General features: G+C 38.7%; 1 protein-coding gene across 1 annotated transcript; it reads right to left on the bottom strand.

The window, feature by feature from the left end:
* Positions 1-4,592: 4,592 nt before the first annotated feature.
* Positions 4,593-92,377, bottom strand: SLC7A11 (solute carrier family 7 member 11). The gene is made up of 12 exons (XM_079920342.1): positions 91,152-92,377; positions 87,409-87,535; positions 83,049-83,164; positions 75,969-76,094; positions 71,158-71,257; positions 64,274-64,318; positions 23,211-23,334; positions 21,222-21,325; positions 20,364-20,460; positions 18,645-18,794; positions 17,226-17,403; positions 4,593-5,217 (listed from the first exon to the last, which is right to left on the bottom strand). Exons 1-12 carry the CDS (start codon positions 91,426-91,428, stop codon positions 5,150-5,152), a joined length of 1,512 nt encoding a protein of 503 aa, XP_079776468.1. The 5' UTR covers positions 91,429-92,377; the 3' UTR covers positions 4,593-5,149.
* Between the last annotated feature and the right edge of the window lie 29,519 nt (positions 92,378-121,896).

The following is a 121,896-nucleotide window of genomic DNA, read 5'->3' as shown; positions in this document are numbered from 1 at the left end:
TTCCACAAGAGGTAATAAGGATTCGGGAGGCAAGTCTTCTAACCAAGAAATTAATTCATTTGAAAGTCATACTTTTAAAAATAAAATCAGTAGTGTACATGTTGAGGGAAAAAAGTATGCTCACTTTCAAAACAGTGCGTCCATCTGTACGGCTGCTAGACACCTAAATGCTCCACAGTTTCTTGAGAGATTATCTATAAAACTGTTAAGGCACTTATTGATACTATAAAGGTACCCTTGATCCAAGTAGCCAAAATGCACACGAGTAACAGATAACTGTCTGGAGACTGTAACCATCTTCCACTGACATTTTAAAGCCAACGGTAACAGAGAGAAGGGGGCAGGGACACACACAAGGGCATAACCGGAGTGGTAGTTTCAGGCTAAGAATATCAAGTAATTGTATAAAATGAAGACTCACTCCTACCTTGAAAAATATCATGTCAAAAAAATAAAACATACAGGGAACCATGTGATTAACTCGAAGGAAACAGAGAACCGGTTCAGAAAGATCAAGTTATTATCCTGACGAGATTGTAGGGACGGGCAATTATCTCACAACATATGGAAAACTGGTGAACTTTCTGTGAGACCATGATGTATGCCTCTGTGAATTTGTTATCAGACCTAAAAATAGACCAAGCATTTATTTTTAGACTCCAACTGATTTGAAAAATGCGACAAAAAGAAGGATTAACTCCCAAAACTGGCTATTAAAATATCTTTTTAAGTACAGTACTAATAATACCTAGAGGTTACACTTTTAGGTATTATATATATTGAGATAAATTAAAAATACTGTTTATGGGAAAATTAACCTAAAATACATTTATAGGTAATAATTCTTTTACCTATATATATAAATAATGTAAACAGAAGCTGCTAAGATGACTCTATCTACTCTAATTTATATCCACCATGAGCTTCTTGTCAGTCACACAACGCCATGCTTTAATTCCTGACTTCGAATGGTTACGGAAAATGTAGCTCTGTAAACATTATCAGCACCAACATACAGCATATCACGTAGGGTGAAATGAAACAAGGTTTTATTTAACTAAAATCAAATTTCTTGACTCCTCTGCATTCAAATTTCAAATCTCTCTCTATTTCTTTCCAAACTAAGAAAAAGAGATACAATTAAAATCCCATTCATTGTTCTTCTATCATTCAGAATTGACACATAAAATATGTCCAAAGTGAAACTCTCTCCTTATACACCACATATAATATGTACTATGAGAAAGCCACTTAGTTATATAGAGATATTTCAATTAACTCACAACTTTACTACTTAAAAATATATCCTACAAATACCCCATGCTTATTTCTAATAGATAAAGTAATGGGAGTACTTTGACCTTTCTCACAGGGACAGATGCAGATTTTTTTAGGGCCAGAAGTATATATAATTTTGCTAACGTTCAAGAAACGTAATACAAAATTCCTAATGAAAAATTAGGTACAGGACCTAGGAAAGGGCATGTCTAAGTAAGGGGCACTGAAGCTTACATTTCATTAGCTTTCAGGGGATTCACAAGGGCATAATCAAAGTCCCTGTGTACAGCAGACAGTTAATTTTTAATATTTCTCTGATTATATTGCATAATAAGTTAGATCAAAATATCGTTCCCTCCAATCACATACTACCGTTCATTTCCTGCTACTCTGACCTTTAGTTTTCCATCTTTTCATAACCCACTCCTCAATTATAAGAAATCAGCTATAGGTCAAAGATGCTCCCTTTCTCAGTTAGCATTACATTCATCTCAAATAGAGATAATAAGTTTCCTGAAGACTGATTCAGTTCAACATAGAATTCTATTGAGTTATGTAATTATACTCATGTTAACCATCTGATGATATATCAAATAGCAACTGGGGAAACAACTGTACCAGACACATAAAACAATGTAGAAACTTGTTTCAACTTGGATATCTTAGTGTTAGAGAAACTGCCGTGAATTGGAAATGTAATTTAATAATCTGTCCTATTTTTGTGCCAGCAGAGGCAGGGGAGATACGGTATAAGCACGTATGCAAATGTGTGCATACACACATCTAACGTTTATGTTTGGCGCTGGAGTCAGCCATCTTTTCTAGGGCAAATCTTTAATCTCCTAAAGAAAGATAAGAAGAGGGTCTACTCCTAGCTGACCAAGACACCAGTTATAATGGTCAGTTTTCTTCATTCAATCTTAGAAAAATCTCAGAAAACTAGTCTAATATTTTTTAAAAGGGGTCAAAAACGTTTACTGAAATATTCATAATTATTAAGGAGAATCACTCCATTTCTCCTAGCAAATTGTTTTAGCTTTGGAGGTCTTTACTAGATCTACTAAATTCATATTTAAATACTTGAGAATCTATGCACCAAAAGAGCGGAACATTTGAAAATAGTGTATTAGCCGTCGTAAACTATATTGGCTACTTTTACTTTTTTGTGTTACAATAAACTGATAAAATGTATTTAAACATTTGAATATGCACACTGGTACAAATGTATCACATCTAACAGTTCGATATATGAGAAAAATATATATAAGAAAAAATTTTCCTAAATATATGAGAAAAAATTACTTAGCATAAAAAAATATATACATATAAAAGTGTGTAAGAGAGTTTTCAAACTAGAATCTGCTTGACATAATACCATTCCAAATAAATGTTACGACTATTGAATGATTACAGAAGCCCTGTATCTTGTCATGATGTATCCTAAGGATAAGTAGAAATACAACTTAATCCTCATCGCTTTAAAAAAAAATTACTGGGCTTCCCTGGTGGCGCAGTGGTTGAGAGTCCGCCTGCCGGCGCAGGGGACGTGGGTTCGCGCCCCGGTCCGGGAAGATCCCACATGCCGTGGAGCGGCTGGGCCCGTGAGCCATGGCCGCTGAGCCTGCGCGTCCGGAGCCTGTGCTCCACAACGGGAGAGGCCGCAACAGTGAGAGGCCCACGTACCGCAAAAAAAAAAAAAAATTACTGACTGACTTTCCATCTGGTTCAAATGGTACTACAATGGCATTAGAAATTTAACAATGCAAAAATCATTTTTTAAAATGATGAAAATAATAATGAATATGTAATCTAGTTAGCTTGTATAATGACATAAAGAGAAATTAGAACTAAAACTAAAATAACTAAAATCAGGAGACCTATCTCCCACATTAACCTCAGGAATTAATCAGTAACTATACAAACTTCTCCATGAGACTTTACCATTTTTTTTTTCATTAGGGGAAAAAAACAATTCCAGGAGAGTTTGCTGGTTTAGATTACATGGGCCTAGACTGTAAACAAGAATATAAAGCAAATCTGTTTTCACCGATAGCAACAATTTAGTGGGGACAGATGTAGACAAATGGATATAAGCTGTACAGACTACAGATCAAATTCTGAAAATCCATGGTAAGAGAAAAAGGAAGGAATTTTTATAAATTCACTTAAAGACCCAAACACTACGTTTGGCTGACAAAATTTCAATCTCAGATAGATATTAAATTGAAATTTAATTGAATGAAATTTAATTAACTGAATTAAATTTTGAAATTGAAATTAACGAATTGAAAATTAATTAATTGAAATTGCCTCAAATTATCATCATTTCTACTTTGATCAACTGTCTATGAACTCTATATATCTGCTCTTAATGATTTGAATCAGTGGAATTCTTCCAAAAATTCTTCTTTTCAAATGGACAAAAATTACAGAATGAAAAAATTCTGGCCATGACTATTTACTCTGAGACTTAAGTAAATAATGGTTAACAAATTTCATCATTATATTATTCTTATTTGAAAATTCCACAGTATTTTCTAAACCCAGCATAGTAAATACCTGTCTGAATATATACATTTCATGTACAGTTTCTTTCAGTGAATTTATCAGTTATCTCTTTTACTTTGTCAGGAAATTAAAGCCTAGAGAGAGAAATGGAAACATTCTTAGAAACATCAGTTGTAAATCTTATTTAGCAGTGACATTTCTTCCTTAATTTTTATGTAAATATAAGTCTTTTCCTAATTGATCTGGACAGTTTTGTCCAAAGAGATATTTTAACAATATAAAATGTACAAAGAAAACGTAAAACTGTCAAAATTCATCACCAAATTCATCAATTTTCATTGATGAAAATTCATCAATTTTCACCAATTCATCAAAATTCATTACATCAATTCATGTAAAAACAGCTATGAGATTTTTAAAAAATGTTCAGAAACACTAACAATGTATGTAGAACTATAGAGTTGGGCATAGTATTTTGGGCATTTTCTTTCTTGGTGATTTCTGTCTCCTGTTGATACTATAACTTGAAGATTTAAAAATGCACATATTTAGATGTATTTATCAAAGAGTAAATTATTAGTGAAACACATGATCATGCTTAAGAGGATTTAATACCAAACTGACTTTTGTTTTGCTCTAGGACAGGTGTTACATCCTTTCCTGATCAATTAGGCTGCCATGAAAACAAATGGCACGTAACTACGGAGCTTCCTGATAATGAGTGAAAAAAATCCTAACATAATAAATTCTCAAGCATTTTTTTTACTTAAACATAATTCCTGGATTTGCCTCATAAACAATAGCCCCTAGAAACTCTTCTTTAATGTATTCATCACAATTAGGCATACCCCTAAGCTTTTTTTCTTTTTCAAAATGCTCTGGGTATAATCCATTAAAACATGTATGATATCTAAGTTGATATCTGTGGGAAGCAATGCAATGCCAATGTAAAATAAATTTCTTTCTTTCCTCTGTCCATAATGATGACATACACTTTTTTGTTTTCCCCAGAAGAGTAGAAAACAATTTTCACAGTACAGTTATCTATAGTATATAAAAATTGTTTTTACAAAACCCATATTAAAGAAAACATCTCAGTTTTCAGTCTGAAGGTTCTTAGCCATAAGATATGTTATAGAGAAAGACCACTAAAGTAATTTCCATTCTGTAGTCATTTTTCCTAACCTCAACAGGTAGGTATCAGGGACTCAATGATCATGTGAACTTATGGTATAATTGCGTATCAGCGTTCTATAACCACATGGAGTAATAACTAAATTTCTTAGAAGATCCATTTTTTGTTTCAGCCCTTTGGGCAGAAACAAAGCCAAGGATGAATTGCCAAGACTTCAAATGCATTAATTTATAATTTATGACAATCTTCTTCTGGTACGACTTCCAGTATTATTTGTAATGTTCTGGTTGTAATGTCTACAAAGAAATAAAGAAGAGAAATTTAAAATGCACAGAAATCAGAAATGCATAAAAACAGCAAAATGCAAATTATTGGGGATTGAATATTGAAAACTCACAACCGCCTATCTCTTTCAAGAATTACTTATTTCATTAGAATCCTATCATGCTCAATTAATTTATTAGTCACCTCTGTAACTTCCCATGATGGCTTCTCAGCAAGAATACATTAATACCGGGGCTTCCCTGGTGGTGCAGTGGTTAAGAATCCGCCTGCCAATGCAGGGGACACGCGTTCGAGCCCTGGTCCGAGAAGATCCCACATGCTGCGAAGCAACTAAGCCTGTGCGCCACAACTACTGAGCCTGCCCTCTAGAGCCCATGAGCCACAGCTACTGAGCCCACGTACTGCAACTACTAAAGCCTGCGTGCCTAGAGCCCGCGCTCTGCAACAAGAGAAGCCACAGCAATGAGAAGCCCGTGCACCGCAACGAAGAGCAGCCCCCGCTCGCCACAACTAGAGAAAGCCTGCATGCAACAACGAAGACTCAATGCAGCCGAAAATAAAAATAAAAAAATAAAATGTATTAAAAAAAAATACATTAGTATTTTGTGTTCAGATAAGGACTTTTATTCCCGAACCAGGAGGCTGAAAATATTTTGAGACAATAGGACCAAGATATAAATAAATGTTCAAAAATATACTTCATATTGAGTCTAAATTGGTTTGTTGTTTTTGCACCTATGAGAGTACATCCAACTCCTCAGCAAAATCAGAAGAATCAGAATATAATTTCCAGTCTCAAACTTGTAGTGTATTATTGAGCAAAACATTTTATCTCCTAGGGCCTCATTTGCCTCCTCTATAGAATGGGGGGGACTTGGGAGTGATGTCAGCAAGACGGAGGGCCGGGAGGTCCCCCACCCCCCAAAACAAGCAAACAGAAAAGAAAACCAAGAACAATAAACAGTTACAGATGGAAGAAAACAGCTCAGGGAAAGCTCTAGACAACAAAGAAGCAGCAGCAAAAAACCTGGCAGAGCTCAAAAATCAAGGATGGCCACGGACAAAAGCAAAGGAAGCATTTTGTCCCCATCACCCCATCCCCCAGTCGGGAGCTGCTGGGCACCAGGAGGAATCCTCTCAGGAAGGTCACCACATGGGGAGAAGGGGAGCAGAAGGACCACAGCAAGCCTCGCCACTGTGGATGTCTGCAGCTTTGGGTACAAGAGTCTCTCAGTCTTCAGTGACGCTGACCCTAGCTGGTGGAGCAGCCTGTAGTACGCCCCTCTTCTGGATCTGCTCCCAGAGGCTGGAGGTGTTGCTGAGGTGAGACCTGCCCTCAGGGGTCCCAGTTGTTGCTCTGCCCGCCTCTCACACATTGGGTACCACAGCACATCTCCACAGAGGACACCAGAGCTGCCATGGCTCTTTGCCCACCCCAGCCCCAGGTTGGGGCCTTGCTCCACCATTACCGAGGCAATCTCCCTGACCTGAGCCGTGCCTCCTGGGTCCCAAGTCGTGCTTTGGCTGCCCGAATTGGCTGTTGCCCTGTGCCTCACCCCCCCGCCCCATCCCAGGTCAAGACTTTGAAGTGTCATTGCTGAGATGAGTTCTTACTGCCTCCCAGGTCCCAGGTCCTGGCTCTGACTCATCATTGCTAAGGGCAAAGCCACTATCCTGAGTCCCACCCCCATGGCAGGTCTGGTCAAGGCTGAGACCCTCCATTGCTGGGACTGGGCTGCCTCTACCCTGAGCTCCGCCTCCATCCCAGATCGAGGCTCTTGAGCCATCTTTGCCAGCGGTGCCACCGCTGCCCTGAGCCCCGCCCCTCAGATTCCAGGTCAGGACTCTGACCCACGGAGGCTGGGACCAGGCTACCACCGCCCTGAACTTCACCCCCCATCCCAGGTGGCGGCTCTGAACTGTCATTGCCAAGGGCTTGCTGCCACTACCCTGTGCCCAGTTCCCTGAGTCCCAACACACGGCTTTAACAACTACCGGAGTCGTACTATTGCTATCCTGTGAGCGCTCCCAGCGGGCGGTGGGAGGGGTGGGGGCAGAGGTCAGACTTTGACCTACCATTCCCAGGCTGGGCTACCACTGCACTCTTGGGCCTTTTCTGCCCAAGCCACCACCGCACCTTGTCATCCCCGGGCCCCCGTCACTGCCATATTCCCTTTCACCAGCACAAGTCACAGTAGTGAGCCCTTGAGACCCCAGTACCAGTTCCATAGGATATCTGCACATGTCCATGCCCTAGACACAGTGTGGCTGTGCTCCAGGACCCTGGCACTGTGGTAGTTCCACGAGTGCCTGATCCCCGGACCTCAGTTCCAATGCTGCTCTGAGAACTCTGGGTGTCAGCACATCAGACCAGGCACCAGGAGGGGTGTCCTCAGAGGCTCCTTCCAAGAGCAAAAAAGTAGAGGAGCGCGGGAAGATGTCAGCAGCCTTAGCCTCTGAAGATACCAATAGCCCTACCTGCCACCTATGGGTCCTCTGCAGCCTTAGCCATATAAGAACCCCACAGTCTGGCCAATTTCAGCCTCAACCAGTGGAGTGGCACAGAGACTACATCGCTGTGCCTTCTCGGGAACCAAAGACACTGCATCCCAGTCAGCAGGTGCTCTAACAGCCACCTCCAGGTGAAAGTCTTTCCCTACTGAAGCCAGTCTGAAAAGACTGGAAGAGGTGACATCATTCTCAAATGCACAGATATCAACACAAACCCATCAGAAACATGAAAAAGCAAGGAAACATGACATCACCAAAGGAATGCAATACCACTCCACTAACTGCCCCTAAGGAAATAAAGATCTGTGACTAATCTGAGAAAGAATTCAAAATAATGATTTGAAGGAAGCTGAGTGATATGTGAGAGAACACAGACAGATCAATGAACTCTGGAATAGTATATGAACAAAATGAGAAATTCAACAAAGAAATAGGACCCGTTAAAAAAAAAAATCAGAAAATTTGGAGAAGAATACAATGAATGAAATGAAAAATGTAATAGCTTTGACGCGTAGCCTCAATCAGGCACAAGAAAGAATCCTGGAGCTTCAAGACAGACCTCTTGATATTTTCCACTCAGAGGAGAATAAAGAAATTAGAATAAAAAAGAAGAAAGCCTGCATGAACTGTGGAACATGATCAAAAGAAAAATTATCCATATTATGGGAGTCCCAGAAGGAGAAGAGAAGGAGAAAGAAACATAAAACTTATTTAAACATATAATGGCCGAAAATTTTCAAATCTGGGGAGAGATACAGCCATCAAGGTACAAGAAGCTCAAAGATCTCCAAACCGATTCAACCCAAAGAGGTCTTCACTGAGACATTCACTTCACTGAGACATTATAGTCAAGCTCTCAAAAATCAAAGACAAAAAGGGAATCTTGAAAGCAGCAAGACATAAAAGAATCATCACATATGAGGGAATCTTGATAAGCCTATCGGCAAACGTCTCAGCAGAAATCTTACAGACCAGGAGAGAATGGGATGATATATTCAAAACGCTCAGAGGAAAAAAAACTACCACCAAGAATACTTCACCCAGAAAAGCTGTCCTATAGAAAGGAAGGAGAGAGAAAGACTTTCCCAGGTCGACAACAGCTAAAGGAATTTGTAGTCATTAGACCTGCCCTGCAAGAAACGCTAAAAGGAGTTCTTTAAGCTGAAACCAAAATATGCTAATCAGTAGCATGAAAAGATATGAAAGTATGAAGAAGAGGGAACACTTCCAAACTCATTTTATGAGGCCAGCATTACCCTGATACTAAGTCCAGACAAAGACACTATAAGAAAAGAATATTACTGACCAATAGCCCTGATGAATACAGATGCAAAAATTCTCAACAAAATTTTAGCCACCCAAATTCAACAACACGTTAAACGGATCACTCACCATGATCAAGTGGGTTTTATCTCTGGAACGCAAGGATGCATTCAACATAGTACTAAGCCAGAGCAATTAGGCAGAAAAATAAGTAAAATGTATCCATATCAAAAAGGAAGGGCTTCCCTGGTGGCGCAGTGGTAGAGAGTCTGCCTGCTGATGCAGGGGACACGGGTTCGCGCCCCGGTCCGGGAAGATCCCACATGCCGCGGAGCGGCTGGGCCCGTGAGCCATGGCCGCTGAGCCTGCGTGTCCGGAGCCTGTGCTCCGCAACGGGAGAGGCCACAGCAGTGAGAGGCCCGCGTACCGCAAAAAAAGAAAAAAAAAAGGAAGAAGTAAAATGATCTCTGTTCACAGATGACATGATCTTATATAGAAAATCCCAAAGACCCCTAAAAAACTGTTAGAAATAATAAAAAAAATTCAGTAAAATTGCAGGATACAAAATTGACACACAGAAATCAGTTGTATTACTATATATTAACAATGAATTATCTGAAAAAGAAATTAGAAAGCAATCTCACTGACAATAGCATCAAACAAATTAAAATACCTAGGAATAAATTTAACCAAGGAGGTGAAAGACCTATACACTAAAAGCTATAAGACTTTCAGGAAAGAAACTGAAGAAGACACAAACAAATGGAAAGATACCTCATGTTCCTAGACTGAAAGAAGTAATATTGTGAAAATGTTCATATGACCCAAAGTGATCTACAGATTCAATGCAATCCTGATCACAATTCCACTGACATTTTTCACAGAAATAGAAACAAACTATTCTAAAATTTATTTAGAGCCACAAAGTAATCCTAAGAGAGAAGGACGGAGCTGGAAGTACTGTAATACCTGATTTCAAGCTATATTATAAAGTTATAGCAATCAAAACATTATGCGGACTTCCCTGGCGGTCCAGTGGTAAAGAATCCACCTTACGATGCAGGGGACGTGGGTTCGATCTCTGGTCAGGGAACTAAGATCCCACGTGCAGTGGGGCAACTAAGCCCACACGCCCCCAACTACTGAGCTCGCGCGCCTCAAGGAGAGAGCCCGAGTGCTACAAACTACAGAGCCCATGCGCTCTGGAGTCTGCGTGCCACAACTAGAGAAGAGAAAACCTGTACGCCACAACTAGAGAGAAGCCTGTGCACAACAATGAAGAGACTGCGTGCCGCAACTAAGACCCAATGCAGCCAAAAATAAATAAATAAATCTTAAAAAAAAAACAGTATGGTATTATCATAAAAACAGGCATACAGATCAGTGGAACAGAATGGAGAGCACAGAGGTAAACTCCCACATATATGGTCAACTAATTTTTGACAAGGGTGTCGAGAACACACCATAGAGAAAGGACAGTTTCCTCCATAAATGGTATCTGGGACAACTAGATATCCATATGCAAAAGAATGAAACTGAACCCCTACCTCATGCCAATCACAAAAATTAACTTGAAACGGATCAAAGATTTAAATGCAAGATCTGAAACTATAAAACTCCTAGAAGAAAACATAGGGGAAAAGATCCTTGATATTGGTCTAGGCAATGATTTCTTGGATAAGCCACCAGAAGCACAGGCAACAGAAACTAAAATAAATAAGTGTAATTGCATTAAACTAAGGAGCTTCTGCATAGCAAAGGTAACAATCAATAAAATGAAAAGACAACCTACAGAATGGGAGAAAACATTTGCAAACTATACATCTGATAAGGGACTACTCTCCAAAATATAAAAAGAACTCACAACTCGATAGCAAAAAAGAAAATAATCCAATTTAAAAATTGGCAAAGGACCTGAATAGATATTTTTCCAAAGAAGGTATACAAATGGCCAAGAGGTATTATGCAAAGGTGTTCAACATCACTAATCATCATGGAAATGAAAATCAAAATCACAATATCACCTTCACCTTAGCAAAAGGATGGCTTTTATCAAAAAGACAAGAGATAACAAATGGTGAGGATGTAGAGGAAAAGGAACCCTTATACACTGTTAATGGGAATGTAAATCAGTATAGCCAGTGTGCAAAACAGTATGGCGGTTCCTCAAAAAATTGAAAATTGAACTATGGTAGGTATGATCCAGCAATTCCGCTCCTGGGTATGTACTCAAAGGAATTCAAATCAGTATCTCAAAGGGATGTCTGTACACCCATGTTCACTGCAGCATTATTCACAGTAGCCAAGATAAGGAAATAACTTAAGTGTCCATCAACAGATGAATGGATAAAGAAGATGTGGTATATATATCACAACTGGAATATTATTCAGCCATGAGGAAAAAGGAAATCCTGCATTTGCAACAACATGGGTGGACTTGTAAGACATATGCTAAGTGACATAAGTTAGACAGATAAAGACAATACTGTATGATGTCACTTATATGTGGAATCTTAAAAAACTGAACTTGTGAAAGCAGAGAGTGCTTACCATGGGCTGGAGGGGTGGGGAAATTAAAGAGATGTTGTTTAAGGGTACAAACGTACAACTAGTAAATATATAAGTTCTGGAGATTATAGTCAACAATACTGTATTATAAAAGTTGTCAAGAGACTATAACTTAACTGTTCTCAAGGACAACAAATGATAAAAGATGTCTACCATGATAAAGACATTGTCAAGGTGCCAGCTAACGCTACTGTGTTTTATCTAATGCAATATACAAATATATCAAAATCAACACTTCCTACACCTTAAACTTCCACGATGTTATAGGTCCGTTGTTTCTTAATTTAAAAATTAATTAATAAATAAAGAAGAATGAGGGTCTTGGACTAGATCAGTGGTTCTCAAAGTATAATCCCCAGGCCAGCAACATTAGAATCATCTGAGATATCAGAAATACAACTCTGAAGCCTCATCCTAGACCTACTGAATCAGAAACTGAAGGTAGGGCCCATAAATCTGTGATTCTGATAGACACTAAAGTGCAGGGGTCACTGGGCTAGCTGATTTCTACAGTCATTTTATCTCGACAGTCTTAGAACCCTGTGACTCCACTTTCCTGAGATATTAGCTCTTGTCCACCCCTTATCTCTGTAATTGGTCTCCACAAAACCTCTTCAAACTGTTACTGGTCCTGAAGCCCCTGGTGCCTATTGTCTTGATGGTTTTCAGAGCCACATCGTCTCTCATCCAGACAGGCCATCTTTCTCCTCTTTTATGACTTGTCACCTGTAAGAGTCCCTTCCCAGCAATATTTAATGCCACTAAAAAAGGCACGTTTTTTCATCCTTTATTTGCTAACAGTGTTCCCAAGTTGTTTTCCTCAGCACACTGATTTTTATAATATACATTCACTACAAAGGGTCCAGCGTCATTCTTGCAAATGATAAACTCTATGTAAACGTTTCTCGAATGAATTCTATTCTGTCCCAGCCCACTCTTGACATTGAGATCTACATGGAGCACAAGGGAGTGCTCAAGAGCAACTGAAGTTCATGTTTACAGAAAAGGGAAATGATAGAATTATCCTAGAAAAAGAGACTGTGGAAAAGTAGATACCAGTCGACAGTAAGGGCGATGTGGCTTTTGCGGGCAGAGATGGAGCTAGGACTAACTGATAGCTTTAAATAACAAGAATTCTGCCATGGTCAACTGCAAAGCGGTGGGGTGAAGGTGACATGCTCTGCAGCCCTTCCTCTCCGGAGAAGTCCTGCAGTCGCTACTCGAACTAGTCTCCGTAACGACGGCCGTTCTTGAGTGCGTGCGCGCGCGCACGCGTGTGTGTGACTACTTATGCAGTTGTCTACGGAGATTTTTTTTTTTTTTAATGCAGCATCTACTCCTGCATGCCCCAAATGAAAGCCTTTTCCGAAAGTGTGCCTCTGTAATTCTGCAGCCCTCAGCTTTCTTAGACGTCTTACTGACCCATGTCACAACACTGCATGGGGTCCAGACAGAGGGAGAACAACTTAAGAGATCCTGTTGCTCCGCTCGTGTGGCATTCTCCTTCCTGAAAGCTCCATTTGGATCTTCCATTCAGTAGCACTTTTGGGGCCAAAGAACCTCTCTCCTCGTTCTACACACCCAGTAATACCTCCACGCTCAGTCAGCCCTGTGGACGGTCCCTCGTGTGGCTTTCTTATGCCCTCTCTTGGGATCTCGAGATTTAAATAATTTTCAGCATGATGGAGGTTTGAGCAGAGTGACTGATTTGGGCTCTGAGTGGCTTTTGGAGTCCTACCAACTTTTCCCACCAGGTCATCTACAGCCATGGGGGTCACAGAGCGGTGCTCAGTGGACCCAGGTAAGCTTCTGAGGAAGCTTCCTGCTTGCCCCCAAAAGCTGCAGAGCATGTGGTCTCCAACTACATCCCTACCCATATAGGGCCTTTGGCTTTGGGAATAATCAGCCCCCTGACAATATTTCTTTAAATAAAGTCGAGCCATTGAGTCTGCATTTGGTGTTTTTAGTTATGTAAGCTATAAGACCAAATAGCAATGGAAATATTTTTAGCTTTGTCTTCCATGTTCAGTCATTGTTTTGGAAATCCACTGAAACAACTACTGCCCTTGCAAAATCTGATTTATCCAATCATACCTGGTACAAGCGTGGGAACTACAGCCAAAATGGAATAAGCCTATGAAACATTAGCACAAAACCAAGCTTCCCCAGAAATCATAACCACAGTGTCTACGTTTTTCTTTTTTTTTTGGAAAAGCCTTCAAAACCTTTTCACGTGCATGGCCCCATTTGACCCTTACAGTGAAGATGGTTTGGTAAGAAATTCAGGCAAGCTTAACTCTCGTAAAACATCGCACCTCAGTCTTCGTGAAGAGTCTGTCAAATGCCTGCGGCAGCTTTCAGTGGAGCATCATACACAAACTGATCACGACACACTGTATGCAGACCATGCTTTTAGAATTCTGGTTTTGCAAAATCTGTCCACGATGGACAACAGTCATTCTGTGGTGCTGCCCAGTATGATTCGTTATCACTAAAGATTTTGTTTAAATACAGCTGTCCTCCCCAACTCGCCCGGAGCCAGAGGGACCAACTTCCAGTCACCCCACGCACTCCCAGCTGTGATGGGGTTGGACGGATAAACAGAGGCGGCCGAGGAAAACGGCTGCGGGGAGCCCTGGCTGGGGTTTGCCGGCTCCAGCATCCCCATGAATTTGAGTATGTCGGTGGGGTATCTGTCCCCTCTTCCTTGGGTGAGAAGCTTGTGTTTCTATAAATAAATCGACCCAGATGAATTAAGCACTCCATCACAGATGGGGGAAAAAAGCTCTCTGCACATCCGAGTATTCCCTTAAGAGCACATTTTCTTTTCATGCCAGGAATGCTATCAAATGAAGCGTGGTTCAATGCTGGCATCCTGTGGCCAGAGAAATTCATCAAGTCTCTGAAACGCTCAGCTTCTCGGGTTCTGAACGTCCTCTGGCTATCTCAACTCAGCAGCCTGTCTCCGTTTTCTGAACGCTGTTCGGTGACCCTGTGTTTTTTTAAGGGATGCCCCCTGGTAAGATGTATTTTGATAAACTATCATTTCACAGGGAGGATCTGTTCAGGTATACTCGGGTGAAAATAAGTGATCAGACCAAGGCTAAAGAATGTTCCCCAGCAGAACAATTTGGTGTTAACTCTGCACACTGCTCCAAGCAGAGGCTCTCTGGCTCCAAGTTTACACTGAGTTTCTCCCTGACAACAAGGAGGCAATTGGGAGAAGAGGCGAGGTGATGGCTCAGGACTCTGCTGTGTTGTGTGTCCGTGTGTGAGTGTTTTGTTTTGGCCAAAGGCTAGGAAAATACTTGCTACGGCCGCGATAAATATTATGAATTTTCTTTATTTTACTTTAAGAATGCTGCCTAAGTGGAAAATCAAACAAAATTACAGAGGATTGTTTCTTTTCGCAAACTCACTCAAAAGGCAGCTATAAAGATAAAGGGTTACAATGATCGCAGTGTCCAGGCAGAATTGCCACGCTCCCTGGTAAGACTCAATGGCGTTGTTGAGAACCAAATAACCATCATGGGGCTGCGACCTGCTGCTACTTTCACGAATGGCTAACGCTACATTGAGAGTCCTTGGAGATGTGCAAAACGCCACTGGAGACAGAAAAATAACCGAAAACTTCACAACTACATGAGCATGGAAAAACATCAAAGAAGGAGCAGGCATGAAAACCAGTAGTTGATACGTACCGGCAAAGAAATGGAAGAAAATAGGCACATGTTAGCAGAAGGAAAGCATTTTTAGAGTTGGCTGACTGCAAACAGGAAGGACAAAATGCCTACTAAGTGCGCAAGAACAGGAATTTGTTCTTTCATCATGGTCTCTCACACTGTAGTCCAACTCTAGGGCTACCCACTCTTTCTTCCTAAATTCTCATGGTTTTCCATGCATTCAGGGGTTTTAATTGTCTCTAGCCAGGATCTGAGATGGACACAGACCCCCCCCCCCCACAGTGGTGAGTACTAATCTACCCTGAACATTGGCAACGAGCAATCCTAATGGTACATACTGTTTAACAAGACTTGGATTTGTTTTTCAGCAAAGGCTCTCTATGTATTGCCTACAACAGATAAAACGTAACTAAAAATACTCTACCGAAAACCAGTGTGATCTAACAAGACACAGAGATTAAATACCCTGCTAGGCAATCTGTGTGCCTGTGTAAACCTTGAAGAACCTAACTTTTATAGTAACACTTCCTCTGGGAATAATGTTGCCAGCTAGGAAACAAAATGCAGGTATAAATAATAGTATAAGGTCTAAAGATATCAAACACCAATTAAAAGCTAATAGAGTACTAGCAGAAGTCTATTTTACACTTGATCTTAGCCAAAAGGCCGAGAAGCGATGCAGATGTCTATGTTAAATGACCAGCTTCTAAATGAGTTTGTGCAGCAAACTAGAGATGCAATATGTACACAGAGTTGTTTGTTTTTTATTTTTAGTAACACTGACATTATTTATTAATAATTTGACCAGAAATTTCCCTGAACATTTTACTGGGCTTTAAAAAATTAATGATGGCAAAGTAAGTAAATTAAAATGAATGAAAAGAAAAAAAGTGGATTTTTAAACTCACCAACCTCACCAGCAAGAACCTATCTGCTCCTCTGGATAAAGTTCTCCCTCTCTCTCTTCCCACAGGTACCCAATCCAAAAAGAGCATGAATTTGAAGTCCAGCATACGTGGGTTCAAATCCCAGCTCAGTGGTTTAAAATCTATACACTTAAATTCTCCATCTCCCTGCACCCTGGTTTTCCCATCTGGGTATAGAAATCAACCAGTTCACACGTGGATCTTGGGGAGGATTGAATGAGACGATGATGTGAGGAAAACAGCGTCACTGGCAGAGCCCCTGACAGAGGGTGAGGCTTTTGACAGAGGCTGTTCCTAAGCACCCTTCCTACCTACTGCTTTTTTTTTTTTTTGTGGTACGCGGGCCTCTCACCATTGCGGCCTCTCCCGTTGTGGAGCACAGGCTCTGGACGCGCAGGCTCAGCGGCCATGGCTCACGGGCCCAGCCGCTCCATGGCATGTGGGAACCTCCCGGACCGGGGCACGAACCTGTGTCCCCTGCATCGGCAGGCGGACTCTCAACCACTGCGCCACCAGGGAAGCCCGGAACGCGGAGTCTTAACCACTGGACCACCGGGGAAGGCCCCTCATGAGCATTCTTGCTGTTCTTATGACCCTCCATGATTCACCAATAGGGTGGTGTTATAATAATGATATTTAAGCCCTTTGCAGGCTCTACGTAACCCCCCACCAAATCTCATATCACTCATTAAGTAGTATGTTATCATACAGAATCAATAAACTACGTTCAACCCAGGATAGAAACGATTAAGTTAGTAAGGGATTCGGAAGAACAATTAGGTCGTTTACAGAACTGCTGATAAAATTCTATCTAAAAATTTGTTCTCCTAAGAAGTGATTAAAGCAACTGGAACTCAATATCCTGAAAGGATTCAGCAGCTCTACCCTCAACATCCTTCCTGCCTTTTCTTCTACCCGTTCTCATTAGAATACGGTAACATAGTCAAACTAGCAATTTCCCCACTTACATTTTCACACTTTAATGCATGCATGTTATATAGGTACACATAGATGGGTTTTCTACAACACGGTCTCTCAAAAGGTCCCGAAACTGCTTAAAAGTCTTACCTGACATTCTTCTAAACCACCTGGGTTTCTCGTCCCATATAATAAAGAGATAGTAGGCAGGGACCCCGGTCAGAGTGATGATGAAGCCAATCCCTGTACTAAATGGGTCTGAATAAAGGGAAAGGGCGACCATGAAGAGACACGTGAAGGAAAACAAAGCCGGGATGAAGAGCGGCACCTGGAACACAGCACAGAAGAAAATCACTTCAAGGGTGGTTCAAGAGACAGAAGGTGGATTCAAGATGAGCACATCAGTCATGTGATCAGGTGATACACCTTGATCACGTGACCAAGCGACAGGCACCATCCTACCACACCTTCGTACCGAAATCTCTTGCATGGGGCACAGAGACTATATTAAACACACTCCTTTAAATTAAAAAAAAACACAAAAAACTTTGGGTAGAACAACATCTAAGGATAAATAAGTGTGTTTCATTAGAGATGTTCTGTTTGAACTATTTTACTAGTTAAGCACTATGTTTTACGAGTTACGTTTTTGATTGTAAAAGATTGGTTCTCTGATAATTATGATTAGAATCCACTTTCATGTAGAGCCAGGAGCACGGGCTGCTTGTTACATGTTAAAGCCTTTCAGTGCATATCGATTTTCTGTTGGAGATTCACAATAAGAACTGACAGGGATAAAACAGGCCAACTCCTATTCAACCACTAATATAGATGTTGCCGGCATTAGGCAATGAATATAATTAGAAACAAATTCTGACGACATGACGGACAACATGATCGGTGTTATTTCTTAAAAGCAAATACATAGTAAAGACAAATCAGTCCATGAACTTTCAAGGCTAGAGGCATATGCGCCAGCCCTCCCAAAAGGAAACACTTAGCTATGGTAAATGGACATTCTATTAAGTGGTATATTCGCACATCTTCACTTTCCCTATGTATTTCACATTTCTACTCCTTCTGGAGTGTACAATGCAGAAAAGGGGCAATCAAACAAGTCATAACATTTAAGAACTCTTAAAATGCCTTTTTGTAAAGCAGCATCCTTTTTAAAGTTTGAATCAGTGATGATTTCATACATATCGGCCTCACTCTGAGTATGGTTGTCCACAACTTATTCAGCATAAAAAAAAAGCAGCAGTCTATATTTTGAACATATCAGGTCATTAGACACATTCATGAAAAATCAATATAACAAACATTGTATATTAATATCCCCACTTTTCAACCATGTGACCTACAAAGTTCGGTACATCACAAACGAGCCGATGAACTATTTTTTCAAAGTAAAATAAATCCCATATGAAGGCATGACCTGCAAGGGTTAAACATTTTATTCCAGAGGATTCTGCCCCCCTGCCCAAGCTCTTCATCATCAACTTATGACAAAGGGAGGACCAGGCATTAGGAGGAAGATTTATGTAAACCCATCAAGATCGCGGAGGTTACCTTGAAAGGACGATGCATATCTGGGCGTTTGTATCGAAGATAAATCAGCCCGGCAACCGCCAGCCCAATAAAAAGCCATCTGGCAAAACTGAGGAAATTCAAAAGACTGTAGAGGTCCCCAGAGAAGAGCATTACCATCGTCAAAGGGTGCTGGGGGGGGGGGGAGGGAGAGAAAAACCACGCACAGTGAGTTAAAAGAGAACACACGTGATAACAAGCAATATCATCACTGCACGTTATTATTATCTTTTCCAAACGATTCTTTCTACTGATAAACGACCATTGCGCTTAACACCTATAGTCAACTAACCTCCTAGCTATACATCCAGCTTTTCTACTCTCTCTTTACACACACACATGGACGCATTATTTTTAGCTGTTTTTCATTTGAGTTAAGAGCACGTGCTTTCAAAGAGCAAAACACAGGACACTCGATGATTCAAAATTTAAAGACCCAGAGACTGAGATGGTCGGTAAATAACTAACGATAAAAGTCAAAAGCGCATCCAGTACACACATTTGCAGAAAGCTCTGCGAATGGTGTCTGATGAGCCCCTGGCTATGCATACACAGGAAAGACAGCCACCTCTAGAGACTGTGTCCTCTCCTGAGTGCAGAACGTTGACCTTTCCCTCCTCCACGCTTCCTCTCCCTGGGTGCTTGCCACATGTGACCCTCAAGACCGCAGAAAAGAATGGAGCGCAGAGTTCAGCATAGCAAGTCTCTACAGCTGCACAGACCAAGGACAGCATGACTGATAACGCAGGCTTACAATGAAAGCCCTCTTCACCAATAATATATTCTGTTCCCACAAAATAATACATTCTGTTCCCACAAGTGAAGTACATTTCCAGAATCCACAGAGTACCCCACCCGCCCACCGGCCTTTACAAAGAAATTTCAAGGAAACATTTTGAAACAAATGAAACCCATGGGGGGTGGAGATGGGGGCACGAAAGTGTTCAGTGCATTCTGTGGTGCGCCTGACAGCAGGAGATTGGGAACAAATGTTACCGGGAAACATTTCTGGGAAATGTTTTTGGGTTTTGGAAACGTTATTGGGAAAAAATAGTAGGTAAAAAGGAATATAACATTGCCAATGGGGATCTGAGGCCTTCTACACCTTACACAGTCTTTCATATCCCGTGTTTCACAAATACTTTTCTCTGCATAAAGAATCGTACAGCTCAAATTTAAGTTTAGGTGCTTTTATTTCTCCCATTTACGGTTGCTCTCAAAATTCTCACTTTCAAGCACAGAATCCCTGCACTGTCTAGGATTCTGTCCACTTTTTCTATAACTTTGTATGCATTTCATGATAAGGGGCCTCTGATGAGACATCTGGGCGTTTGGGAACTGTAGTTTATAGCTCCACTTTCAATAAGTAGAATTGGGACTTATTCCTCGACCTCCTTTTCTGCGAGGCTCTCTGTCGGTGACAGGAGCCCAGGCAATCATTTCCCTTTGATCTCACAGATTTCTACAAAGATGAAAAAGAAGGGACGTGTTATCGCTCCAAAGCATCAAATATGCATCAGATATACTGGATGAAGGGAAGCGATGGAAAATATTCTGCCTCTGCAAATCCACCAGGATACACATAGAGCCACTTTAGCGATGAATGAGAACAGAAAGCACGAGCTGAAGTCAAGTTTGGAATCCTCTTTGCTAAGCTGTTCTTTGAGGTTACATCTAGAGACACATGTTACTATGCATTACCAAAACAATAACAGCTGGCAGAGGAGTGTGCTTGCGGATGTGAATCATGGAGAGAATTTCCGGAAGGTGACCCTCCCGAGATGCAACATAGAATAACCTGACAGGAGAAAAATGCATAATTAATCATCTCCAAGGGAAAAAATCCAGAAATCGAAGAGAAAACTTGCATCTTCTTCATACCAAATGGTTTGACATTTCTTAGGTGATTACTTCGAATTTTATAAAATCTGCCAAAATGTTACGTTCCTTTGAGGAGAAACGGTAGCAACATCTGACTCAGCATAACTCACCCCACATATAAATAGCTGGTGGTGAATTTCGTTCTAGATTTCTAATACTGCTCGTGTGTTATCAATCCAGTGCAACTCAACACACACACACATACACACACACACACACACACACACACACACACACACACCATTCACATTTATCTGACTGGGTTTTCATCAAATTAAAACAAAAGGGACTTCTGCATCAAACAAAAGGGATACAGATGGTGGTATGGTGATGTCTGGTGTCTCTTACTTTACTTTTTTGCTTGTCACCTTTAGAGAAACAAAAGATTTTATTGCCAGAAATAAAATGTTGTTGTTAAACTCTGTAGACATAACGTTAAAACAACAACAAAAAACCCCTTCATGCCGGGCTTCAGAGTAGGCTATGAGTAGACAAACAGTGCCCTCTAATGGACAGAATAGAACACGCTGTTGATACTTGGAGAAAGATTTCAATCTTGCGTTTCCCTTTAAAAACAGCAGGTTTAGAGGCACTATTTCTTTTCTTTTTAAACTTATCCTCATCACATCCCATCTCAGACACAGCAATGCATTTCTAGAAATTCTTGAACTCACTCACCTGGAGACAGCAAACACACCACCATTCATGGAACCAAAGCAGGAGAGGGCAACAAAGATTGGAACTGCTACTGAGAAATTTCCCAGGAGCCGCTCAGAAAAAGTCTAGTGAAAAGACAGAAGGAAGCAAATTAATGCTCTGGCAGAAAGTGGAATAAAATGAAACAATTTAGGCCAAACTCGCTCTATGACTTTCTGTTTACCTGGTGATCTGTGTGTGTTTTATAATCCTTGTTTTGGGTTAGGGTCAGACTAACCTCTTAGAATAATAATCAAAGGCAGGTACCATGTCCCTGCTTGTTGCAGAATTATGGGCAATAGTCTAAACAAGCACCTTCCCTCTACTTCCAAAGAGCAATGATCCATGGATCAAATCTTTAGCAACTATGATATCTATTGTCTCTGACTCTGGTAAATAAAAAAAACTCAGTACAGAAGTTCTCCTTTTAGAGACAGAAATCCTTCTGTAGAATACCTTGTCTCTCATCTGGAAAGCCACATTTTTATAGCGAAGTACAAAGGTACACTGAGAAGTGTTGCCGATACCTGTTTCATATACCAATCCCACTGTTATGACTTAAAAGCGTGGCAAAAAATAATTGAGGACTTAATCATGTGTATTATGGATATGAACAGTTCTGAAAATCTTTTGCCCAGAATAATCACATCAGCTGAATCTCCGTTTATGAGGTCCATCCCGCCCTCTCAGTTATCTGCCAATTCCTTCTGTAGTTTCCTATTAAAAGGCTAGAACACCAACACGAGTCCAAGGAAACCAAGCTACAGAAAATATAAAAGTTAAACAAAACTTCTGACCTTTCCTTTTGTTGCATGGCATGTGCAACATTGCAAATTTTCATGAAGGATGTATTTTCCAAAAAAAAAAAAAAAATGTGGGATTCTTTACTTGTCCTTGATGCAGTCGGTGCTATGTAATTAATGGACCACATTACGCTCAAAGACTTAAGTGCTGCCCTTTGTCTAGTAAGATGAGATGACGACCTGACATCAGGAAGCTCTTGCATTTGGTTGTCTGGTAGAAGTTACCACAGTGGACAGAGTCTTTTTTAATACAGTGAACTCGTACATAGGTTCACATGAAATGAGATAATTTGTTCCCTGTGGATGTTTCTGATATGACCTAATAGTGACTATTTTAAAAGGAACTGACATCTAGTGATGGGAAGTTCTTTTTTTTTTTCACCCTTCATTGTTACAAGGTCATGAATGAGTGCCCTCTTACTAGCTAAGTTTTTATACCAAAAAGTCTGTGTCACAGAATAGCAGTCCCATAACATGACCTTTGAAAGCAAAAGATGCCCCTGAAGTCAAATAAATTTTGGAAAATGCTGTAAAATTATGAGTATCCGCATCTCAGGAAGTTAAAATGCACATTAGCTTCTCTAATATTCTGAGAAGTACTATAGCAATGACATCTGTTTAACTTTGAATAACTCAGCATTTCCTCAAATTAATAATATCCTAGAACTTGTATTCAAAATGATATATATATACTAGGAAAAAAATGTTATGTGGTCCATTTGGAAATTCTAAAGTGGTACTTTGGGAAAAAGATTTTAAGTTAGCATTTGAAAAGCGTCTAAACAGGGAGGAGTACAGAATCAATTGCCATTTGCATACCCCAAAATGCATTCATTTAAACTCAGTAACTGCCCGCCTGTCTTTAAAGACATGTTGGAAGAATAATGACTTCTATTCAACATGTATGTGTGGAAATATGTTTTCAAGCAGGCATATGTGGAAATGTTTTACATGAAATTAACAGTACAGAGAAATCATATAGGAGTGTAGCTGTATCAGTTAAATGGACTATGCTAAGGTATGTTCTAAATTTTTACAATATTCGTTATCATTCAGTTAAAAAAGAATTACTGGATTTCAAAACACTTTCTGCTGGAGGGAACTACTATAAAATTGCATCATTTCATTAACCTAAATTCAAACTGGCATTTTCCCAACTTAGACTTACCACTGCCACGGCCTCTGAAAGCAACAGCTCCTCGGCACTAATGGTCGTAAAGTAGGCCACATTTGTTAGCACGTAGCCAATGGTGACGACGGCCATGGATATACATATCGCAAGGGGGATGGTTCTGAAATGCACAAAGGAATCACTGATCAGTCATCTTTTGTTAGTCATTTCTCTGCAAGCAAAGAAGATAACAGGCTCATTCAAACAAAGAACAACATGGTATATGGCTAACTACAGGCTCTGTTGGGTATGTCTAAACATTTCATCGGGGTGAAGTACCACATATTCCTTTGTAATTTAATAAAGTCCATCAGGGGAGGTACATTTGTCTTGCCTACTGCTCTACCCCAGAACATGTGGGTCTGTCCGATCCTTGTGCTCCATAAATCCTACGGCAGGGTTTCACACACTTGAGCACGTATCACCCGGAAGGCTTGTTAAAACAGAGACTGATTGCTGAGCCCACCTCAGGAGTTTCTGATTCAGGCGGATTTGCATCTTTCGCAAGTTCCTGGGTAATTCTGATGCTGCTGGCCAGGGGACCACGCTTTGAGATCCACTGTCCTATATATATGCCTTTCAAATCCTGATTCACTTGCCTTGACACCTTTCTAATACTAGTTTCCCAAAAGATCTTTCGCATTCAGTGTCTTCCCCTTCAGTAATTCCCCTTGCCATCAAATACGTGTACACTTTTGGAAGCATGCCAGCAACATATATCTACCTTTCTAAATGACAGTAATAATAACTTTGTACATAACACAAAAAGCCCAGAAGTGTTCCCAATAACGCCTTTGCACTGCCCTGCTGTGAGTTCAAAGGGAGCTCAAGATCATGAGTATCTATTAAAGCAAGAGCACAGATAATCCCATGAAGTTAGAGGTGACATGCTGTGAAGTACATAGGACCGGACGGTGCTGACACCACGCGGCATCAGGAAGCAGCCGGTGCAAACACAACGTTATGTCTTCATTTAACGCACTGGGAAAGCCAGGAAGTTACTGACCCTCATAATTTGACTCCATGTTACCGATACACATTACTTGCTTAACATAATCACCTATTCAGACTGTTTCCAGTTCAAGCAACTTAAACCTTCGGCTCCCTGCACAAAGGCGGATGGGTTTGTGGGTTTTTTTTTTTTTTTAGCCATAGAGCTTATCAGCCTTCAGGGAGCCTTAACCCTGCTGGGTACCACTAATGAAGACCTCCCTATAATTTCTTCCAAGATGAAAATACAGGTCCGAACCAGGAACAAGAAAGGCACAGCCTGCCCCACTCCCCAAGCTGGGTGTGTTGAGCACACTAAGTCCCAGCTCATTACGCCGAATTCTCTATCCCCTGTTGAGAACAGGCAAACCCAGCCAGCCAGCAAATGCCATTCATTATGCTGCTTGGAGCTCGACACTTCCCCTGGTCCCCAAAGCCTTAAGCCTTGATGGGGAAACACACTGACCTCTAAAATCCTGGCATCCTGCTAGAAAAGGAGCAGATGTTCCCCTTCCCCAGTGTGAAGAGGGTCCCGTGGAACTTTCTGTTCATGCCGTACCACGCATTGCTGCTTGTGATTGATAAACGCTAAACGTAAGCAAAGGAGATCACTGGGCCAATTAAATACAGAGGGGTAAGTGGCATAAGGCATATTAAAGATAAAGGCAGCTTCTCAACCACTCACTGTATTATCAATATTTGAAACTCGAATCCTTCAGCTCTTGTAACACGCCAAATGGGGTTCTGAGTTCTTTCTATGGAGGAGAGAAGCAGAGAGAAAGAGAGGGAGGAAGACACTCTCTAGAGATCTCCTCCCAAGAGTAGGATTAAGAAATGCAAAGGTTCTGCTAATAAAAAGTGAGGTGATTTACTGTTCAGTGCGGTGAAGTCACCTAACCTGTCCGGGACAGGTAGTACTGTCATGTCACATGATGCTGTCACAGAGCACAGAGGAGTCACTCTGAAATTTGACTGTGGCCCTGCCGGCATAGCATCTAGCCTCCCAGCCCAGCTCTTTCAAGGCAGCCTGTGTCTCCTGCCCAGAGATTATGGTCTTTCTGAGGGAGGATTTCTAAACTGACTTTAGCAGAAGGGACCTTTAAAACATTTGAAACTTCCAGGTTAGTTCTCCTTTTGTTCTTCCTCAGCTTGTCAATAACAAAAAACAGCAGATGCTGCTACTACCCACCCTTTTATTAGCTACTTTACATATTTGCCTCATTTTGTCCTTGGAAAATCCTGTGAGTTAGGAGCACAATTACCATTTTATATACGAGGAAATGAAGTCTTAGAGAGTTTAAAGAACTGTTCAAGGACACACAGCTGGTAAGTGGAAACCCAGAATTCAGCTGCGGATCCAGCTACCCGGAAGTCAAAGCATTTAAACCACTGAAGTGTATTCTCTCTCGTGCATGCGGGTCCTCAAACTCTTAACTATTACTTTTCAGAGAAATTATAATTATTGAATATAATGTTTATTGGAAAGCTCTTATCCAGGCTGTATTCCTCATGTATTCACTGAAAATACAGTTTTGTGTAGTATGAAGGAGGGGGAAAGACTTATTCCATGATTTTCATAATTTTTCTGTGTGATACGAACTATAATGTCAAGTGAATGTTTTCAAAAGTTTCAATATTTTGGAAATACTAGTTTATTTTGAATTTAAAAAACCACAGAGGCACACTGAATAAACTTCCCTAGACAACTGTTATAGAAAAGGAGGAAAAGGAAGCATACTTATCAGACAAAATGAAACAGATCATTAACAGTTTTACTATCAGCCAAGTATAGATAGCCTATAGATATAGCCTATAGATAGCCTATAGATAGATCAGCCTAGTATATAGATACTAGAGGAAAAAAAAAATCAAAGGAGCTTAAAATATAGGGTAAAAGAGAAAAGGGGTCTAACCTTGCCGCAATTCACAGCAAACCCAGTAATTCCACCCTAGGTAAAGCTAAGCCACGGGAACTGAAGAGGATGTGGCCAGACAGCCAGTAGCTTCTGTCCTTAAGGTTCCATTTCACCTTAACAAAGGGAAGGAGAAGGGTTTGTGGCTGCCTTGGCATAAATAGCAATCATTTACACCGAGGAAATCAGTTGACTTGTTCAGAAGGGCTTGGCACTGTGTGGGTCACTCCTGGATTTCAAGCAGCAAAGCTTAAGGGCCACTGGGTGAGCTGATAAGAGCTATTAGGGCAAGCCAGAGCCATCTTTCTGGAGGCTTTAGATGCAGAGGGCAGATAAACACAGTTCGTAATCCAAGATTAAGGCAAATGGCACATGATAATAAAAGGAATCACAGGAACTGGTAGGCCACTGACATTTCAAAGCCCCTGTGTAATTGCGAGGTGTCCACCAATTCTAAGTGCAACAGAAGCATTGTCTTTAAGCTGAATAAAAATGACTCACACCTATGAGTTGTAATCTTTCTCAAATGTTGTGTATATATTTTTTTATGATTAACAAGACACGAATGTATTGGGAAAAGTTACTTAATCCTTAAGAGCTTTTTGTCATTATAGTCTTTTCAATTATGTATTCATGAGAAATAAGCACTAAGTAAGTGAGAATCTGATATTTTTATTAATTGCAAATGGTTTTCAATCAAAAGGTCTTGGACGGTCTTCTTTCCTTGCAGGTTTATTTTAAATTGGCATCTGTAACCCGTCTATGTCACACATAGATATATATTTGTTTATTGGAAATTATTAGATGGAAGTCTCTGGAACATCTGCTTAGAAGCACTCTCATTCTAAGGATAGAGCTCCCCAGGAATTTAAATGGCCCCAATAGGAACGGCAGGTAGCTTATATTTGTATAATCTACAAAGCACTGGCAAACGCATTTTATCTCCAAATATACACATTTCATTTCAAGTCCTTTGTGGAATAACATAGAATATGAACAAATGACAAAATCCACAACAACCCACTGAAATAGGAGGTAATACCACCATCTTCAAACAATGGAACCAAGGCTCAGAGAGGTTAAGTGACTGGCCAAGGTCACAAAAGTAGTAAGTGAGGAAGCTGGGTCTTGAATTCAGATCCTCCATCGCTAAGTCCCACATTCCTGAAATATCTTGTCCGTGATATCATGGCTGTTTTGTGCCTACTTTAACTCTAGGTACAAAATTCCTAGGATCCTCACATGCTGACAAACATGTCCTCTATTTTATACACATGATACAAATATCAGAAGGCTGATGGTTACAACGTGACACATTTGAAGCCAAGTACATTTTACTATGCACTTAATAGTCATCACAAATAATCTTGCAAATGATGGAGCACGGGATGCATTTTTAATATACTTTGCAACTCCATGGTAGAGCATCAGCAATGATCATTGTTTCCAGTGCTTTATGTTGGCTAAAAAGACTCCTGCCATGAAAACAGAATGAGTAGACCTAGCTTCAGAGAGTTGAGGACACATGAAGGTCGCAAGGATTTCTGAGATTCAGGCCATCCGAGTAATTCTGTAGTCACTTGTATTTAGGACATTCCTAAAATTGTTTTATAACTGGCGCAAAATCTTCTGAGGTTTATGTGAATCAAAATAAGTTTCATACATTCCCCGGTGTGGATACATCCACTGGAGACCACAGAAACCATTGATCCTGGGGCATCTAAAATTGTCTTTGAGCCGTGGGACTGGGCATGATGCCAGTTCTGCTAAAACCTTCTCTTGTGTGTTCTGGAATCTTCTAAGAGAAGTGCCTGATACTTCACATTTTCTATTTAAAAATCATTAATGTTTTAACACATGTATTTTGCATTCAGGAAAAAAGAGGGAGGGGAGAAAAGAGGAATTAAGAAGGGCAAGAAAATGACGAACTTCTTAATATGTGAGATGCAAATAAAAAAGAAAACAGGGTTTTTCAAAGAACTTTAAAATTTTTTAGTAAACTGTTTATATATAATTGAAACAAAGCCATGATTCATCTCAACATAAAGTATTTAAAATTATAAATGAGTATTTCTTGATTCTGAGTATTTATTTTAGGATCATACCTATTTCACATTGTCTCTTTGTGTGTGTGGGTGCTTTGTGACCGCCTGGAGGGGTGGGATAGGGAGGGTGGGAGGGAGGGAGACGCAAGAGGGAAGTGATATGGGAACATATGTATATGTATAACTGATTCACTTTGTTATAAAGCAGAAACTAATACACCATTGTAAAGCAATTATACCCCAATAAAGATGTTAAAGAAAAACCCAAAACATTTTCTTTATAATGACCCTGTAGAGACCTTGAAAGCTTTTCTCTAGATCTGACCCAGAAGTGACTCAAGTACCTCTTACTTCTCTCTTTTTGATCTACCAATTTATTTTTACAGGATTATTCAGTTTACTTTATTACCACTGCTGTTCATTTTACTGTACTCCTCAAACTTCAGTCATGTGTTACAATCCAAAAGATCAATACTAGTATATCTCAAAGAAAATCTATCTATATTTTTCACTCACGTGATTTTTTTCTTCCATACATTTTTACCTAATTTCCCTGATTCTTGCTCATCTCAAACTTTCCAGAGACACCCCCCTGCCCCCCCGGCAAGCATGAAACTGTACTATCTGGCTATGTGATTTCTGATATTTCTAGCAGGGACTGAATTACAAATAAGGGTCCTTGATTGTTTTCCAGACTTGAAACAATTAGATTACAGATGACTGGAACCCTATGAACTGCCTTGTATGTTATCGGTGATTCTGCCCCCTTGTCATTTAGTGCTATCACTGTATCTCTAGTTGCACATTGTGAGTGGGAACCGGACTGTGAATAACAGTGTAAGAGAAATGCACTCGAAGAGACACGGCAAGTTGGGGGGGAAGGTGTGGGTTGTCACTGAAAGAAGAAAATGTAGCAAGAGGAAGAGTACATTCCATAAACCTATTTAGAAACATTCTTAAAGGTCCATGGTTCATGTTCTAACTTAATGACAATTTCTGGGCCAAGGCTGAACACAGTGATGTGACGAGCAGATTGTCACATAAAGGTACACAGTGATCCCACTGATTTCAAGCACTAAACACCTGCCCTCGGCTTCTTATGGTACCACGGCAAGACTACAGGTGTTTTCACTGAGATGCTTTAAATTTCAATACCACTGATGTCTAATCTAAATCTCACCATTCTCCATTGTCCACAGATGAAGAACTCCATAAACAAAAAGAGAAGACAGAGGGACCTGTAGGGAGATGTAAGAAATGAACAGACACAGATTAAAAGACTGCAGCCTGAAGGAGGCTCATGGAAAAAACATACACAGATGCATGAAGGAGACAGAAAAGTGCAGCAAAACCACACAGAAAAATGAACTGAAATGGAAACTTATAATTCAGAAACATAGGGTCATAAGCAATCAGAAGCATGAGTCTAAGCGTTTTTAGCCCTAATAATACTTTATTTTTTTATCCAACTAGCAGAATAAATTCCTGCCTAAATAAAATTATTCAGCAAAATGGAGCTTGGGGGTAGATTTTCATTTGCTTGAATTTCAAACCAATAAAAAATCTGCATTGTCTGCATCTCATTTGTTCTCATTTTCTCAAGATTTAGAGTGTGTCGTCCAGATATATTACAGTTATCCGTATTTATCATGGATGAACGTAAAGAAATTAGTAGGCAAGTTTGAGTGCGCAAACATAGAAACAAAATTGGTTTTTGATAAAATGTTAGCAAGTAAATAACTAAGAAAACAAAATATTTTAATAACAATAAATTACATTTCATACTAATGTTCAGCTCGTATTTTTTTTTTTTTTTTTTTTTTTTAGTACGCAGGCCTCTCACTCTTGTGGCCTCTCCCGTTGCGGAGCACAGGCTCCAGACTTGCAGGCTCAGTGGCCATGGCTCACGGGCCTAGCCGCTCCGCGGCATGTGGGATCTTCCTGCACCGGGACACGAACCCGTGTCCCCTGCATTGGCAGGCGGACTCTGAACCACTGCGCCATCAGGGAAGACCCAGCTCTTATTTTTGTTATATTGTTTTTATAGTATACTTTTTTAAATGTTATTTCCCTCAGGATTTTGTCTAAAGTACTCTAAGGTGATGCAACAACTCAGTGAACCTTTTTTTTTTTATAACTGAGTTCCTGAGATTCAGAGATGCATGGCTGAGAGAATGAAGTACTCACCACAGTTTTGTGCTCCTCTTTCCAAAGTATCAGTCATTCCTGAGAAGAAGCTACCCAGATAGACCACATTTTCCAGACTCTCTGGTATCTAGGTGGGAGTGTGACTCATCCTTATGTGTCAACTGATGTGGCAGTCTTAGGCCAAGATGGTTAAGAAGTGGGTTGCCTTGTCTGCCCCCAACCCTTTCTCTAGTTGTATAGAGGATCTATAGAGAGGCAAAGCCACAATGTGGAAGGAATCTGGGCCACAGAATCAACATGAGGAAGAAAGTCTACCGCTCAGACAGGGACACCAACAGTGGACTGTAACATGATCTAAAAACTAAACTTTCGATTGTTTAAAGCCATTGAAAATTTGTGGTTTGCTTGTTGGAGCAGCTGGTACTACCCTAACTAATAAAAGAATGAAGGGCCTCATTATATCAAGACTTTTTGTAGATCTCAGTGAATTAGTTTTTATGAGACTAAATGGGTCCTCATTCATTTTTATCTCATATTTTTTTGTTTCGTAAGAGACCAGTATAAGATATAAAGTCTTTAAAATAATGTCCCAAAGGAGATCCAATTGAAACACTTACATTGGCTAAAGTTAGAACAGTGAAAATTCTATTATTCCAACTTCCCAGAAACAGAGCAAACATAGACCCCATTGTTCACTATTTTGAAATATAAAATCTCCTGCACATTTGACAACTGCCTCCGATCCAACAAAGATCAAAGTATAATCGCCTCTTGTTTTGGCCAAAGATACATAATAAAACAATGCAATGTTAAATAAATATACTCTTATGCTAAGTACAAGGCAAGGTAAAATAAACATACCCACTTGGGTATAATAAGTGGGAATTAGAGTCAAAATTTCCTCTGGTCATAAACACGTGTCTTAGAAGGAACTGATAACACTTCTCCTACTATAAACCCATAAATCAAATCCAGTCACATTTCTGACCAGCTGCACGATAAGAAATGGAACAGGTACATATGGAGACATTCAACCCTGACAAATGAACTACTGAAAACTGCTTTCAATATTTGTGACCAACAATGACAAGTCTAATTATTAGAAATCATTTTACTTTGACATCTGGTAGTCAAGGAGACACCAGGGTAATATGGGAATCAGAATAGAAGATGGACAATTGATAAGATTAGAGGCTAATCTGTCCTCACTCACTTCAACCAGATCAGTCCTCTCTTCCTTGTTTTATGTATTGATATACAACTGAGGGGATCCAGCGCTTTCAAACAGTTTTAACATCCCTCCACTAGATGCTACAAGTCAAATTATGTCTTTAAATACTTTTTTGGGACTCAATGCTGGCTTCCTAAACTACGGTTTTCAAACTCTATGAATTGGTTTCATAAAATGCCTACCTACGAATGATTAGAGAGGTATGTATGTATGTATATATATTTTGATCCTACAAAGTTGAAAATAATTTTTCACTGCAACAAATCCTATTTATAGGTAATTGAGGGAAACATTTATAGTAGGAAAGGTATAAGGTTGATAGGGGAGCCAACAGCTATGGCCTGGCTTTAATCAAAGTGGTAAATCTGCATGGCTGGGCCCCAGAGAACACGACACAGCAGATAATGGAGCTGCAGAGAAAGGTGAAGATGAGAAGAAATTGAATGGATGGGTTAAATACCTTTCCAGTTGAGAGAGATGATATGTCATTGTCAAGAAAGTGATGATTTTGACTCCTGCTTGGAACAGTTGACGGCTCCCTGCAAAGGTCACAGAGGCCCCCAGAACGGCAGAACCTCCTGTAAGTTCCCCTCTCCTCTCCTTGGGCTGTCCATTAACAAAGATTCATATTCCCAGCAGAAACGGAAATTTCATGATCTTTCATCTTTCAGCTCAAAAGTTAAACTTTTCAAAAAATAAGCTTTGTGCTTTATTTTATATTTGCTAATGCCTTTTCTTAGACTACAAGGATTCGTAGGCAAATTTCTCCCCAAGGATACTTTAGCAAAGTCAAACACAACACGCGATGGTTGAGGGATTACCTGCCCCAGAAAGAGAAGTGGTCCCCGCATTCACCCACCCTGTAATTTCCCTTCTCTTTCGTATTTTCCCTCAGCCCCATCCCCAAATTCCTATAACCAAGAAAAAAATGTGTATGTACCATCCCAAGTGTAAGTTTTCTTTATGCAACATTTTGTCTCTGATGTTTGCCTTCAGTGTTTGTTTTGATTTCATAGAATTATGAACATTCTCTGGACTCCAATCTGAAAGCTGGGTCCAGTCATCTTCCAGTCACTGGCAGGAACCCAGGAGATCACTGGACCTCTCTAGGCATAAACTTCCTCCTTAGTTAAAGAGGGTGCTGAATTAATGAAATCTAACGTCCATTTCTCTTGGAAGTTCATTATTCAATCACTTTAACAAATAAAGCTGATTTTTAAAGACTGTTTAACAATACTTTGAAAACTTAGTTCAGTCCTTGCTCATGTAACAGAGCATCCTACGGAAGTGCCTGAGTCTGTCCTGTTCTGTCGCTCAGAGGAAAAAAACAGGACACAGATTTCACCAACTCTTCTCCTGGGTCTTGAGGTGATGATCCTATCCTCAATCACGAATACCAGTACATCACAGTACCTTCATAGTATCAGTCTGGCTGATAGCAGTGATCATTACAGAAGAGCATATAAAGGAAGAGTGGTGAGGGACCTTCAAAACGGCAGAGGAGTAAGACATGCAGATCAGCTTCCTCCCCACAGATACACCAGAAATACACCTACGTGTGGAACAACTCCTGCAGAACACCTACTGAACAGAAGACTTCAGACTTCCCGAAAGCTTCCCAAGAAACTCCCCACGTACCTGGCCGTGTGGCTGACAGGGTCGTGGTGCTCCGGCCAGGTGTCAGGCCTGTGCCTCGGAGGTGGGAGAGCCGAGGTGAGGACATTGGTCCACCAGAGACCTCCTGGCTCCACATAATATCGAACGGTGAAAGCTCTCCCAGAGATCTCCATCTCAACGCTAAGACCCAGCTCCACTCAACGACCAGCAAGCTACAGTGCTGGACACCCTATGCCAAACAACTAGCAAGACAGGAATATAGCCCCAACCATTAGCAGAGAGGCTACCTAAAATCATAATAAGGTCACAGGCACCCAAAAACACACCACGGGACGCAGTCCTGCCCACCAGAAAGATGAGATCCAGCCTCACCCACCAGAACACAGGCACTATTCCCCTCCACCAGGAAGCCTACACAACCCACTGAACCAACCTTAGCCACTGGGGGCAGATACCAAAAACAACAGGAACTACGAACCTGCAGCCTGTGAAAAGGAGACCCCTAACACAGTAAGTTAAGCAAAAGGAGAAGAAAGAAAAACATACAGCAGATGAAAGAGCAAGGTAAAAACCCACCAGACCAAACAAATGAAGAGGAAATAGGCAGTCTACCTGAAAAAGAATTCAGAATAATGATAGTAAAGATGATCCAAAATATTGGAAATAGAATGGAGAAAACACAAGAAACATTTAACAAGGACCTAGAAGAACTAAAGAGCAAACAAACAATGATGAACAACACAATAGATGAAATTAAAAATTCTCTAGAAGGAATCAATAGCAGAATAACTGAGATAGAAGAACGGATAAGTGACCTGGAAGATAAAATGGTGGAAATAACTGTCGGGGAGCAGGATAAAGAAAAAAGAATGAAAAGAATTAAGGACAGACTCAGAGACCTCTGGGACAACATTAAACACACCAACATTCAAATTATAGGGGTCCCAGAGAAGAAGGGAAAAAGAAAGACACTGAGAAAATAGTTGAAGAGATTATAGTTGAAAACTTCCCTAATATGGGAAAGGAAATAGTCAATCAAGTCCAGGAAGAGCAGAGAGTGCCATACAAGATAAATCCAAGGAGAAACACGCCAAGACACATATTAATCAAACTATCAAAAATTAAACACAAAGAAAAAATATTAAAAGCAGCAAGGGACAAACAACAAATAACATATAAGGGAATCCCCATAAGGTTAACAGCTGATGTTTTACCAGAAACTCTACAAGTTAGAAGGGAGTATCAGGACATATTTAAAGTAATGAAAGGGAAAAACCTACAAAAAGATTACTCTACCCAGAAAGGATCTCATGATGGAGAAATTAAAACCTTTACAGATAAGCAAAACCTAAGAGTATTCAACACCACCAAACCAGCTTTACAACAAACGCTAAAGGAACTTCTCTAGGCAGGAAACACAAGAGAAGGAAAAGACTTACAATAACAAAAACCAAACAATTATGAAAATGGTAATAGGAACATACATATCGATAACTACCTTAAATGTAAATGGATTAAATGTTCCAACCAAAAGACACAGACTGGCTGAATGGATACAAGAACAAGACTTGTATATATGCTGTCAACAAGAGACCCACTTCAGACTTAGGGACACATACAGACTGAAAAGGAGGGGATGGAAAAAGATATTCCACGCAAATGGAAATCAAAAGAAAGCTGAAGGAATAATTCTCATATCAGACAAAATAGACTTTAAAATAAAGACTACTACAAGAGACAAAGAAGGACACTACATAATGATCAAGGGATCCATCCAAGAAGATATAATAATTGCAACTATTTATGCACCCAACATAGGAGCACCTCAATACATAAGACAAATGCTAACAGCCATAAAAGGGGAAATCGACAGTAACACAATCATAGTAGGAGACATTAACACCCCACTTTCACCAATGGACAGATCACCCGAAATGAAAAGTAAATAAGGAAAGACAAGCTTTAAATGATACATTAAACAAGATGGACTTAATTGATATTTATAGGACACTCCATCCAAACACAACAGAATACACTTCTTCTCAAGCACTCATGGAACATTCTCCAGGATAGATCATATCTTGTGTCACATTTCAAGCCTTGGTAAATTTAAGAAAATTGACATCATATAAAGTATCTTTTCCGAACACAATGCTATGAGACTAGATATCAATTACAGGAAAAAATCTGTAAAAAATAGACACACATGGAGGCTAAACAATACACTACTTAATAACGAAGTGATCACTGAAGAAATCAAAGAGGAAATCAAAAAATACCTAGAAACAAATGACAAGGAAAACACAGCAACCCAAAACCTATGGGATGTAGCAAAAGCAGTTCTAAGAGGGAAGTTTATAGCAATACAATCCTACCTCAAGAAACAAGAAACATCTCAAATAAACAACCTAACCTTACACCTAAAGCAATTAGAGAAAGAAGAACAAAAGAATCCCAAAGTTAGGAGAAGGAAAAAAATCATAAAGATCAGATCAGAAATAAATGAAAAAGAAATGAAGGAAACAATAACAAAGATCAATAAAACTAAAAGCTGGTTCTTTGAGAAGACAAACTAAATTGATAAACCATTAGCCAGACTCATCAAGAAAGAAAGGGAGAGGACTCAAATCAATAGAATTAGAAATGAAAAAGGAGAAGTAACAAATGACACTGCAGAAATACAAAGGATCCTGAGAGACTACTACCAGCAACTATATGCCAATAAAATGGACAAACTGGAAGAAATGGAAAAGTTCTTAAAAAGCATAACCTTCCAAGACTGAACCAGGAAGAAATAGAAAATATAAACAGACCAATCACAAGCACTGAAATTGAAACTGTGATTAAAAATCTTCCAACAAACAAAAGCTGAGGACCAGATGGCTTCACAGGCAAATTCTGTCAAACAATTAGAGAACAGCTAACACCTATCCTTCTCAAACTCTTCCAAAATATAGCAGAGGGAGGAACACTCCCAAACTCATTCTATGAGGCCACCATCATGCTGATACCAAAACCAGACAAAGATGTCACAAAGAAAGAGAACTACAGGCCAACATCACTGATGAACATAGATGCAAATATCCTCAGCAAAATACTAGCAAACAGAATCCAACAGCACCTTAAAAGGATCATACACCATGATCAAGTGGGGTTTATCCCAGGAATGCAAAAATTCTTCAATATATGCAAATTAATCAATGTGATAAACCATATTAACAAACTGAAGGAGAAAAACCATACGATCACCTTAATAGATGCAGAGAAAGCTTTCGACAAAATTCAACACCCATTTATGATAAAAACCCTCCATAAAGTAGGCACAGAGGGAACTTACCTCAACACAATAAAGGCCATATATGACAAACCCACAGCCAACATCGTCCTCAATGGTGAAAAACTGAAAGCATTTCCTCTAGGATCAGGAACAAGAAAAGGTTGTCTACTCTCACCACTATTATTCAACATAGTTTTGGAAGTTTTAGCCACAGCAATCAGAGAAGAAAAGGAAATAAAAGGAATCCAAATCAGAAAAGAAGAAGTAAAGCTGTCACTGTTTGCAGATGACATGATACTATACATAAAGAATCCTAAAGATGCTACCAGAAAACTACTAGAGCTAATCAATGAATTTGGTAAAGTAGCAGGATACGAAATTAATGCACAGAAATCTCTTGCATTCCTATACACTAACGATGAAAAATATGAAACAGTAATTAAGGAAACACCCCCATTTACCATTGCAATAAAAAGAATAAAATACCTAGGAATAAAGCTACCTAAGGAGACAAAAGACCTGTATGCAGAAAATTATAAGACAGTGATGAAAGAAATTAAAGATGATATAAACAGATGGAGAGATATACCATGTTCTTGGATTGGAAGAATCAACACTGTGAAAATGACTATACTACCCAAAGCAGTCTACAGATTCAATGCCATCCTTATCAAACTATCAATGGCATTTTTCACAGAACTAGAACAAAAAATTTCACAATTTGTATGGAAACACAAAAGACAACAAATAGCCAGTTTTGAGAAAGAAAAACGGAGCTGGAGGAATCAGGCTCCTGGACTTCAGACTATATTACAAAGCTACAGTAATCAAGAGAGTATCGTACTGGCACAAAAACAGAAATATAGATCAATGGAACAGGATAGAAAGCCCAGAGATAAACCCATGCACATATGGTCACCTTATTTTCGATAAAGGAGACAAGGATATACAATGGAGAAAAGGCAGCCTCTTCAATAAGTGGTGCTGGGAAAACTGGACAGTTATATGTAAAAGAATGGAATTAGAACACTCCCTAACACTATACACAAAAATAAACTCAAAAGGGATTAAAGATCTAAATGTAAGGCCACACAGTATAAAACTCTTAGAGGAAAACATAGGCAGAACACTCTGACATAAATCACAGCAAGATCCTTTTTGACCCACCTCCTAGAGAAATGGAAATAAAAACAAAAATAAACAAATGGGACCTAATGAAACTGAAAAGCTTTTACACAGCAAAGGAAACCATAAATAAGATGAAAAGACAACCCTCAGAATGGGAGAAAATATTTGTAAATGAAGCAACTGACAAAGGATTAATCTCCAAAATATACAAGCAGCTCATGCAGCTTAATAATAAAGAAACAAACAACCCAATCCAAAAATGGGCAGAAGACCTAAACAGACCTGTCTCCAAAGAAGATATACAGACTGCCAACAAACACATGAAAGAAGGCTCAACATCACTAATTATTAGAGAAATGCAAATCAAAACCACAATGAGGTATCAGCTCACACTGGTCCAAATGGCCATCATCAAAAAATCTGCAAACAATAAATGCTGGAGAAGGTGTGGAGAAAAGGGAACCCTCTTGTACTGTTGGTGGGAATGTAAATTGATACAGCCACTATGGAGAACAGTATGGAGGTTCCTTAAAAAACTAAAAACAGAACTACCATACAACCCAGCAATCCCACTACTGGGCATATACCCTGAGAAAACCATAATTCAGAAAGAGTCATGTACCACAATGTTCATTGCAGCTCTATTTACAATAGCCGGGACACGGAAGCAACCTAAGTGTCCATCAACAGATGAATGGATAAAGAAGATGTGGCACATATATACAATGGAGTATTACTGAGCCATAAAAAGAAACAAAATTGAGTTATTTGTAGTGAGGTGGATGCACCTAGAGTCTGTCATACAGAGTGAAGTAAGTCAGAAAGAGAAAAACAAATACCGTTTGCTAACACATATATATGGAATCTGGAAAAAAAAATTGGTTATGAAGTACCTAGGGGCAGGAAAGGAATAAAGACGCAGTCATAGAGAATGGACTTGAGGACACGGAGTGGGGAAGGGTAAGCTGGGACGAATTGAGAGAGTGGTATGGACTTACATATACTACCAAATATAAAATAGATAGCTAGTGGGAAGCAGCTGCGTAGCACAGGGAGATCAGCTCAGTGCTTTGTGACCACCTAGATGGGTGGGATAGGGAGGGTGGGAGTGAGATGCAAGAGGGAGGAGATATGGGGATATATGTATACATAAAGCTGATTCACTTTGTTATAAAGCAGAAACTAATACAGCATTGTAAAGCAATTATATTCCAATAAAGATGTTTAAAAAAAATTAAAAAATAAAGGACAAGTGGTCTGTCCATCCTTCCAGATTCTAAAACAGTGTCTGTAGATCAGATCAGACCTCTGGATGCCACATTACATGGACCACATTATCACAGACACTCATATTTTCTGCCTTTATTTTTTATCAAAACTGTATTGCAAATATATTTTTAAAAATCATATGAATTTTAGGAGGACATCTGTAGTAATATTCTTAAGGAAATTGTCCTTTATCAGAGTCCTTTATAAAAATTTCATTTCACCTCCGTTTATCAAATATCTTCTTTATGCTAGACATTATTGTAAGTAAAATGATAAAGACATCAACTACAAACGAAAACTCACTTGCTTGTGGAATCTAAAATTCAAACAGGATAAGACATGGAGCTCCCTGCTCTGATTCTTCACGTGATCATCTCATTCCTTTCACTTAGGCTTAAATCAAAAGTCTCCTCCTCAGAGAAATCTCCCCTCCTTTTCTAAGTATGCCCCACGACCCCTGTACTCCTCATTCTCTACTATTTTTAATGTGAGGAAAACAAAACCAAACATTTTCTAACTTCAACAGTCTTCTCAAATATCTTTACATATTAATACTCACCAAATTCTATGGAGAAATTAAGGATATTCAACTGAGCACGTAATGTGTCCCGAAAATATATCCTCTAAATCTCTAAGGCAAATTTTTTTTTTTTTTTTTTTTTTTTTTTGCGGTACGCGGGCCTCTCACTCTTGTGGCCTCTCCCGTTGCGGAGCACAGGCTCCGGACGCGCAGGCTCAGCGGCCATGGCTCACAGGCCCAGCCGCTCCACGGCATGTGGGATCTTCCCGGACCGGGGCACGAACCCGTGTCCCCTGCATTGGCAGGCGGACTCTCAACCACTGCACCACCAGGGAAGCCCTAGGGCAAATATTTTTGAGAGGAGTTGTCAGAACTGTTTGCCACCCTTAAGGATAATTTCTGCTTTTTATTAGCTTGTAATCACACATGGAAAGAGTTCCTGACCTCTTTGGCCTCTGTTATTTATTTATCTATTTATTTTTTGCTTTTTTATCAAACCTTTTATTTGTAAGACATGTTTTATTTTATTTGTAGGACATGTTCTAAAAGAAATAGCTCATTAAAATAGGGAGAGAAGATAACTACTTTGGAAAATATAACTTGGGATTAAAATAATTAAAACAGAAGTGCGTTTATAATAGTGGTGAAAAGACTCACAAAACTTACCAAATTTAAATCACTTCAACCAAACTAAGCTATCGTTTTGACTCTTCCTTTTACAATATTTTCATAGCTTTGAGGTAAATCTGTACAAACCTCCCAAAAGAAGACTTTAAAAAAATAAATAAATGGAAGCAGCAAAGAGGAAAAAGGAAATAAAAGGTTAAGAGGCAGCTTTAACAGAGAAAAGTAATGTTTATTCCATCAAAACCTCATGTGAATTCTAAATTATTAAATCTCTGAGAACACCTGACTTATGAACAGGATAACATGGCCCCTAGCCAAAATCATTTTTAATAAAAATCAGGAAACCTCCTGAAGTTCATCTCAGATTTAATATGAAATGCAGCAGCCGCACATGAACATCTCCCCATAAAACACGAACAAACACAGCACGGCACAGTCAGCTGGCCGCCATCGGCAGGGAATCAACAGTACAAACAAACAGGGTGTCCGAACCATGGAAGGGATCAGGCCTCACAACCTGGGGGGAGAAGCCAATGGAAATGGAACACAGACTAAAATGACGTCATTGAGGAAGGAAAAGGGCACAAGGGAGGCTCATTTCTAAATACACAATAGCAGCTGACTCACTCTTGGTCAAAGCACTGAGGTTCTCGATTGACTATTCGATCGAGAGAGCAACACAATTGTGTCTTGAGTTGATTTCTGTGCATACATTTGGAATATACCAGATGAATTGGAACCAGCATGAGAAAACAAATGCTAGAAATGACATAATCCAACATTGCCATTCTCATTTTGTAAGAAAAGTAGCAAATGTCTAAGAGATGCATAAGACATGATTCAAATATTTTCCAACAGATGTTTGGTTCAATCCTAAGAAGGATATCAAGGAAAAAACTTATTCTGTCTAATGTATGTTGCTTAGGAATTGTGTTTATTACCATGTTAATAATCTATGTAGCAAAGGATTATTTCTCAGGAATATAAACTCAACTATTTGGATACATACATAATAATTAAATTCATTCATATTTAATCCCTTACAGGGCAGTTTCACCAATTACAAGGACCATAAAGAAATAATTTTTTTGCATGTTTCCATTGATATTTCCACTAATATTTTGGCATTTGGTATTTTGTTTAAAAATATTCTGGAAAATAGAAAATCATTATAAAAGGTGCTTCATTAGTAGAGCTCAGAGGTTAAAAAAGAAAGGCTGAAAGGGGAAAAAAGTAAGACTAATATTATCAGAAGATATCTTGTAGGTTACTTGAATTAATTAGTATTTTTAAAATCTGATAGAAGTAAAAGAAGAAACCAATTAACCATAATATAACCAATATACAGAAGTCAACAATTAACCATAGTACACAGCAAAAGAAATTTCTGGAGTACAAAGGATTTAGTCATATATGAAGAATATATCTTTATACAATACAGATTATGAGATAACACTACCAAGATAATCTGAAAAACTATGAGCTTTAAATTGCAAAGCACTGTATAGATTCTCTTCCTATGCATGAAAAGCTGAGAGTAAACACTGCCTTCACACAAATAAGTTATACTCAACGTTGATTTATTTAGAGAAAAAGAATAATATTTAAGGCTACCTTTCCCTCCAGATTAAAGAGTATTAAAACTTTTAATAATAAAAATTGTATAGTAATTGGTTGATATATCAATAGAAAGATAAGTGGAGCAGAATAGATTACCTTGAAATAAAATCTAGTATATGACATTAAAACTTAATACATAATATGATGGGTAGTAAGTATTATAAATTAAGTAAATACCATAAGCTAAGTGGTATTATGACTGTTCAATAAATGATGGGCTATTGGGAAATTTGGGGGGAAATCAAGAGCTTACACTGGATGGAGCACACTCAAAGAAATCCATTCCAGATAAGATTAAAAGTTTAATGGGAAGGTTTCCCTGGTAGTGCAGTGGTTGAGAGTCCGCCTGCCGATGCAGGGGACACGGGTTTGTGCCCCAGTCCGGGAAGATCCCACATGCTGCGGAGCAGCTAGGCCCGTGAAGTTTAATGGGAAAAGAAATCAGGGAAAAACAAACAAATAAAATATGAGTGAGATTTAAATGATCTAGGGATGTAGAAAGATTTATGGTATAAAAGCAATATATGGAAAAATTTTTAAATGGTTACATTTAAATGTAGTAGTTAAATTTAAATATCTAACTTATTAATTACTATATTTAAATTTAAAGTTCTATAAGCTGAATCATAAAGAAAAATTTAGTTACCTGAAAAACTGATGAAATGTTTACAAAAAATATAGAATATAAAGAATAAGAGCTTCCCTGGTGGCGCAGTGGTTGAGAGTCCGCCTGCCGATGCAGGGGACGCGGGTTCGTGCCCCAGGTCCAGGAGGATCCCACATGCCACACAGTGGCTGGGCCCGTGAGCCATGGCCGCGCGTCCGGAGCCTGTGCTCCGCAACAGGAGAGGCCACAACAGCGAGAGGCCCGCGTACCACAAAAGAAAAAGAAAAAAAAAGAATAAGTGCCTATGATCTACAAAGAATTCTGCTGAATCATGAATATTCATGCCCCCAAATGGCATCCACACACAGCTACTAGACATGGGAGAAGTATTAAGCCTCATGCATGACCAAAAACTGCAAATGAGGTATAATTTTTGCTTTCAGTTAACAAAGATTTTTGTTAATAATGACACACACTGATTAAATATTCTTTTTTTTTTTTTCTTTTTGGGGTACGCGGGCCTCTCACTGTTGTGGCCTCTCCCGTTGAGGAGCACAGGCACCGGACGCGCAGGCTCAGCGGCCACGGCTCATGGGCCCAGCCGCTCCACAGCATGTGGGATCTTCCCAGACCGGGGCACGAACCCGTGTCCCCTGCATCAGCAGGTGGACTCTCAACCACTGCGCCACCAGGGAAGCCCTGATTAAATATTCTTAATTATCACTGATGGCAAAGGAAACTGATATACCCATTTTGTAAAGCAACTTGGTAATACAAAAAGAGACTTTTTAAAAGTTCATTGCCTTTGACATAGTAATTCTCTTTCATCAACCTTCTCAGAAAATCATTGAATATGTACAAAGATTTATATATTAAATGAGTAACAGCATTATTAGACTAAGAAAAATTGGAAACATTTTCAAATAATGGTACACCTACCCAATGAAATATTATACCATTAAAAATGGTGTTTACTTAAATTTTAAAGATCTAGGAAAATCTAATGAAATGACATGAAATGAAAAAAGGATAGATCTAGATGAACAGGAAGAGCTAGAGCTAAGCTCGAGATACAGCACATCTAGATGGCAGAGCAGATTTTAGGGTACCTTCAAACTGCTAGGGATGCAGCAATGAATGACACAGGAGAAACTGACAATAAATAAGCAAACAAGTAAATACATACTAAATATAATGCCCAGGTTATGAAGAAAAATGCACATGTACATTCATCTCAAGTAATATAATGCAATACACACATGCATGGCACAAATACACACACATATATACACAAATGTGAAAAAAATCAACAATGAGTACTTTCATTTGATCTGATTATGAGAAGATAGGTGACTTTAATTTTCTTCTACATTTTTTTTTTTTTTTTTTTGCGGTACGCGAGCCCCTCACTGCTGTGGCCTCTCCCATTGCGGAGCACAGGCTCTGGACGCGCAGGCTCAGCGGCCATGGCTCACGGGCCCAGCCGCTCCGCGGCATGTGGGATCTTCCCGGACCGGGGCACGAACCCGTGTCCCCTGCATCGGCAGGCGGACTCTCAACCACTGCGCCACCAGGGAAGCCCTCTTCTACATATTTTTGAATATTCTAAACTTTGATCATCTAGTATTATTAAGAGAAAGGGGGAAAGGCTACATATTGTTATCGAAAATACTGAAAATCATAAAGTTTGACTTTGACTTTTCCTGGTAGGGTACAGAAGCCATAGAAAGTAATTTTCCTTTCTATCTCTCGACTAAATCATTTGACTACAACTAGAGATGGAGAATTGTGTCCTAGCCATTTAAAAAATGGAATAAGCAAGGTGTGTCTATTAGGAGAAATATGAGAATGAAATAACCAGGATATCCTGTGCTCCTAGGTGCCCCTCGATCAGCCATGTGGAGCTGTGAGGCCCGGCTGAGAGGTGAGGGACTTTTCGGAGGAGTCGCGATAGAAATGGCAACGGCAGGAACAGAATTAACACTATCTTTTAGAGAACAGGAAACTGCCGCTCTGTTCAGTTCCTGACGTGCATCATAAACTTGACGGTTTGAAAGCACCTACGTATCCAAGCAGAAGCTCTCTCGCTCGCTGCCGTTCAGAGTTCAGGCTGTGGCTTGACAGCAAGACAAATAGCTTCGTGGCCCAGACAGAGACGTCACTGAGTTCAATTTGCAGCTGCTTTGCCCCCACCTTTGCTACTCGCTCCACCCCTCCATCCTCGGCAAGAGTACACGGCATTATGGGGACCAAATAGCCAAACACTTACATACATTTAAAACACATTTAACCTTTCCTCCATCAGACCCTGAGCAGCTACAAAACAGCCTTTTAGAACCATGACCTCCTCTTGCTATCTATCTCATTCATTTTTTTTGTCATTTCCTGGCTAAAAAAAAAAAAATTAATTGCATCTTCTATCTCAATTTCTCTTTTGCCTGCCTCAGGCCAGAATACAGGAAGGGAGGGTTTGATTGTTTGACAATATCAAGACAGGGAAATGAAATATTGTCCCCTCCCCCAGAGACAGCAGAGCTAGTTTAAGAAGCAGTCTCTCTGTAAAGATGTTAGAGAAAATAAAAAGCAACTCTTTCCTGAGAAGAGCTAACCTTTTAGCATTTGCTAATCATCAAATTTCTGTTTTAATCTTGTAACTAAAAGACCTTCAATAAACGACCTGGAATAGAATACTTAATTCAAGTTAGCCTGGGACCTCTTTCATTATGTGTGTGAACAACAGTTGTAGAAAGTCGAATGCAGGCAAATGTTAATGCTTTTACACGTTTTTAAAAGCAGTTTTGTGGTCTTCTCAAATGACGTACGGGTCACGCCTAATGATTACATTCTCCTCCCAGCTAATTTCAAGGCTACGATCTCGCCCTAGCCATCTCTCTTAGATGTGTGTTCAAACAACATTAAGTATTTAGAAAGAGGACTGGAAAGGGTTCAGGATTTTAGCTCGTAAATATAGACAAATTAATCTATCTCTATGACTTTGATTCTTTTATCTTTACAAAGAAAGGGTTGTGAAATTTGATGGCCACTTCCCCTCCAATTCTAACACCCCAGGCCTTTGTGATTTATTTTCCCAAGGTCAAGTTCGTTGTGTTGTTAACTGTGACAGTGAGTTAGTCTAATAAACTAGGCCACCCAATGCCAATGTGTGAATGGAAGAAGGTAAATGGGTGGAGAAGTATCTGTACACAGAGGTAACATGAAAATTGAAACAATTTAGACCTTTAGAGACATTATTACATCCTTTGCCATCTATCCATGAGAGAATGACCATGATGGTAGAATGTTGGGGAGGAAGAAAAAATGGCATCATGAAAGGCCAACAGGTGAGACACTTTGGATGAGGTGGGACATGAGATGCCTATAAAAAGCACTGTGTGATGGGTAACCTACCAGGTTCTAGAAATGACTGTTTATAAAGCCAGGAATTATAATCTTTAGTCTCTTTCTCATTTTATGATATATGACTATATATTATAAGCCTTACTTTTCCACATATTATGAAATATTTGAGTGGTATACTATAGACTTAATTTCATAAACTATCGTCCATATAATATTGTATATCTCACCATGTAAAACAGTGGCCTCTGTATTTCATCACTGCATTCTCAACTAATTTGCATTGGTATTGATTACTGTTAAGCTTTGGGCAGTTCTATTTGTTCCATATGTAAAATTTTAAGAAAGAGAGAGAATACAAGGAAAGAGGAAACTTAGAATATGTCACAGTAGTGAGCAGTCAGTTGGGAAAATCATTTGATTTTTAAAAGCTATGAGCTGGTCTCCTTAGAAAATGAATGAAATACTATGAAATGTTTTTGGAAAGCAAAATGAATGAAAACAAAATGAATGAAATGTTTTTGGAAAACAACCTCCAAATTCAAAGATGAGAAATGCCTAACTCTGAGACTGAGATAATTTCTGCCTCCCATGGCAAAGTGTTTCAGAAAGTGTGTCTTTTACCTTGTCACAGTGGACCGTAAACCCAACACTTAAGCAGGACAGAAGAGAAATACTTTGCCCAAGTTTACAAATCCTGATCTGATAATCCCTATTGGATTGCAAATGAGCTAATGACATGATGTTTGATGACAACAATGAAAAGTAAGTTGACTACCATTAAATAAGCATCTATTATGAGCAAAATAATGTCAGACACATTAGTATATTATTTCTAATTCTCACCAAAACTCTGCAAGATAAGCATTAGAATACCTACTTAATAGTTGGGTAAAGGAATGCATATACACTCTTGAAAGTTATTACCAAAATCTCTCTTTCTTTCTAACTCTCTCTCCCTCTCCTTCTCTCTCTCTCTCTCATTCTTTAGGTAGGCAGTATAAAATTATAAATAAATCAATAATTCTAATTGGATTATTGGAAATGTCTTATGCTTAAAGTAGTAGACCTATCAGAGAAGATACCTCCCTGCATAAGTAATTCCCTCATAATATATGCTTAGACTCTTGAGAAAAATAAACACAGTAAAAGGTTACTAGGAACATCCTGTACCACTTTATAGACCATTTTATGCCTTCTGTAGGCATATATGATAAAAATAGTAAACAGGATCTAGGATTCATCGTCAGAGATTACTGATCATCCTAACAAGTGTATTAGCATCTATATTCCTCCTGGAACACGCCACATATCATAAGATCCTGTACTTAAGGTCACCCCACTGCATCAGATTCCACAACTTGGACTAACCCTAGATCTTCAGATCTAATAATTAAGTTTCCACATAGAGGGGTGCCAATCTGGCTTTATCCCCACCCCCTCTATTTGTCCATCCAAATTTCTTACCATTTTCTGAAATAACTCGAAAAACTTTAGCCCTGTCTGATCTCCAAATCATCATGAAATCTAGAAACTGGTCACAGAATCCCTTTCTCTGTGTCTGTGTACTTGACACTTTTTCTTCCTGAGATAGATCTTGTAAGTTTCATCCCTTCGCCATGCTTCTACTTGTCAAACTAGGTACTTGTGTGTCACCTACAAGAATCATAGAACATACTAGAGTTGACAGAAAACTCAGAATTTGCTACTCTACCATTCCTTTTCTGCAGACGAAAAATCAGCAGCTCAGAGGGGTAAAGGATGTAGCTAACGTCACAAAATTAAATATTTTCAGAAGCGGAACTAGAACCTTACTCACTCACTCCAAGCTCAGAGCTCTTTCTACAACACCAGTGTGAATCTCACTGTGGCTGGCAGTGCCAATTACCTCCCAGCACAACTCTTGTCCTGTACTGGCATAGCTACTTCCCTCACCTCCTTATGCCCCCTTCCCCTGGAATATCAAATGTTTGAATGTCAGCTTTTTTAACACATCTTATTTAAAATATTTCAAAACTCTTTGACCTTAAAAATCTAACTAAGGATTTTTGGATTTCCTTTATCTTCCTAGTATGTGATACCCTCCCCAATAATATAGATCTGTGATGCAGTATATGCTTCCCCACATGATTCCTATATATTTACTAACCTGAAAAGGGAAACTTTATATTACAGAGCTAGAAGCAAATGTAGGCAACGGTCTCTCCCTTTTCAACCTGAATAAAGAACTGTGGCTAAATTATAACCCCTTCTATCTCTATTTTGAGAATTCCAATGCTTAACCAAATTCTCTTACGTCAACACATTTGCATATAAATTTTATTCTAAAATGAGCTCTCTTCTCATTTAATCTCACTTGCTCTTCTACTGGCATGGAGAATAAATGATACCACCTTCTTCATTCATTCATTCAAAAAAAGACAACTCTGTATATTTTCGGAGAGTTATGTGAAGGCTTCGTTGACTCACTCCTTTTCTCTGAGCAGTCTGTTTAGTCCGTATCTTTAAGCTAGGACAGTGTACAGATTATGGTGCTATTTCCTAGAATTTTCTGCCACGTAATTTGTCACCGTGTCTGACTCCAGCAATGGTTCAAGTACAGGAAACAATTACGTTTTCTGAGACACTTGCTTTCATTAAAAATAAACTTATAAAAGATTGAAATGTGACTTCTTGGACGGTAACTCTCTTTAAACTGTATATATGTCACAAAAAGAAAATCCACTGGTTGTGCCATTGGGGTCATCTTCCCCAAGCACTGCCTCACATATACCAAAAACATACAACACACCTGCACCCGTCCCATCCCACGGGCTCCTGGATCAGTTCCTGAACTCCTGTAATGGAAGCTAAGGCTCACCCCATGCCAGCACCCGCATCTTAATTACCCCCGTGTCTTCTATTCCTCTTCACAATCTTTTGCTTTAGCTACAGCAGTCTACAGAGTTTTCCCTGAAACCACTGAACAGCTCCACGGCTTTGTGCATGCCCATCCCCTATCTGAGATGCCTTTACTTCTCTAGTCTACCTTTCTAGGTTCTGCCCTTCTCCCACCTTCCTCTTCCACAGCCAAGTTACTTCCTTAGTCAGCCATTACACCACCTTGCATACCCATGGATCATTTCTGCTCTGCCTGCCAAAGAGAACAACTGGCATTTGGAAAGAGCTCTGATGGATGGATCTAGAGGTGATCGTATCAAGCAAAGTAAGTCCGAAAGAGAAAAGTACCATATGCTATCACTTATACTTGGAATCTAAAGTATGACACAAACGAACTTCTCTACGAAACAGAAACAGATTCACAGATTTAGAGAACAGACGTTTGGTTGCCAGGGCAGTGCGGGTGGGTGGCGACTGGAGGGATGGAGTGGGAGTTTGGGATTAGCAGATGCAGACTGTGATATACAGAATGGATAAACATCAAGGTCCTACTGTAGAGCACAGGGAACTACATTCAATAACCTATAATAAACCATAATGGAAAAGAATATGAAAAAGAATAGATATATACACACACACACATACATATATACACATACATATGTATAAGTGAATCACTTTGCTGTATACCAGAAACTAACACAACATTGTAAATTGATTATACTTTAATAAAAAAAAAAGAAAAAGAAAAGAAAATCTCTGGAGCCAGACAAACAGTCCATGCGTTATGTCTAACATGGATTATAATCCTAATTTCCTCACATACTAATTACACGGCCGTGAGGAGTGAATTCACCTCTATGCACTTTCTCAACTGAAGAATGGAAATAAAACACATCATATTTTCAAAAATAATGAAGTGCTACCCTGTCATCCATCTCTTACTCAGGTAACAAGTATCATTTATATTTTTAATAATGCATTTTTAAATTAGACAGAAATTCATTAAAAAAATCATTTGGGGCTAAACTAACACGTGTATTCTCCTGTTGTGTACCAATTCTATAGCTTCTTTCCTAGAAATAAAAATAACAATTTCAATACATGATACCAGCCACTCAGATCAAGACCTTGTTTGTCAGATTTCATAAAGGAGTTTCTTGGTAAGACAGTGAGCCTAAAAATAGGTGACTGAAGCGGAAGTACAAATAGTCCATCCATTATAGCAGCACCACTGGCCAACAGTGTGACGTGGCCAGTATGGGTGTGGCTATGCAAATATTGGTTCAGAAGGAAAAAAAAACCTGCCAAGAAATTCATTCTGATTATGATGCGTGAGCATATTACCACCTGAGGGAGGTTAGAGACTATTAAATAAAAAGCAGTTCTCATCATCTTCTGAACCTTTTAACGACCGATAATTGGGTACTTTGCTGATGGTGCAGAACAACTTTTCAAATTGATTAATAAGTCATGTGTGTTGAAAAGGCAGCCCCGTTCCTAAAACAATTAGGCTAATCCTCTCATTTTTTCCAAAGATTATGAAATATTCTAATCTTTGAAGAACATAGGTTTGGGTTGCAGACGGGTTTGTATATTACTTGTCAGGCTCATTAACATTTTTGATTCTCACATATTTTATCCTCACAACCCCATGAGAACTGCAATATAGGGATTATTACCCTCTATTTAAAAGGGGTAAACAAAGATTCAGAAGCAATTTAGAGGTCTGCCCAAGGTCAAACATCTAGTTAAGAGGAGACAGCATTAGAATGTTTATTTTCTGAACAAGTGCTATTTTCAAAGGCTCAGTAAGTATTTTTATAGTTCACAAAAGCGAAGGAAAATGTCGCTTTACTGGAAAGTCTCAACTTCACTGGGTTCATTTTAGATGTTTACATTATTGGTAACACAGCTTTAGCTTGCATCTACACGAATTCCAAAGTGGGTCATTTTCCCGAGTTGGTCGGTAAGCTGAGTCAGTGTTTGAATACGACTAGAACTAAATTACCAAAATTACTTCAGTGCATGGCGAGCACACAGATAACGGCCTAGACGCATCGTCTCTGCCCATAAGGAACAATGTGGGATATTATTCTATTTTTGTGAGACTCTTAAACAACACTGTTTCATGAATGAATGAATACCACGCAGCAGTCCACAAACTAGATATTAGGGGGTCTAAGAAGTTTTTCACCAATTATAACCCAGAATGTAAAATTTAGTTATGAGCCGCCTGTTGGGTACAATCATTAACTTTCCAATTCAGGAATAGAGAAGGGTAGCTCATTTGCATAAAGCAGAATATGGAGGAGGGGACCTACTAAAGTGTGAACTCAAAAGCGGAGACAATCTAATGACTGACTTACTACTTCTAATTGCAGGAGGTGCTTCCTTTCAGATAAGAGGATTCTAACTCTGCGACCTCTGGTGTATGAGAAATTCAATGACATTTGGGTTGTACCTATTTAGTCAAGACATTTGGCTCCCCCTATGCATGCCAGCCAGCCAACAATTTATCAAAGTTTGAAATGGTTACAGAAATTAGCAGGTTGGGGGGCGGAGTCAAGATGGTGTACTAGGAGGACACGGAATTCGCATCTCTGCGAATCACCTCGCAGCACAACTAGGGCACCCACCAGGCACCGGTGGAGAACCACAGACACCTAAGGGGACGGGAGGAACCCCCAGCGACTGGGTAGGACGTGGGGCGTACGGGGAGTGAAGGGGGAGGAGAAGTGGAGGTGGGACGGGACTGGTGCCCCTGAGGGGCGGCTGGGGGAGGGGGAGGGATCCCACGCCTGAAGGGGTAAATTGGGGAACCACTGGGAGGTCAGAGGGTCCAAAGGGAGTGTGGCCAGGTTTCCCCTGCCCACTTGGGCCCCCAGGAATCTGCTGAGATCCCAGGCCTGATCCTCTGCCCACCAAGGCCCCTCCAGCCGTGCAGGTCCTGAGGGAGTGGGAGGGAGGGAAGGGGGAGCAAAAGTAAAGGCCGGACCTCTGGGACCGGCACCATTGAGGGGCGGCTGGGGGAGGGGAGGAGTTCCTACACTCAGCAGGACCCACCCACAGTTAGGGTTCCAGCGGGGACTGGGGAGACCCTGGGGGAGAACTGGGGGTGAGGGGGCATGGAGGAACGGAGGGGAACACAGCCAGCGCTTTCCCTGTCCACTTAGGCACGGGGGAGACTGTTGGGGTCCACGGCGTAATCCTCTGCCCTCGGAGCCTCCCTCCTACCGAGAGCCCAAGCCCCGCCCCTACACCCCAACCCAGGGCCCTCTACACTCGGAGACACGCCCCCCCACCCGACCCCCTCCAACGCACTGGGCCTAAACCCCACCCACACAGCCTCACCCGGGGCCTTACCTCCAAACTCTGGAACTCCACACTCCAGAGGCCCCCCTTTGGACGTGCTGCCTCTCCGCTTCCGGGCAGGTCTTAAGCAGGGGTCCCCTCCTAGGCCCTAACCCCCAGGGCCTTTTCCGGCTACGTGGGTCCTGAGACTACAACCCCGCCCCCACCCCCCCACTCCCACCTAGATCCTGTCTCACCCGAAACCCCACCCCTGCTTAACTTCCACCCCCCACAGCCAAAGATTTTTTTTTTTTCTTTTTTCCTCTTTTAGATTGGGATTCTGTTTTACCTTGTTATTGATTCATTGTTGTTGATTCATTTATATTTTTATTTTTTCTAATAAATCTTTTATTTTTCTAATTTTATTTTATTCTTTATACTTGGTTATTGTACTGCTCCTTTTGGCTTGTTCCCCTTTTTCTTTTTTCTGTGTGGTTTTGTTTTACCTTGTTGCAGTTGTTTCAATTATATTTTTATTTTTTCTAATATATTTTTTATCTTTCTAATTTTATTTTCTTTTTTATTCTTTGTTATTGTACTGCTCTTTTTTTTCTTTTCCTTTTTTCCATGTCATTTGGCTTGCGGGATCTTGGTTCCCGGGCTGGAGGTCGGGCCCGAGCTCCTGTGGTAGGAGCTCCGAGTCCAAACCACTGGACTAACAGAGAACCTCAGGTCCCTGGGAATATTAATCGGACTGAGGCCTCCCGGAGGTCCTCATCTCGGCACCAAGAACTGGCTCTATCCAACTACCTGCAAACTCCAGTGCTGGATGCCTCAGGCCAAACAACCAGTAACACAGGAATACAACCCTACCCATCAAAAAAAAAAAAAGAAAAGAAACGACAAAAAAATATGTTACAGACTAAAGATCAAGGTAAAAACCTACAAGAACAAATAAATGAAGACGAAATAGGCAGTCTACCTGAAAAAGAATTCAGAGTAATGATAGTAAAGATGATCCAAAATCTTGGAAACAGAATGGAGAAAATATAAGAAACATTTAACAAGGATCTAGAAGAACTAAAGAGCAAACAAACAATGATGAACAACACAGTAACTGAAATTAAAAATACTCTAGAAGGAATCAGTAGCAGAATAACTGAGGCAGAAGAAAGGATAAGTGAGATGGAAGATAAAATGGTGGAAATAACTGCTGGGGAGCAGAATAAAGAAAAAAGAATGAAAAGAATTGAGGACAGTATCAGAGACCTCTGGGACAACAGTAAACACACCAACATTCGAATTACAAGGGTCCCAGAAGAAGAGAAAAAGAAAGGGTCTGAGAAAATATTTGAAGAGATTATAGTTGAAAACTTCCCTAACATGGGAAAGGAACTAGTCAATCAAGTTCAGGAAGCACAGAGGGTCCCATACATGATAAACCCAAAGAGGAACATGCTGAGACACATATTAATCAAACTATCAAAATTTCAATACAAAGAAAAAATATTAAAAGCAGCAAGGGAAAAGCAATAAATAACATACAAGGGAATCCCCATAAGGTTAACAGCTGATCTTTCAGCAGGAACTCTGCAAGTCAGAAGGGAGGGGCAGTGATGAAAGGGGAAAACCTATAACCAAGATTACTCTACTCGACAAGGATCTCATTCAGATTCAATGGAGAAATCAAAAGCTTTACAGACAAGCAGAAGCTATGAGAATTCAGCACCACCAAACCAGCTTTACAACCAATGCTAAAGGAACTTCTCTAAGCCGGAAACACAAGGGAAGAAAAAGACCCACAAAAACAAACCCAAATCAATTAAGAAAATGGTAATAGAAACATACATATCAATACTCACACTGAATGTAAATGGATTAAATGCTCCAACCAAAAGACACAGACTGGCTGAATGGATAAAAAACAAGACCCTTATATATGCTGTCTACAAGAGACCCACTTCAGACCTAGGGACACCTACAGACTGAAAGTGAGGTGATGGAAAAAGATATCCCATGCAAATGGAAGTCACAAGAAAGTTGGAGTAGCAATACTCATATCAGATAAAATAGACTTTAAAATAAAGAGATAAGGAAGGACATTACATAATGATCAAGGAACAAATACAAGAAGAAACCATAACAATTATATATATTTATGCACCCAACAGTAGGAGCAACCTCAATACATAAGGCAAATGCTAACAGCCATAAAAGGAGAAATTGAGTGTAACATGATAATAGTGGGGGATTTTAATACCCCACTAACACCAAGAAACAGATCATCCAGACAGAAAATAAATAAAGAAACACAAGATTTAAATGACACAATAGACCGGATAGACTTAATTGACATTTTCAGGACATTTCACACTAAAGTGAAGAATACACTTTCTTCTCAAGTGCACACAGAATGTTCTCCAGGACAGATCACATCTGGGTCACAAATCAAGCCTTGGAAAATTTAAGAAAACTGAAATCTTATCAAGCATCTTTTCCAACCTCAACACTGTGAGATTAGAAATCAACTACAGGAAGAAAAAGAGTAAAAACACAAATACATGGAGGCTAAACAGTGCATTGCTAAATAACCAAGAGATCACTGAGGAAATCAAAAAATACCCAGAAACAAATGACAACAAAAACATGATGATCCAAAACCTATAGGATGCAGCAAAAGCAGTTTTAAGAGGGAAGTTCATAGCAATTGAAGCTCACCTCAAGAAACAAGAAACATCTCAAATAAACAACCTAACCTTACACCTAAAGCCACTAAAAAAAAAAGAACAAAGAAAACCCTAAGTTAGTAGATGGAAAGAAATCATAAAGATCAGAGCAGAAATAAATGAAATAAAAACAAAGAAGACAATAGCAAAGATCAATAAAACTAAAAGCTGGTTCTTTGAGAAGATAAACAAAATTGATAAACCTTTAGCCACACTCATCAAGAAAAAAGGAACAGGACTCAAATCAATAAAATTAGAAATGAAAAAGGAGAGATTACAACTGACACTGCAGAAGTACAAAAGATGATAAGAGACTACTTCAAGCAACTATATGACAATAAAATGCACAACCTGGAAGAAAAGAACAAATTCTTGGAAAAGTACAAACTTCCAAGATCGAACCAGGAGGAATTAGAAAATATAAACAGACCAATCACAGGTAATGAAATTGAAACTGTAATTAAAAATCTTCCAACAAACAAAAGTCTAGGACCACATGACTTCACAGGAGAATTCTGTCAAACATTCAGAGAAGAGCTAACACTTATCCTTCTCAAAAGCTTCCAAAACATTGCAGAGGGAGGAACACTCCCAAACTCATTCTACGAGGCCACCATCACCCTGATACCAAAATCAGACAAAGATATCACAAAAAACGAAAATTACAGACTAATATCACTGATGAACATAGACGCAAAAGTCCTCAACAAAATACTAACAAACAGAATCCAACAACACATTAAAAGGATCATACACCATGATCAAGTGGGATTTATCCCAGGAATGCAAGGATTCTTCAATATACGCAAAACAATGTGATATACCATATTAACAAATTAAAGAATAAAAACCATATGATCATCTCAATAGGTGCAAAAAAAAAAAATTCAATACCCATTTATGATAAAAACTCTCCAGAAAGTGGGCATAGAGGGAACCTACCTCAACATAATAAAAGCCATATATGACAACCCCACAGCAAACATCATTCACAATGGTGAAAAACCGAAAGCACTTCCTCTAAGATCAGGAACAACACAAGGATGTCCACTCTCACCACTCTTATTCAACATAGTTTTGGAAGTCCTAGCCACGGCAATCAGAGAAGAAAGAGAAATTAAAGGAATACAAACTGGAAAAAAAAGAAGTAAAACTGTCATGGTTTGCTAATGACATGATACTATACATAGAGAATCCTAAAGATGCCAGCAGAAAACTACTAGAACTAATTAGTTTGGTAAGGTTGCAGGATACAAAATTAATGCACAGAAATCTCTTACATTCCTATACACTAACAACGAAAGATCAGAAAGAAAAATTAAGGAAACAATCCCACTTACCATCACAACAAAAAGAATAAAATACCTAGGAATAAATCTACCTAAGGAGGCAAAAGACCTGTACTCAGAGAACTATAAAACACTGATGAAAGAAATCATAGATAACATAAACAGATGGAGAGATATACCATGCTCCTGGATTGGAAAAATCAATATTGTGAAAACGACTATACTAGCCAAAGCAATCTACAGGTTCAATGCAATCCCTATCAAATTACCAATGGCATTTTTCACAGAACTAGAACAAGAAATTTTACAATTTGTATGGAAACACAAAAGACGCCGAATAGCCAAAGCAATCTTGAGAAAGAGAAATGGAGCTGGAGGAATCAGGCTCCCGGACTTCAGACTATACTGCAAAGCTACAGTAATCAAAACAGTATGGTACTGGCACAAAAACAGAAATATAGAACAGGATAGAAAGCCCAGAGATAAACCCACACACGTATGGTCACCCTATCTTTGAAAAAGGAGGCAAGAATATACAATGGAGAAAAGACAGCCTCTTCAATAACTGGTAATGGGACACCCACATGTAAAAGAATGAAATTAGAACACTTCCTAACACCATACACAAAAATAAACTCAAAATAGATTAAAGACCTAAATGTAAGGCCAGACACTATAAAACTCTTAGAGGAAAACATAGGCAGAACACCCTATGACATAAATCACAGCAAGATCCTTTTTGACCCACCTCCTAGAGAAATGGAAATAAAAACAAAAATAAACAAATGGGACCTAATGAAACTGAAAAGCTTTTGCACAGCAAAGGAAACCATAAACAAGATGAAAAGACAACCCTCAGGATGGGAGAAAATGTTTGCAAATGAAGTAACTGACAAAGGATTAATCTCCAAAATTTACAAGCAGCTCATGCAGCTCAATATCACAAAAACAAACAACCCAATCCAAAAGTGGGCAGAAGACCTAAATAGACATTTCTCCAAAGAAGATATACAGATTGCCCACACACACATGAAAGGATGTTCAACATCACTAATCATTAGAGAAACGCAAATCAAAACTACAATGATGTTTCACCTCACCAGTCAGAATGGCCATCATCAAAAAATCTGCAAACAATAAATGCTGGAGAAGGTGTGGAGAAAAGGGAACCCTCTTGCACTGTTGATGGGAATGTAAATTGACACAGCCACTATGGAGAACAGTATGGAGGTTCCTTAAAAAACTATAAATAGAATTATCATATGATCCAGCAATCCCACTACTGGGCATATACCCAGAGAAAACCATAATTCAAAAAGACACATGCACCCCAATGTTCATTGCAGCACTATTTACAATAGCCAGGACATGGAAGAAACCTAAATGTCCATCGACAGATGAATGGATAAAGAAGATGTGGTACATGTATACAATGGAATATTACTCAGCCATAAAAAGGAATGAAATTGTGTTATTTGTAGTGAGGTGGATGGTCCTAGTATGTGTCATACAGAGTGAAGTACATTAGGAAGAGAAAAACAAACACTGTATGCTGATACATATATATGGAATTTTAAAAAGTGGCACTGATGAACCTAGTGGCAGGGTAGGAACAAAGATGTAGATGTAGAGAACGGACTTGAGAGCACGGAAGGGAAGGGGAAGCTGGGATGAAGTGAGAGCGTAGCATTGACATATATACACTACCAAATATAAAATGGATGGCTAGTGGGAAGCAGCCGCATAGCACAGGGAGATCAGCTCAAAGCTTTGCGATGACCTAGAGGGATGGAATAGGGAGGGTGGGAGGGAGGCTCAAGAGGGAGGGGATATGGGGATATATGTATACGTATAACTGATTCACTTTGTTATACAGCAGAAACTAACAGAACATTGTGAAGCATCTATACTCCAATAAAGATGTGGAAAAAAAGAAATTAGCAGGTTGATAATAAACATATGCAGATAAAAAATATTGGTAGCCCAGTCGAAGAGGTTATAGTAAGTTTCTCATTGTATATTACGTGAATTATATCTGTTTAAAGATATTGTGGAGGAGATTCGTGCATTTGGTGAAAAGCTAGATTATACAGTGTCCAAGGTCCTCCTCTAGTTCTGAAGTTCTTTGATTCTATTCACTTGTGGTCTCATATTTTATGGATAATTAATGGGATCAGAAACACAGGGTAGAATTAAATCAGCCACTATTACTGCTCCTAAAACACGAGTTTATGATTCTAGACTCAAAACATAAACTTCAATAAAGCTAAAATTCAAATTTAGAAACAACTAATGTAAAAGGACGTAAAGCAGTCAAAAGCACTGACCTTCAAATTTTTGCCTCATAATGGGGTTAGAATCCTTAAAATTTTTAAAAAACTATCTAAATGTCTTCCACAAAGCATTGAAGGATTAATATCTGTCTTCTTTGATTACTGCCTGATAAAACACTATAACATAATCCTGTAATTTCTGCACCACTTATTTGACATTTCAGCCTTACAGGAACAAACTGTGTTTGAGCCAGACGTATTTTTTATGCATATGTGAAGCTGAGAAATGCAAGAATTTTGATCCCAGGGTACATCAACCTCATGTTCCATCAGTGAGAAATTTTCAAACTGCACAAAGGCAGAGTAACTTGGTGACCTTGTTGTCTGAACATAGAATCATTTCTTCTCTGTGTCATCTGGACAAATTCTGATCTTTTGTCTGCCTCAGTGGCTCAACCACTATATTTAAAAATGGATTTACCAAATTTTTCATATATATATATATTTCCAGAAGAAATGCATAAAATAGAGTGATTTTAATTTAGGTTTCAATTATTTCAACAATTGAAGAGAAACACTGTCACATATTAAGATAATCCTAACAATGTCTTGTTGTCATTAATAAAGAGATGTCTCATTTTGCCAAAGAAATCTTTGTAAATTTTGGTATAAATTCAATTTTACAAATTAACCTGGTTAGGAGATGTCATTTCTAAGAAGTTCATTTGGCAAATTCTTTTTGCAAATTAATTCTGCTTAATAATCCCTGTTTTTTTCTATCTACATTTATCTATAGTGAGGTAACTATGAAAATCAGTTTGCATACCTTAAGAACATATAACCCTTGAGTATTTGTAAAAGACACTTTGAAAATATTCTAAGAATGTAGTAGATAACATTACTTTTTAATAAAAAGGTCACAAAACATAGTATTACTGTAATCTGCACATGTATACATTATATGCTATTTTCTAGCAACTGTTGCATTAGAAAGCTGGAAAGCATAGAAAGCAGAAGATTTGCCTCTCATAGAAAACTGCATCCTTAAAATGCCAATATGCAAGATAAAAGACTTCAAGTCAACTTTTCATATTCTGTCATGCAACTGTGCTACGGCACATTTGGGCAAGATTTTTAAATTGCTTTGTTTTGCTGTGTTTTTAATCATGTTAACGGTTGTATATGTCCTATAAGCAGTAGGCCTTATAAAACAGTAAAATATTATTAATAAATGCCTTTACTCTGGCTTAATATAAGTCAGTGAGGATTAGAACATATATGCTATGAATTTAAGACTGCACCATCTGAACGGAATGCAAGCAACGTGATAGTGGACCATTTATGAGCCCCTGTGATCGACCACAGACCTTAAAGGTTTTGGGGCATTTTTCCCAAACCAAATTTCTCTTCTTCTAAGTTATCATTGGTGCAAGGTGTGATGACTTTCAGGCATCAATTAATATAAATTGAAAGCAGGCAAAGTATTAATTAAACATGACACCCTGATTATTTAAACCTTCTATTAAACTTGATTATTCACAGAGAGTTGATAGCCTGCTCTTCAGCAATGACGGATGATATCAAGGTTTACTGACCTCCTTCAAGTCTAGCGTTTCCAACTATTCAGAACAGAAGGAATAAATGAAGTGAGAAGAACGCTGGAACGAGTCTGATAGACAGACTGACTAATCTCAGACCCCCAAGGTCAAAGTAAAGCAATTCATCTCTTGGCTTTCATGAACATGAGACATGATTTATCCATCTGAGAGCAGAATTACAAACATTATACATCTCAATGATAGGTTCTTCACACCGTGTAACTTTTTGAACAGTGATCGATTGCACAGTTGCCACAAAATTAATGTCATAAAGCAAAACTCATTATATTTGCAAATAAAAACACTGATTTTTAAGAACAAATGTACACATTAGCAATTATTACCACTACATACTTCATTTGGGGGGAAAATAACATTTTAAAATTCATATATTCCTTGAAATTCTATCACCTTCATGGTCCAAACTTTGGATATATGTGCTCCTCAAAATACTATTCTTACTCTAATATTTATTGTTTGTGGAGCCAGTTAGCATGCTATAAATAATTATTCAATGAAATACTTTTACATTTCTATAAAACTTCAATGATAATCACTGTGTTTTCAAATAAAAACGTTAAATACCTCGTAAAGGGTAACTACTCCCTTAGATCCAAAGCTACTCTTAGAGAAGAAAACACAAATTATAAGACAGACCATGGGAACATTTTTTAACATTACAAATGTAATCACAGAACAGGAATTTTGCCCAAATTTTTAGGATTAGTGCTTTACAAGCTTTAAAGAATAGATGAAACTTAAGAATAGAAAAAGCCACGAGCTAGTTATTTGGATTGCATTAATCTCCCAGTTTATCTCCCACTTGTTACGGTATTAAGGAACTGTTCTGTAACAGTTCAGAATAGCAGTTCAGAAATTATTCCATAAAGTAATGTTAGCTAATTTGAAAGATTTCCACTGAAATTAAATTATATGTAAAGGGTAGCCAATTGTGACCATGAAACCTTATTGCACATCCTATATATTTTAACGCACATTGCTGTTTTCACTGATCTAAATTAATGATCCCTTTTTCTATCGGGTCACAATTTTAGGGAAATTTTATTGCCTAGGTGGAGAAGGACAGTAAAAAGGGTTGTATATCTAGCTGATGATTCATTTCACCAGCTGCTGAATGCTGCCCATTACAACACACCTGGACACATGCACCCGTGACTGATGGGCAAACACATTTATCTCGGCACGTCACAAAGGAGATGGAATTATAATTATTCTCCCTTGTATCTAAAGGTATTTTGGAGCCGGACTCCCTACAAAATAATACAAATTACACATCTGGACGAGGTCCACATAATTTTACCATCTATTCTCAATATTCGGTCATCAATATTTCCCAAACCATTCTCTGTGTTTAAGAAATAAGATTTAGTTTTACAAGACCTGGAAAAATTGTCAACATTTCAGGGAAATGCTATTTTTAAAATTAAGACATTGAATAAATTGCTCAAAACCCTGAATTTCTTTGGTTGATAAATACATAGTACAAATTTAAGCTTTACTTTCCATTAAGGGGATTTCTCGTATTCTGATTTTGAGAAAATAAACGTGTTGTCTGAGTTTTACGCAGACTCCTCCATGCAAACATCGAATATCTGAGTACCTAGCATAAAAGAACCAAAAGGGGGCTTCCCTGGTGGCGCAGCGGTTGGGAGTCCGCCTGCCGATGCAGGGGATGCGGGTTCGTGCCCCGGTCCGGGGGAGTCCCACGTGCCGCGGAGCGGCTGGGCCCGTGAGCCATGGCCGCTGGGCCTGCACGTCCGGAGCCTGTGCTCCGCAGTGGGAGAGGCCACGGCAGTGAGAGGCCCGCGTACCGCAAAAAAAAAAAAAAAAAAAGAACCAAAAGGTATCAGAGGTTTCTTTCTTCAAGTTGTCTTGGCGGTTACTCATTATCTTGACCTAAAATCGAGAGATTTGTACTCTCTCCTGAAAAGTTCCTAAGTTTAAGAGCTTAAAATATAATTTTAAAATTAAAAGTATTCTAGGAATATTTAATGAAATTTGCAGAATCATGATTTCCAGAAAATGACAATATTTCATCCACTGTAACCAGTGATAACAATCTTAGTCTTATACAACAGGCTTCAATATGGTGTGAAAATGTTTTTGCATTTCTTTCAAAAACACTGAAGAAAGAGAATTGCTTAGGATACTGAAACCTAGGAAACACTCTGATGGGAGTAACATTTTACCTTGCTCCTAAAATAAGGATATGATAACAGTAGCAACAACCAATTATGTAGAGATTAAAAAGTAACAGTCACTAATGTACGTACTCACTAGCACCGCCCAATGAAGTAGGTGCTATTATTCTTCTCACTTTTTGAGATGAGGAAATTTCTTTGCAACAGCGGACAACAAACCCCGAATCAACACATCCCTGTTCTTTAGTATTTGTATATCTTGATCATGAACATTATCAATGTGTGAAACTAAGCCTCTTAAATTAAGAAGAAGAAAGAGGGAGAGAGAGAATCCTAAACTGGCATACCTCTCTGGCAGAATGCATCAGAAATTCAGATCAAGCTAATAATGGCATAGTTTGAATATGCTTAATATGCACAATAGTATAATTGTACATATTGAAAACAAAATCTATGCTTAAATTATTAAATAACATTAAATGAGAATATGAACTATCTCCATGCCACTGGTGTACCATGTAATAACTGTTCCATTATAGGTCACGTCCACAGACCTACAGTTTGCCATTCTTTTCATAAGAAATAGTCTCTGATATTGGATTTTAGTAACTGGTCTCTTTAAAATGTTTGTAGACTTAAAAAAGACAGTCATAGGGCTTCCCTGGTGGCGCAGTGGTTGAGAGTCCGCCTGCCGATGCAGGGGACGCGGGTTCGTGCCCCGGTCTGGGAAGATGCCACGTGCCGCGGAGCGGCTGGGCCCGTGAGCCATGGCCGCTGGGCCTGCGTGTCCGGAGGCTGTGCTCCGCAACGGGAGAGGCCACGACAGTGAGAGGCCCGAAAAAAAAGATAGTCATAAACCATAGTAATCTCTTTCACACAATGGAGACTCAAAAAATAGTTTACATAAAATCTAGTAAGAGGAGTCTTTCCTCCTCATTGCCACTTACACACTAATTATTTGCAAAAAATTAAAAGGCAGGGCAACCCATTTATCTCTGTAATCAGCGGATTTAGAGTCATAACGTAGTTTACCACTTCAGAGCCATGCTAGAAAGAACTAGTTCCCGGTCAATGTATGTTCTCTACCACAATTCCAGGTATAAATACGAAAACATTGCTAGAAGTTTATCATATTTCTCAATAAAATAACCATTTCACATGTTTAAATTACATAGTGATTTGCATAATGGTTAAATCAGATAGTATGAAACACTATTTGAACCTCAATTACTGGTTTGCATATTCAAAATTCTGACAACTCTGGTACTTGGCCAGATCTAATCGGCTACCTATATACTCGCTGCGCGAATTTTAGTCTACCTTAATTTGAATTGTCAACCCTTAAGCATGTTCTCTGAAGTCCAGGCTACTTCATACTGACTCACCTTTGTACTTGTTTCCCTTTCTTGGAAGTTTGTCCCTTCCTCTCCCTTCTCTCACTCTCTCTCTCTCTCTCTCTCTCTCCGTCTCTCTCTCTCTCTCTCTCTCTCTCTCTCTCTGTCTCTCTCTCTCTCCTATAATTACCTAAGGAACACCTACTTATCATTTGAGTCTCTATATAAGCAACATCTCCCTAGATAAATATTTTCTCCTTTCGTCTCTGTCAAATGGGAAAATAATCTACTATGGTACCAATCACACCACGTTAGTTATTTGTTTACACATTTGACTCAGTGACTAGACAATGGAATCTTGACTACGTCTTATTCATCATGTCAGATGGTGCACAATAGTTGGAACATGGTATAGATATTTCATAAAAGTCAGATGAATTAAATAACTCTAAAATTCTGTCTTTATCTTACACTGTACTACTTAAAATTTCCCTTTTCTGGCTGTAGATTATGTGATTTTCCTGTAAAAAGTCAAGTTTTTAGACGAATCATCAAAATAATTCAGTTTCCAAAGTTCTAGGTTAAAAATAGTTCATTCTGAAACATTATATAAATCATCATCAAATCACCTAATCATCAAAAGGATGATTTTTACCAATAACAAAAAGGAAAAGCAGTCATCCAGCTCCCCAAATTTACAAGTTCCTAGAATATTCTGCACTTATTTATAGGTTTTCATAACTACTTGTTCATTAATTACATTATTCCCTTTGATTGGATAGCTCTGAAAAAGCTCACATGAATTACTAGAAATAATCAACTTTCGGAGTTCACGTTTCATAGCACGTTTGTGAACATCCAAGAGTCCGTTTTAAGTTGTATGTATGTTTTTATGAAATGAGTTACCTAAAATGTAACTCTATTCTTTTATGCTTTCAGGTTACCAGACAATTTTATATTGGATGTAGAATATACAATAAAGTTATTTACATCTAATTTATGATAAAATCAAGTAAGTTTTACTGCCCAAGAGAATGCTGATAGTGAGAAAGCTAATTAGCCCTCACTGAATTCCTTCTTTAGGTCCACTTTTTTAACCATACAACCTTACATTTCATTCCTTATAAATATTTCAGAGTACTTATGGCTACTTACTTTTCAGGATTTTCCACTTCTTCAGTAACAAAGTTGAGATAAAACCTAAAAAGACATCCATGAATTATAAACCATTAATATATTTTATGATCATCACCCAAAGTTTGAAATTTTAAATATTTAAAATCAAACTCAGAATCATAAAAACTTTATAAACAAATAACCTAAGATGAATATCTCCAGCACCCAAAGCTCCCACAATTCATTTTTCTATTAAGCAGTATTTATGGAGCTCTTTTTTATTTCTTAACTTTTTCATAGAGGTATGTATAGCACACAAACAGTAAAGTGAACAAATCTTAGTATACAGTGATAAATTTTTACATATGTATACACCTATGTAACTGACAAAAGGATTTAAAGGTACAACATTTCTAGCACCCTGGAAGGTCCCCTCAAGGCCCTTTGCAATCATTATCATCTCCTCCACCCTCCTTGTAAAGGCAACCACTATTCTGATTTCTACCACTATAGATTAGCTTTGCTCGTTTCATTACAATAGACTAATAATATTTGCTTGTATAACTATTATACAATATTTATTCTCTTGTGTCTGGCTTTTTTGCTGGACTTTATGTGTGTGGGTCTCATCCATGTTGTTTGTAGTAATTCATCATTCTTTATTGTTGCTTTTCATTGTATGAATGTAACACTATACACTCTACCACTGATGGATATTTGAATCATTTCCAATTTATAGCTATTATGAATATAGATACCATAAATATGCTTGTATATGTTCTTTTGGGGACCATGCAATCATTTCTCTTGGGCATATACTCAGAATAGGGTCACTGGGTCAGAGTAGATACATGTTTATAGTCAGACTATTTTCCACCATTTTTGCATTCCTACCAGCAATGTATGAGATTATCACATGTCAGTCACTGGGGAAATAAAAGTAGAAAATCTATAATCTTTCTTGTCAAGGAGCTCATAGTTCATAGAATGGTCCATAGAGTGGTGTGATACAGCACAGAAGGCAATGTTAGAGCATGCCCAGGTTACCATGGAAGCCAGGGCTCAGGTCTAAACCAGACTGGCAGGTCTTGGAAGCTTTCTGAGAGAAGGCATCACCCAAGCTGAGTCTTCAAAAATGCTTGAAGTTTAGCCCTGGTCAAGTGGCGTGAGGACATTCCAGGCAGAGTACGGCACAGGAGCACGGGGGTGTGAGCACCAGCGTAGTACTCTGCAGCACAAAGCGTGCCCTGGGAGTGAGAACAGGATGTAGGTACAAGGTGGCCTCTGGCGTCTGGGAATCCAGCTTTTAGTAGGCATGATAAAAACTTGCAGGACAATAGAAGCATGATAATAGCATTTCTTAGTTTTAGGGGATTGGCTTCTGGATATGAACACAGAAGGCACATAGGAAATAAAAATGGGATAAAGGATAATAAATTCTCAATTTGCACTTTTTTTTTTTTTTGGCGGTACGCGGGCCTCACTGATGCGGCCTCTCCCGTTGCAGAGCACAGGCTCCGGACGCGCAGGCTCAGCAGCCATGGCTCACGGGCCCAGCCGCTCCACGGCATGTGGGATCCTCCCGGACCGGGGCACGAACCCGTGTCCCCTGCATCGGCAGGCGGACTCCCAACCACTGCACCACCAGGGAAGCCCGCAATTTGCACTTTTTCCTTTCAACTCACTGTTTTCCATCCAAATAACCTCAAGTCGTAAGGCAACTATGCCTTATGCATAATAGCAACGGTGAAGTTGCTTTGCTTGCGTGTGTGTGTGTGTGTGTGTGTGTGTGTGTGTGTGTGTGTGCGCACGTGTATTTAGGCAGCTAATTTTAGGCCCACTGTTAGTCATTACACTGTAAGTTGATAACTAAAGGGCAGAACACTTTGAATATTTCCCCCAGATCCTGGACACTTTTGTCATCTCTCACATGACAAGAAGCATTGGAGGCACACAATATTTCACTTTCAAGTCCCATAGGATTACACATATTACCCTAAATTTATGGCCCTAGAGAAATTCAGATTCCTTTCCCTCACTTTATGACATTACTTATCCCATCCAGGCATGTCAACTGCCTTGCATCCTTGACTTCTTTTTCTAATCTAAAGTGACTTCTCGAGACCATTTAAAGCCCTTAAAGTTCTCTTTCAAGATTCCAAGATGTAAAATGGAGGCAACTCCTCAAATAAGCACACAGAGATAACGGGATCATGAAGATGGGAGAACTAAGGGATCGTAACGAAGAGAACTAGACATACAAAGACCTTTCTACTTCTCCATTTCAGAGGCTTAGAAACTTTCCGCAAAGTAAAAAAGTCATATTTCCATTGTATTCCTCTATACTCTTATTATTCCTTAGAAGATAAAATAGCTATTATATAGGTCCACAGAAGCATGGTTCTACAGGGACAAATTCTCTATCATCTAAAACCAAGAGGCTGGAATATTAGCCCATCAGCCTTTAATATAATTAAGGTATCGCACACCTTAAAGCAAAGATGAGAAAACCTGTCTTATTCCACCTTCATTCACAAATAGGCAGTTGATGTTCATGGTTGTAAAACAGAACAAAACAAAACAAAACACAAGACAACAGGCCCAAAATGGAGTCGCTTATGCTAAGCCTCGTGTCACCAAACCAAACTGTAATTCACTTAAAGTTTCAGATCTCCCAGAAATGGAATCTGAAACCAGTCGATTAGGAATTGCATTATCTAAGCATTCTGCCTGACAGACGCCTGCCATCCCCTAAATGAAAATAACTTTGTAATAACCAAGCTGTTTTATGGCTTAGTATAACTTCCCTGTTCTCACCGCCTTCTGCCTATAAAAGCCTTCTCTTCTGTACAGCTCCCTGGAGCTCCTTTCTGTCTGCAAGACGGGATGCTGTCAATTCATATCGATTTTTGCTCAAACTCTTAATATTTTAATATGCCTCAGTTTATCTTTTAATAAAGTTCAGGTGTCTCATACTGTAAGGACCATGTTCTAAGTAGAAATATTTGAATACCTGAGAGAAAACAGTAGCACCAAAGGTGATCTAAAAAGTCAGCAGAGCAGCCAAGTATATTTTTTAATGACTAGAAAGTAAGTTTCTAAAATTAGAGGTTGCAGTTACACCAGGAATGCAAGCAACAATCAATACTTATATCTGGCATATGCACTCTGAGGGATCTGATGTGTTTGCTATAAGCCCAAGGCAGTGGGAAGTACAGGAAGAAAATGAACAAAACAAAAAACCTAAAAAAAAAACCCACGCAAAAACCACACACACACTTAGAAATATTTCCAGGCTTCTCACTTCAAAAATAACCAGTTCCTTCTAAACAGTTGTTTTAGAACTGGTCTTTTTCCAACAATGTTAAGGCGAGAAAGGAAATATGAAAAAAGAACGCAATTGCAAATATTTTGCCATAGAGAAAAGGAAAGGGCTTGGGACAGGGTGGGAGGTGGGAAGGAGAAAGCTTCTTATTTTGGTCCAAACATTCACTCCTGTGGGAAATACACCTTTACGCTCTCTAAGGCTCCAGCCATGCGTCCATAGCCCATCTCCTCAAGTTCTCTAGAGAATGTTCATAAGATCCATTGTTCCAGCTTTTCCGTGATCGTGTAAAAAAGGCACTGCAAAGCTGGCAATGCATTCTGATACCCAACCATGTGAATTATTTTGAAACGAAGCTTATTCTTTAGATTCGATTTGACACAACGCTACAAAATAATCCCAGCGGGTGCTTTAGAAAGACTAAATCCACTGAGGATAGGATTTAAAAGGGAGAAAAAAGACAGACCAAAAAACTATTTTCTATCACACAATTCAAAAAAAAAAAAAAAATCCCACCAAGCAATATTTAGCTTTGGATCAGGATATGGGACTGAAATTGATTGAGTTCCTCCGGGCCACCAGGGAGACTGGAGGACGTATTTCTCTGAATGCAGACGTTGGCAATCATACAAAAGTTGTTCTGACCCAACTCTGTGGCCTGGCTGGGTTAATGATTTCTTTCCCCCTAATCATGTTTCCGTGAAGGAGTTTTCATCATTCTACAAAGGTCCAGCACTCCTGGTAAACCAACAGCCTGCTCTATTCAGGTCCGAGGTCTGGCTGCGTCTTGCTCCTATTCAAAGCATAGGGGGTGACTTACTAACGGAGCAGGGCCTCCCAGACAACAGGGGTCTTGCTGCGTTTACTTACACCCTGGGTGGTTAACTTCTGAGGACGACAGCTGCTTCTGTCTCCTTATTTGCAATGCGCCCTACACCCTCTTTTTTTTTTCTTTTTTTGCATCAAAGATTGTCAGGGCAGCAGCACAGGGAGTGGAGGCTCATTTCTGGCGCCCAATTTTTAAGTCCACAACCCAGTCTTGTAATTCCATCGTGAAAGACAAAAAAAGGTCAGAGAGGCAGGATCACACTTGGAAAGTGCCTGAACACCCCCTGCTTTGGGAACTCTTTTAGTCTCCATCTTGTTGCGTTTATATCCAGATATTAACTTTTTCCTCCGGCACTCCAAACCAACAGACTAGTTCTTCTACCCACAGCTCCCTTTTTCTAAGACGGGTGGCCACAGATTAACAAGCAGATGATTTCTACCTATCCACAAAGCAGCATGCAGGTAGCAGAACAGCCTGTTGGAGACATACGGTTACTTATCTGCCCCCTTACATTAACCATTGGTAACGCGTAACAGTCCATTGAAAATCCCGGCCTTAATTTCCTACACTATGATCGAACCCTCTAGAATACAAGAAAACCAACAGTTTCCTGTTCTTTAACCTAGGATGTGGACATGAGGATTCGACGGGTAAAAGTATGACCAAAGGTTCATATAAACCCCATTTACACTGTAAACAGAGTATTGAAATATATTTCTAGGCCCAAGATGGCTCCACTCAACCTCCAAACGCCAAGCCACCTCTGGGGTCTATAATTTATTTCCTTGTTTCATACTCATTTTCTATTTTTCTTTTCTTTGCTCCTTACTCTTCATCCTATAAAAGCTTCCTGTCCTCCTCCCCATTCTGCAGTTCTTTGGACTCGTTTACTATCACCTAAATTGTCATTTTTAATCATTTTAACAAAAGTAACGTTTGGGGCTCAGCATCAACAAAACTAAAGATTAAGATAATAAGATCATTCAAAATGAAAAGAGTCTTTCTACTTGGAGAAATCTACCAGCCCTCAAAAGCTTACAGAAGTGGAGAAGATTTGCTCTCCATAAAGCAGGTAACCTGAATATTCAGCACTTAGAGTAGGGGAGTGAGTTGGATAGAAGAATACTGTTAAGATGCCGTGGGAACAGATGCATGGTACTCACAGGCTAAAGAAACTTCATTCAATAGAATTAATCAAATCTCCCTCGTGATGATCTCCACATTCCGCATTCCTGATTGAATACCGCCAAGCCCCCAACACTTGGCTCTAGCTGAAAGCTTCTGTCACCTCCCCCACTTGCTCTAGTGTCTCTTGGTGACCCTCCCAGGGCTTGGCTGGGGCCCCGGGGTGCCAGAGCTGTGATCAGGCTGAATAGCCATAGAATAGATGATTCTGCTGCTAACCCTGGGAGCACAATTCCGTTCTATTTTTTGTTCAGCATCACGTTGTGCTTTGGACAAAAATAAAAAGACTTCAAAAATACTAAGAGTAATGCTTACACGCAATGGCTATCAAAATATTTCGAGAATACACAAACATTTTACACTAGACATTTTAGAGCTCCAATCGTCTAAGAACTTCAAACATTTTACTTCAAATACCATATTAAAATTTTTAGTTCCTGTACTCTCCTAATTCTCCTCTATAATTCAGTGAGATTAACAGGGTAAAAATATCTTTATATTCCATGCATTAGCTGGAAGGTAAGATCCTAAAAGCAAAAGAAACAAAAGGAAATTGTATTTGTATTTGAAATGAATTCACATAATTTTTGAGCTAGTGTAGTTCATTATTTTTAGACTCATAGAACATTCTCACAGCAACTGTACAACTATTAGCTCTATAAATAATAAAAAAGAAATATTGCTAGTAATTATTCCAAAACAATGAAATTTAATTGCATTACAATTATTTTGATGTTTAAGTAGTATTTTTCTACCTAATGGGATTTCTTGCAGTAGTCGCTTCAACTAAATCTTATTAGGTCAGTAAAATTTAATTAGGAAAAAAATCCCACTCCTGGCCATGATTATTGTTATTCAAGTTCCTGAACAAAGCGAGACATAAATACAAAGCTTTAATGCTTCAACCAGAATGGCATCACAGTTGGACAGGGATTTAAGGAAATGTACTTGTGGCACAGTGATTTTATTCATCCTTCCTGCATTTTTTTTTTGTTTGTTTTTAAGTGTTGAGGAAATTTTAAGGAATTTGTAAGGTCCTTTAAAATGTAACAGATTATCTAGTACACCTGATTTCACTATCCCTTTTCTCCTCCCTGCCTTTAGAGTACCATTTTACCTCCTGGGAACATCTTATTTCTGTAACTGAATTATTTCCTTCTCATGGGAAGGTGGAGTAAATCAATTAATCACTATTGGGTACACCTCCGTAGCTTCTGCTGGGAGGCTTTCTGACAAAGTATCAATACTAATCTTTAATTTCTTGTGGCGCTCTTATGCCCTTACTGATCCATACTTATAAGTGATTTGTACTGGTTCTCAAGACCCAGCATTTGTTTCTTTTTTACCTTATCAGGTTAAACCTGGTAGTTGCCTTGACTGGAAACCTCAGTGATGTTTGTGTTAAGTTGTGTGCACGGTAATTGGCCTGGTGAAGGGAGCCACATCATCTTTCTCACTTCAGGTAAAGCATGTCACACTGGATTATCCCTGTTCACATTTGCCTAGCACCTTGCTTGGCACTTAAAGTACTTGAAGGAATTAATGAACCACCCAAATCCCCTGTTGATAGCGATATCAACTTACCAGCCAGCGTATGCATACATTCCATAATAAAAGGCCAGTGGCAATCCCATAATACTTGCATCTCTTCCTGAAAAGGCATCTTTAAAGTGTTGTGTTTGCCCTACAATAAGAATAGAAAGATTTAGGACTTTTCAAAGAATTGGTTATTATTCATTCTTTAACCATAAACCTGAAGGTGGGGGTGGGGAGGGGGATTGGGAATGAACTATACAGTTTCAGACCTAGATTTCTTACTCTCTGCTCATTCCCAACTTTACTAATGCTGTATCCATTCTACAGAAGGAGTCCCAAAAGTATACTGATTGCCACTAACACTACCTCACATTTATTTTAATAAAATCATGGCAAAGAGGAAAATGGCATTTCAAAAACAATCTCTTTTTTAAGCATGCCTCTACTCGTAACAGAGCTTGACCAGGAAAGAAGACTAAAGGATAGTCTGTAAACTATAGTTTTTAGGAGTGTGATATAATTCTTAAAAATGATGGTAATATAATGTTTGGGAAGAAATATTCAAGGGTCTATCTTCAATGAGGAGGCATGAAACCCAAGAACCACCTTCTCAGATCATTTAACTTACTTTCTGCTTTCTCCCTATAGTTCATTAGATACCAACAGGGGTTGGAAAACCCTGTGGAACCAATCTGTTCCGCACCCCCAAGCTTCTTTTGTAAAGAAAGATTTATTGGAGCACACTTAGGTCCACTTATTTACCTAGGACTGATACTATCAGTCTATGGCTAATTTCACTCTCCAGCGGAGCTGATAGTTGTGGCAGAGACCAAATGGTGCACGAAGTTGAAAACATTTACTATCCGCCCATTTACGGAGAAAGTCTGCAGACCCTTTCCTAGAGAATGGCATGCTTTCCTTCTAGAAACAGAAAAGAAACTATACTGAACTCTAAAATAAATAGGTTTAAACAAATTTTTGCAGCAACATGTGAACTGAGCACTTTTATTTTTATTTTTATAAATTTATTTATTTATTTTTGGCTGCGTTGGGTCTTCGCTGCTGCGCGCGGGCCTTCTCTAGCTGTGGCCAGCGGGGGCTACTCTTCATTGCGGTGCATGGGCTTCTCATTGTGGTGGCTTCTCTTGTTGTGGAGCATGGACTCTAGGTGCACGGTCTTCAGTAGCTGGGGCACGCAGGCTCAGTAGTTGTGGCGCACGGGCTTAGGTGCTCCACAGCATATGGGATCTTCCCAGAGCAGGGCTCGAACCCATGTCCCCTGCATTGGTGGCGGATTCTTAACCACTGCGCCACCAGGGAAGCCCTGGACTGAGCACTTTTATGCATAACAGTTTTCTCTACTTTGTAGAGACTTTTCCTGTATATCTTTTGGATAATTAAAAAATAGAAATTCAGATTTACTTTAGTCAATCAGTATTCAAAGTTAGGCATGAAAAGTCTCTATTTCCCAAAGAAAACAGCAAATGAGATGATCTAAATGGGAAATGTGACTTGTTTCAAAACTGGCCTTCCCGTAAGAAAATAAAAGGCGGATGGGAGGTAGATGATATACATAAGACCCTTTTTCTCTTCACTCAAATCTCAGTTTTTGCCTGCATTGTACAGGCAAATATAACGTGCAAGTTTTGAGACCCAAAATGGAGAATATTGAGTTATCCACTAAATGACTTCCCCTCAAAGCATCCAATTCCTAAATATAGTTCATTTTTTAAAATGCTACTGTCAATTCAGAAATACCTATTTTACAAAAACATCTCTTATCCTCATAGAAGGAAAATATAAATACTGGAAACCCTGTAAAAACATCTGTTGCATATTGCCTTACCATGATCTGTAGTCTACTTGGCCTTAAGGGACAATATTCCTAAGAGTGCAGCACTGAATAATCAATAAAAGATATCAATTTTTTTTTTTTTTTTTTTTTTTTGCCATACGCGGGCCTCTCACTGTTGTGGCCTCTCTCATTGCGGAGCACAGGCTCCAGACACGCAGGCTCAGCAGCCATGGCTCACGGGTACAGCCGCTCCGCGGCATGTGGGATCTTCCCGGACCGGGGCAGGAACCCGTGTCCCCTGCTTTGGCAGGTGGACTCTCAACCACTGCGCCACCAGGGAAACCCAAAAGATATCAAACTTTGCAAAGACTGAATCCCAAGCACAGATCCTGAAAAGGGCCATTTTGAGAGTATTACGAAAGAGAGGTGTTTCTAAGTTTCAGGAATATTTCGGCTGCATAACAGAGGTCTCACAAAGATGAAAGTTATTATATTCAAAGGAAAGTTTAACAAATCCTCATAAGAGAATACAGAACATACAGCTAGTTTCTGGATCTCATTAGATTAGAATAAATGCACAATCTGTATAAGTAAAAATTTCTCTCTTCTTGAAGTTTCATATTAATATGAGAAATATGTGATAAGTTAGAGACAAAGAGAATCACTGTTTTATAATAATAGAGTAAATAAACCTGCTAAGAATACTCTCCAAAATATTTAATTTACTTTAAATGTAGTAAAATTCTCAGGTCACTTCTCTGTTAAGCGAGATATAAGGAAACATGGTCACATTAAGCACTGATATTGAAACTGAGCAGGACCCTGTGGGGCCTTCCCCATGTCCCCTGCCTCTTGTTTGTAGAAAACCTTTAACCTTCTAGGCCTTCCCTGAGTTCCAAAGAGCAATTTTAATCAGAGAAGTGAGAAAATGCAGAAACAAAGGAAAGCAGTCAAACAAGACAAAACAAAATAGTAATAGTTTAGCCGTAAAACGAACTCAAGGTCTTTTAGTTACTCCTCAAGGGCTATAGATAACATCCTGAGTCACACCCTTGAGTTCTTTTCCAGATACTAAAATCCCCACCAGGTGGAAGAAGCTAACTGCATGATCACCGCAGTCTTGTGGCCCCAAACTGGCTGCAACCTGAGGATCGATAATGCTGACCTCTGTGACCTTACCTGTTACCTCCTCATCAACCAATCAGAGAATGGTGCATGAGCTGATCATGAACACTGTGACCCTCTCCCCCACACTGTCTTTAAAAAGCCTTTCCTGAAAGCCATCCAGAGGTTCAGGTCTTTTGAGTATGAGCTGCCCATTCTCCTTGCTTGGCCCTGCAATAAACACTGTACTTTCCTTCACCACAACTTGGTGTCAGTAGATTGGCTTTTCTGTGCATCGGGCAAGCAGACCTAAGTTTGGTTCAGTAACAATACCGTAAGTATTAAAGGATCATTCTGTTGTAATGTCAAAAAACAAATCTAAACAATCTATCATGACTTTTGCTCTCAAGGAATTTGCAATACACTACCACTTGGGCAACGTCACCTCACACACATATATAAATAAGTGGTAAAAACTGACTACAGTCTTACATTACATCAAAAAGAAAAAGGAAATGAAAAAAAATCTTTGTTTTAAAGGATAGTATATCATCTTTTGGAACCTAAACTAGAACAAAAGAAGGGTCCATGACCCAGAGTTTCTGCACTTTCCAAAAATGGAAGAAATTCCTTACAGAAGTCTAAAGAGTTAGCCCAGAAAAGGAGAGCAGCAGCAAAACAGATTATTTTCCCTACATTTCTGACGGGTCAGATAAAATATGGGCAGGCCAGCTCTGTGGAGGCCAAGGTGAATTAGAAGAGTGAGCCCACGTCTTCCCTTCAGTGTAAGCTATAGTGTTAAACATCTTCATTGTGTTTACGTTGGCTGATGTTGCTGGATTTGATGAAAACATTCAGCCAGGAGAGCTCGAAGCTCTCCCACAAGGCTTATTAAATGGACAGCAGCAGCTCCCTTTCCCCAGCTACAGAATGACGAACCGTTCCACTTTTATTACTGTTTAATGCCTCTACAATCAGCAATGATTTTTTTGCTTAATTTTGGCATTTCCTTTTGTCTTGTGTAATTCTTCTCTTGCCACTTCATTAAATTTCTCTATAAATTCCGTTTCTTGGAACAGACAATATCAATGTAAACATTAAATACTTAACATGCCCAAGTTATATGTCAGTCCTTTACAATTTCATCTCACTTTCTTACTTATTTCCTACCATTGTGCCCATTGTTAGTTAAATAACTCACCTGGACCTCCTTCTCATCCAACAACTTCCCCTGAATCAAGCAACTACCTGTGCCTTCTTACCTAGAACAACTGAAACTCGAAATGACATCACCCTCAACCATCTCATCTTTGCTTGTTTAATAGTCAAGTCTGTAAGGCAAATACTCCCAGAAAATGGTGTTACATCTCCCCAGAAATGCAGATTTTACATAAAAAATAATGTAACAATAAAACTTACATTTTTACAGCTATCTTTATTGTCAGAAAATATTTGTCTTTTTGCGAACGCTATTCCCATATCTGACTCTCCTTCTGTCAAGAATCTATTCTCAAGGTAAAAGGAATAATAACCGTAAAAGAATTATTCATTATTTTTCATTATTTTCCAGATATCTTTTTCTCTCTAATCTTTAACACTGTGGTTGAACTACTTTAAAGTAAAAATAAGAAGACATATTTATCTGTAGTTAAAACTAATGGCTTATTTTTCTTTCCCCCTTTGTGTTTTCACTACAAATAGTTTAGACCAAGAGAAAATTCACTGATGCCTTATTTTGTTGCTTGGCTCAGTCTTAATCCTCTTGTTGCCATTCAGCTGTAAATACCAACTCAGCCCCCAATGTTGCAGGCTTTCAAATCAATTAGGTGACGGTACAGAGCCTAAGTTCCATGAGCAGAGAGTCTAATTAAGGGATTCTGCTAGCACAAGTGAAAGTTAGTGTTAGAAGAGACCAAAAGCAGAAACGTATTTTAAAAAGCATTTACTTTTCAGTCCCTACCTTTAATTAGCTGCATCACTCCAGGGACTATAATTATCAGAATTGCTGTGAGCTTGCAAAAGGTTAGGAAAATCTGGATCCGGGCGCTCCAGCTGACACTCATGCTATTTAGGACCATCACCACAGCTGCAAACAAATAGATGAAGTTAGAAAAGGTGAATCATCATTGGTATGAAGACGTCTTAGGTTGTGGCTCTTCAAAGTGCCATCCATGAACCAGCAGTGTTGCCATTACCTGGAAGCAGTTGAGAAATGCTTAATCTCAGGTACCACACCAGACCTAAGGGCTACAAATCTATCTCAGCAAGATCTCTAGGTGATTTTTATGCACACTGAAGTTTCAGAGGCTTGGATGAAACCTGTGAACAGTAAGAAGTTCTCTCTTGTTCTTTGTATATGTCAGTAAGAGTGGACAAATACTGTAGCGCCCTAATAATCATATAAAAATACCTTCTAAGCAAATCCCGAAGTCATCACATGCAATGAGATTGTTGAATGCAATGAGATTGTTGAAGTCATCACATGCAATGAGTCATCACATGCAATGAGATCTTCAGCTTGATACAGCAGGCAACTCTTTCCTCGTTCAATGATTGACTTTGTGCATAGCCACCCGCCAGCTGGGCATCACACTCAAGAAGGGGCAATGTGTGAGCTGGGATGTGATTCTTCACCGTCAAGACCAGCTGTAGACAGCACTTTTTGCATTTCCTTTCCACTGTCCAATCAGCACAGTCAGGAGTGACTTTCAATCTACCCTAAATGTATAGGCTTCCCAGATACGTTTTGGAACTTGAAAAAATGTTACAAGGGATGAATCCAAAAGAGTTCCCAGATGCACAGTGGGTCTGAAGCCAGCGGAATTTCCCTTTCTTGGTGATACTGTCCACAGTGTCCCGAGTAGTATTCAACTATTCACTCTCCCCGCACTGTGGACCATGAGAACCTTGAGGGCAGAAGAAGCATTATTCATCTCTGTCTTGCTAGTATCCAGCTGCATCCCTGGCCCAGGAAGATCGTCAACATGGTTTTGTTGAATCAATGAATGAGCTGGATCCTCAGTTTTAAAAAACCAACTTCAGCCAAAGAGGAATGAAATGAATGGCGATATTCTCAAACCATGCCTCCTATACTCTGCTGGAGTGACTTATTCTAGACAGTGGATTTCAACTTTATGCTCTTTCTAAAACTTTATGCTTAGTGTTAACTTGCTCCCTCCCCCACTGCCCAAAAAGCTACTTCATACCTGATATTTGTAGTTATTATCTATAAGCTTTATTTTTAAAAAGGTGTGTTCTCCCTAAACAAATAACAAAAATGTATGAAAATACTTCTTGGAGGATAAAACCAAACGCAGAATTCTTACAGTTCAGGTTGCAATAGGAAGCTTTCCATATGTACAATAATGAGTCATCTTCATAGTTCCAATTGCCTGATACAATCATTAGCTCATTTCAGAATTTAAGAATTGGAGCAAATGTATCAACACAATGTATAATAGCAAAATTTTTAAAATAACCTAGCCCCCGAAGGAAGGCTAATTAAGGTATACCTTTTTAAGGGTTTACTATGCAGCCATGTAAAATCATGATGCAGTTAAATATTTATTCCACGAAAGATTGTTCATGACGTTTTACTGACCAATACAGCAAATTACAGAGAGATGGGTAGATGATAAATTGTTAGGTAGGTAGAAAGATAGATAAAGACACAGAGAGAAAGGAACGGAAAAATTCTGAATGAGTGTTTACTAAAACATTAACAGAAGGTATCTACAGATGATAGAATATTGAATAATTTTCAAGTTTAAAAATTTATTTTTCTGCATGATTTAAAATAATTTTTATAATGAACATGAAGTATTAAGTAAAAACTCAATAAAAGCAATTTTCATTTTTGAAAACAACTCAAAGATGGGAAGAATAAGGGACCATGAAAATTTAGATAGGAGGTTACTAATGAAGAAATATTTCAAAGGAATAATGATGAGAATGATTAGAAAGGCTGGAGCCCTGAATAAGCTACAGGGGAAGCTAAGAGAAATATTTCATCTGTGTTTGAAGCTGGAAACATGAAGAAATAGACAGGTCTATTGTTAATCACCAAGTGCATTATTTTATCAGTGAAAAGATAAAAAATAATTATTTTTCTCTCCCCTATACAAAGCACTTATATACTGAAAATAATTTAATGCAACTCTGTGTTCATCTCCATCACCCAGTGATTCTTTCCCTTTTTCTATGTAAATTACTCTGTGATAAATGAGTCATGATAAGAAAGGGATTATTTTTTTAGTTAAGGAGATTCAGCACGGATCTGAAGATAATTGGGTGCATGTTCCCACCAACAACAAAAGAGCACTGTTTTCTTTTAACTAGAGCTCCTAAAACCCCAAAGTATTTTTGAGAGTATTTTTGAGAGTACTCCACAATAGAAAACAGCTGTTGTAAGGAGAGGAGGGGAGAAAAACGAGGAAGGAGAAAAAGGAATAGAGGGCGGGAGGGCAGGAAGGAAGAAACAGAAGAAAGGGAGGGAGGGAGGAAGGGGGAGGGAAAAGAGAGAGGCATTCTCATATTTAGAACCTCTATATATTTGCAAAGAGGAAAGAAGGTTTGTTACATTCATAAAGAGCGTAGGCATTACATTCAATGCCTATTGGAATAGAAAAAAAATGAGTTTTGGGAATTTTATATTTTGTAAAGTTTTCTTAGAAAAATGGAGGACAAAATCAAACAAATATTATGAATGGATAATCTCACCGTGCTTTCCTCTCAGACAGCTGAAATAAAAATTCTGGTTAAGCCTGATTTCTCTCAAAGGTTTCTCAAAACCCTGCTTTATCTGAGCATCCAGACATTGCCCTCGTTATTCCATAAGCCAAATTCCAGCTGAGATGTACCTCTATGACCCTGAAGGGATACAGCTTAACAAGTAACAAGGTAGCCAGTACGGAGGCACTGTGTAGGTCCTCAAGTGGCTAGAACTGCTGTCTCATCATGTGTCTTTCCAGAGAAATTTAAGTCTATGTATATTGCTTATCCAACAATACTGAAAAGGGATTTGGGATTCACTAAATACAAGTTTTCAGAGCTTCTGAAACAACATCTACAAGACTTTGGTTTTTATACACTATCTATCCACATTGTAATCATCAAAGAAACGTGAGCAAGCTTTCAGCCTAGCTTTACTTCCTTTGAGTAATGATGGCTAACTTCATGCATTAAGAATTACCTGTATCAATTTGGGCTTATTATTATTGCTTACCTTAAATGTTACCAAAATGAAAACGGAAGGACGTACAGTTTTTATTTACTTATTAATGATGCCATTTCCTAAGAACTGAAATGCAGCAACAAGGAGTGTTGAAAACTGGTACCATGATTTAAGGACTGGTAAGTATTTCTTTCTGCACTTCCGTCATTCAAGTCTGTCTTTTATTTTGCAGAGTGAGATGACCGAGCCTGGATATATTGGGTTCTCTCCCAGGTTCAGATTCTCCCTGGCTTCTGGCTTCTGACTGCTCTGTGCTAAACTGGTAAAATATATGGACGGTATATGGACGCGACATGGTGAGCTAAGGTGAAATTGCTCCACTGTTCTTTGTAGCAGCTGCCTGGGTCACCTCTGTCTCTTCGCATTCACTTCCTGGATACATTAATTTCAGCAATAAACAACCTTTATAAAGCAGAGAGACTATATCTAGGATCTCACTATTGGGAATAAAAATGGTAAGCCTTAAATAAATATATACTATTGTTATATGACAGACAGTGCGCAAGGACCTTACGTGGATAATGTTATTTAATCTTATCTCTATGACGTGGTTACCATCACTGGTGTTATTTTTCTGATGAGCAGGTGAGAATCCAGATATTACTTAACTTGCCCGTGTTCACGAAGGTAAGGTGCAAAGATAGGACTGAAGCCAAGTAAGCTGACCCCAGAGTCCACACTTTTACCAGTCGTTCACAGGTAACAATGCAGAAGTAGCTCAGAAGACACGTACGATCTCACTACTATACCTAGTTCTTCCAAACTCCCGGTGACGCTTCCTCTCTGCTATGGTTCATGTTTATCTTGGCTGGGATTTCAGGACACTTTGATTCCACCTTTTATTTCTCATCCTCCTGAAGGGTACGGCTGCTGTTCTGCGGTCCTTGTATATTTCAACACGACATGTATTTCCCTAAGAATTGCTTGTCATGGTATCTAGTTATGGTAGAAAAGGAGCAGGGATAGTCCAGTTTCAGATTTATAGAGAGTCACTCCATGTACAATGTCTGAGAAGCAAGCACAGAACTGGGCCTAGAGTTTCTTTCATGTAATTTAATGATGCCAGGAAAGGACAGTTCTAGAAAAGAAAGTACAGTACTGCATTTGTAGAAATGGCTATTCCTTTTTCCCACATCGCCATCATTACTGTTACTTTGTTTCCTTCCCCCAATTACTCCCACAGGTTATGGGAAGAAGGTAGGGCTCTTTACTCACCTACGTAAACTAAACTAGTAAGAAAATTGAGATGGAGAGAGAGGCTGTTAGGGATGCATCTGAGACTAGATCCCACATTTTATTTTATTTTATTTTATTATTTTGCGGTACGCGGGCCTCTCACTGTTGTGGCCTCTCCCGTTGCGGAGCACAGGCTCCGGATGCGCAGGCTCAGCGGCCATGGCTCACGGGCCCAGCCGCTCCACGGCACGTGGGATCTTCCCGGACCGGGGCACGAACCCGTGTCCCCTGCATCGGCAGGCAGACTCTCAACCACTGCGCCACCAGGGAAGCCCTAGATCCCACATTTTAAGGAAAGTATTTTTATTATAATATTCTGCCATTCGAGTGTATACTTAAACAGGGTCTAGTTTCAGGAGTGCAGAACCAAAAAACTAAATATCATTTCAAGTATTGAACATACTTCAATGTTTATTGAAGCTACAAGGAGAGTGAAAATTCATGAGGGAGTAATGTCAGTATTGGGCTAGAGGAGAGAAGACAAATGTGAATATATAAGATTTCCCCGTTCAACTTCCATGTGCCTGATACGTTTACCAGAATGGACAAGATTTGGGGTAAGCAAAAACTTCTCATTTTTATTAATTTGACAGAAACGAGGTAGAGTACTTTTAAAAGGGTAGGGGGTGAATTAGTATTCAGTAACGCCCCCCTACCACCCCACTCTCATTTCTCAAGTGGTTGGTTAAGGCACTCTGCTAAGTCTTAAAAATCTGACTAACTTCGCCCTTCCACAGCCATTCAAGATAGATGATCTTTTCACAGGTGTTTCACCAATAAATAAAAACAATGCTTAAAGAGGTTTAATATTTAGCCCTAAATCACATAACTAAGAAATTATGACACTAACTTTCAATTCCAGGTCGTTTGCCTCCAGAGCCTGAGTTATCACCACTACGCTAAGATGGTTCAAAAATTCATGGTGTTAGATCGGAGCAAACTATTTACCTCCATCTTCCTGCTGCCTGAGAGACCTGAAGATGTGTAATCCTCCAAGTTTAACACACAGGAATTCCATTGGCTTCTCTACTAGAGAAAAATTCTTAGACCTCTTCTCATAAAAATCAGTTGTCAATAAATATTTACTGAGCGCAAACGACAGGCTAGGTGCTATGGGAAGGGCTGAAAACACAGCAATGAGTAAGCCCCTGGTCTCACGGAATTTGATGAGATGTTTTCCCACAAGAGTATAAAGAGCTACCATTTGTAACTTCATTCTTAAAAAATTTCTGGCATTCTCCAAAACACTTTATATACATTGTCTCTTTTACTATCGTTTCATCTTCACAAGACACCTGATGAGACTGGGCACGATTTAAAGGTAAGAACACGGAGGTGCAGAAAGTTGAAGTGATGTGTCCCCGAGTCTCACATCGGTAGTATGTTATCAAGGGCAAGGTGAATCAAGAACACCATTACCTTTCCAGAACTCAGAAATGTCTAATTCGAGTATTTTTCTTTGCCTCCCTTCAAAGATTTCGCCGAACAATTATTTGTGTAGGTTCCATGAATGAAGGGGGAGAATCCAGGATGAACCTACTTAAGTTCAGAAATACATGTACCCAGCACTAGGGATATTTTAAGTGCAATTCCTAACTCTTTCCTGCTAACTGACCACTCACCCCTCTACTGTCAAATGTTCATGTCTCTCTTCGTTGTTCTATTGAAATACTTCAGTCATGTACAACCACAAATTCTTTCATGGGTATGCAGTTCAATTATTCCTGGGGAGCTCTCTATCTCCAAGTAGGTCAGACTTCATCAAGTGGGATCATATTGATTCTGAAAACAGTGATTCAGTTAGTATCTACAAGTACGTGATCATCTCCCATTATATTTAAGAGTTTGGAATGTCGACTCTTATAACAGGAAGTTAGAGTCATATTGGGCTTCATATCACTTATATCATTTTGGTCATGTTCCTCTTTTTTAATTTCCTTTTTTAAAGAGAGTTCTAATATCTGTGCCCATTGGTGAAAATGAACAACTTCCTAATTTAGAGACAATAAAGAAGACTCCTAGTTGAGGAACATTACTAATAATCAAATACTGGAGGAAGGCTCTTGTGACCATCGATGGACAGCTAAAATCCTAACACTGAGAGTGACAGCTGCCAACACCAGAAAATGCATGGACACTACACACAGCCAACACACAAACACCATTCCATGAGGCTAAGCGCGTTCTAATTCAACACGTTATCAGTGAGGAAGGATATTTTCCAATACAGAATCCATTTAAAAATTGGGTTTTCATTTGTAAACGTCTCTTTTTATGTACAATCCAGTTACTATTTTACTAACAAAGTGGTTTTGTTTGCCTATTTTAAAAGCTTAGCCGTCAGAGCTACTGACCCGGTGCAAAACGGGCATGTAATGTCATATCAGGTATCACTCCACCTCCTTATTCTTTTCTTTGTTTTCCAAACACAAACTTGGCACTGAACTGTAAGCAAAAAGAACACCATGTGGGAAGCAGTCCCACCACACAAAAAGTCTTAAGAGACTCTGTCTCCAATCCCTGTTGTAGGGATTTTTTTTTCTCTTTCATATGTACACCTATGATACTCACTTATGCCCACAGCTGTAATGAGCTTGACTGCAAGTTCAGGAATTTCACACTGAATGAAAAATGGTTCCAGAATGTACCGTCCAAAGGCCAGAGATATCACAGCAGTGGCTGCAGGGCTAGAAAAAAAAATACATATTTAGGTTAACTACAGAAAAAGAAAAGAGCATCTTCACTCAACTCGTTCTACACTGAGGTGCTATTATTCAGCATGTGGAACATATTAAATACGGAAGTCCGTGATTTTCAAAAGTTCATATTTGATTAGGTTGTCATAGACATTCCGAATGAAATACTGTCTACAACTCTGGGGGCTCCTTTTTAAACTTCACATCTCCTTGGGTACAAGGCTGGGTCCTGTCAGTTACAAGGCTGGGTACTGTCAGTTTTGCCCCTGCCTTCCCGTATTTGAATTTTTCTTAAAAATTGAGTTTATTTCTTGAGATCCTGACAGAGGTGGGCTTCACAAGAAGCAATCTTCTTTCTCAGTAAGTCAACAATTGAACTCCAGCACAGCATGAATGCATTAACAGTGCAGGTCTAATGGGTTGGGTCATGGTCAGAAAAGGAACACAAAACTCACCTCAAAAAAACTAGTACTAATAAGTGTTCATTGCAAATATATGCTTATGTGCTTGATATCGTATCAGTCTTGGTTTTCCATACAGACCAAAACTTGAAGAGCCAAGTGATTATTCTTAATTCCACAGAAATATTTAGATGCAAAGTATACATTGAAAAATAAAAGTATTCTTGTAATTTTACACATGGAGAAAACACGCATGAAATAAGAAAATGCAATAACTTCAGGTATATAGTGAAATAGGTAACAGACCATTCTATCTTAATTTTTCCACTATTTCTATGCAAAGATTACAGATGCCTTTCAGTTTAAATATATCTATATATGAATACATATTTGTTAGATACACAGGTAAGTCCATGATATTATCTACTTTGTCCTGCCTGTCTTCCCTTTCAGCTTATCTTCCTTCTCATGGTTATACCACACCCATGTCCAACTCCTAACTGTCAGAAAACCAACCACCATTATGTGTTCCAACCTTGACCTGCCAGTACTAGCATGACAGATTTCTTGATTTTTTTTTTCTTTTCCAAGAGAACCTCTTCCTCACCCCAACAAGATTATTTTTCTCGGTCACCATCATTTATAAATTTTTGACGTATAAATGAAAATCTGATCATGACATCGTAGTGCTTTCAAAACATGCTCAGGATATGCAAAAACTCTTCAATTCAAGGCTCTATCTGCTCTAAGCTTTTCCTTCCTCTTCAGTGTGCTTCTTCCCACACAAGGATATGAATACCCTTTGCCTGAGGCCCCTGCAACTCACTGACGGTTTCTCATACCTCAGGTCTTAGTTCAGTCTTTTGCCCAAGGAAGCTTCTCCACTCCCCCGACCGGGTTAGATCTCCCGGAGTGTACTCTCCTCAAGAACCTCGTGGTTTCTCTTTCACAGTGTGTATCACAGTAGTAACTTTATATTCTCTTATGTGATGTCCTGATTCATAACTATTTCCCTCATTTGACCCTGAGATCCATGAGTACAAGGCTGTGTCCAACTTAATCATTATTTCATCTTCAGTGTATAGTATAGTGTCTGTCATACAGTAGAAACCCAATGAATATTGAATATACAGTCAATGTGTGAATTCAATCAAATGACCCCTGATGTGTGATTTTTTTTTCCCTTAAGATTTGTTTTTACAGACTAATTCTGACAAGAGTGTGTTAACCTGATGTACAATTTTAATAGTAAGTATTCAGGTACCATGGGTGTTTTCAATGGAAGAGAAATGTTAAAGTACCTAGGTATCTTGTCACCCCTCAAGCCATTCATGACTCTGCCTATCTGAGAAACCAGTTGAGTCCATTATTACAAAGAAATATATGAACCCATTAAAAAAGCTTCTAGAATATATCTAGGTAATTTCTTCTGTAAACACACACGCACACACACACACACCACGAAGTAGCTCTCCTGTGATTAAAGTAACGTTTGATTATGAGCTGCTTGAGAATAGGAACCGTGGCTCACTCCACTTCAGGTCTCTTTAACGTGCCATTCACCGTTCAGTAGCCGTTTGTGGAATGAATAAGTGAACGCATAAGCACCGTATCGGTGCTACTGATGCAAATGGAATGACCATGCTCATCACACCGCCAATACAATCAGCCAATGCAGGACTAAAGCAGGACTCGAGTCCAGCTACATCAGGTTCCAAAAGCCTACTGTCCTGACAGGCCAGCACTCTAGATAAGTAGTGTAGCCATCTGAATGCTGAGTATGTTGTATTCAAAATATTATAACCTTAATCTTTCAGTTACTTGTTCAAAAAGAATTTAATATCTGATCATCAGGGCACTGAATTAAGTGGTATAAGGGTTACAAAAAGTGTGAGACTTGGTCTTATATGCTTGAAATGCTTGCAGTTTTAACAGGGAAACAGAGCGCGGATTCCTAAAATATTAAGTAAGGTTATAGGACATCATGTTCAATGTCAAATGAGAAGATGAGACTGCATTTTTCTCAGAAGAATTAAGAGAGGAAAGACATACTATAAACTAGGGTGAACAGGAACTTGACTGTGGAAATGACAGAATTTAAGTTGACCTTTGAAGAGTAATATTCAGATGATCAGAAAAGAGTGGAAGGCACATCCCGGGCCAATCCCAGAGTTTAGAAAAGGAACAAAATACCTCTTTATCATTATTTCATTATAACAAACTTTAAATAATGCAGAATTGTCTAAAAGGAGAACAGATTTCACAAAGAAGTAAATACTACTCTAAGCTCTTTGATAAAAAAGAGACTCCTAGAACTATAAAAACCAAGATTAGTGTTAAGTCAATACTTACTAGCTCTGCATTTGCCACTTAGGCCCACATGACAGGATAAAAGCTCACAGGAGCTCTCAGCTGTGTAAGTTTGATAAGTTTACAGTAAGAGCAAGTTTCTCCACTTACTCATGTTAAACTCCGCAATCAGAATGTGTTAGTCACATTTCACGGACGCCATCTGCCTTCAAGATACTTTTAAACTTCTCAGGTGACATCATAAGTTTCCCACAAAGTTGGAGGAAATTTGCCGCTCAGGGTGACTTAGCATTATTTGGTTTGATTTTAAACCAGGGCTATCAGGAAGAGGAACGTATTCTTACAAAAATAAACTCAAAAAAGCTTTTGGCAACAGTAGTTCACTGATTTGTTTAAGATGAGGATATGAGTCATCTGTGACAAGTGAAGTTTTGTTCTTTTATAGAGTATAAAACTTGGTAACGGGCTTCCCTGGTGGTGCAGTGGTTAAGAATCCGCCTGTCAATGCAGGGGACATGGGTTCAAACCCTGGTCCAGGAAGATCCCACATGCCGCGAAGCAACTAAGCCCATGCGCCATAACTACTGAGCCTGTGCTCTAGAGCCCGCATGCCACAACTACTGGGCCCACGTGCCACAACTCCTGAAGCCCGCATGCCTGGAGCTTGTGCTCCACAATGAGAAGCCACCGCAATGAGGAGCCCACGCAGCGCAATGATGAGTAGCCCCTGCCTGCCACAACTAGAGAAAGCCCACATGCAGCAATGAAGACCCAATACAGCCAAAAAAAAACAAAAACAAAAACAAAAGCAACAACAACTTGGCGACATACTAAATTGTTAGGAACAGAAGCTTCCTAGTCATGAAAACTGAGTAAACTAAGATGACTTAATGGTGTAATCTACAAGAAGAAAAACTCCAGTTCCTATAACGTAATATTTAATTTTGTCTAATTATGATTTACAATCAAACAAAAGGTCTGATTTATCAAGGTAGATTTTGATGCTTCTTATCGTTTTCAAGTCAGCATCTGTCCTGAAAATGTCATGGAAAATAACTGAATATTAACAAAAAGCAGATGCTTTAAAAGTTTGAAGGTTGGCAAACTACCGCCAGTGGCAAAATCGTATTAAACACATTCATTGAGAAAGGTATTCCATCCCAGATTTTATGTCCTGAAGTAGACACGTTTACCATATAATCACATGACATGTATATTTCTAACTACTTAAAAATAATCAAGGTGATTAAAAAATGGTATAATGAAGGGCTTCCCTGGTGGCGCAGTGGTTGAGAGTCCGCCTGCCGATGCAGGGGACACGGGCTCGTGCCCTGGTCCGGGAAGATCCCACATGCCGCAGAGCAGCTGGGCCCGTGAGCCATGGCCGCTGGGCCTGCGCGTCCGGAGCCTGTGCTCCGCAACGGGACAGGCCGCAGCAGTGAGAGGCCCGCGTGCCGCAAAAAAAAAAAAAGGTATAATGAATAGGTTTATTTTTCCTTAATTTTTTTGTATGTAGGCTCTTACCGTATAATGAGCAGTTCTACCCAGACTCGCACAAAAGCTGGTAACGGGCCAAAGACTTCCAGAATGTACGTGTAATGACCACCAGATTTCTTTATAGTTGTTCCCAGTTCAGCATAGGACAAGGCTCCTGTGAAATATTTATAATAAAAAGGTGAAAAGTTAAAATATTACCGAGTCATCCAGCAGTAGAATGGATACAACAATGTTTCTGTTGTGTGAGACGTTACTACCTCCTTTGATCTGAATGACATCCTTTTTCAAAATTAATAACAGTCATCGAATTCCTAAGAGCCTCCAGATTCCTCTTGTAACCTCCTCACATTTGAGATCTAGTTCATTCTATTCAAACAATGTAATCTGACCTGAAATAGTAAGGACAAACTTCTAAAACAATATCATATTATTAAGAAGTTTGAATCTCAAACCTGACAAGAGAAAAGGAGTAGATGGATGCCAATATTACTAACCTATTTTTCAAAGAACTTCACATCAAAACAAGGAATTATCACAAATTGACCTCATTATATTGAGAAGCCTTTTAATAAATGATATTTCTGTGGCATGTCAAAATAAATAAGATTCATCTGTTCTCCAGAGAAGTATGGACTCAAGGCTTTGGAAGGCTTCATTTAATTTGTAGGATATGTTTTGCTCGTCCACAAAATGAATTTTGACGCAGCTATTCTGCTTTTAGGAAAGTTTTTCTTGCACGTCTTCGAAGTACACACTCTGTATGGTTGAAATAACACCTCCTTTTAAAAAAGAGGTGCTATGGCGTATTTACATACGTTAGGTAAAATTAACTATAGGCCAAATTTTAACATTTAGCAATAAACTTCACACAGAGTTGAGCAAGTTCTATAATCTCCCCAAACCTCAGTTTCATCCTCCATAAAATAAAGAGCTTAATTCTCACATCACAAGGAGTTTGTGTGTTTAAATTTGAAGTGGATGCCAAGGACAGCGTTGAGCCTGCCACGGAGAAAGCAGAAAGCACCTCGTGAAATACAGCTGTATCTACTAACGTGAGCAATGAATTTCCAAGAAAATGAAAAATATATTTTGACATTATGTGAAAAGTTCTCTCCATACTGCCAAGTACTCGAACGTAAGACGTAATTTCTGCCTGGCCTGCTCTGGGGACGCAAAGTGTGGGAACTTATTACTAATCAGTAAAGCTTCAGGTAGAACTGTCCAACATGAATGTAACTTGGATATTCAGCAAAATCTTAGTGTCAGTTACTGTATTCCTGTATCACTTCTTGTATTCCTGAACCTAGTACTGGATCAGAGTCACCCGGGGAGAATTTTTTATTTAAAAACAAACAAAAAACAAATGCTAAGGCTATACCCCAGACCTACTCTCTAACCAAGAGAGGCCAGACTGTCCAACAGAGGCATCCAAGAAGATCTATTATTTTAAAATTCACACAGGTTAATTTTAAAGTAACTAGTCTTTAAAGTAACAGATTGATATTTGGGGATCACTGATATAGCCTGTCTATTTATAACTAATCGGAACTAGTTGCAATTCACTCTCTGTTGGAAACCAGTCACCATGTTGGTAGGCTGTACAAAGAAGCAGCCGATATAAAATGTTATTGGAAAGTGTCTTAAGTACCTCAGAATTTATCCCCCAAGAATCAATACCTAGACCTTTGTATGCTTTGCTGAAACTCCAGGATAGTTGCCCCAGGTTTAAATTGAGTTCTGGAGAAATGAAATTTTCATTTAAAGGTCTCAAGCTCTATAACCATTTTACCCAGATGAAAAAAGTTCAGAATAGGTTGTAAGAATCCATGTATTGACCCTGGCTTAAAAAACACCTGTAAATCCAATACACAAATTCTTTACTTTTAGTCCCAGAGTTCTAGAGTTCTAAGACAAAGGATTTTTTCCTTATATTTTGCTTTGCTTCCTGTTAAGAAGGTACTCCTATCAAAAGTTCCTAGTAACTTAAGTGATAAATGCAATGCAAATATAGATAAGCAGGTTAGTACAGGAGCACACTCACTGCAGTTAGTAATCAAAGAATACCAACTCAAGTATAAACTTAGCTAGTCCCTTTAGCTTTTTTTTTTTCCTGAACTTCTTGAGATGATATACTTATGCAGAAGCATATTTTCTAAGTGCAGGTCAACATCACTTTCATCACTTTAACTAGTTAATGCTCAGAGCCATCCATTTTATTATATCTGAATAACCTTTTATTGTTTACGAAAATGGAATCTCATAGTGGGAGCTGCACGCACACAGTATGCAAAATCCAGGAAACTGGTTATGGTTTCTCCCATCAGACACTGATTTGTTCTGAATATACCACGTGTTGGAGAAGATTAAAGGCTGAGGAGGCATAGTCATTTAGAAAGATCAACAGTTACGTTTCTCTTTGTTCATCTATAAACGTACACGCCACACCATATGAATACCACGAACCCTTTGTAAGCTAAAATAACCCAAAAATAATTCCTCTGTAGATCTTTCTATGCAGCTTTTTTTTAAACAAGTTTTATTTAAAATACCTTCTTCCTAATAACGGAAGTTGGAGTTCTCTTGATGAATGCTCAGACCAACGCTGAAAACACTGCAAGGCCTTAAGAATAAACGGATTGGTCCTTGTAGGACCAAGAGTTAGTACTTGGTCCTAGAGTTTGGACAAAGAGTTAGTACCTTTAAAGAACAGTATCTTTTGAAATCAGAATACACTGTTTGCCAGAGAAGAGCAAATATGTCTTAGACATGTTTCCCATAACATAAATAAAATTTCATTTTCTTGACCATTCACCAGTTTTTGTCACCTTCACAACTAACCCAGGTAGCTTTCTAGTAATGTGCCCACCTCATGAGGGGACATTTATTACCTCTTTACTATTAATGATCAAGTCAATAAAAGAGATCTAGATTTTGAAGAAAAATTAATAATCATACTTCTTCTACCAGTTCTGTTTAGACTAACTCAGCAGACAGGTGGGCCAATGACCTGTGTCTCTGAAGACCAAGTGAACTAGAAATGAAGAAAACAGAGCTGGGCAGACACAGCAAACTAACACCCAATTCCAATTTTACAATTTATATTGCAAAGGTTTATGGGTACTGGGGAGAGATGAAAAGTTGAAAAAACTGTGAACTATGCCCAGACCCTTGCAATATTCTCATTTACAAAAGGAATTCAATTGTATGCCATCACACTTCTTTCCACAATAAGGACTTCTGAAAGAATACTGGGAACTGACAAGCGCCTGAAGTTAAAAAATTAAAAAGGAAAAGACTGCCACCCATTTGTTTAGCCAATAAAAAGTCAGTAAAACTTCTGCTGAACACTCAGTTCTGTGTCTAAACAGGCCACACCGGGTTTCACTTCACAGGTGTTTCATTCAGTGCGCCAGCTGCCAAGATGCCCCAAACACAGGTAACTGGGCACAAATGCCTGGTACAGAAAGCTTGCCTGTGTTTTCCTGGGTCATCAAAGCTAGCCTTGACGTTCATTGCCACAGGGAAAAATCAGAAAATAATCTACCTGAGTCAGCAAAAGCGAGCACAGCCTACAGGTCGCAATTTCAGGGAATTCAGGATTCTGCCAACAGTGGAGAGTGTGCGTGGACAGTTCGCATACCTCCCCCCAGATCAGAAAATCTGGGGGAGCCCTGGCCATTCATTCCCTCCTTAGAAATCACCCTCTGTTCTCCCAGAGAGCACGGCACCCAGCCCCACAGACACACCCCCAGAGAAGCGGCAACACTCACCAAACAGTGACAGGACCCCGCACACCGTCCAGACAACCAGGGACAAGCCCACGCTGCCCGTGTTCTGGAGCACGCCCTTAGGAGAGATGAAGATTCCTGCTCCGATGATGGTGCCGATGATGATGGAGATCCCTCTCAACAGACTGATCTTCCTCTTCAGCACAACTTTCTCCTGCCCAGGTGGCTCCCTGCCACCCAGGGAAGACAGCCTCGTGTTAACACTGCCCTGCAGGTAACCCCCATTGGAGATGGTGGATGCCACAGCCTTTCTGACCATGGTAGTGACCCGCAGGGTAAAAAGCAAACAGAGCAAAAGAAAGAAAGAAAAAAAAAAAATTAAAAGAATAAAACCTCCAAACTTTCAACTTTGGTGCCTCTTGGGGTGACTGACCGATTTGATCTCTTCCTCTTTGCCTTCGGATTCCTTCTCAGCGCTAGTGTGCTCCCAGGTAAAAACTCTAAGGTGTATGTTCACCTTCCGCAATCTAATTGCTCACAGGAACACCTGTGTGCTCGTTCATGGTGTTCTGGCTTCTCCACTCCCCGACTACCTCTGCTGCTGAGGCTGCGGCTGCCGCCCTATCATTACAGCCCAGCTCAACTTCCTCATGGGCTGGTATTTAAGCTGCTGCCTGTCTCACCAACTTACTCCAGCTAGATGATGATGCAAATTCTCCAGGTTTGCATCAGCCACATGAGAAGGCTCCAGCATTACTCAGCGCTTTTTTTTTTTTTTTTTTACCACGAGCCGCAAGTTGCTCAACTGACCAAAGCTTTCAGAGAACAAAGCACACTCTTAACAGAGATCTTAACCAATCCAGAAGTGGTAAATTCGGAACAGACCTTCCGAGCGATTTCAAGCAACTCCTAGTGAGGGACAAAAGCTCTTCACTCGAAAAGAAAATGAAAAATGAAACAGGAAATGATCACTGTGTTGAAAGGAGTTTCTTTTCTTTAACGTACAAATAAAATCGTTTATACCAACCTTTTGATCACAGAACAGAACTCAAAGCTGCATTGTTTATAACAACAAAATTTAGATTTCGTGATGTGTCCTGCTTATTTAAATTTCCTTTTTGGTTTCCTAGCAACACGGTCAAATCTAATATTTGCAAACCTAGAATGATTCTGTATAGCTGCTGTCACGCACATAACAACTGTTTTACTTAACATTAAAAGATAAAAATTATTTCTTACTACCCATAATAACACCGGTACTTAAAATTGTCATCTGAGTGTGACTACTTCAAAAATTACAGTGACTCCAGAAAAGAGTCATTTTCTGATTCTCATAAGTGCTAGGTGATCTCCTAAACTAAGTAAAAGATAGGTTCTTCATTTGCATGTTGTTCCAAAAAATTACACACACACACAAATCTAATTTCAATATTAAGCAAAATTTACAATGATATAAAAACATGCATATAACAAAGGCTTGAGAAGGGATACACAGAATAAAATCGAGGAAAGTGTTAAGATTATGTAGGAATTTTTTCTAAAGTATAGCAACTGTTGTTATATTATGATTATAAACAGAATGAATTAGAAATATAAGCTAAGATTAAAATGTTTAGTTTACTAATAAGGACCTACTGTATAGCACAGGGTACTCTACTCAATACTCTGTAATGGTCTATATGGGAAAAGAATATAAAAAAAGTGGATATATGTATATGTATAACTGAATTACTTTGCTGTACACCTGAAACTAACACAACATTGTAAATCCCCTATAGTCCAATAAAAATTTTTTAAAAATGTTTAGTTTGAAACAGTAAGAAAGGCAAACATTTTAAAACCCTATTAACTTTCTTAACCAAGTGTCCATAAAACAAATACTGAAAGAAAAGAAATCCTAGGTATCACTTTTGGCTGTGGTCATAGGTGGTTTTGGATTCAGTGAGAAGAATTAGACGCTATCATTACCCTGAAGCTACATTTGCAAACGAGATTAAATATGCTTCTGAACAGCTAAGCAAAGACAACAGGCAGAAAACGTGTGTGCAAGGTGGAGGTGGGGATGGAGAGGGGGTCAGGATGACACAAGAAAGAAACAGCCACTAGAAAGTAGCATGGAGAAGGTCAGACTGTTTTCTGTTATGTTGGCACCTGAGGAAATGATACCACGTCAGTGCTCTATCATCCAGATAACTGAGGCTACATCATTTCTTATTGGTATTATGTAGCTAAACCCTACGTAATTTGCTTTGAGTATACCAAGTTAGGGTTTTTATCAAGCCAAAATAAATACTTTTCCCAGCTGCATGGCTTTCAAAAAATAAAGATGGCTAGTTTTCCTCATCCAACCTTGTTGAAATACCAAAAAAAAAAAAAAAAGAAAAAGAAAAAGAAAAAGCTATAGGAAAAAAAAAGAAGCTAAAGGAAGATTCTGTTTCTCTTTCTCCTCCTATGAGTCCTTCAATCACACAATTCTCTTGATTAATGCACATAATGAAGAGAGGAGAGGCCTTCGTTTCCCAAAAAGGGGAACAGATTAGCCCTGAAGAAATAGGAGTTCAAAGTAGAACGCAAACTAACGCAGAGCCACAGTTCAATTTTAAATTTTGTGCTAAATGACTAAACTCATAAATTGAGAGTAAGAGTGCATTCAGACAGAAGTTAGATACATTCTAAAGGAGGAAAAATATTCTTTAATATCAAATGACATTCTCCTCCTTTGGAGTATTTTTTTTTTTTTTTTTTTTTGCGGTACGCGGGCCTTTCCCTGTTGTGGCCTCTGCCGTTGCGGAGCACAGGCTCTGGACGCGCAGGGTCAGCGGCCACGGCTCACGGGCGCAGCCGCTCCGCGGCATGTGGGATCTTCCCGGACTGGGGCATGAACCTGCGTCCCCTGCATCGGCAGGCGGACTCTCAACCACTGCGCCACCAGGGAAGCCCCCTTTGGAGTATTTTTAAAAATTATTTACAAAGAAAAGTTACTGAAGTTAGAACAATGGCCAAAAGGATTGTACTATCTATATAAAACACAGTCACATTCAAAACCTCTGCATAGCTGCAAAACAGTTACCAAAGACACCAGTATATCTCATCCAGTCACCCAGAAATTTACCGAAAGTGTAGTTTGTAAAGAAAATATTGAGTTACCTTCTGGGTTACTTTATAAATCAACAGTCCTAAACTTATAAATTAAAAAATTGTATGGTCTTCAAATATGTGTGTATAGTGAAAATTAGTTCCAAGCAAATGCATTTATATCCTCCGTCCTGTTTAGGCCTTATTTTAAGCATTCCTGTCAAATTGGGAAACTATTCGAGTGCTATTTACAAATATTAATTTAGTGCACAAGAAATAGCCCCCGTTCCCTAAAAGCATTTCATGGAAGAAAAAGATGTGATATATCATGGTAGCTTCCCTTTTCTGGTAATAATTTCTGTTCCATGATTATAACTATGGGCATATAATGAATGACCGGGCCAAATATAATCATCTCCCCAGCTGCAGGGTATAGGAATGTGGCCTGAGCTGGGATATTTCTAAACAGAATTAGATTTATTATTTTTTTCATCTGTCAGAAGTTGTAAAGATGTGACCCTAGAACAACGGGAGGCCATGTCCCCTGCCATGTTGAGAAAATCCTTGCAGAATAAAAGAGAATAAGCAGAGAAGAGAGATACGTAGTCCCAACATCATCAAGCCCTGTCTTCATTCCTAAGGAACTCAGATTGGCTCTGGATCCTGAAGGTCTTCCTTCAATTCTATAAGCTACTTAGTTTCCTGGTTAAGTATGCTACCTCATGCTACACACGAGAAAACAATTGCATTTGGGCGGTCGAGTTAAATGTAAATGGCATATCATTAAAACCTCTAAACTAGGTTAATATGGCATATTGACAGCCACATATGATAGCCCTTAGACACATATGGGTATCAGCACTTGAAATGTGCCTGGTCCAAATGGGGATGTGCTGTCAGTGTGAAACAGCCACTAGAATTTGAAATCTTTTTTTTAAAGAACAAAAAATATCTCCTTAATAATTTTGTTATCCCTATTCATTTCTCCAGCTTCATTATATTTTTAATATGGCTACTTAAAAATTTAAATCATATGTGTGGTCCAAATTTGTGGTTCACATTGTTTCTAATGAACAGTGCTGATCTACAAGAAAACATAGACTGTATTTCCCAACTTGGTATAAGTGGGGATTTCTTAAAAGGGACACACGAAGTACTAACCATAAAAGAAAGGTACATTGTAATATATTAATATTAAGAATTTCAGTTCATCGAAATATACGATCAAGAGATTCATGATACAGGGTTTCCCTGGTGGCGCAGTGGTTGAGAGTCTGCCTGCCGATGCAGGGGACATGGGTTCGTGCCCTGGTCCGGGAAGATCCCACATGCTGCGGAGCAGCTGGGCCCGTGAGCCATGGCCGCTGAGCCTGCGCTCCGCAAAGGGAGAAGCCACAACAGTGAGAGGCCCGTGTACCGCAAAAAGAAAAAAAAGAGATTCATGATACAAAATACATTATCAAAATACATAATCAAAAGTGAACCGTAAGGTGGAAGAAGGTATTAACACCTGGCAAAGATCCCATATCCAGAATAAATAATACATTTCTACAAATCAATAGGAAAAAGACAGATAACCCGGTAGAAAATGGGCAAGAAATTTGAATACACTTGATAAATACATTTGATGTGAAAATCTACAGTAAATGGACATCTTTTTGGAAAACAAATAGATACTGAAATGGCCCTGAAAAATAGAAAAATTAAGCAAATAGAAAAAATTGAATAACCATTTAAGGTGGTAATCAAGGATATCCTTGGCTTAAAAAAACAAAACAAAACTAAGCTTCATTTGATTTACAGATGAGGCCTACCAAATTTTTATAACTAAATAATCTTTCTTAGAAAAGTTATTTAAGAGAATGGAGAAAGAAGAAACATTATCCAACTCATTCTTGTGAGTCTAGTGTAGGAGTTGGCAAACTTTTCTGTAAAAGGCCAGGTAGTAAATATCTAGGCTTTAAGGCCACACGTAGTCTCTGTCCAGTGTTCTTTGTGTGTGTGTGTGTGAGTGCATGTGAATGCATTTGTGGTTTACAACACTTTAAAAATGTAAAAATGATTCCTAGCTCTTGTGTAGTTTGCCAACCCTTGGTCTAGTAATACCATGACTGCAGATAGGATAAGGTCACGCAGTCACTGCACTAGCTATGACAGATGACTTTGTAAATAATTTTTTATTGAAGCATAGACATGCCCACTTATTTGTATACTGTGTTTGGTTACTTTCACACTACAACGGCCGACATGAGTAATTGCAACAGAGACTGAATGGACCACAAATCGGAAAATGCTTACCATCAGCTCTTTACAGAAAGTGTGCTGACCCTGGCCTAAGAGAACACGCAGGAACTGCCAACCCATTTTTTTATTTTCTTTTGTCTCTTCCTAGTAACTGTTCTTGAGTATTCAGAGCTTGCTAGTCCTACAAGATAGACATGCTGCAGCCTTAGGGCATTTGCAATTGCTATTCCCTCTGCCTGAAATTTGATTCCCTTAATATCTACATGTTTCATTCTCACCTGCTGTACTAACTTCTATCACAAATAATCATTCTTTTTCAGTTAGTTTTATTAATTTTCTCTGTACGTCGTTAGATTGTGAGCGCTGTCATCTTGGACTGAATTTTTATTTCTGCATCTTGAGATGCCTACCCTGTAATGTGTTACAGACTAGTAAGTACTGGATATGTATTTGATAATTATTAACTCCCAGAAACATAAACAATATTATCCTATAGCTCTACTGGGGGAAAAAAGGGGTGGATTAAGGGGAGAGAGGAATAGCCAAAGAGACAAGTCATCATCTTTCATAGCAGAAAGTTGATATATAACATACAAAACAATAACTGTAACCTAACAGGACACACATATTATTTAGAGATATGGACACAAAGAATAGGAGAAAAATCAGGTTCTGGGGGAACATGTTGTGTCTGGGGAGCACCAAGAAGGGTAGGGGAAGGATGGAAAGGGATATAAAAACAGGAACACCAATCGTGTTATAAGCCTTATAGAATAACTTGAATTTTCAAACTGTCTTCTTATCTTTGATAAAAATAAGACCAAAAAATAAAATAAAATTTAATAAAATATAGCTAGATTTGGATAAAATAACATAAAAATGGGAAGTGGTTAAAGTAAGATTACTAAGGCCTTTTTATTTGAGCATAGGAAGGTAGAGGTATTAATCAATTAGATTATATAAAGTTGTGTATTCATGTGAATAATTTAAGAGTAATTATAAAAAGGGAAGAAAGGAAGGAAGGAATAAATGAGGGAAGGAAAAAAAAGAGAAAAGAAAAAAAAGAAGTGATTCATGACTCCCAAATCCAAAGAAAGGAAAAAGGAAATAGAAAAACCTCAGTTATTCCAGACTGCAATCAGGAAAGAGAGAAAAAAGAGCCAAGTAAGGGCAAGCTAAACAAAACACACAAAATTAGATGATAAAATATATCCAAATATATGAATAATATCTATAAATTTAAATGGAGTAAAAACACCAGTTAAAAGACAAAGATTTAGATTGAATTATAAAAATTCCACATTCAGTTAGGTTCTACTTACAAAGAGCACATGAAGTTAAAACAAAATAACTTTAAGATAAAAAATTATTATGGATGAAGCCACTGTGCAAATAAAACATATTTATGCACCTGAAATATAGACACAACATAAGTGAAGCAAATTTGATTGAATTACAAAGAAAATCTGATACACAATTGTTGGCAACATCAACACTCTTATGTTATTTTAATTTTATTTATTTATTTATTTATGGCTGTATTGGGTCTTCATTGCTGCACGCAGGCCCTCTCCAGTTGCAGCAAGCGGGGGCCACTCCCGGCAGCAGCGTGAGGGCCTCCCACTGCAGCGGCCTCTCCCGCTGCAGAGCACAGACTCCAGGCACGCGGGCTTCAGCAGCTGTGGCACGCAGGCTCAGTAGCTGTGGCTAGCGGGCTCTAGAGCACAGCCTCAGTAGTTGTAGTGCATGGGCTTAGCTGCTCCGCGGCATGTGGGATCTTCCCAGACCAGGGCTTGAACCCATGTCCCCTGCGTTGGGAGGTGGATTCTCAACCACTGCACCACCAGGGAAGCCCAACACTCTTATTTTAACGTTTGTTGAATGAATAAGAAAAAGTTTTATCCATTGTAGCCAATTATTGATGTTCTATCCAAATTTCCTCATGTCACTATTTTTGTTTCTGTGTACCTACTTCCTGGCTTGTGATTTTGCTTTATAAAGCCATAGCTGTGACTCTTCTCAGAGGACTGCCCACGGACTAATGGAGTCATTTCCCAGGTTCACAAAACAGGAAGTACCTGGGAGTTTACATCTCTTACGAGATGTCAGCCAATGACCCACTGATCTGATTATATGAAAGTCCAATATCCTTGCCTTGAGTTGAGAAAAACTCTAAGGTATAGTTTACCCTCAAGAAGTTCTTCCTGCAGAATCAGGCTGGAATGTTACCTGAAAAGTTGTATAACGAAAGTTGTATAACGAAAAGTTGTATATTTGCTTGTCTTCTTCCCCCTCCTTGCCCTGTTTTCTGTATTCCCTTACAAGTTTTCATGAAAGCATTTCTTTAGAAAATCACTTGCATATGATTCCTCATCTCATGATCTTTATAGAGAATCTGAACTAAGATGGTTGATATTGAATATAGTCTAGAATGTAAACTCTAAGAAAGTGATAGTGTAGTTTACTCACTCATCTGTCAAATGGCAGTAAGGACCCCATAACTAACAGCAAGTAGAGCAGTCATAGCCCCTTTCAGGCTGTTGTACTGCAATTACTAAGGCTTTCACCTGAGGTGAACTGGAAAAAAACACAGCTGGAAAGGGATGCACTGCCTTGTGCAAGTTCTTTGGTATCTGAGAACACAAGAAGCATTCCTCTTAATGTCAAGAATAACTCAAAGAAAATTTTTGTTACCATTATTTAATATTATCTATGAGGTACTAGCCACTGCAATTAGAGAAGAAAAAGAACTTAAGTATTTAAAAATAAAAAAGAAGAGGCAAAAATGTTCACTATTTTATGATTAATTACATGTAAAAAACAGAACATTCAACAATAACAATAAAAAATTCCTACCAGAATCAAAGAATTTATAAGGTAATTAATAAAAACAAATAAATACAGAAAATCAGTAGATAATAAGTATATATATCTACAAACAAGTTAAATGAAATAATGAAATCAGTTATGTCATTTATACTAACAATGATAAATTTAAAATCAAAGAATGAACTTAATAAGAGACTTGTAAAACTTATATTTTAAAAAGATCAGCTTCACCACATGGAAAGGTATGTCATGTTCTTGGATAGGAAGACTAATATCATAAAGCTGTCAATTTCTTAAATTAAATTATAAATAGAACATGATCCAGAGGAAAATGCCAAGAGTTTGTTGGTTTTTAAGTGATTCTGCACTTATACAGAATACAGTTTTTAATTCTGAAAAATAAGAGCATTAAGGGAATACTAGGTTATCAAAATATACTACAGTTATTCATTAGTTAAAATTTGTGGCATCAATACATTAAAAACCAAGTAATAGAAGAAAATACAAATCCCAGTATCGACCTAAATACATTCAGGACTTTATGATAAAAGTGTCATCTCAAACTACAGAGGAAAATATGGACTACTCAATAATGATGTGGGGGAAGCTGGATAACCATTTAGAAAAACATAAACTTTTATGTTTTACACACCATATAAGAGGAATAAAATCCTAATAGGTCAAAGGTATAAGTGTAAAAATAAAATCATAGAAGTCCTATAACAAAACATGTTATAGAATTCCTTTAGAATCTAGGAGTGCAGAAGGTTTATCTAACTGACACAAACTCCAGAAGTCATTAAAAAAATGATAATGTTAAGAGGATACAAATTTTAAAATCCATATAGCAATAACCCCCCCCCAAAACTCAAAAAATAAAATGGGCATGATATATTTAATACTACAACCAAAGATCTAGCCTCTTTAAATTTAATAGTTTTATACAAGTAAATAAGAAAAAAAGACAATCCAACAGAAAATGAGCAAAGCATATGAATAAATTCTTCACAGAAAAGGAAACACAAATGACTTTCATAAATATGACCAGATTTTCAACCTTACTCATGTTGAGAGAAATGCAATTCCATAAATCAAGAGTGTGCTCAATAATGAATAGAGCTGGTTGAAAGAGACTCTTTCTTGAAGCAGCTCTTATAGTCCAAATTTGGTAATTTGAGCATCAGGAAAGATAATGATTGCAATGGATTATAGCATGCTTTTATAATGGTGTGTATAGTTTACTTAGGAAAGGCGGGGAGAAGGAAAAGAAGAAGAAAAGGAAAGTTCTCTAAAGAATCACCACTAACACATGTCAAATGATTCATGGATAAACAGAAATTTTGAATGCTTCAATAGTTAGAAATTAATCAGCAGTTTAAAAATCATGTATAACAAATGGACAAAAAGCATACTGGTAGTTTTATAGGAAAGATCCGTAAATAATCAAAGAACACATAATTCATGTCTTAAGCAAACTGTCACCCAAAGTAGTAAAAGAGAAAAAACTCCCAACTCTTTAATTATACTCCCAGTGTATTTAATAATTCATAATTATCATCAGGCTATCTCAGTAATATAAAGTAGTTACCCTGTTTTATTTTTCATCATAACAATTTATTTTTCATCACTGCTGAGACAGGGAATTTCCCAAGACCTAGTACCTAGCACATAGAATTCCCTTGATAACATATTTAGAATTATAAAAATACCAAAAGAATTTAAGTATTTATAAATTTATCACATTAAGTTGACATTTTTCTGTACATTAAGTTGACATTTTTCTGTACAGTAAAAATCACCGTAAACATAGAAATAGGCCATATCTGAAAGTTAATATTTATATTTCCAATAAGAGAAATACTTAAAGTCTAGAATATATAAATTTGCAAATCTATGAGAAAAGATAATCCAAGACAGAAAGGATTTAATCAAACTATTCCAGAGAAGAAAACCCGTTTGGCAGAAAACATAAAAATGTGTACCTAGTCACTTTATTGACAAATGGTAGTAATAAATTTGACTGGAAGACCAGCACCACTTAGGAAAATCAAATGAGGTTTACTAAAGCACAGAGAAGGAAGCAAATGCACTCAAGGTATACCTCAAAGTTCTCAGCTACATTCTTCAGCACAGACAGAAGTTCAAGTTCACCAGGTGTAGACCATAAGATCTGAATGAGATGAGCGAGGTCCCCCTGGCTTTCTGTTAGCATGACGTCTACTCTCCAGATCTAGCCTTACATAATCCTGGAGCAATTGTGCATGTAAACCAGTCTGAGTAAGTGCCAAGATCACCTGATCTGGGCCAGGTTTACCTCATCAATCTCAGAAGTGTACAATCTACAATTTGATTACAACTTACCCTATGTTTTACTCCTAGACATGAACAAACCTTCTCATCCAGCCTCCTAAGCCTTCCTGGGGTCAACATAGTCTCATCCAAGACAGAATCAGAAGAAAAAAACACATTCTTCTCAAATACACATGGAACAGTTATCACAGTTGACCATACACTAGGCCATAATACAAATCTCACAACTTTTCTGAGAAAAGATATCATACAGATTATGTTTTCTGACCACAACACAATCAAGTTAGAAGGTGCAAATAAGAAAATTAAAATCCACATGAAAAAAAAAATCATTGGTCAAAAAATAAATGGCAAGCAATTTAAAAATCCTTAGAGATTAATAAAAATGAAAGTACTATACCTAGATTTGTAGAGAATACGTAAGGCCTTTCAAAGAGAGGAACGTATAGCCTTAACTACTCACATTAGAAGAGAAGAAAGATTAAAAATTAAAGAGTAAATGTCCAACATAAGAAATTAGAAACAAACAATAAGCCCAAAGAAAGTAAAGAAGGAAATAATTAAAAGTATGAAATGGAAGTAAAGAAAGGAAATAATTAAAAGTATAAAATGGAAGATGAAGATGAAATAAAGAAGTCAATAAACTCTAAGTTGGATCTTCGACAAGTGACAAAATAAAAACTAGCCTCTGGTAACACAGATGGATGAAAAGAGAGAGAGTGCACTCATAATTTTATGAGTGATAAAGGAGACATAATGCTAATGATGTAAGTGAACTTTCAAAAGATAGTAAGTAAACATTATCAGCAACTTTATTCAAGTTTCATTGAAAACCTAGGTGAAATGGAAAAATTTTTAATAAAAAGGTAACCTAACAAAACTAACCTGTGAAGACAGAGAACACCTGAACGGCAATATAATTCTTATTAAAGAAATTGAAGAGTTGTAATATGTTAACAGAGCAACACAGATGGTTTTACAGGTGAATCTTACCAAAACTTCCAAGATGAGTACAGTTGGAAATTTGCTCACCCTACAACCCACCGATTCTCCCCATAGCAATTTAACTAAGAGAAAGGCTGACACACACACTGTGAGAGGTCCTCAAGAACAGCTAGAAAGCAAAAATTACAAACAACCCAAATTCCCTTCCACTGCAGAATTGTTAAATTATGTTTTATCTACACAATGGAGCGTGGAAAAAAAAAAAACTATAGCTGCATATGACAACATGGCTGAATCTTACGTAATGTTAAGTAAAATGAAGTCCCCAAACCCTTCAATAGGATACTCTTTTCATGAAGTTTAAAAACAAGCAAAAGCAAACACACACACACACACACACAATTCCTAAATGGCAAGGAAATGATAAACACTTTAAAATTCAGGGTTATGGGATGCAAAGGGAGAGGATTTGAGAGTTCCTATGTGTCCATGACATTATTTATAAACAAACAGGTAAATAACAATACGGCCATGCATGGTCTAAGATGGTTTTGCATCTTGAACCTAGGAATATAATGAATGTAATGCTTGAGATCCTAAAGGAAATAAAAGAAGTAATTGTACCTTCTGGTCTCCTAGTAACAAACCTTAACCAGCTAGTTTACACAGGGCAATGAAAGAAAAACTAACATTTTACCCCTCTCAGGTTGACAAATATTTACGATGGATAACAGCCACGTTTGGTGAGGTTATGGGGAAAAAGAAACCTAAATATTGATCTGAGAGTGTAAATTTATACAAGTCTAGAGAGCAATTTAGAAATATCCAGAAAATGTAAAGTTGCACTTGCCCTATGAGTTACGAGTTTCACTTCCGGAAATCTACCGTAAAGAAATTCCGATACAAGTGTTCAAAGGAGACAAGCACAGGATCTCTCATCGCAGCAATGTTTATAACATCAAAAGTGTGGAAACGACCTAACTATTCATCATAGAGCAATGGATTAACTGGCTTATTCCTATAAAATGCGATAAAACTGGTAAAATGTATGAACCAAATATGCATGTATCAACATCTCAGTGGAAAAAAGCAAGTCGCAGCAGGAGACACACAGTGTGATTCCACTTACGTAAAGTTTAAAAGCACACAATACGATTTTGCATAGCGTTTATGAATCCATTCCACATGTAGTAAAAGAACAAAAAACACAAACGGATATAAGCAACTCCAGAAGAGTGGTTACCCTTGAAGAGGAAAGAGAGGGAAGAGTTACAGGAACGAAGCTTTGTTGGACTCGTTAATGTTGTATTTCTTTCAAATAAACTGTGATCTCCAGGAAACACCACATCTGTTAAATAACGTCTGTTAAGTCCAAATTGTGCACCCTGTGTTTGTTACATTATTTTCTAATTTTTCTGTATGTTTGAATGATTTCATCAATAAAATTTGATTGAATTATATGACAAAATAATCTATTTTAAACTTTACCTGAAGTCCCAGTGAGCACCGTCATGTCCAGGAAGGGTTCATAGCACACACCAGTAAGGGAATCGTTGGAATCTGTGGAATGGTAAGATGTGTCTGGTCTTGCTTGTAATTATTTTACTTAACTAAGCCTAAATTGTGACTTGAAAGAGATTTGGGGAAGAGCACTTAGCCTCCCGTAACATACATTTTTATCAGTCATCAGGGAATGCCTGAAAGCACTCTTTTGTAACAGATGGTTGAGGTTACATTAAACCTAAACAAACTAAAAACATTCATAAACGAGCAATTTCAAAACACCTAGCGTAATTAAGAGCTTTAATTTTTTGTACTGTGATTTTTTTGGAAAAGGTGTGAACTCCAGAGGAAGTATTCAGAAGCAATGAAGGAAAATTATAAATATAAGTTATAAATACGTGCAACTGAAATATCATGATTCTTACGGTATTTCCATTTCAAAAACTCAAGCTATAAATGAATCTTGTGCTTTAATTTCAATCATAACATTGAGTCATCACAATATAAGTACAGGCAAGTCTCAACTTGGATTTCTACTCTTCGTTCTTTTAAGAAGCAGGAAATCTTATAATCTCTGAAAAGGATACACCCATCACCACTACTGACAGCACACCTACGATACGATTTATGTCAACATTCAGTGGTATAATTTGTTAGAGGTCCCATACTTCATACTTTGTACCAGGAATGAGCTTATTAAAGGAATTTTCCAAAAGATAGTTAGAAACAAAATCATTGCTGAATGGAAGGGAGGGTGGAATCTTTGTCTCTAACATAGACCAATTCACACATTTTATCTATTAAACAAAGTAAGTTAAAAACTGTGAATTGAACCCTAGTTAATACAGTCATGAGTTATATGAAAATCTCACTGTGAAATTCAGGCCAGAATTCACCAAAATAATTTCTATAAAATGGCTAACTCACTCTCACAAGTGTCACAAAGAATGAGAAATAAATCGTAAAATCAAAAACTAATAATATAAAATTATTTTGCTGAAATTGGATTCTTTTCAAATCTGTTTGTTAAGTATTTGAATTAATTTTGCCAAGCAAATTCCCTTTCTGCTTGAACATGCTGTGAAAGTATAAAGATGAGATATGAAGTCATATACCTGACTGTATGTAGCCCTTAGATGAGAACATCCACTTTGGAAGAACCAAGCCAATTCACTGACCTCTTTAATCTATGCTTTTCCCCTGTGCATCTCAAACATGTAATGAATATTTGCCAGGGGCCAGGCATTATATTATACAAGGTGGGAATATTTAGTAGTTAATAATAATAATAGTAATAATAATGTATGTACTTGGAACTGAATAACCACTTTACAATCCCTTCCTTCACGAAGTTTACGGTCTAGTAGGGAAGAAGCAGCTAATGAATGTAGTTCAATTATAATAAACAATTAGAAGGAATCCTATGGGAATCTAAATGACAGGGAGATGGTCTGAAAGTCAGGGATGATGTTGGTGAGAAACCACAGGAACAGACAGTACACCACACCTCCTTGTCTTGCCCCACTTGTCCGATACTGCTTTTCTCCAAACACCCATGCCGTACCCTGTGGACTTCACTCAGCCTCTTCCTACCGCTTCCCCTTTCTCTCCCGTGTCCTGACTTGCCCTTAATAATAAGCTCATACTTGGCCTCCATCTCCATATTTAGGCAAATATCCTTCATCCCACTGAATATGCAAAGACTCACAGGAGCACACATGTGCAGTTATTTCCCTGCATCAAATAAGCAAACCCAAAGAGCATGCAGGAATTGCTGATTCAAAGCTACCTTTTCCCCAAATTCTTACATCGCTTCTAATTCGCAATCCATTCTCTTTCCTTGCAAGGAAGAAAATGAGGGCAGGAAGGAGGAAGGAATAAAAGAAGAGAAAAAAAGAACAGAAAGAAAAACTGGAAGAGAAGGAAAGGAGGAGGAGAGAAGGGCACCAGCAGAAAGTTGGTGATCAATTTTGAAAGCATAGGAGAACGCTAACATGCCTTTTTCCTCCCTCTCCCTTTTTCCTTCTTCCTCTTCTTTCTTTCACCTTTCTCCTTATGTTCCTTGTTATCTCCTTTGGCCATCGATACACACAAATGCACAAATTACATAACCTACATCATGCGATTAATATAGCCAGAGTTCCTTCCTACATGCAGATGACACTGCAATGCAAAAGTCAGTCCCTGGATATGAGGGCTGCATAGTATTGAGGTCACCTCTCTGACACTGGAGAGTTTTGCCTGGTCATCTTCCTTCCAGAGAGAATGCCAACCGTTGGAAAGTTACCCAGTGGCTAGTTATCCCTTAGCTACTTTCATATCTTCTCTCTCATTCTCAGGCTGCCTAGAGCACCTCAAACTTCTTATTTGGCCACCAGAGCAATTGGTTTGCCTTTGCCTCACGCCTAGCCCAGCCTGTTCTTACACCAAGAGACATCATTCCACAAACCAAATGGCCCATCATAACACTTGTCTCAAGAAGGTGTTTGCTTCACCAAAGAGGAATTGTTTCCTATTTTTTAAACTAACAGGTTCTTTTCTCTTCCTGTCTATAATTTTGAAAGTGTAATTGTGAATTAAAATAAAAAATAAAGCAAAAGCAAACAGAACAAATCAGTCTCAAAGGAATAATATTGAAAGGTAAAATATACTGTCAGAAGTATGTTTAAAAATTCTGGCTAGTATCTTATAGAAACAGTACTTCACGGAAGCAATTACAATAGAATTCTCTCCAACAAATACAAGTTTTGTTCAGTTATACGTGTGTGTGTGTGTCTTTGTATCCAAAAGTCTCTAAGATAGTAAGAAACAGTCTAATATGTGGCATACCACGCTGTGAGGACAAAGAAAAAAAGAATTAAGACTTCAGGGAACAGTCAAGCAGCAGAAACCTCAGAAATATAGGCACAGTTATTGGTACCGAGTCCAAGCTTGCACTGTTTCCTGCAAGACAGGCCAATCAATTGAGAGACGAGTTTTGGGGGCAAGAAATAGTGAATTCATTCAGAAAGCCAGCAGACTGAGAAGACGGTGGACAAATGTTCCAAAGAACCATCTTGCCAGGACTGGATGCTAGTTTCTTTTATAGAACAAAGAAGAGGGGGTGAGGAAGTAAAGTAAAAAGGTGATAAGTTACTGTAAATATTTCCTGGTTCCAGCCAGAGTGCAGAGGGAATCTGTTAATATCTTCTTTCCTACAGCCATTCACAAGTCAGCCTGGTCAGGATGTTTCCTGTGAGCTAAACAAAAGGTATTTTCGCTTAGCACTCAGGCATGGGGGGCAGGGTTCCCAGAGATGGGCCATTATGTACATACACTTTAACTATACGCAGCATCCCTTTAGTGATTAACTTGTAGCCAAAGCAATAGAATACAAAGGTTAAAGTGAAAGAAACAGATTCAACATGGTATCATATTTGTTCTTCCCTATTACCTTAGGACTCCGAAAGTCAAATAGGTTGTGCAAATCAGTGTGTGTGTGTCTGTACGGTGTTGGTTGAAAAGGTGGGATGGGAAACGTGAGAACCGCTAAAGCAGCCACTCAAATGACAACCCTACACCACATATCCAGGTGGTCTATTTGTTCTGCCTTCCCATGAAACTCTGAGTTGGTCAATCTGCCAAGTTAATGAGCAAACTGCAGCGTAGCGGTCTGTCCCATCCACGCCTGTGATGATCAAACACCACACTTGCGAAAGAACCAAAGAGGAAACCCAGGCTAGAGCTAACCAAAAACATATATCACATCCTGGGAAAGTGTCAATGAATCTGGAATGAACACTTTAAAGGAAAAACTAAAGGAAGAAAGCATCGAGACTTGACAGGTGTTCATGACAAAGCTGAAAACGATGGAGTAGATGATAAGTGAAGCTGATGCAGAGAGAGTGTGTTGAATATTTTGAAGTAATGCAGGTAGTTATGCTTTGCTTGGGGATTAGACTCCAATACAGCATGATTGACAATAACTTACATTTGCAAAGCTCTAAGTTGGAAGCGAGTTTTAATTTGACAAAGCAGCCTTTTCCTTCCATGAACGTCAAGTCAGAACGCAGCCACTTCAGTGAAATAGCCCGTTGCAACATTCAGTGCCCTTGTCATAATAACTAGGTATTTGGCCACATTATTGTGGCTTCGATTTCTTGATAGGAATGGTAGGAAACTGGACCATTATAGCTTTGAAGTTTGGGTATTCAATATGCCAATGAAGTAAGGGTTCGAACTGTACCTATTAGTGTCAGGTATCATTTCCTAGCAAACTGAGTCAACACTGGTTTGCATTTTAAGAAAAGGAAGGAGGGAGGGACGAGGGAGAGAGGAGGTCATCTTTTAAGTATATGTACGTGGCTAGGTGTTTTATGGTCATCTTAATTGAGAATGCCATATGAGAAAAGCGTCCAATTACAATAACTCATGTTTCTCTGACACATTTTAAATATGAGAGAAAGAAATTGAAGCCAGCCATTTTTATGGGTTGGAGAGAATCAAAATATTTTTGCTGTTTTAAAAGATGAAGGTCAGGCAATCTATGGCACGCAAAGTGTTTCAAGGAGAACATGTTCGGCGGCACACTTAGGAAAATGGTAAATCAGGATAAATTTATTGCTGCCCTCCTTCAATCATCCTTTTCCCTCCTTTCAGCTGAATATATTTGTTGTGTGTTTGGTCTATTGAAATCTTCCAACTAAATCCACTTTTCACTAAAATGCCCCATAACACAAAATGATCCTTTCTTCAATGAAAATGCCTTTTCTTATACATATAACCACGAAAAAAGCAATTCTATTGGAGAAATCCATACTAAGTGTGAACGGCTGATCTAAGCCCAATCCTCAAAGGGGAATTTTCTAATTAAAATCAATCGATGGTACAGATGGGAAGGTTTGTTTGTTTGTTTGGGTGTTTTTGTTTATTTGTTTGGCATGGAAGCATTCAAAGCACTCATTCTGACAGAGTAGACTTTTATCCCATGTGTTTTCAAAATAATTACACAATAATTCAATAGATTTTTCTGTTGGTTGCTGGCCCTTGCAAAAAAACTGGCGACCTATCCTTCTGTTTGTAGCATAGTGGCATCTTCCTGATTTCATGGTACTCCTCCCCCATTACTCAACCCAGGTGCTACTGAGGACAGGTATTGATACCAAGCAAAGCCTTCCTGTGTCCCCCATTTCTTTGATTACAGGAAATAGCTTTCATTCAGCCTCCATGACCTACCCTGAGTTCCAATGGGCAGATTCAATCAGTTGTTAATTAGGGGGGGAGCGGTCGCCAGACCAGGGAGAAACAAACAGTCAAGAGAAACAATAGTGCAGCCTCGGGGCAAGGTCCTGGTTCCCCATCAACAGATGCACACAACAATATCTCTGAGCCGTTCTGCAGGTACTGAAACCCCCTCCAGGTGGGAGAAGTTAATAACGATGGTATGCTGCCCACAAGCACGTAGACCCCAGAGCAGTTGGAACCTGAAGGTTGATGATGCTGACCGCCAGCCCATCCGAATAATGTCCATGAGCTGATCACGCCCTCTTTGAACCATTACTATAAAACTCCTTACTATCTCCTCCAAGTTGGGACACATAGTTTTTCGAGGCAGGAGCCCGCTGTGTCCCCCTTTGCCTGGCAAAGTAATAAAGCTCTCGTTTTCCACTTCACCCAGACTCTGTCTCCGAGATTCGATTTGGCACGGGTGTACAGAGAGGCTGAGCTTTTGGCATCAGTAGTGAAATTTCAGCCTCAGTCACTGGGAGTTATGATGCGCAGGTCTTGCCACCATTTCCCCCACAGTCAAGAATGAGATCACCCCTGTCATCCACCTGCCCAGACTGCTCCTGCTGTCCCAGACCCACAACATGCGAGCCCAGATCGTGTGAATGATTTTCTGCCTCAGTTTCTCCACATATGCTCTTCAGCTGTAACTAGACCCCGACCCTGACTGCATCTCTCTGTGAGCCCTTGATTTTCCATCTCTCTCAGGAGCCAGAGCTCCATAAACATCCCACCTACCACCTCCAGCAAACCAAACACACTCAGCCCGAGCTGTTACCTGTCACATGGAGCTAACATACCCCCATAAGGCCATGAGGAACAAGTGACCTTCTGAACACAAAGGACTCAGCACAGTGCCTCACAGATTATGTAAAACGCCTTTGACTTCCATTCTAAAGACAAAAAGTCATAGGAAAACGCTAAGTCTAGATTTGTACCGGGCCCACGGTTTATTTAGTAAGTGTCAATTAAAAATTTTGATTTTAAATCCCTGAATAAGGTAGTTTTGTCTTTTGGGGGCGCCTCCAAAATCTCCTGAAGAAACAAAAACAGAGAAGAAAAAGCTCCGTTCCGAGAGTTGTGAATATTTACGTATGATGTTAAAGGATTCTGGGAAGATATGACAGTGAAGGGATCTCCCTGAAGCCCCCATATAAGCAGCACTGAGAGACCTAAAAGCCACAGATAATATCTACAACAAAATTAAGTGACAGAATCTCCTTACAAACCCCCAGATATAAGTCAGTGGCCACAAGCCATCCAAAGCAGAAAGAACCAGAGCGTCAGCAACTGCTAAGGAGAAAGTGATGGAAAGGTAAAGGGCCCTGACAGCTGGAGAAGCCAAATATTGCCACGAGATACTCACTGAAAAGCCGAGTAGGGCCGGCTGTAAGCAGCATCGAAACTGCAGGTGGGGACTTCCCTGGTGGTCCAGGGGTTTACACTCCCCACTTCCACTGCAGAGGGCACAGGTTCAATCCCTGGTCGGGGAAGTTCTGCATGCCATGTGGCATGGCCAAAAAAAAAAAAAAAAAAAAAAAAGAACTGCAGGAGGTGGGCTTTGCTGCTCCAGTTCATAGGTGAGCGCAAAGGGACCACAGAAAGATGTGGCTGTGCTGGAGGATTCGGACCCACCGGACTCCTGAAATTGACCACATGAAGCTGCCTTCCGGGATGAAGAGCCCACTAAGGAGAGCCTCTTGAGAGCAGAACGTAAAATGAAGACGACAGGGACTAGAATAGAGGGGGCAGGTTGGGAGGAAGAGCACCGTGGTTGTACATCAGGAGTTCAGGGACAGACCCACCCGTAACATGACATTGGAGCGGAAATCCGAGGGGAATAAGGAGTGTGTTAGTTTCCTACTGGGACCCTAGTAAATTACCACAGACTTAGCGGCTCAAAGCAGCAGAAATTTATTATCTTGCACTTCCAGAGGTGAGAAGTTCAAGATGAGCCTCACTGGGCTAAAGTCGAGGTGGCAGCAGGGCTGGGTCCTCCCGGAGGCTCTAGGGGACAACCCCTTTCCTTGCCTTATTCAGCTTCCAGAGGCTCCCTGCTTTCCCTGACTCAAGGCTCCGCCTCAGTCCAAGTTCTTTTCTCCTATTCTTCTCTCTGATCTCCTGCCCCTATCAGAAGACCCTTGTGATTACACTGGGCTCACCTAGATAATCCAGTATAATCTTCCCATTTTAAGATCCCTAAACACATCTTCAAAATTTTTTTTTGCAATATAAGATGACGTCATCACAAGTTTCAGAGATTAGGATATGGATGTCTTTTTTTTTTTTTTTTTTTTTTTTGCGGTACGCGGGCCTCTCACTGCTGTGGCCTCTCCCGTTGCGGAGCACAGGCTCCGGACGCGCAGGCTCAGCGGCCATGGCTCACGGGCCCAGCCGCTCCGCGGCATGTGGGATCCTCCCGGACCGGGGCACGAACCTGTGTCCCCTGCATCGGCAGGCGGACTCTCAACCACTGCGCCACCAGGGAAGCCCGATATGGATGTGTTTGAGGGGACATTATTATGGATGTCTTTGAGGGGATATTATTCAGTAAGCAAGTTTAGCAAGACTAGCCTTTCTTATGAAATGCAAAGTAAGAAATACCTTCACTTAGGTAAAGCTGTGATGGGTCATTATGTTCACAATTCTACGAGTTCCTCGGGCCTCTCAATTGTTTTGAAAACAATCACTGCCTTCTGGGTTTTAACTGTGTCCCTGGAACCTGAACAGAAAACGTTTCAAAGATGAGAAAGAAGGTTTAGATTTAAGGCAAATATCTATTCATTTCAATCTATTTCAAAATCTGCTATTTCGCTAGAGAGACTTAGGAGGATACCAAATTGTACATCAAAGTGAAAAAAAAAAGGAAGATATATACTGTACATCAACTTTTCACTATGAAGTATGATGTTAGCTGTGTGTTTGTCATATACAGCCTTTATTATGTTGAGGTAGGTTCCCTCTGTGCCCACTTTCTGGAGACTTTTTATCATAAATGGATGTTGAATTTTATCAAAAGCTTTTTCTGCATCTACTGAGATGAACATATGGTTTTTATTCTTCAATTTGTTAATGTGGTGTATCGCACTGATTGATTTGAGGATACTGAAAAGTCCCTGCATCCCTGGGATAAATCCCACTTAATCGTGGTGTATGATCCTTTTAACGGTGTTGTTGGATTCAGTTTGCTAGTATTTTGTTGAGGATTTTTGCATCTATGTTCATCATTGATACTGGCCTGTAATTTTCTTTTTCTGTGGTATCTTTGTCTGGTTTTGGTATCAGCATGATGGCAGCCTCATAGAATGAGTCAAGATGTAAAGAGAATCCATTTATGAATCCATGTTTTAAATGGCCTGCCATTGCTGAGCATTGATATGTTAATTTAAGTAATTTCTGGTATGATTTACAGAAAACTGTTTGCTGCCCTTTGGCCCTGCTACAAAGTACAGTAGGTGGAAACGGGAAGAAATTTTCATTCACTCGTGGTCATTAATACAAAAGGCAATGCATTTTATTAAAAACTAATAATTAGTCTTCATAATATAAAAAAAGAAAGAAAAACATTTTAAACACATACACACATATAAAATGTTTAAATCTCACCTAATATCCTAGGAAGGAAGACATATTAGAATCTGGACCCTGGAATCAGCTCTTCTCAATGAGACTCACTAGCCCTACAAGTTGCTTAAACTCTGTAAACGCATTTTCCTGCCTATAAAATGGGGATAAGTGATGGACTACCTCTTAGATTAGTTGTGACGATTAGATGAGGTTATGTAACGTTAACTCTACCCAGGGCTTATCCGTTGGGCAAAGCTTTCAGTACATACATGCTACTCCTCTTTTCATTTACTTTTCCATTTCACATTTTAAGATTTTAAAGAAAATTATGTTCCCTACCTCACAGATCACTGAGAACGTGAAACACAGAGTAATCGTTGCTCTAAAATGTTGAGTCCCATCCGGTCGCTCCCTTGGTTTCCAACTGATGGTCTGTGAAAGCAGTCGTCCTTGTGATGGCCTGGAAGTTCCCTCAGTCCTCTCTGACGGCATTTACTGCTCCTCCCCTCAGTTCATTCCTGTATCGCCTTTCCTGCCAGTCTTGGGGAATGCCAGTTCCTCCCTGCCTCCGGGCATTTACCCTTGCTCTCTACTCTGTCTGGAACATTTGAGCCCCATGAATCTGCCAGCTCCCTCCTTCTTTCCCGTCTTGAGCAGGGAGGCCATTCCTGACCACGCTGGATGCAACAGCTCTTTTTCCCACTCAGAGCTCCCAATCATCTTCTGCTTGATATTTCTCCAAAGCACTTACTCCCTTTCTGTTATATGTCATAAGTTACCTATCTATCTTACCTATTATTTGTCTTTCCTACCCACGTATAGACTCTAAGACATCAGGAAATTTTGTGTCGTTTGTTCATTGCTCCATTCCCTTTGCCCAGAACAATGCCACAGAGGTATAAGATATTCTGGTGCCGTTAATTAAACTGATGGCTTCACTTTTTTTTTCCATCAGGGGAGAGCCAGACCAGGGCCCTGTCATTCACTGCACACTTCTAACATCATCGGAACAGCATGTTCCCCTCTATTATCCTCAATTGTCAGGCAAAGTTTATGGGGCTTCTCTCACAATAATTTTCACGCATACCTACCTTATATACTTTACCTCTTAATTCTCACAGAGCAAAACCAAATAGGACTGAAGTATCTTCTATAATGGGAAAAGCTCCAAACTTCCTATTATAATTTAATGACATGTTTCTCTCCCTTGTAACAGTCATCTCCTGCTACTGATGCTTTACTCTGCTAATCATATATTATCCCACTTCATGCTCACAATAACTCTATGGGGTATATACTACAATCCCTGTTTCAGAGATGAGGGAACAGAGCCTCAGAGAGCTTAAGAAACCTGACACAAGGTTAGTAGGTCTCACGAGGAGTGATTTCAACTTAGAGACGTCTTTCTCCAAAGTCTCTGTTCTTGGCACTTTGCTATACTGCCTCTTCAACTGTGGAAGATCTGACATCATTTTCAAAGAGTCTTGAAGTCTAAAACCACATTCTTTTCTTGTATCCTTAGAGACAAATTAGTATTTGAAGTGTATGCGCAAGTATTTCTACTCTGTACAATTTCCAATAAAGATAAATGCTTTCTTTTTATGTTTCTGATAATATTTGAAATGCCAAATATAGCTTTTCAGCAAAACCTCCTCTGTATCCTTGTGGAAGGCAGTCATCACTTCTGTTGATAAAGGGATGGCATAAGAATAATCAGGATATCCATTTAAGATTTAAGTTGGATCCAAGTAGAAACTCATTTATAAAGTTGACTAACCAATAGAGCAAACCACTGGAAGCGACCCACTTTCAAAAGAATCTAGACAAAACTAAAAACAAAAAAAGGAAGGGGGAAAAAAAAAACACTTGGGTCAACACAGATTCTCTGTACTATGAAAGAAATTAAAATAAAGGTGGAGAAAACATCCCACACGTGTAAAAAATTCTTCTGCATGTGTAATATCAGATCGCGCATAATGCTCACAGAGTTAGTTAATGTTGAATTGCCGTCAATGGATTCTAGAGGGGCTCATTTTCCCGACAAATCAATGTGCATATTGTATCTTCCTAAAGGAAAAATGCTCGATCTGAAAAAGCATTACTTGGAGCCCTACCAAGGAGATTACCAGTTTATTGGAGCACAGCCTATATTTTATTCCTGCCTTTTATTGAGACTGTTATTTTAGCCTCACAAATATTTTTCAAAATCTATTCCCACCTCTTTCTCTTCTGGCTTTCTGAAAAGTATCAGAGCTCAGCTTCTTCAATTTTAGGATACACTCTTCAGTTTAGCATAGTACCTTTAACAATTATGTCTAAAATGTTGCAACCTAATCATAACAGAAAACTACTATCATTTTGAGTTGAATGTCTTGCATAAATTACTTGCAACAATCTCCGAGGATAATTTTTAGCTGGAGAGTTGAATCATTCTCCTATTTAAAAAAATTACATCTAAAATATATCCCTAATATTTGTCCAATTATCATTTGCTTGATGAAAGTAATCTTGTGCCTAACTGGCAAATCACTTTATTGTGTATTTGATTACTGCACTTGTTGATTAATAACTGTTTTAATTGACTAAATTGCAATGTACAAATATAGTATTTGAAAACTAGGAAAAGCTAGATATTTTAAGGTCACTTTATTCAAAACCACAAAATCTACTATGAAAGACAATTCTATTTCCTCATTATCTAGGGTTAATTTTCAAAGGCATTGACTTTTTGCTCTTTTCTTCATTTATGATTGATACAGGCACCAGTTTCTGCTTGTTATAGAGAATCACAATCCCAATCTTACTTATCTCCCATTGCTCCATGTCACAGATCAGGGAGATGTGAAAGCAAGTGTTAGCTTTAGCAAAAGTCATTAACTTCCAGACCCTTAGAAACAGTGCTTGTTCCAACTTGTTAGAGAACCTTGCTTCCAACTATTTCTGCAAAGTTCCGGTGTAAAAGATAAGATTTTTGGTGGCCCTTGGCGCCGTGAGAAAAGACATTCAAAACTACAGTGGATGAGGGATGAAAATTCTTAAAGGATCAATTAAATTCAAACAGAATCTGAAATTTTACTACACCCAATGGATGTTCTTATATTTTGAGCAGAATCGGGTGGCCAAACACAAAAAAATGTCTTCATTAGGACCCCATTCTCAAGGCATATCTGTGTGCAGTAAGAATAGGTACCTCCCGAAAGACAAGGAACAAATAAAAATAGTTGACCTACAAATGTAGAGCATCACAACATTGGCAGGATGATTTATTCTGATCTTTAGATACTATAATGTGTCTCAGATTCACAAATAATTCCAGCTGCGACTGTGCATTTACTCTCTTGACATTGGTGATGTCACTATCAACAGTGACTTAACTAGATCTTGATTAAACCTACCTTCATTTTCATAGGCAAAACATTTTCTGACATAAATTGTACCAATGTTTTCTTAGGTCAGTCTCCCAAAGGCAACAGAAATAAAAGCAAAAATAAACAAATGGGACCTAATCAAACTTACAAGCTTTTGCACAGCAAAGGAAACCATAAACAAAACAAAAAGACAACCTACAGAATGGGAGAAAATATTTGCAAATGATACAACCAACAAGGGCTTAATTTCCAAAATATACAAACAGCTCATACAAATCAACAACAAACAAACAAACAAACAAACCCAATAGAAAAATGGGCAGAAGACCTAAATAGACATTTCTCCAAAAAAGACATACTGATGGCCAACAGGCACATGAAAAGATGCTCAAAATCACTAATTATCAGAGAAATGCAAATCAAAACTACAGTGAGGTACCACCTCACACTGGTCAGAATGGCCATCATAAAAAGTCTACAAATAACAAATGCTGGAGAAGGTGTGGAGAAAAGGGAACCCTCTTACACTGTTGGTGGGAATGTAAGTTGGTGCAGATACTATGGAAAACAGCATGGAGGTTCCTCAGAAAACTAAAATTAGACTTGGATCCAGCAATCTCACTCCTGGACATTTACCCAGACAAAACTATAATTCAAAAAGATACACGTACCCCTAGGTTCACAGCAGCACTATTCACAATAGCCAAGAGGTGGAAACAACCTAAATGTCCATCGACAGATGAATGCATAAAGAAGATGTAGTACATATATGCTATGGAATACTACTCAGCCACAAAAAAGAAAGAAGTAATGCCATTGGCAGCAACATGGGTGGAATCAGAGATTACCATATTAAGAGAAATAGAAAGGGAAAGACAAATACCATATGATACCACTTATATATGGAATCTAAAATATGACACAAATGAACTTATCTATGAAACAGAAACAGACTCACAGACATAGAGAACAGACATGTGGCTGTCAAGGGGGAGGGGGTGGGGGAGGGATGAAATGGGAGTTTGGGACTAGCAGTTGCGGACTATTATATACAGAATGGAGAAACAACAAGCTCTTACCGTATAGCACAGGGAAATATATTCAATATCCTGTGATAAACCATAATGGAAAGGAATACTTAAAAAGAATGTGTGTGTGTGTATATATATGTATACATATGTACACACACACACGTATGTATATATATATGTATAACTGAATCACTTTGCTGTACAGCAGAAATGAACACAACATTGTAAATCAACTATACTTTAATTAAAATAAATAAATAAACTTACTTCTAATTTAAGGACCATCTCATTAAGGTGATCCTAATTGCTAACTTTTTAGAGATTTTGCTATGTTCATTTAAGTGCTGGGCATTTATTTGTCCGCTTAATCCTCATAACAAGAGCATAAGAACTTGTTTCAAGGGGTTATCCTAAGGTCTAATGAGTTGATATATGCAAAGTGTTTAGTTCCTGGTTCATATAAGAATTCCAAAAGTGCTAACCATTTAGTAAACAAAATTATTATCTACATTTTACAATTAGAGAGAACCCTTAAGTTTGTAACCATGCCCTTGTCCACAATTCTGTGTTCAGTATGAACTGCATGAAATTAGAAATCATATGCAGAAGAAAGGACACACCTGTCTTTGGAGTCAGATTCTCTTCCCATACGATTCAACTCCCTTGATCTCATTTCTCACTAACCTCCATTTCATGCCCTCTCTGACAGCCTGTTGCTACAGAGTGAACTTTGAGCCCCTAAACAGGCAATTTCTTATTTCTGAAACAAATTCCAGGAAAGAATATTGCATCTTATGTCTAATTGTTCGTTTCAAGGTCTCTATTTTCTGAAGCATTCTAGGGTTTACTCCATCTCTTTTCAATCTCTAACCCACCTCACAATCCCTGACCTCTCAATATTCTCCATTTTTTTCTTTATATTGAGGGGTACGCTTAGAAACACATCTTTCATTCTCCCTATTGGATTCTTAGGAAGTAGCAACGTTGTCTGAAGCCTTGGTTGTTTTCTACAAAAGCCCAATTTATTAAAATTGTAAGCTTCTAAGGGTGCCTGTATCCAGAAGCTGCACCTTTGTCTGACACGCTCCAAATAAATGATACTTATCAAAATTATTAAAAAATGTTGATTAAAATATTCGAATTCCTAAGTATACCAAATATTGCCCAATTGTGAAGCACAGCCCAAGATTCAATCTACTTCTTTTTCCTCCATTTAACAGGTCTGAAATGCAAAATCAAAAGCACAACCTCTATCATTAATAAATTGTATGCTCTGTCTAATAAATGAAGTAGAGTGTGCAATTACACAAGGAGTGCACAGTGTTCAAATAATAAATCACCTCGGTATTTAGAAAATATTGTGCCATGAATCAAAACCTTTATTAGAATCATAAGGTATTTTATTTATGTTACATCAGAGTGACTGTGAAATATTACACAAATTTTCAATATGAAGTTATGTAAAAGTTTCCTGATTCACAACTGATACACATTACTATGACAGTCTTACAACCTAGAAGGATCCCTACACTACAGAGTGAGTGTGATAGATCAGCAACAGCCCTTGTAGCCCATTCTACACAGAGTAGTAATGGGATGTCAGGCAAATGACTCGCCTTATCTCCCACTGCAATTTTTTCATTTACAAAATGGGTGGGTTAACACGGTCCTGCCTTGTTTCTAAACTCTATCAAAAAATCTCTAAATAGGCCATATAATTTTCAAAAAATTGATAACATATTATTCATAAGAATGATTTAATTTAGTCACCATGTCTATATTTAATATCTATGGTGTTCCTACTTCATAATTGAACATCAATGCTACAGGGCCACACTTCTGACAAAATTAAATCATATTCTAGGCTACTTTAAGCAGTTTTGTAATTTATCCTATTAGAATGTCTCTATAATAAATGTTTTCTTGATCTTTATAGAAAAATAATATCTATATTAAGAAAGCTTTAGGGAGAACATTGATAATATACAAGTGTTGCACATAACTTTTCATTGGGTGTTTTTGAAAAATTCACTGTCTCTTTAAAGTAATTAAAAAAACTAAATATATTTCAGAGGGGCAGGAATGTTTCTTTCTATTATTAGGAAACAAATTTTCCTCCTAAATTCTCTCTCTCCCCTTTGCCTCTGGGCCTCTATTTTCTACTCTCAAGTTAAAAATGCTGTGTGAACTAGCAAACACATCAGAAAGTAGACACAAATGCATCACAGTAAATCACATCCATTTTCCAAGCATGGACATTGGTGCAGTTTTTATGAAGGGTATGTTTCTTTATAATGATCTCTGCCCCCATCAACTCTGCTTGTCCATGGCCTTAGAAAATATATTGAGACAGGAGACACATTCAACACCAAACACCAGGATGCCGGGGGGGGCGGAGGCAGGGGATAATGACTTATTACAAATAACTCATTTTGGATAATACCAGAGATTTATTCAACCAGATATTCCTGGGTTCTGATGTCTGATAGCTGTGCAAGAATGCATACATGGTATATGCCTCTGCAGTGGCTGTCAGAAACAAGAGCTTTGAAATATATTGTTTTTTCAAGTGGACTTTTGTCATGGAAGGGAAAACATCAGGGAGAGTGGAAATCAAATTACTTTTTGCTCTTCCCTTCTAACCACTTTAAAACGGACTCAGAGGTTGTTTTACTAAGGAATTTGCTAGCATCACACAACTCCACTTTCAAAATAAAATGAACAGGGATGGTTTGACTATAAACACATCAGCTACCTTTCTGGATTTGTCCTGGCTTCTCTCATCACTAAGTTTTTGCTTGACGTAAGACTGATGATTCCTTTTTAGAATACTTATCATATTGACAAACAAAAACAAAAACATCATTTGAAAGAGAAAGCCAGAAAAAAAGAAGATCCAAGTTACGGAGTATCGAAAGAAAACCTCCATTTAGCTCTACTGCTTTTCTTTTTAAGGTATTGATCCTTATTGTTTATTTAGATGTTCAGAGCTAGGAAAAAACAATACAGTTATCTAACTCACCTCCCCATTCTCAAGAAACTTTTATTAATGAAATGCAAAAATTATTTCTGCACCATAATAATTCAATATTTCCTATTATGAATGCTCCTTGATTGTCCTTAACATTGCTATTTATCCCAAAGAACTTCTTTTCAACAAAGTAAACCTTAAAAGTGCATAGCAATTGGAAACTTTATTTTTGAATATATTTGCGAGTAATACTGTCCAACTTTAAAGCCCTAGACTTAGGACTCAGTGCAAATCTTTTAATAGTTACCCAGTGACCTCGGGGTAGGTCACACCTCATCAAACTGATGGTATTACGTGCTGTTCAGTGTCAGGCCTGCTGAATAAATTAGAAGAAGTGTAAACTGAAATATGGGCTGTGTCTTGCTAGAATGAATATTCAGATGTTAGCTCTGTTTTTTAGTTTGATATGTACCCTTGATCTTCAGCTGCCAGAGCAACTTTGGGTGTTATGTTTTTTGTGGTTTAAAAAGTATTTACAGGTGTGAGACAACAATTCTTTTAAGCAAAATGGTATTTTTTCACAATTCACATAATCTAATAAATAAAATACTTTGTTTATAGACAAAGCATTGTTTTCACTGGGATATAACATCATAAAATAGTAAAAGAGAAGTCTAGTCTTTTATGGTCCAATGTTTAAAAATATGTATGTATATATTTATTGTTTATGTATATACTCACCCACATAATGTACATTAATTGTAAGTCACACAACCAAAAATGAATACATTGAGTGTAATTTTTAATTTTTATTCAAAGTCTGAAAACTAAACACAAAGTTTGACAACTTGCAAACCACAAACAGGCATTTACAATAATCAGAAATGGAGAAGTTTTTCTCCTTTTTTCTGGTATTAATTCTGTGGAATCCCTTTACAATATCAAAGTAATGTTTGGAGAGAAAAAGTAACCAGGAAGTACATCTGTGATCATTTTCTCCACTGCATGGGAAAAAAAGTTTTAACAGAAATTTGTGGGAAAATATCATTGTCGATATAACAAACAGGCAGGTAAGAATAAGGAGAAGAAAGGTAAAACGTAAACTAACGCTGTGTTGAGATAAATCTTTATCTTGTATCACATTCCACTGGATTCACTCAAGGCTACCCAGGATTATGTCCTTATTGGCCTTCTTAATTTTTTCCCAATAAAAACTCTCAACATACGATTTGCTAAAATCTGCATTGCTCCAAAACAAACTATTTTTAGAAAACTACATTCAATTTAATGGGAACAATTAGAACCACAAGGCTTCCAAGAGAATTTTAGAAAACTAGTTAAATCTTTGTGAATTTTAAAAATAAGAACTCCTGTTATGCACAGACCATTGGGTCAATATTTATTTTTAAAAAGAAATATATTTGTAAAACACAAACATGATTATGCTTGGCTACGGCATTTTACATTTTCCAAAATGTTTTAATGCACTTCACCTTATTTAGTTGTCACACCCCTATATCATAGGTTAATCAGTTATTATTATACATCTTGAGCATTTGCTGGACCAATTTCTCTCCCTGCTTTCAACCAGCAGCCTCTTTTGTTCTTTTCCATGACAACAAAAGAAAGAACCTGAGCTTAACCTGGTAGGGAAGTCATAATTCACTTTCTATGCATCT

This window comes from Stenella coeruleoalba, assembly GCF_951394435.1.
Source record: "Stenella coeruleoalba genome assembly, chromosome: 4".
NCBI lineage: Eukaryota > Metazoa > Chordata > Mammalia > Artiodactyla > Delphinidae > Stenella > Stenella coeruleoalba.
This window is presented reverse-complemented; position numbering and strand designations above follow the sequence as displayed.

Coding starts and splice junctions, on each gene's coding strand:
- SLC7A11 (XM_079920342.1), bottom strand. CDS start 91,428: ATGGTCAGAAAGGCTGTGGCATCCACCATCTCCAATGGGGGTTACCTG. Junction 23,335..64,273: donor GAAGTGGAAAATCCTGAAAA/GTAAGTAGCCAT, acceptor TGTGCATTTCAG/AACCATCCCCCTTGCGATAT. Junction 18,795..20,363: donor TGCCAGCTGTTATTGTTTTG/GTAATGCATAGT, acceptor CCCCCCCCCCAG/CACCCTTTGACGATGGTAAT.